The sequence below is a fragment of the Callithrix jacchus genome, chromosome 4, assembly GCF_049354715.1.
Source record: "Callithrix jacchus isolate 240 chromosome 4, calJac240_pri, whole genome shotgun sequence".
NCBI lineage: Eukaryota > Metazoa > Chordata > Mammalia > Primates > Cebidae > Callithrix > Callithrix jacchus.
Window position 1 is genome coordinate 157,208,992 of NC_133505.1, and position 144,179 is coordinate 157,353,170.

Sequence of the window (144,179 nt, forward strand, 5' to 3'; positions counted from 1 at the left end):
CTTGGGTTCTCATTACCAACCTCAAAGTCACTCTGCTCTGATAACTTGATTCTCTCCTGATGTCCACACCTTCCCTTGAATGAGATCCTATTCCCCTACTGCTTGCCAACTTTTGAAATCAAGATCAGACTCTCCCACCACCTTCTTTGGGCCATGAACTAGAATTCCTTTTCCCTTACCCAAAGGCCAATAGTTCTTCATTCTCAACAGCCCAGTTCCTTGTCCTGCCAGAAGGTGCTGTTATTGCTCTAAGGGAAAAAGTAGTGCAGAGCATTTTGATAAAAATCCAGGTGGCTACTTGAGATTTGCCTTCATCAACATCTCATTGCCTATGATGTTCAGTAATGATACTGTACTTTGGTACTATGATGATAGAGCCATATTTTCACAGTCTGTCCATGCTGGGCAGGTTTCTTCTGCTATTTGCAACACTTAGGTAAAATGAATAAAAGGAATGGGCAAGAAGGGGCTGCAAGGGACATCACTATTGGCCCAGCACTATTTTTTAGTTTTTTGGGGGGAGGGTGGGAGTAAAGATATAAAAGAACTAAGAGGAATGGACCTTGCTTTTAAGGAGTGTACAATCTGGTTAAGAAGAACTCTTTTCTTTTTGCATATAGTAATAACATTACTTTCATAAAGCTTGTTCTATGCACTTTATATGTATGAACTCAGGTACTCCTCACTGTAACCTTATGAGTTGGGTACTGCTATTGTTCCATTTTACAGAGGAGGAAACTGAGGCACAAAGAAGTTAAGTAACTTGCTTAAGTTCACACCTGGCAAGTAGCAAATTCAGGACTAAAACCCAGGCAGCTTGACCCAGAGCATGCACTACATTACATGGCATTGTGTTTCTTTACTGATGATTGTAGACCCTTGAACACCTCGACTGGAGTTTTAATGTATCCAGTAATATATACTTTAACCTTTAAAATGTGTAAAAATATTGTATATTGACTGTTGAAAATATGAAAAATGTTGAACAATATAAATAGAAATATTGAAAATCAAGTATGACTCAGAGATCACCAGTATTAAATATTTTGATATATGCCCTAAGTTGTTCAATGCACATTTCTAATACTCATATAGTACTTTGAAATTTAATATTGTGTTATAGGTTGTATATAAAATTTTGAAATGTAACGTTTTGTATCTAATGCTATTTTCAATTTAACATCAATTTACTTACATAATTTCCTGTTCATTTCTTCATATTATTAAATATTCCACAAAACAGATTTTTGCCTTATAACAGTTCATCACAATTTAATCACCTTTCTAGCATTGCTGTTTATTGTTATTTTCAATGTTGTGTTATTATAAGTAGTGTTAAAATGAGCATTTTTATGCAAAAAGCTTCTTTTGCATTTCAGATTCTTTTTTTTGAGGTTTATTTCTAAGGGATTTTTTTTTTTTTTTTGGTTTAAAGTTACCCTTCAAATGATACTTAATGACTATTGGCAATTTTCTTTTCACAAAAGCTGTATCAACTTACATACCCCAGATGTGTATGAAATGAGAAAGAGTATTTTATCTCACTCTGACTATTATATTTTAATATAATTCCATGAGTCTAGCTGAATTGGTGTACTGATTAGAGTAATTTAACATGGTATTCTGGTGTTAATTTACATTTCTTTACTGTTGAGTTTGAACATTTTTTTAATTTAAAAAAATTTGGTTTAAGTTTTTTAAAAATGATAGAGACATTGTCTCACTTTACCCAGGCTGGTCTCAAACTTGTAGGCTCAAGTGATCCTCCCACCTCAGCCTCTCGGAGAGCTGGGATGTGCTACAGCTACACCTCTTTTAACAAAGACTCTTATTGACAAAGACTCTCTCCTTCACCACACTTGAGTCAGCTCCTTGGGGCCGCCTTTTCAACTAAGTCCTGACCTTGGACTCTGCCCTTGGCCTACTTAATCCAGTTTTAGCAAGAATCCTACTGAGTCTGTTTATCTAAGATTCCCCCAGCCTCAGTATCTGACCAGATTCCTCAAACTTCACTCTTGGTTTCTGATCATCTTTGATATCTGATCAAATTTATCTTCCCCACCCTTGATGTCTTATCACCCCAGCCTGCTTTCAGCAAGAATCCCCCTACCCTTGATGTATCCTCTTAGTAATTTTCCATCCACTGACCCCTCACCCTACTGCCTGACTATAAATCTCCACTTGCCCTTGTTGTATTTGGAGTTGAGCCCAATCTCTCTCCCCTACAACAAAACCCCCATTGCAATAGTCCCTTGTGTGAGAAAAAGTAGCAACACAAGAAACCATGTTTGCTCATTTCTGCTTGCCCATATGATTTCACAAAACCCTCTGTGATGATGTACCACTTTGAAGACAAAAAGATAGAGCACATGGCCTCCCACATCTTTTCCCTGAGTCACTGTATTCCTTAAAAGATAAATAACCCTAATCCTTGCCTCTTCCTACAAAAAAGACAAAGTCTGACAGTGTTAGTGATTGTGCCTCTATGATCTATAACCAGGTGTACTCTTATGCCCAGACTTTGATGTAGTTCTGTGTTAATGTGACTTCTGAGCGACATCACTTCCTGCCCCACACTGTGGGTGAGTAATGTGAAGTCTGATGTGATGTTGCACACTGATACCCCACCACCTGTATATAAGCAGTGGGCTGAAACACTGGTCTGGGGTAATCTAACAGGAATGCTCCTGGGCTGTCAGCCTCAGTCTCTGTCCTCAAGACTTCTGGATAAAACTAAGTTCAATTCTTTAAAACCTTGACTTTTTTTGTTTGTTTAGTTGACACCTGAATAGTCTTCCTTACCATCCAACAAATGTCACGATAAATTTTTCTTTAACATTGTAGACTACTGCAGGAGGACTGCAGATTGATGAACACTTTGGAAGCCTGCTTGGTATTACTTTGTAAAGATGAGTGTTTGCCTACCCTATGACCACACTTCCCCACCTAGGACACTCTTCCCAAGGGGTTCCAGGACCACCGCACCCACAGTGTGGGGCAGGAAGTTGTGCACTGTGCAACTTCAGGACAGTGCCATTTACATCACAGGTGTCTAGCAGGTACGAACATGGTGGTCATGCAGGATTTCACTTGGCCCCTTTGCTGGACTCATAGAAGGGGTGCCTCATCTACTCAGCCTACTGTGCTCAGCCTCTTGTAGGAGGGAGCTTGTGAGTGAGTGCGGGATCCAGCCAACACTCCAGGCGCTGATACAGGAGCAAACTCCATGCAGGGCTCATGGCCAGACCAGCTGTGTCACCTTGAGGGGGATGTGGCAGCACCCAGGTAAGAGTGCCTGCAACCCTGAAGCCCAAGAGGGGGTGTTACAGTGCTCCTTTAATTCTGCCATCCACAGACAGCAGCATGTTAGCAGCTCAGTTGTCTCCTTGTCTCATTGTGTGGGGCAGCTGCCCTCCACCAGTGAGGGCAAAGAGCCAGTGTGACAGCCTTTCTGGGTGCCCACATTTGGTAGGGTCCTGAGCTCTTGTCCAGCATTCAAGAAGAATGAGGTCACATTCTATTGAAGGATAGCAAAGGCAGAGAATTTTACTGAGTGATGAAAACAGCTCCAATAGAGAGGGGAGCTAGACAGAGGACAGGAAGAGTAGTTTGTCTTCCCCAAAGTCGGGTTGTCTCTTCCCTGAAGTCAGGTCATCTCCCCCTCTACTGACTGAGTCTGGGGTCTTTATAGGCACAGGATGGGGCATGTGTGCTGATTGGTTTGTGAGTGCGCAAAAAAGGTTAAAGCAAAGTCACCACTCAAAGATGCACACAACAGCACAGGAAAACAATTAGAAAAGAGAAAGTATATGCAAAATAGGTGAAGAGTGGGGATCAATCAGAGGAAAGCACACCAAACAGGAAGACAAGTTCTCAATCTGGTCTGAGGATTTAACCTGTGTCTTGGCTTTTAGGCTTTAAACTGTCTTTGGCTTGGAGGTGGGGTTTCACCAGGGACCTGCACCTATCTGCCTAGGCATTTGGCTGCCTTCTGTCACTCTCAGTGGTTCATCTTGGAGACATGCCAAGGCTGTTCATATACGTAGCTTAACCCCTCTAATAGGGTTTGGATGTGTGTCCCCTCCATATCTCATGTTGAAATGTGATCTCCAGTGTTAGAGGTAGGACCTATTGGGAGGTGTTGAATTGTGGGGAGGAATCCCTCCCTTATGAATGGCTTAGCATCATCCCCTTGGTGATGAGTGAGTTCTTGCTCAGTTAGTTCACATGAGATCTGGCTGTTTATCAGTCTGGGACCTCCTCCTCCTTTCTCTTGCTTCTGCGCTCACCACGTGACATGGTGGCTTCCCCTCGCCTTCTGCCATGATTGCAAGCTTCCTGAGGCCCTCACCAGAAGCTAAGTGATGTTGGTGCCATGCTTCTCATACAGCCTGCAGAACTGTGAGACAGTTAAACCTCTTTTATAAACTACTTAGTCTCAGATATTTCTTTATACACAAGAACAGCTGCATACACTCTTCAGATCTCAATTTCTTCCTAAAATGAGGACAGTAAGAGTGCCTGCCGTGGGGCTTGAGGGGGATTGTTACCACCTTTCCCTCTGTTCCTCAGAATTCAGATGTAGACCCAGGAGTTAGACCGATCAAGCAAAATCATTAATTTCATTACAAGGAAAACTCAATTGAAGAATGCAGGTGGATTTGGGGGTAGAATCAGGCTTCTTACTTCTTCCTCCTCACAACTACCACTGTCCTGTTCCATCTCTCTCATCCCAGATCCCACAACCAATTCTGCTCCAGTAGGCTTACTCCTGGGAGAAACAAATGATTTGTGCATTCGGTTGGGCCTTGAGGAAATACAGATTGCAGAGGCGTGAGAGTCCTGCAGGAGTCCTCTATGAAGCAGTGAGCAAGGCGGGGTTGAGAGAGAGGCCTGGGAGGCAGCAGACGTCTCGTCTCTTTCTTTCTAGGTGGAAATGTAAGGAGTGAGGGGGAAAATGCTTCTTGACATCTACATTGTAGATTTGAAGTGAGTGTTAAATGCTGTCAAGTGAGTATCACAGTGCCTGATAGAGGAAATGCTTATGAAAACATCAGCTATGATTTTGTAATTATCATTACAGTTGGCAAAACCAAGCCAGCCAGTGTCTCCTCCAGTTGACTTTGCAAATCCCTGTTCTAAACCACTCCAACATGATTTAAAATGAAGATAAGGGCCATGTGATTTTTTTTTTTTTGAGACGGAGTTTTGCTCTTGTCACCCAGGCTGGAGTGCAATGGCGCAATCCCGGCTCACCGCAACCTCCGCCTCCTGGGTTCAGGCAATTCTCCTGCCTCGGCCTCCCAAGTAGCCGGGATTACAGGCACGCGCCACCACACCCAGCTAACTTTTTGTATTTTTAGTAGAGACGGGGTTTCACCATGCTGACTGGGATGGTCTCGATCTCTTGACCTCGTGATCCACCCGCCTTGGCCTCCCAAAGTGCTGGGATTACAGGCTTGAGCCACCGCGCCCGGCCCCATGTGATTTTTTAAAAATTTTCAGTCCTTGTTGCACATTTCATTATAATAGTGGGTCTACTATATACTTCATTCTTAATTTTTTGAGCAGAATTTCCAGAGCAAGAATGCTAGAGTGAGCTTTTTTCCTTCCTTCATTCTTTCCTTTCTTCCTTCTTTAGTATGTTGATTTCTGATTTTCATAAAATTGCTTCTTGTGTTTTATCAGCAACAATATTGTTGATTCAGTTTAAGATAGATTTTTTAAGTTACTGGCTTCTAAAGAAGTTTCTAAAAATCAGATTGCATGTTAAATATCAGATAACTTCTGGAAATCCTTGGAAATTATTATATAATTTAAAATTTTGACCAACAATTGTAATATATTACAGGTTGACCATTTCTATCCAAAATGCCTGTTACCAGAAAGGTTCTGGAATTATTCTGAGGGGGTTTGAAAGATTTGCATTATAGATGAGTGCCCTAATTTGAAAATCTGAACTCTGAAACGCTCCAATGAGCATTCCCTTTGGGTGTCATATTGGCACTCAAAAAGTTTCAGATTTTGGAGCATTTTGAATTGTGGATTTTCAAATTAGCAATTTTCAACCTGTAACAGGTTTCTTCTTTAACTATCCTGTATCTTTTGGGTAAACCTTATTTGACCATAGAAGATGTATTTTAAACATACTACTACATTTAAACGGTCAATTCTTTTTCTAAAATGTATGAGGAGGATTCATAAATGAGATTGAATTTCTTTTTTTCTGGTCTGCTATCTCTGTTACCATTTTAAAATACTATTATACTACTTTTGCTCAATAAATAGGGACGCTTTTCATGGTTATAAATACTCTGAAACTTTTTATTTAGCCTGAGTAATATATTTATTCTTTTAATCTTTAAAAAGTTCACCATCTGAGCTGGGATACTTTTTAATCACATAAAATGATTTCATAATGTTTGTAATTTTTTAAACCATAGTCACTGATTTTTGGTCAGGTTTGGAACTTCGTTTTAGGGAAATTATCTCAGATTATCTGGGTGGCCCCAGTGTGATAAGGAGAGAGCCCCACCTCTTAGTTGACACCTTGATTTTGGACTTCTAGCCTCCAGAACTTTGAGAGAATAATACATTTCTGTTATTTTCAACTATCTAGACTGTGATACTTTGTTACAGCAGCCCTGGAAAACTAACATAATCAAGAATCTCCTTAAACGCCAACCAACAAATTTCTTTATTAAGAGACACCCTGTAGTCTCAGCTACTTGAAAGGCTGAAGTGGAAGGATTGCTTGAGCCCAAGAGTTTGAGGCTGCAGTGAGCTATGCTTGCACCACTGTACTCTAGCCTGGGTGACAGAATGAGACCTGGTCTTTCTTCAAAAAATACCAACAACAAAAACCTATCTTGTTTTGCAAAGATTAAGTCTCCATAGGAAGCGAATGTACTATTGATAACTGTTGCATCATATTGCTCTGAACATGCCATTTTTCTATTTAAAAACTTTGTGACTAATATCACTGCAGAATTTCTATACTCTTTTCTCGAATGCCTGGCACGTTGCTTGTGGTTAAGCTTTGTTCATATAAAGAAATTGATTTCAAAAGATCATATAATATGGTGGATGGAGAATTACTATAATTTTTATTTTGTAGGCCCCTACCCAAGACCCAAGCAGCACTGTTCGGATACAGTTTGGATAAGAAAAAGAAATACTTAGAAAATCCCTCAACCTCAAAATTAATGCTCTGATTGGAACAGAGACAGTCTCACTTGAAGAATTACAGTCCAGAACCACCTTCAACTTTCTGAGACCGGTATTTTCTTTCAAGCACTTTTTCCTGAGAGCTCTTTCTATGAAGAGCCTTTCCCCGAACCCATCATGGCTCCACTTAAATGCCCATCAGGTTAAACAGCACAGTAAGCCAGGGAAATCCAAAACCCTTCCCCAGGGAAAGTAAGGAGTAAGGCAATGGGAGAATGGGGATCCGTGATTTGCTTGGAGAAGGTGGGATATAGCCTTTGATTCCCACTCCATAGTCCTCCATATCAGGACCATGGCACTTCCACCGCCACCAATTTTTTTTTTTTTTTTTTTTTTTTTTTAGTTTTACTTTAAGTTCCGGGATACATGTGCAGAATGTGCAGGTTTGTTACATAGGTTACATGTGTCATGGTGGCTTGCTGCACCTATCAACCCGTCATGTAGGTTTTTTCTTTTTCTTTTTTTCTTCTTTATTTCTTTTTATTTTTTTTTTCTTCTCGTCATCTATATTTTAAGCCTCACATGCATTAGGTATTTGTCCTAATGCTCTCCCTTCCCTTACTCTCCACCCCTGACAGGCCCCAGTGTGTGATGTTCCCCTCCCTGTGTCCATGTGATCTCACTGTTCAACCCCCAATTAGGAGTGAGAACATGCGGTGTTTAGTTTTCTCTTCCTCTGTTAGTCTGCTGAGAATGATGATTTCCAGCTTCATTTGTGCCCCTGCAAAGGACACGAATTCATTCTTTTTTATGGCTGCATAGTATTCCATGGCACTGTCACTAAATTTTATGCAAACCGTTCCTCTTCCCAGTCCCACAGTTTTCTTTCCAAACAAGAACTCTGTTAGCTTTCATTTGAACTGCTGTGATGGTTCTTTGACTCCCTTTCCTGGCTTCAGCTTTTAATTGGCCCCTAATTTTGTGACCAGATTATTTAAACTTAAAATAGTTTTAAAAACATCACTTCCATTCTTTACCTAAGCTTTGAAAATCTGTTTACTGGGAGTTAATTATGTGCAAGACATTGTACACATTTCTGTTATTTTAAGCTGTAGAGGCTACAATACTTTGTCACAGCAGCTCAACAAGCTAATACAAGCAGGCATCTTCTTAAATGCCAAGCAGCTAATGCCTTTATCAAGAGCCATCTTGTTTTGCAAAAATCACGTCCCAATAATTTATTCTTAGAGGAAAAATAAGAGTGAGAAAAAATTACTAGCTCTGATGATTTTTTCTGATTTTTTTAATTTGCAGAAAAACCAAATGGTGTTTTATTAAGACATCATGTAAGAACAATTTTCAATAAATGTTTGATCTTAAGAATAGTTTGCTTTTCTGGATGGTGTAGGGGCTTGGGTTTGGAGAATCTGAATTTGGAATAAAGTGGGGAATGTGAGAAAGAGCCTTTTCTGTAGCCCGGCGACTCTCAAACTTTAGCCAGCATCAGAATCACTGGAGGGCTGTGGAAACACAGATTGCAGGGTCACGGTCTTAGAGTTTCTGATTCAGTAAGTCTGGAGTGGGGCCTGGGAATCTGCATTGTATCAAGTTCCCAGTGCTCCCAATGCTCTAATCCAAGACCACACTCTGAGGACGCTCTGACTCACTCAGTGTGCCTGGGCCAAGGTAGATAGTTCTTCATTTGCTTTTCTTTTCAGGGCAGTGGAGTTTCTTATAAGGTGCCTCACCCTGAGAATTCATTGGGGGTAATGTAGATAAAGGGTTAATACAGTGCTGGCACATAGTAGGTAATACATAATGAATGTCAGCATCATAAACCCTCCGAGCAATTGGCTATATGATAAATACTCTTGGCAGGTTGGTATCAGTGAGCATGAGGCCAATTAAGTTTTAAAGCATTTGTGAGTTCCTTATGTTTTTCCAGCTTCACATCAGAACACAGAGAAGACCGTAGAGTACAACACAGGCACATCCTATTTCAAGTCTTCAACTTGAACTTGCTAAATGAGCACTTGATTTAAATGCTTGGTACCAGTTTGCTTGGGTGAACGGATAGAGCAGTTAACTCACTCAATGCTCCAAGAATTCTCTTCTGTGGAAAGTTCTCTTTCAAACACTTTTGACTTCTTTGGCAAATACACATGTAGGATATTAGAAAAACAAGAAGGAAAATGAACACAGGACTCATTCAATTTAATGTCAGCATTGAGAGTTAAAAATAACCTGTGTGTCTTGGGGAAATGTATCTTCTAGAATAGTACTATTCAAAATGTGGTCTGCAGATGGGCTGGAACATGACTCTTGGTTACCAGTCCCCAGATGAGATAAGAAGCACGTACTAGAATGAAAGTTCATGGAAACCAACCACATCACTACACACACTGTTTAGTTCCACTGGCCTTTTTTGGGGAGTGGGGACAAGAATTTCCTGAGGAAGGAAGCTGCATTGATTACATTCTGGCACAAGCTCCTTCTTGGACCGGCACCTTGAGCTGTTCCAGAAGGGAATGAGTTCATCAAGACTTCATAAAAGCTATGAATTCTCCGTGGACCCTGTCCCCTCTTCGCCTGAATCAAGGACCCTGTGTATGCGCAATTCTATTGTCAACCCACAGTATAACAGAGAGGCTCTCTAAAAAAAATAATGTTTACTTAGGGATTAGGGAATTGCATGGTGATACGCATACCATGATAAGCCATATTCACATTCCGGGAGGTATGGGAAATAATCCTTTCTTTGATTATTGTTAGTATTTTAAAATTTTAATTTTATTTATTTTTTCTCTTACATCCCCAAATATGAACATAGCTTATTATAGCATGCATATTATATTTTGAGATAAAGTAACTATCTCAAAATTTTGAGATAATTATCCTTGGCTGCAAGGACCAGTAATAAGAATGACGCCAGTTTGAGATTGGACAGGCAGTTGCTGGGCAGATTTCCTTCCAGAAGTATTTTTTTTGTGTGTAAGGTTGTGATGGCCTTTGTGTGAGATTTTGGTTTTTGCAATCTTTTGGGAGAGTTCTGACACCTGCTACAACATGGAGGAACCTCGAGGCCATTACGCTAAGTGAAAGAAGCTGGTGACAAAAGGACCGATGCTGTGTATTTCCATGTGATATGAGGTGCTTAGAGTCAGCAAATTCACAGAGACAGAAAGCCATCCGGAGGTGACCTGGGGTTGGGGGAGGGTGAATGAGGTTATTTTTTTAATGGGTCTAGAGTTTCTGATGGCATAGTGAAGAAGGTTTGGAATTAGTGGTGCATGTTGTACAACATTGTGAAGGTAACTGTAATGCCACCAACTGTACCCTTACAAGTGGTTAAATTATAACTTTTATGCTATATGTAGTTTACCACAATAAAATACACAAAAAGTACACACTGACATACACATCTACTATGTACCCCAAAACGTTTTCAAAATAATTTAAAAATAATTAAGTGTGTGCTAGTTTGAAAAAATAAAATAATATACATACACACATACAAGGCAAAAGTGAGAGAGCCTGAGATAGACAACAACCTTCCTTCCCTTCCCCCAGTCTCCAAAAATCAGGGGAACAAATATCCCAAGAGACTTAGGAACTACTCCCAAGGGGCAGGGAGATTGGTTGCTTGTGGACTAGCCAGAAGGGCCCTGTGATTGGGCTTTGGAGGACGCAGAGGTGGTGGGAGGCCGAATGTGTCTGGGTGTGGATGCAGCCTGTAGGCTGCCTGTTGCCTAAAACCACCAGGACTAGACCCTTCCGTGGGACCCACCAAGATGGGGCCACACCAAGACCTGCTTCTCTCTCTCCCAGTGCCAGGACACCCTGTGGGCACCCAGGGAAATGGAAGGGCAAGAAAGAGAATGCTATTTGTATTAAAATAGAAGGGATAAAATTGTCCTTTATTTATTTATTTGAGACAGTGTCTTAGTTTGTTCTCAGGTAGTATGAGACTGGGTAATTTATGGGGAATTACCTGAGACTGGGTAATTTATGGGGAAGTGCAACACATTTAAACCATCAGATCTCGTGAGAGCTCACTCACGATGATGAGAACAGCCTGGGGGAAACTGCCCCCATGATCAAATTGTCTCCCACTAGGTCCCTCTTGGACACATGGGGATTACAGTTCGAGATGAGATTTGGGTGGGCACACAGAACCACACCACATAAGACAGGATCTTGCTCTATCACTCAGGCTGGGGTGCAGTGGTGCCATCACAGCTCACAGTAGCCTCAGACACTTGCGCTCGAGTGATCCTCTCACTTAGCTCCTGAGTAGCCATGGGCCACCATGCACAGCCAATTTTAATTTTTTGTTTGTTTGTTTGTTTGTAGAGATAAGGTCTTGCTATGTTGACAGGCTGGTCTCAAACTCCTGGCCTCAAGTGATCCTCCTGCCTCAGCCTCCCAACTCACTGGGATTATAGACATGAGCCACTGTGCCTAGCCAAAATTGTCTGTTAGCAAAATTTTCTGTCATCAGTGGAAATGAAATGATTAAACCAGACAACCACTCTGAAGTGAGTAATGAAACACGACCTGTGTGAAAGTGTCTCATACCACCTTCCACTGCATCCACCCTCACCACTCACTCCCTTTTCCTAACTTAATGAGGAAAACATGTTGGGAAAACAAGCTAACCAGGATGCTTTAGAGCTACTCAGAGGAGAGAGGTAGTTGGGCCTTCTACAAGTCAGCAGTATGGGAAGCAGAAAAGTTCCTTTTTAAAGTTACCTTTCTTGTTAAAGAATAAGTGTGCTAATAACTTTGTGAAGCCCTATCCTATGTAGCTGTTAGATATGCCATACTTACAGGCATGTAGTACATTCTATGTCCTTGTACCTTAACCAAAACATCTGTGCTGGATGTGCTCACAGGCATGTCCCAGATCCCCATTGCTTTTAGCTGTTTAGAATAGTTTTAAGTTGTCAGCCAATCGGGTTTTAGTTTAGATTGTGAGGTCTGGCTCCAGCCAATGGAGTTCAGACACAGCAGTAAGGACGACCCCAAATGTGTATGGGGAAAATTTGTGTTTTTTTCCTTTGTTCATTGTACTCTTATGGCAAGATGGCTAGTGAGGGTGCCCTTCCTGCAGTCCAGGAAGTAAAAGTTGCGTTGCTGAAAGATCCTTTGTCCTAGTGCTAATTTTTCTTGGCAGCACTGAGCATCTATTTCCAACAACTGTGTGGCAGCTCACTCTGCCCCAGCCACAGCTCTGCTTCCAAAGCAAAACCAAATGGAAACCCTGACATTAGCAGGGGCCTTTACCATCAAGCTTGGTGGGGAACCAATGAGGCATTTGCTATCTGACTTGACCATGAAAGAGAGGCCTGGCCATGGAGAGCGAGTTGGATATGGAGAACTGGGGGTCTAGCTCAGTTAAGCATTGTGGGAATCCACACCAAGAAGGAGGCAGGGTTGGTATCCAGGAGTGAGAGTCCTTGGAAGGCTGTGTTTCATGGACCATGCAGGTGCTTTGGAATAAAAAGCAGTGTGGGCACCAGAGCTCTGGAGCTGTGTGCCTCCCCTCCTGGCCTCACCATGACCTGCCCTTCCCTTCTCCACTACCTGTTCCTGCCACCCTTTGCCTCCTGGCAGCAGCTGCCAATTCTTTTCCTCTGTGCTATACACATTTTTACACCTCTTTTCTGTATTCCTTCTAAGCTAAGCTGGAGCCACCAGATGCCAACCTGCCTCTGTGCCAGAAACCTGCACCTCCCACTTTCCATTCCCCAACCAGGCCAGTGTGGCACCAACGGGGCTCTGGCCAAGGACTCTGGTTTGCTATGAAGAAGTGAACAACAGGGGAGCCATCCCAGGGGTTACACACAGGGGCTATTTCTGCCCATGTATCTGACACTGACCCTAGGCCTATTGGTACTTCATTTTCTTCATTTGGAAAATGAGGCTACTAATGGGATCTATTGCACAGGGTTGTTGTGAGCACATATGAGTTTATATGTGTAAGTGCTAAGCAGAGGACCTGGCACCACATGGTATGCTCTTGATGTGTCCCCAATTCTCAATCTGTCACTGTTCCCTCCCCACATTCCATTTAGGGTGAATAAAAAATTTACCAGCATGACCTCTGGAGACCTGCCTCATCTGTCACTTTCCTACTTCTCTGGCTCCCTGCGCCCAGTGATTATGCCCTCCTGAAATGCTCCTGACAGTCCTCTCCACAGATACCTGCTCCTTCCAAGGCATAGGTCTTTGCCCACAGCACGCCCTCTACCCGTAAGGCTATCTCCTCCCCCATGACTGATTCTCACTCACAGGTCTGACCTCAACTCAGCCATTGCTTCCTCTGGGAAGCCTCCGATTTCACCAACTTGGCCCAGTCACCCTCCAGCCAGCTCCCTAGCAGCTCTTAGGGAAGTTGCAATGTGGTGTTAGTATGTGAGATTCGATCTGCTTGTCTCCCTGTGGCTCTGGGCTCAATGAAGGCATGTGCAGCCCTTGCTGCCCTCTCTGTTCTATGGCCCCTAATGTAATGCCTTTTGCATGGATCCCAAAAAATATATGTGAAATGAATGAGTGGATGAACTAGTGAGGGAATGCGGGCTCACTTTGCTTTCCTTCTATACCTCGAACCAAGCAATTGAGAGCAAGAATCTTTTCTTTCCCATTGCAAGCTGCCAAACATGACAGAAAGCCTCCCTCTCACTTGGTTGTCCTTAAGTTTCTGCTTCCTTCGGGCTCTTAGTGGCTTTGGAATCCCCTACGGACTCACTCTGCTGGGCATGTGGTCTGAAACCCAAGAGACTCAGGCAATATCCAATTAGCCGGCCAGCCGCTGCACGCCGCAGGTGTTGGTAGTCCCTTCTGAGATGGGGGTGCCTCCAGTATTCATCCACCTGTATGCTATAACCAATTTCCACTGCCCTAGGTTTCCTGGGCTTAATCCTGTTCCTGGCACTGATATGAACTGTACTTTAGTAGTTACAGGCACAGAGGATCTTTCTGATCCTTCGAAGGTAAAGAGACACATGGGCTGAAAATGAGCCAGGGCTGGCTCCTCCTAGGAGCTTTCAGAGGGCAAAATGCAGCCAATCGGCCAAGACCCCCTATCCATCCACACATTTATCCAGGCACTTGCCGCCCGTGGTCCCTCAGCTTGTCTTGCCCCTGGGCTGTAAGGTGTTGCTGCCTCTCAGGCCTTGTTTCTCTCTGCACATTTGTTCTTCTCTTCTCTTGCTGTGGAGTGGTTTCTTTATTCTGTGTTTTTAGTGGGATGTAAAGAGAAGCTGGGCCCCAACACAGGCTCTGCCATCTTCAGCTGCCTGGCGTTAGGCGTGGGGTTGGATCACATGGACTGGACATGTTCCCTCTGCTATCCTTTCAGCAGGCACAGGGGAGGGCACTTTTCCTGTACAAAAGTTGTCAGCATGGCAGGCAGCACCATCAAATCAATGGTCTGTGGAGCCTGATGCTTCCATAACAAACTTTACTTCTAATCTTTTACAGAGTTCTCTGGCATTAGAGAACCAGTATGACATACATTTTAAAAAACAGCTGTCTATCACGAAAAGGAGTATTACAATGCATAATAAAACAAAACCATCAAAATGACTGTTGAAATAAATAACATATATTCATTTATAAAAATAGCTAATATATTTACAACAGCTCAAAATTCTGAAATTATGGAATAGTATTCAGTAGAAATTCTCTCACTCTTGTCCCCCATCTATCCAGTTTCCACACTCGCTCCAAAACAAGTAACCACTGTTCTTGTAACCCTTTATTTTGAAATAATATAGACTCACAAGAAATTGAAAAATTAATAAAGAGAATTCCTGATATAACAACTCTTTAAAGTTTAGAGTATACTCTTCCAGGAAATGTTATACATATACAGGCTTGTATAAATGTGTCATATTTTCTACTTTTTTTATTCAAATGGCATCGTATTATACATACTTTTGTACTTTGATGCTAAAGACTGAATGTGTTTAATAAAAATTGATATGTTGGAGCCCTAACCCCCAGTATAATGGTATTGGAGGTTGGGCCTTTGGGAGGTGAACAGGTGATGAGAGTGGAGCCCTTATTAATGAGATGAGTGGCCTTATAAGAAACGAGAAGAGAGAGATGATCTGTCTCCACTCTCCACCATGTGAGGTTACAGTAAGAAGGTACCTGTCGGCAGACCAGAAGGAGAGCCCTCACCAGGAGCTAATTTTCCAGCACCTTGATTCTGGACTTCTCAATTTACAGAACTATGATAAATTTATTTATTTATTTATTTATTTATTCTTTCTTTCTTTCTCTCTCTCTCTTTCTTTATTTCTTTCTTTTTTCATTCCTTCCTTCCCTCCTTCCTTCCTTCCTTCCTTTTTTGTTTCTGAGGGAGTTTTGCTCTTGTCACCCAGGCTGGAGTACAGTGACACAATCTTGATTCATTGCAACCTTTGCCTCCCAGGTTCAAGCTGTTCTCCTGCCTTAGCCTCCTGAGTAGCTGAAATTACAGGTGCCTGCTACCATGCCTGGCTAATTTTTGTATTTTTAGTAGAGAAGGGGTTTCAACAGGTTGGCCAGGCTGGTCTCCAATTCCTGACTCAAGTGATCTGCCCCCTTCTGCCTCCCGAAGTGCTAGGATTACAGACATGAGCCACCATGCCAGGCCAAGAAATAAACTTCTGTTGTTTAAGCCACCAGATCCACAGTATGTTTGTTACTTCAGCCGTAATTGACTAAGGCATTTACTAAAACAGACAAACAAACAAACAAAAAGCCTTACTGAAGTTATTATATAAATAATGAAGTTGTCACTTTAATTTTTTTGTGTCACATTTCCTAGATCAAAGCTTTTCTCTGCTGCAAAACATGATATTCTCCTTATTTCATATATTGGCTCACGTATCATTTAAAAAAAATCAAAACCCTAGGGCTGCGTTTCACAAACATGCTATTTAAAATGAATTTTACCAAACCTCTTTTTTGAACATTTTCTTCCAGCAGATCTGATTTGGTGGCGTGATCCAGCTAGATCTGGCATGTGCAAGTTCTTACTCAGATTCTGGCATTGCTGCCTAAGAAGATGGTGCTTGAGTATGTAATTTTAAAAAGTGAATGCCCTGGTGCATGACCAAAGCCACAACACCCCACACATGGGACTGTGATCTTTGTTCCTTGGCAAAGTCCTCATAGAGTTAAAGAGTTCTGCACTTTGTTCCTTCCCTGGCACAGCTCTCTCTGCATTCCTTCCATCTCCCGGCATTCTCTGTTTCTATCTCTGTGTGTTTAAAAACCAGTGTGGGAAGTGTGCACCCCTGTGCATCAGACTCCGAACCATGTTTTTCTTGACTCCCGTCTTGGTAGCCATTCTCTGCATTTTGGTTGTGTGGATCTTTAAAAATGCTAATAGAAGCATGGAGAAAAAGAAGGGGGAGGCTACAACCAGGGCCGAGGCTCGCCCCTGGGTGGATGAAGACTTAAAAGACAGCACTGACCTGCACCAAGCAGAAGAAGGTAAAGACACTGGCTATGCTGCTTAGCTTTGCTGTCATGTGTGTTGCTGATGAGTGTGAGTCAACGGCAGGGCTTATGGAGAGGAAGAAACACAGACCAGCTTCAGCATCAACTTCTAGTGTGCTAATGAATCAGTGCCTGGCACAGACAGATCATCTCGCGCCAGTAATGAGCTTGTCACCTGCTGGCACCAACCTTTTTTTATTTTGGATGCTCAGTGAAAAAGCTGTTGAGAAGCTGAAATTTTCCCTGGCTCCAATTCTGTTCTGGTTGTTAAAACCTTCCTGCAGGGATTCATCCCAGGCTGGTAGTGGGCAGGGGGCAAAGTGACCGGGTTTTGATCAGAAACTGAAATCTACCAAGTGGCATCACCTAGGAGGCTGCTACCTTTCCCTTGCCAGACCCTGGAAGTGAAAGACTGGGGTGGTCTCTGTTCTCAACAAACTGAATGTCCAATTCAGCTGCCACGATGATGCATGAGAATCAGAGACAGTAACAAAGAGACAGACCCGGTGGAACTAATTCTGAGGTGTTTGGAGCAGGCCTGGGAATTTGATGGTGCAGTCAGGGAAAGGACAAACCGGGTTGGGAACAAACAGCAAGTGCTGAGAGGCCTGTCAGGCAACAAGGGGCAAAAGGAGCAAAAGCAGCGGGAGGCCTGGAACGGGGATAAGAGAGGAAGTGGAGAACCAAGGGCAGGGGGAGGGTAAGAACGGAAGTAGTGAACTGAGGGCAAGAGCTACCTGCCTCCTTCATCAAGAGTTAATGAAGGAGGCTGGTAGTAAGGGAGAGACTGTGGAGGAGGATGAAGGAGGCAGGTAGTAAGGGAGAGACTATGGAGGAGGCTTGAGCCATCTGTGTCTGAGAAGCTTTGTCTGGGATGGGTTCAATTTGGAAGAGCCTCCATGATCCTCAGCTGGGCGAATGATGTCCCCATTCCCAAACAGAGGCCACCTGGACATGTGTGTGTGAATGTATGTGTGAGTGTTCATGAATGTGCATGTGTGTCTGTCCATAAGAGTGTGTATGCTTGAGTGTATGTGTGTGTGTGTGCATGCATGTGCATTTGAGTGTTCATGAATGTGCGTGTGTGTGTGCACAACTGTATGTGTGTGCAAGTGTGAGTATGTGAGTGGGAATGTGAGTGTGCATGTGTGTGTGAGCATGCATGAGTGTGTGTGAGCATGAGTGTGTGAGTGTGTGTCCTAATCTCAGGACTGGGACAAAGGGTGTCCAGCTGGTCCTCAGTGCTAGGATCCTGTAGGGCTGAATGCACCTCTTAGAGGTCCAGCCTCTCAGCAGGGCTCCTCTTATTCTCTGGAATTGAAAGCTCTTCCACTCAGAATGCCAATTCGGCCCAGTGAAGAAGCACTTTCCTTAATCAAGGGGACATGTGTTGTGAAGCTGGGTAATGGTTTGTGCTGGGAAGGATGGCCCGGATGTGGGGGCAGTGGGAATGCAGTGGAAGGGATGGATCAGAGTGAAGTTAATGGAAGAGCAGCAGGGTTTGCTAATAGGTTGGATGGTGGGAAAAGGAGGAGAGTGGGAGAGTTGGAGGCTGGGATGGTGTCATAAGTGGGTGGGAGAATGAGGATCCTGCTTAAAGAGGAAAATGTTGAGTTCCATTGAGGACATGTTTGATTTGAGATGACAGTGACACATCTGAGCAGAAAAGGGAGAGAGCAGCCTAGGTTAGGGGCCCAGGCCACAGACACTGATTGGAGAGTCAGCAGTATGGGGAAGAGACTTGGAACCTGGAGAACTAATGAATTCACAAAGTGGGCATTGCTAGAGAGAAGGGTGGGAATAGAACTTAGGGGACACCTGCAGTTAAGAGGAACTGTGGAAGAGAAATGTACTAGAGAAAGGAAGAAGCTGTGGGAAACGGGGCTCTGGGATTGTAACAATAACACGCCCTTATGTATATTAATAGCACTTACTTATGTATATTAATGAGAGCCACATTTTATGTGCAGTCAATCATTTCATCTTCATGACAGAGCAACGAGGTAGGCACTATTAGAATCCCCATATTATAGATAAGGAAACTGAGGCCCGAATAGGGTAAGCCCAGGCAGGTGATTGCAGAAACGGGACCCAAGCAGTCTGGCTTCAGGGTCCAGACACGTAGCTGTTTGCTGGCTGCCTCTCCCCTGGGAGAATGACCTAGAATGGAGGAGGCAGGAGACAGCCAGCAGGGGAAAACATTCTCTCAGAGCCTAGCAAGAGTGTGCATTGAGGAAAGGCCACTAGATTTGAATACCTATGAGGTTTGAGGACACAAGAGCTTGGGCAGTCTGTTGAGGGTCAGGTCCTGGGGCTGGACCTGGAGGCTGAGAACATAGAGCAGGATTAAAGGGCCTTTCTCTGGTTCTCTGCGTGATTACTAACTTCTGCAAAATGTGTTGCCTCTTCATTCTCTGTTCCTTTTCATCCTTATCCTTCTCTCTCTCTCTCTCTTTGTTTCTTTTTCTTTTCTTTTTTTTTTTTTTTTTTGAGACAGAGTCTTCCTCTGTCACCCAGGCTGGAGTGCAGTGGAGTGATCTCGGCTCACTGCAACCTCTGCCTCCTGGGTTCAAGCAATTCTCCTGCCTCAGCCTCTCAAATAGCTGGGACTGCAGGCACATGCCACCCACCTGGCTAATTTTTTTTTGTATTTTAGTAGAGATGGGGTTTCACCATGTTGCCTAGCTGGTCGTGAATTCCTGAGCTCAGGCAATTTGCTGGCCTCAGCTTCCCAAATTCCTGGGATTACATCATGCCAGCCTCATTCTTCTCTTCTCTTTATACAGAAGAATGAATGGGACAGCCTTAGTGTCTTCTTTAGCAGCTGGGGCAAAGTCTGGCCTGTGTGTGTCATCCACAGATCTCTTGTATGGGGAATCTAATAGTGCCTACCTTGTTGTATCGTTTTGAAGATGAAATGATTTACTCCACCTCTCTTACATTGTTTACATAAGTAGTGCATGCTAAGGTCACACAGGTGACTGGTGAGAACCAGTGCTTAAACGCAGGCTTTCAGGCCCCCAAGCCCCTGCTCTCAGTCACAGGGCAGGTAGACATGGTCTATGTGGGGATCTTACTCTAGGTCCAGAAGGGATTGAGCAGGGGCTAACTGGAGAAGAGAACAGACTCCTTTACTGAAGACACATGGAGATGGTGCTGCTGACTGCAAATAGATACCAGATTCAAACCATTTTTAACATTAACAAGACACTAAATGGTAAAATAAGTATTGCAGGCCATTCTAGCCTGAGTTAAAGAAAATATGGGTACCAATCCAACCTCCTGCAGCTCTGATTCACAAAGAATTCCTATTCCATGTTCACAGATCAGGCAATTGGCATGCGTATGTGTTGGGGGGGTGGGGGAGTGGTGAGAGAACATTGTGTGACTATGCTTATTAGATGTAAGATACAGTCTTCCTCTGCAAACCAGCCAAATTTGGTGTCCTGTTGATACTTTGTTTGTCTACAGTTATGGAGTTGCTGAAGTTTATCTCAAAGAAGCAAATCTCAGATTGTCCCAATAAAATGAACTGAAAATTCTACCCACAAATCCTCCAGTTAAGCCTAGATTCATAAAAGTCTGTAGAAATAGGGAAAGAAGAAAAAGATAGGAAACACATCTCATTGAAATGAATTTGTTTTAATGTTAGTGGGGGTTTCCTCCACACTTAGCTTCACTGGCCATCCGAAAGCTATCATTCTAACTGAAGTCGCTAACTGAGTGACAAGTGGCCCACCTTGTCCCATCTTTTCTAAGAAAGGCCTGAGTTAACATTTTTAATCCAGTGTGGGTAACTTCTAAGAACAAAAGTGGTCCTACGACTTTAAGAAACAGAGTTTTATGTCCCGATAATATCAAGGTAGCTGTCAGAACTGGTTCCAAGCCTAAGTAGTGGATTAATGACAACTCATTTCAGTGTAAGCTTGGCAAGCTAACCAATCCAGGTCAGCCTCTTGCTTCTAAAAGTCAGCCAACCAGTACCAGCTCCTCTGAGTGTCCGAGTCTCAACCAACTGGCACTGATCCTACAAATGATGTGTGTCACTCATACCCCTGAAAGTCCACCAGTTCTTGAACTCCATGCTTCCCAACCACATAGCATACTAGGGCTAGCCTCTGAGGATTAGCAAGAGCTGACTGTTAAATATTTAGGAGTTTTTTGTTAAGTCATCAGTGCCTTGAAGTCAGGCCATGTTGGGATTACTTACATCATGGATACTGGCAAGTGCCATAAATCAGTACTTTCTCCCTGCCACCCTGCAAAGAGCTGGCTTACCAGCACCCCACTGCCAAAAACTCTATATTAAGTCAGCATTCTACTCTGCTCAAAGAGACGAGCCTAGTCAGCATAGTTGTCTTTTACTATGGGAAGCAATGCAATCAGCTTTCTCTTAGACACACCCAGACATTAATACTTTCACATGGCTAATTTAAAAGGTTGGTTCGCTAGACTCCTGTAAGACCTTAAGGTTTTCGAACAAGAGACAGGCGCCTTTAGAAGAGAAAAGAGTAGGAAAGGAAAAGCACTTGAATGAAGACATTGTTCTCGAGATCAAGTCTGGGTAGGTTCCTCCTCAGGGAAGTTAAGGTCGGCACAGGACACTGGGGGACCAAAAGAGATAAAGGGCCTCAGAAGACAAATCCTGTCGGCTTCACTCCATTGCTTTGGAGAGGAGGATAAAAATACCCTTTTCTCTCCCCAGTCTAGGTTCATGAGGCCCCTATAACAAAAGATAGACTAACAGAAAAGGGGTACATGTTTATTCGGCATAAGTTTCATGTGACACAGAAGCCTTCATAGGAAAATGAAGACCCAAAGGAGCAGTTAAAACTGTGTGTTTTCATGCTAGGTTTGGTGAAAGTGAACAGTGGTGGAGACATACAAGAGGACAGAGGGGCTATAGTCTAATGTGATCTAATGGCAATAAACGGGGAAAACTTAGTGTATTAGTCTGTTTTCACACTGCTAATAAAGACATACCTGAGACTCGGTAATTTACAAAGAAAAAGAGGTTTAATGGACTCACAGTTCCATGCAGTCAGAGAGGCCTCATAATGATGGTGGAAGGTGAAAGGCATGGCTTACATGGCGACAGGCAAAGAGGGAATGAGAACCAAGGGAAAGGGGCTTCTCCTTATAAAACCATCAGATCTCCTGAGACTTATTCACTACCACAGGAACAGTACGTGGGAAACCACCCCCATGATTCAATTATCTCTCACTGGGTCCCTCACAACACGTGGGAATTATGGGAGCTACAGTTCAAGATGAGAGTTGGATGAGGACACAGCCAAACCATATCACTGAGCAATCTCTGTTTGTTCAGATTCTTCTCTGTGTCCCGACGTCTTCAGAGATGAGAATGCTCCTTTCCTCTTGGTGGGCACCTCTTACATGGACGTCATATGACCTGCCTCAGGGGAGGGTCAGAAAATTCTTCATTGGTTTTATGACCTGTTTCAGGAAAGAAGGAGAGGGGAAGGTCAGAGAGTCCTTCCTGCTCTGAAGTTGGCATGCTTTTGGGTAATATGTTCTGAACCCCATCAGCTTTAGGATAGCATTGCTCTATTCAAGGTCTCTCTGTCTGGGCATCCTTCAGCCTTCCCAATCCCTACCCATCTCAGTGCTACTAATGAAATAACCCATCTATACAGCAGCCAGGTGTTACCTTAATAGTTTGGTTGATTGATGCATACAGCAAGTCAATACATTGAGACACCAGGTTGCAACAGAGAAAGAGGTTTAATCATAGGGCTATTGAATGAGGAAGCAGGGGAAACCTTAAATCCATCTCCCTGAAGAGTCTGGAGCTAGGATTTTTTAGGGTTTTGGAGTGAACTAAAGTGTGAAGGCCATTGATTGGTCAAAGATTGCAGGGTGAGGTCATGGGACAGGGAGATGAAGAAACTGTATTCTAATGCTGATTCTGCTCCATTATGGGAGTCTTCGAACTGGTTGGCATCAGCTATTTCACTGGAATTCATGATCTGAAAAACATTTTAAGTAATTTTTAAACAAAAGCCTTATGATCCTGATGGAGAGATCCTGTGTTTCTCAAACAAAAGCCTTGTGATTCTAATGTCAGAAATTCTATATACAGGAACAGTGGGAATGCATATGGTCAGTATTTACTAGTGCTATGAGACTTTTAGGAACAAGGAAGTGGGTTAAAGCAGCCTGAAGAATGCTTAATTATAACTGTACTTCTGTTCATAATTCTTTTTTTTTTTTTTTTGAGACAGAGTTTCGCTCTTGTTACCCAGGCTGGAGTGCAATGGCGCTATCTCGGCTCACTGCAAGCTCCGCCTCCTGGGTTCAGGCAATTCTCCTGCCTCAGCCTCCTGAGTAGCTGGGATTACAGGCACGTGCCACCATGCCCAGCTAATTTTTTGTATTTTTAGTAGCGACAGAGTTTCACCATGTTGACCAGGATGGTCTCAATCTCTTGACCTCGTGATCCACCTGCCTTGGCCTCCCAAAGTGCTGGGATTACAGGCATGAGCCACTTTGCTCGGCCTGTTCATAATTCTTGTTATCGCTATGAGGATGGCCTCACAGGAAGTGGGATGACTGAGAGGCCCAGGTAGGGAGCAGAGCAATGGTGATGAAGTTGGGAAAGAGGCATTCTCGGTCAGGTGCTGAGCCCTGAAGTGGCTCCCATCCTCACCTTTGAAATCTGCGTCACCCTCCTCCTTAGTAACATTGCCCCTCAAGGCTCCCAAAATTGCAAGAAGGGAACAAGGATGACGTGACATAAATTGTCCTTGGTTTCAAAGTTGGAAATAGTGGCCCATTTGCAAAGACTGTGAAGCAGAACTGTAAAAACACTAAAGCAATTCATTTGGAAAAGCAACCAGAAAAATACCTCCATTTCAATGTGAAAAGATACAAGTCACCCAGAATTACTTGGCTGGCTAAACCTAAATATGGAACAATTAAGGGATTCCTTGGCATTAAAGCAATTGTAGGGACCAAGGGATTGATTGCTGGAAAGCTAATAGGTGTTTATTACCACTCCCCCTTCACACCTACTTCCTTCTAACTAAAAGTATACAGTTTGGGCCAGAACTGTTCCTGCTAGTGAAATATGAAAAGCAGTTTTTCCTCTACCCTCTGAAGGTTTACTGAAAATGAACTGACAAAAGACAGGCTAATAGAGGAAAAGGCATACACATTTATTTAACATGCATAAGCACTGGGGAATCACGGGATAATGGTTACCTAAGAACCCAGTGGGGTTCAGATGCTTACATATCCCTCTTCATAGGGGAAGTGGGAATGGTGGGGGTGTGTAGAAGTACATGATTTTCAGGGGAAATGAATGAGTGAAAAGAACAGTGCCTTGGGATGCAGTTCCTCGAGTTCATGAGAGGTAGTGGGAAGGTGAGGGGTGGAACTGCACTGTGAACAAAAGTCTTCTCATTATGCCGGTAAAGTCCTCATAGGTTATCTCTATCTGCCTGGATTCCTAGGCAGGGGATCTTAGGACAATTACATTTCTTCATCTTCTTCTTTTCTTTTCTTAATAGATAGGGTATTGCTTTGTTGCTCAGGCTGGAGTGCAGTGGTATGATCATAGCTCACTGAAGCCTCTAGCTCCAGACTCAATCTATCCTCCCACGTCACCCTCTTGAGTATCTGGGACTACGGGCACACACCACCATGCCTAATTTTTAGACTCATTTTGAAGACAGGGTCTCTCTATATTGCCCAGGCTGGTCTTGAATTCCTGGGCTCAAGCAATCCTCCTACCTTGGCCTCTCAAAGTGCTGGGATAACAGGCATGAGCCACTGTGCCCATCCCAATTACATTTCTTTTGGAAAGAAATGTCCTTAGTCAGAAAGGAAAGCTCCAGAAAGAGTCCCTCTCAGTGCTTCAGGAAAAAGGATCAGAGAGACCAGAGACCAGGCAGCTCAGAGGGAGACCTGGAGGTGCTTCTTTAGTGCGCCAGGTCAAGTGCCTGGCGATATTTTAGGGGATTGTTTGCAGAGCCCCAGTGCAATCATACAAGGCAAGTTACTGTTGGTATCATCAGCACGCCCCAGTAAGGCAGCTCAAGATTTACATTTAAAAAGCAGGCCGGATGTGTTGGCTCATACCTGTAATCCCAGCACTTTGGAAGGCCCAAGGCAGGCAGATCACCTGAGGTCAGAAGTTTGAGACCAGCCTGGACAACATGGTGAAACCCCATCTCTACTGAAAATACAAAAATTGGCTGGGCATGGTGCCTGTAATCCCAGCTTCTCAGAAGGCTGAGGCAGGAGAATCGCTGGAACCTGGGAGGCGGCGGCTGCAGTGAGCCGAGATCGTGCCATCTCACTCCAGCCTGAGGGACAAGAGCGAGACTCTGTCTCAAAAAAAAAACCAAAAAAGCAGACCATAATAGTACACATTTCTTTGGACTATGTAGACTTTAGAGCTTGAGTAATCACTAGTGGCTTGACTGCTCTAGGGTGAAGGCAGGAAAACAAAGGGGTTAACACAGCCTGCTCTCTTGCCTCTGGGTGAGGGCCACATTCCTTGGAAACAGTCAGGAGTTCAAGGGAAGGAGACAAGTGGAAGCTCATTATGCTCCCAGCCTGGCCCTGCTGGTCTCATTCCCCAGGCATAGTGTAGACCTTCTGCCCTGTGAAAGGCTCCGGGAGTGGCAGCCTGACTGTGCACTGCTCCGAGAGTGCACTCAGGACAATCCCATCAAGAGTGATGAGGAACATTTGTTTACCTGGTCAGGGTAGCGGCTGGCACTGATAATGAGGCAACAGCTTGCTTCCTTCTGCTAATTAGGAGAGTCTACCTTGGACCTTAGAAGCTGCAGAAACTGCCAAGTCATGCACTTAGACTGCTCTTGGATTTTACAAATGCTAAATGGGTCTTAAGTGTTAGTGACTTACCTTTCAAACAGTTAAGGAAGCATTTAATGCATTTGCTTATATACCAGTTATTAACTACAGAGGCGCCAGATTTCATCTTAAACAATGTTCAAAGTATCATTGGTGTTGAAAGTCTTTATTGACATCTTGATAAGGTTCAGGGTTGTCACTGTGACACTGATGACTTTGGCATTTTGTTCAGGACTGATTGTTAGAAAGCTGATAGATGTTTATTACCACTCCCCCATCACACCTACTTTCCTCTAACTAGGCCCAAACTGTTCCTGCTAGAGAAATTTAAAAAGAAGATTCCTCACTAAGAGCCATGAGCCAACAGTAGTGACTTCTAACATCATTTTTGGGGGTCCCCAGAAGGTGAATTCTCTACCTGAATTCCACCTGGAGAATGGCCGAGTCCCTTAGGGCAGGTCTTTGACCTTCTTCCACTCTTCCTTTCATTCCTCCTGCTCATGCTCATCTCTATGGGTCGGCTCCAAATAGGACCTCACCTTCAAGGCTCAGACATTTTCTTTTGTACATGACATCTGCACTTGAATGGCTCACAGCATCTGGAATCAGGCAGACTGTTGACTCTTGTTCCTCCTTCCTGCCCACCTGCAATAGTTCACCTCTTAGTCCTCCTAGCTCAGTGGATGGTTCCATCATCTAACCAGGCACCAAAGCCAGAAACCTGGCAACAAGTCTTGGTTCCTCCCTCTCTCTCCCAGCTACTCTCAACCACCCACGTTAGCCAGTCTTTCCATTTCTATTTCCAAGGTGTTTCGAGAATCTGCAGACTCCTGTCATTCTTCCTGCCTCTCCAAGGGTTCAAGCCAGCATTGTCCCCCACCCAGGCTACATCAACAGCATCTATGTGTTTCTGCCTTTTTCCCATTTCTCCTCAACACATTTGAATATCCAGCTCCTTTCTTATTGCTCAAGTTTCACCTTACATGCCATCCCCTTGGGGAACCACTTTGTGTCTTCGCTCTTTGTACCACCCCTTCTTATTCTCTGTCACTTCATAGAGAATTAATTGTCTTCATAGGAGTGATTACAGTTTGTAATTCTATCCATATGTACATTTGCTGCTTTGTTTAAATATATGAGTAAGATTATTGTCCCAAAGAGGAAAACAATTACCTTCAATCCCTTCCCTAAAATTTTATTCATCAGAAAAGATTAGAATTCATATCACAGAGAAAGAGAGTGAAAATTAAACATCACACCTAGAGCCCAGAAAAACTTTGTCATAAACCTTTGTTTTTTGTTTGTTCTCAGGTCCCATTCAATTCCCAAAGGGAATGATTCACCAACCATCATCTGATCACAGGTCCATTCATTCCCCTTACACCTCTTATGTCCTCTTCCTCTATAAAGAAGGTTATATAAGCAGTCGGACCCTGCTGGGTTATTGAGTGATCATTCTCTTGCTATTGCCTCATGCTATGTGTGTTAAAATCATTTTGTATGGCTTTTTCTTCTATTAATCTGGCTTTTGTCAGTTCCTTTTCAGTGAACATTCAGAGAGTAAAGAGGGAAGCTTTTCCTCTTCACCCCTGTAGTATAAAAGTCATATCTATCTTGTTCACGAATATATGTCAAAGGCTCAATAAAAACCTTGTTGAATGAATTGCATATTTCCAGCTTCCAGGAAGGTTTTGAGAGCTTTACTAAATGTAATTTGCATTATACATAGTATTTTGTGTTTTGCAAATGTACAATTATAACCTGAAAACTTGTATTTTCCCAACTAATCGTACCCACAAGAGATTTTTATTCCACTGCACCACCCTTCTTTCCCAAAACACCACCACTACCGCCACCGCCACAACAACCACTGCAAAATTATTGCCATTGGCATTTCCAGAGCAGATGTCTAAGAAAAGAAAGTCGTTCAGTTCCACTAACATGAAACAGATCAACTCTAGGGCTTGCACTGCTTTTTCATGCTTTGTTCTCTAGGTAATGTGCCATACTTACATAACCCAGGGGTCAGCTGAGCTCATCCTATTTAGAAAAAATAAATAAACTAAAAATAAGATTTAAAGAAGGCTGAATCCTCAGTCCTCCATGCTTTGAGGAGGCAGATTCCCTCTCAAGCATTTGAGAATCCCACTGAACCTGTGCCCACGGAGCCACCTCTGGCTCTGAGGTTCATGCCCCATGGACTCCTGCTTTCCTCTATGTGTTTTCTTCCTTTACCTCGCAACAATTTATCTGTGGAAATCAACCTTTGTTGTTGTTCGTTTCTTTGGTACCTCACTTCCCAACTCCTCTCACAGCATGTTAGCATTTGGGCAGCCCCTTCTTCCTTCTAAAAGTCTTTTAAGTCACAGTCGTAGGTCTGCCTTAGGGCTCCTCTCCCCGAACTCTGTTCCCTCACTTGGTCATACTCAGCTCCTCTCTGCCAAAGACCCATGCCTATCCTCTGAAAAACAGTGGTCCGTGGAATGCAGGGACATGGCAGCACAGGAAAATCATCAGAGGTTTAAGATTTTACACTGTCTCCTTCCCTCATCAGCTGGTGTGGGGAAGTGAGCAACGGGGAGGTTTTCCACAAATGATGCTACTTTGCTCAGAAGGCAAAAGCACCTATGGCCAGTTTTGTTCACACTTTCAAGTTCTTATTGTTTAAAACTCTAAATCTTTCTTGAAAGCATTGATATTTTAAATATGAAACAGGAATTTAAAAATAATGATTGTGCTATTGTACTTTGAAAAATGGTAACGTGGCAGGAAATTCATCTCCAAGGATCTAAGTTTCCACTGTATCTAGACTTTACCTACTTTACTGAACGTGAACTTTTTCACTGCATTGAGAAAAAGTCAAGTATCTTTTCTCTTTTCTCAGAAGTTTTGTTTAAGAGTTCTGGACAGTTGACCTATTCCTGCTTCCTCTAATAATTAATCTCTATGGCCTTCTTCTCACTGAAAAATCTCTTAATTGTGACATGTACTTACTGAACTAGTGTATAAAACACAGATGAATGCCTTAGCAAATAATTATTAAGCAAAACATTATATAATTATTACTTAGGTTAGGAAACAAACATATCCAGCATTTCATAAACACCCATACATCCTTCCCCAACAGAAGAAACTACTATTTTGAATTTTATGGAAATTATTTATTTGCTTTTCTGCTTAGCTGCATCACTCTTACACAGCTGAACATTCCTAAACATTAAAGTTGTACTGTTTATGTTCTTTTGACTTGCTGTTTTATATTTGTAAGAGTCAAATATAATGCTAAGTAGGTTAGGCATGTAACTGAGGCTCATTTATTTTCACTATTGTATAGTATTCTGTTATATGGCTGTATCACAATTTATTCTACTGTTGATGAACCTTTGGTCTATTTCTAGTTTAGGACCATAAACTATTTCTGTAAACATTTTAGTATTAGTCTTGTACATATGTGTATATCTTGTACAAATGTGGATTTTTCTGGTGCATACATGGAATTGCAGTCATGGTGCGAAGGGCCTGCTGATATATCACACAGATGCCCCTTTAACGAAGGGCTTGCTGCCTCTACTGCTGGGAGTACTGTCGGCCTCTTCCAGGGATGGCCTCTGCTGTAGACAGCTGTCTCTCCTGAGATTCCGCCTCTCCCAGGATGGCCCACTTAAGCTCATGAAAAGACATACTTTTGGTCTGAACTACAAAGATTTCAACAGAAAAAAATTTTAAGACGCTGTCTTCAAACACTTGAAATTATTGAAAAAAAATGTTTAGATGGCAAAATATATATATTTTTTGTTACTAGTTTAATTGCATTACAGTCACAGATCATTCTCTATTGGGCCATTAAAATATGTTAAGAGTTATTTTCTGGTCCAATAAACTCTACGTAAAAAGAATGTGTGTTCTGGCCGGGCACAGTGGCTCAAGCCTGTAATCCCAGCACTTTGGGAGGCCGAGGCGGGTAGATCACAAGGTCAAGAGATCGAGACCATCCCGGTCAACATGGTGAAACCCCACCTCTACTAAAAATACAAAAAATTAGCTGGGCACGGTGGCGCGTGCCTGTAATCCCAGTTACTCAGGAGGCTGAGGCAGGAGAATTGCCTGAACCCAGGAGGTGGAGGTTGCGGTGAGCCGAGATAGCGCCATTGCACTCCAGCCTGGGTAACAAGAGCGAAACTCCATCTCAAAAAAACAAAACAAAACAAAAAAACCCAAAAAATTAGCTGGGTGTTGTGGCACATTTGTAGTCCGGAAGGCTGAGGAAGGAGAATGGCTTGAACCCAGAAAGCAGAGGTTGCAGTGAGCTGAGATTGTGCCACTGCGCTCTAGCCTGGTAACAGAGTGAGACTCTGTCTAAAAAAAAATATGTTTTCTGTAATATTTGATGATTTTTGTCAATTGCCTTGAAATCTTCTGTATCCTTACTGCTTTTTTTCTACTGCTTATTTCTTTTATTACTGAGAGGGATGTGTTAAGATCTTTCATTGTGTTGTGGATTTTTACATTTCTTCTTGGAAGTCTGTCTCGAGGTCATGTAATGTAATTGCATACATATTTAAAATTATATTTTTCCACTAAATTAAATTGTATTATTATAAACTGACCCTTTTTATTATCAACAATGCTTTTGCCTTAATTTTTTTCAACTAATATAGTTATGTGATACATGATATGACTTTCGACCTTTCTATATGCTTCTGTTTTAGATGTGTCACTTATAAACAACATACTTAACTTAAAATAATCACTGGCCTTTATCAGGAGCATTTAGTTCATTTATATTTAGTGCAACTATTCTTGTCATGGTTAAAAATGCAGCTATTTCCATTGTTCTTCCTGAGGTAACGTTTTTTTCTCTAGCTGCTTTTAAGATTTTTATATTTTATTGTAAAAAGTATAGTTTTTAAAAATAACTCTCTGTTTTACAGGGCCTTAGAGTAAAAATGTGCCATTTACACAGCTTACCTATAGGCAAGAAGCCTGAAATAACTTGCAGTTTTGCATCTAATTTAGCCCCTGACTTACTTGCATTGTTGCCAGGATTAATTATGAAACTGAAGTTTGGCACCTTCTCTTTAATATATTCTTCCCCTTGTAGCAACTGTGTTTAATGGCATTAAAAATAGCCAGGGGCAATAGTGCACACCTGTACTCCCAGTTACTCAGGAGGCTGAGGCTGGAGGATCCCTTGAGGCCAGGAGTTTGAATTCAGCCTGGACAACATAGCAAGACCCCATTTCTAATTAAAAAAAAGAGAAAGGAAAAGGTTCTTGGGCGGGGGGGGAAGAAAAGAACTTACCAGACTTCTTAAATCTGTAAATTTGGTATGTTTCATGAGTTCTGCAAAAATATCAGATGCTATCTTTTCAAATATTGCCTCCACCATATTCTCTTTGAATCAAATGATCAGATGTGTATTAGACATTTTCACTCTTACTCTGCTCTATTTTTTCTCATCCCTTTCTCTATATTTTCTTCTTTTTGTCTCTCCTTGCCCAATTCTAGGTGTTTTCTTTTGATTTATCTCCCAGTTCATTAATTTTTCTGTAGCTAGTCTAACCTGATAGTCAATCATCCTTTTAAGTTCTTAATTCTATGATTTTTCAGTTCCAGAAGTTCTCTATTTTTTCAGATTGTTTATATTACTTTTTATCCTTTATTTTTGTTGTTCCAGAAGTTCTCCATTTTTTTCAGATTGCTTATATTACCTTTTATTCTTTATTTTTGCTGTTGTTCTTGTTTTTTCTCCTTTTAAAATTTTTGTTTTTGCCTTTTATTTTTTTCTGTACCCTACAGATTTATATGTTTGTCTTTTTTCTCTAAATATAGTAATCATAGTTGTTTTATCTTCTGGGTCTGCTAATTCCAGTGTTTGGGGTCTTTGGGCATCTGATGTTATTTTTTTAAAATTGATTCTACTGTTTCTTGTCCAAGATGTTTTCTTCTCTATGTTCCTGATTGCCTTTGGTGGGTTGCTGATAATTATATTTAAAATTATTTGTATATTGGCATTTGCTTCTGCTAGACATCTGGGGTACTTTTGGGCAGGACAAGTTCACTCCAAGTTCAAGTTTGAGGCAAGACTTATCAAACTGATATAAACCCTTAGGAATAATTTATTTATCATTCACACTTCCCCTAGGATTTAGTTTTGGGGTCCCAGCTTATTAGACTTCACATTGTGTGTGGACCTGGGCTTTGATATTTGTCACCCTTGATCCCTGAGTACATATAAATGGAAGTTTAATGTGTAGGGATTGGCAAATACAGTAGGGAAAAAAAAAAGTGTATCTTCTGTTCTTATTTACCAATGTGAGTTCATATTTTCTCTTTACTTTGGCCTGCAAATTTCTTGTTATGTTGTAGGCTCAATAATTTTTAAAAAGACTTTGAAAAATGTTTTATATAGAGATCAGAGTGATTTTCAGCTGATGGGAGATTGTTTCAAATAACCTAGTCCATCATTAACAGACATTTGAATTCCTCATCTTTTTGTAGGTAAAATTTTTCTTTTCTCCCTTTATAATTAGTTTGGAGTTTTTGCTTGTTTTTTCTTTGGGGGGGGTTGGTTTTTTTTTTGTTTTTTTTTTTTTGATACACTCTCACTCTATCGCCCAGGCTGGAGTGCAGTGGCACAGTCTCGGCTCACTGCAACCTCTGCCTCCCAGGTTCAAGTAATTCTCGTGCCTCAGCCTCCCAAGTAGCTGGGATTACAAGTGTGCCCCACCAGGCCTGGCTAATTTTTGTATTTTTAGTACAGATAGCGTTTCACCATGTTGGCCAGGTTGGTCCTGAACTCCCAACCTCAAGTGATCCACCCCCCTCGGCCTCCTAAAATGCTGGGATTACAGACGTGAGCCACCATGCCCGGACTTTTCTTTGTTTTTGTTTGTTTTTTGTTTTTAAAGAGACTGCGTCTCTCTCTCTCCATTGCCCAGGCTGGAGTGCAGTGGTGTGATCATAGCTCACTGCAGCCTTGAACTCCTAGGCTCAAGCAATCCTTCCACCTTAGTCTCCAGGGCAGCTGGAAATACACATGTGAACCATTGCACTCAGCTGGAGTTTTAAGGGATAGTCAAGATGAGTGGTAAGGAGTCTGTAAATCTATTCTTTTTATAACCTTACACATTTGAGAACTTTACCTTCTTCTCCCCAGTGGTCACCTTATGATCAAGAGATCATTTACTTTGTCACCTTTCTTGTTCTTATTTGCAGATGTTGATGAATGGCAAGAATCAGAAGAAAATGTTGAACACATCCTGTTCTCTCACACCCGCTATTCTGAGAAGGAAATGGCTAAGAGATCTCAGGAATTTTATGAACTTCTCAATAACAGACGGTCAGTCAGGTTCATAAGTAATGAGCAAGTCCCAATGGAAGTCATTGATAATGTCATCAGAACGGCAGGTTTGTAATGGCAGGTGGGCTCTTTGGAAATGTTAGCCGCCTTACTGGTGTGACTCTAACACTGGGAAAATGTCAAAGTTCTAACATAGTGAATAAAGTCTAGAGTGGTATGTTTATCTATAAAGTCTTACCCAAGGGTGACTGCCAGAAACACAGTGATTTCTGCTTTCCACATTTTGACGATTACAAATTTCTTGGAAGCAGATGTGACAATAGTTCAAAACTTCTGAAATTATTCAGTTTATGAACTTTTAATTAAAAAAACAAGATTTCTGGTCATATCATTATATTAATGTATCGATGGAGATACATCTTCTTTCTTTCCCCTCCCCTTAAAACACAAAAGACACACACGCATTCACATACTCACAGTTATATTTGTTTTTCTTTGGAAGCAAATTTCTTATGTTACACACTGTGATGCTGTAGTACAGTATTCTCATAAACTAGCAAAATTTACTTATGTGAATTTGCAAAGTAAACCAAAGGAAGGAAAAACCCATTTTTAATGTAAATTAATTTTTCCCAGTGAAGAAAAAAAATGTGAGCTACAGAAAATGGGGAGGAGAGATAAGGAGAAAACTCCCTACTTGAGAATCTCCTGTGATTGGAGTCTTATCCTTGCATAAACCACATTTAAGTTTATTTGCAAAAATTATCACATGCCCATTGTGAATCCATAGTCCAACATGAAAGGAAGCAAGAATAAAATATTTCACTTTAGTTATAAATACAAATGCATTAGATTGTTGAGTCCTTATTCTAACTAACAGCAGTTACTAAACATACCCTTTATCTCTATCTGTATTTCTATATGTGTATGTACACATATGCTGGCACAGTTAAAAACATTAGGGAAAAATTTATATCTTATGTCAAGAGATACAAATATTTAGTAAACAAATAAAATGGATACAAAGTTAACTGGAATCACTCTGTACAGTAATTTGGGCCTCATGTTTAGCTTTTGACTTGCATTTCCCAAGCCAGTTGTGACTTCTAGTGCTGGGAGTGGTATGTGGCAAGCAAGAATCCCAACAAGAGTCTTCAGCCCTTCCTCCCTCCATAGGTGGAGCTTATTTCATTAAACTACCCATGGGAAGGAAGGAACAGTTGCTTCTGAAATATCCCACCTGTGAGTCTGTGTGGTCTGTTCTTGGGAACAGTGGGCCATCTCTAGGGCTGAGGGGTAACACCCAGATCAGAAACCAGCCCCTACTCTCACTGGAATCCCACCAGGAATTGAAGTTCCATAGACAAAGGTGAAGCTTTGCCCTGGGACACTGGAACTGATCAAGGTGTAGGCTGAGGGTTCCCGAAGTCCCTGGGAATAGAATGACACACGGCCATGAGTATTGAATACCCATGGCTAAGAATATACGTGGCTGTAAGTATTGAGTACCCATGGCTAAGAATATACATGGCCGTTCATACTGAGTACCCAGGGCTAAGGATTCCCCAACTGTTGTGTGTCCCCAAGGACAGGACAAACCTCACAGTACCACACTCATAGCTTTGATATAGGGACCAAACTATGTATAGCTAAGTTGCCTTTTGAGTAGTGTTTTAAAAACCGTCTTACCATATACATTTTGCCTTCTTCAATAAACTTCACAACTTTATTCTTTTTCAAGAATATCAAAAGAAATGAAAGTCTGGAGAATTCTGGCTGTCAAAATTTTGAAAACCCTCTGAGTTTCTTTCCTTAGCAGTTGTGGTGCAGTTACTTGGGTACATTTTCTCCCACATATTTAGAGAAGCAGTGGTGAGTTCCCACAGTGCTGGAACTAGTGGGCTTGATCACCGATCAGTTGGTTTGATGCTGAACAAAATGGACTTGGCAGCAGCATGACAGGGTCCACTGCCAGGCATTTGCTTTCCAGATTATCTAACTTCATTTTGAGCAAGTATACATTATTTTTATTTTTTATTTTTGAGACAGAGTTTCGCTCTTGTCGCCCAGGCTGGAGTGCAATGGCTTGATCTCAGTTCACTGCAACCTCTGCCTCCCAGATTCAAGCAATTCTCCTGTCTCAGCATCTTGAGTAGCTGAGATTACAGGTACCCACCACCACACCCAGCTAATTTTTGTATTTTTTGTAGAGACAGTGTTTCACCATGTTGACCCAGCTGGTCTTGAACTCCAGACCTCAGATGATCCACCCACCTTGGCCTCCCAAAGTGCTGGGATTATAGGCATCAGCCACTGTGCCTGGCCAAGTATGAATTATTATGTTTATCCTTAAAAACATTTTTTTAAAAGATAGGATGCTACTCTGTTGCCAGGCTAGAGTGCAATGGTGCAATCATGGCTCACTGCCTCCCAAGCTCAAGTGATCCTCTCACCTCTGCCTCCCAAGTAGTTGTGACTACAGGTACACACAACCACACCCTGCTAGTTAAAAGAAAGAAATTCTGCAAAAATTTTTTTGATCCTCCAGCCCCAGCCTCCCAAAGTGCTTGGACTACAGGGATGAGGCACCATGCCCAGCCTTTCCTTAATTTGCAGGCTCACACTTTCCTGCAGTTTTAATTTCTGGTTTTAATGGAATGGGTGACAGGAACAGCCCCGAGTGGGGCCCACACAGAGCCCTGGACCTTTGTGGTTGTGAAGGACCCGGACATGAAGCACAAGATTCGAAAGATCATCGAGGAGGAAGAGGAGATCAACTACATGAAAAGAATGGGGCATCGCTGGGTCTCAGACCTCAAGAAACTTAGGTACAAACAGTGGTGGAATTGGGGACGTTCGCCTTGGTGGTTAAAATAAAATAGCCAGCACTGCCATGTCCTGGCTTTATTGTAAACGTTAACAAGCTTGATTCTGCCTCTGGGAGGAATTATGGAAGTTAAGACAGGGCTCACTTCTGTATCACCATGTGAGTGTTTGGTAAATGAGCTCTGACTCAATTATTTACTAAATAAATAAAGTAATTATTGTTTATTTATTATTAATAATTATTTATTATTATTAAGTAAATAAATAATTATTTACTTAGTAAATAATTGAGGAATTACTTCACTTTTTACCCATCTGGAACATAAAATGGTGAAATTTTTCTCAAGACCTTACATGAAGCAAATTACATTTTGCTAAAGTGATTGGGTCTTCCAAACAATTTTGCTAAGCGGGCTTTAGTTTTAGGACAAGTTTACCACAAGTGTGATTATTTGTGAGGCTTTAGTAACTTTTTGGCTTCCTCAACTCCAGGAAAGAAGTGGAGGGGAATTCACTGCAGTGCCTCAGCAAAGGCAGCCCCCAGGGTCTGCTCCTGGCACCCACAGTCAGCGTGCTCTATGCAGGGAATGGAAAGTGTTGGTTCATCCAGTGAGTCAGGAAAGTGGATTACAAAAGGTTTCTCTGTGTTGATATTTCCATGACTTAAAATTCTAATGCTTGGCTTTATTAAAAGTCACTTCATGTATTTTAACTATTTTCACCCTTGTAATAACCATAGGGGTTATTTTACAGAGGAGGAAACAACTCCATGGGAAGCTAGGTAGCTTGCCCAGTGGCCAGGATAGACCAGCTCCAGAGTGGATCTTCTAAATCATTACCATTTTCCCTCTTTGTAGGGAGAAAACAAATGATAACAGTCAAATGTGACTAAGCCGGTTGAAGTACAGTTAAGTAGCTTTGAAAGTGCAACATACAGATGTTCATAGCATAAGAGGAACCATGGAGAAATACACAAGTGAGCTTCGTGTGCTTTGGAACAGTGAAGCATAACTAGGCTACAAATGGAATGAATGGTGACTGTCTCTTGCTAATGAATGACATAGATATCCTAAGGTAAAATCCCAATATGTGGGATAATAGGACTCTCTGTCCTTTGACTATCTGTGCTAGAATAAAACTTCTGCCAAAATGTGTAGGCCAGGGTAATGAAATCAAGAAAGAGATATTGTGAGCTGGAAAACAAAAATTCAGCCCTGTATTTATATCTCACATGAATGATCTCCCTGTCTCACGGAAGTTCCCTTCCTTTTTTCCATAACTGGGACAACAGCATCGCCATCTCCCCACCTGTGGTTTTGGCTGAACCTCACTGATATCCTTGTCTTCTCCCTTGCAGAATTTTGGCTCATTGCATGCTGGGTAATAGGACCTGTCCTTGTATCTTTCAGCATTTCATATGTCTTGCTATGCCAGGCACTTATTAATACATGTTTATGAAACTGAATGATCCTGGTCAGAAAAAGAGGAATGAGACAAAAACAAAAATTCTGCAGCTTTTCAATTTAAATATAAAAGATGAGTGTTGGAAACAGATGCTCCGTGCCAAAAAGAAAAATTAGCACTGAAACAAAGCCTCTCTCAACAAGGCAGTTTTTACTTTCTGCAGGGAAGGTATCCTTGCTAGCCATCTTGCCATGAGAGTACAATGGACAAAGGAAAAGCAGACATATTTATCCTTTATGCATTTGGGGTTGTCCTTACTGCTGTGTCTGATCTCCACTTGTTGGAGCCAGACTTCACAATCTAAACTAAAACCCAATTGGCTAATAACATAAAACAATTTTAAACAGGTAAAAGCAATGGAGAACAAAAAGGAAGTCAAAATAAGGAAGGGGCATAGGCTGCGAACTGAGACATGCATGTGAGCATGTCCAGCACAGATATCTTGGTTAATGTAGAAGGACATAGAATGTACTACGTGCCTATAAGCATATTTAACAGCTACATAGGATAGGGCTTAACAAAGAGTTATTAACAAAAAGCAAGAAAGATTTATTCTTTAACAAGAAAGAAAACTTTGAAGAAGAATTTTCCTACTTCCCACAATTAGTAAACATGTTTTTATTTTTATCATAAAGAAGCTAAGGTAGTAAAAACAGAACAAAAAATACAGGCAAATAGTCTCAGGAATCTCTTTTCTCTTCCCAGAACCAATTGGATTAAAGACTACTTGGATACTGCCCCTGTTTTGATTCTCATTTTCAAACAAGTACATGGTTTTGCTGCAAATGGCAAGAAAAAAGTCCACTACTACAATGAGATCAGTGTTTCCATCGCTTGTGGCATCCTGCTAGCTGCCCTACAGGTATGTTGAGACATCAAGGGTTAAAGGGTGACCTTATTAGAACATTTCAGCTGAGTTTTCACTTCAGAGACATTTGGAAACTGTTTTTTTTATCTAAAGTAGAATTCCTAAGTAAGGTAACTCTGTTGTGAAAACTGACTCTGGAAACCTGGATTGGTGAGTATGATGGTTCAACAAGCTGGGAATTCACTTAGAACATCATTTCAAAGGTAGAAAAATTGGTGTTGTGTTTGCTGTCATCTGTAACAACATGAAGTTTCAAGGGTTTTGGCAGGCATGCATGAAGAATTTTGGAGCCTAAAAATCACAGAGACGAACTCCCTGGATACATTTACTGTTGCTAGCTGAGATGATGAAATGACTAAAAAGCCGTAAGAAGGGCTCTTCATAGAGCCCCTTTTCTGAGAAGTTTGTATTGCATGGCATTAGGAAGATGGTCACGTGCTTTTAAAAGATTCCATCTACATAGGAATGAGTGCAATGCTAACATGAAGTGGAGCAGGATTACTCTATAGATTTCAAACTATTCATGCATTCACTCTACAATGCATTCACTCAGCAAATATTTTCTAAGCTTTTTATTTTCTGGGATTTTTTTTTTTTTTTAAGACAGTCTCACTCTGTCACTCAAGCTGGAGTGCAGTGGTGCCATCACAGCTCACTGTAGCCTCAACCTCCTGAGCTCAAGTGATCCTCCCACCTCAGCCTCCTGAATAGCTGGGACTACAGGATTAGTCCCGGAGCCAATTAGACTAAAGAGTACTTGGATGCTGCCCCTATTTTGATTCTCATTTTCAAACAAGTACCTGGTTTTGCTGCAAATGGCAAGAAAAAGTCCACTACTACAAGATCGGCTGATTTTTGCATTTTTTTGTATAGATGGAGTTTTGCCATATTGCCTAGGCTAGTCTCAACTCCTGAGCTCAAGTGATTCACTCTTCTCAGCCTCCTGAGGTACTGGAATTACAGGCATGAGCCACCATGCCCAGCCTCTATGTGGCGGTTCCTGGGAGCCAACAGAGATAGTTGTCTGATTAACTGTATCTTCTAGCAGTGACTGGGGGCCAGGTAGGGAATAGAGAGAGATGGTAAATGCATAAAATAAATGTGGAAAACAAGATTATAAGAGCAAGTAATCATACTTTTAAAGGACAATGAATTCCAAAAAGGAACAAAATGAGCTTCTTTGCTGTCTCAAAAAAAAAAACGCATATGTTACCCAAATGCCCATCGACAATAGACTGGACAAGGAAAAGGTGGCACATATACACCATGGAATACTATGCAGCCACAAAAAATGTTGAGTTTGTGTCCTTTCTAGGGACATGGATGAATCTGGAAACCATAATTCTCAGCAAACTGACACAAGAACAGAAAATCAAACACTGCATGTTCTTACCCATAGGCAGGTGTTGAACAATGAGAACACATGGACATAGGGAGGGGAGCATCACACACTGGGGTCTGTTGGTGGGGGCCAAGGGAGGGACAGCAGGGATAACATAGAGAGAAATGCCAGATGTAGGTGACGGGGGGATGGAGGCAGCAAACCACATTGCCATGTGTGTACCTATGCAACAATCCTGCATGATCTACATGTGTACCCCAGAACCTAAAGAGCAATAAAAAAAAAGAAAGGAAAACGTGTATGTTGAATAACACCTTCCAAAATATAGTCATTGTTACACAAAAGAAATGTGTTTTAGGTTATTGGAAAAATTATCCTGAAGGAGCTGGCATTGATGTCCTTCCTGAATCTGTAAGCAGGTAAATAATGGAATCATCATTCAGAGTCAGACCGCAGGGCACTGCCACCTGGTTGAGGGTGCAAAGCCTGCAGCAAGCTCAGCTCACAAAGCTGCCTGGGTGCCCGCAGTCTTTTTCACTTTGCCATTGAGTTTGCTGCCCCCTAGCTTTCCATAAGGCATAATCCTGAGAGTAGGTCATGATTAGTGAGGGAGGAAAGAAGCAGCTCCATGGGGTAAGCTCGCCATGCATGTCTTGGAGAGGCAGCTTCCAGAAATTCCTGGTCAGGTTTAGAGGTGGTGATCTGATTGGAAAAGCTGGAGAGGGGCAGTGGGAAAAGTGTCTGGAAGCTAACTCATTGCTTTTACTTAGGTGTTTGCTATTTGGAGGCTTGGAAAGAGGTCGATGGGGTACCCCTTGGCCACTGATGCCCTTATCAACGGGCATCAGTATTTCACTGGGTGGGGATGCGATGCTTCCATGGTTGGTTTGGTAGCCATAGGAACTCGCTGTGGTGGTTGTTTAGAATAAAATATGAAGCCTTTATTAATACATTAAATACCAAGATCTATCAGTAGCTTTATAATTTTAGAGTAGTGATGAATGTAATGATATTTTAAAATATCTATAACAACTGTAAAATAATATGAAAATAACTGGATTTCATTGGTGATAAGGTCATAGATATTGCTAACACTACTGCGTTTTGTTGCCTGTATTTATAAAGGAAGAAAATTTCAGTTAGATGTCAGTGAACGTAACGCCTTTTTTTTTTTTAAATCCAAATTTATAAACCTGATGAATTCAATCCCTGGCCCTTTGGCAGTCTGAGGATTTCATTTTTAAAAATTTCTGATTTGGCCAGGCTCTGTAATCCCAGCTCTTTGGGAGGCCAAGGCGGGTGGATCACCTGAGGTTGGAAGTTTGAAACCAGCCTGACCAACATGGAGAAACCCTGTCTCTACTAAAAACACAAAATTAACTGGGCATGGTGGCGCATGCCTGTAATCCCAGCTACTTGGGAAGCTGAGGAAGGAGAATCACTTGAGCCTGGGAGGTGCAGGCTGCAGTGAGCCGAGATCACACCATACACTCCAGCCTGGGCAACAAGAGCGAAACTCCGTCCCCCCCAAAAAAAATTCCTGACCTATAAGAAGACCAAAGTACTCACACCAAGAGAGTGAAAGGGGAAATAATAATAGAAATCAACACAATATTAATAATATTAAGAAGAGAAACTGTTTAATGTGGTCTGTGTATTTGTAAATTTCTACTGCCAGAGATATACAAAATTCAGTATGGAGTAAAAACTATGTTTTGAAAGAGAATCAAAATATAAAATGACACCAAATTAAGATGTAAATATTTTCTCAAAAAAATTTAAGATGTATCCATTCCAAGTTCAAATACTATGTGAAGATACGATCAAGGAGAAGAAATGCCATAATAAAGTAGAGCTAATGACAAAAGAAATCAGTTAGATTTTTGGATGCATGTATTCTTGAGAACAGTCTCTAGGCATTGTAAAATCCTTATGAATCAAGATATATAATGATGTCGTATGAGAGACCTTCAGCAAGAAACTATATCAAGTCACTCTAGATTCGTGTGTGTGTGTGTGTGTGTGTGTTTTCAAATGCTAATATTAGAGTTACTGGTAACAAATCATAGATTCCAGGCAGATCACTGGAGTTCGGGAAAGAATATTTAGCAAGAAAATTGACCAGGTATGGTGGCTCACACTTGTAATCCCAGCCCTTTGGGAGGCCGAGAGGGGCAGATCACTTGAACTCAGGAGTTTAAGACAAACCTGGGCAACATAGCAAAACCCCATCCCTACAAAAAATACAAAAATTAGCTGGGCACGGTGGTGCCCGCCTGTAGTCTTAGCTACTTGGGAGGCTGAGCTGGGAAGATAGCTAGAGCCCAGGAGGTGGAAGTTACAGTGAGCTGAGATCATGCCACTGCACTCCAGTCTGGGTGATAGAGCCAGACCTTGTCTCAAAAAGAAAACAAAAAAAGAGAGTATTTAGTAGGAAAATGATGTTGTATTTGGGCTAGGACATTGCTTTGGTGGACTGCTCTTATCATTTGTTTCTTGTACCAGGACACAGACCAACACCTTAGCTAAAAGGAACTCCCTGTTGGTTTTGCTTTTCCTTTACTGGGGTTGGATTCCTACAGTATTTTTCTATAAAATAATCATTCCTATTTCTTAAGCATCAATGAAAAATAATAGTATTTTTATTCTTCCAGAAGCTTCCCACTGCCTGGAAAAGAAGGGAAGGGGTGGGGAGATTGACAGGGGCGGGGAGGTTCATAATACCATTACTTGAGCTGGCAGCCTCTTTGCTACCTGACTTCAGGGAAATGACAGGAAGAGCAGGTATAATTGGGACAAGAAGGACCCCAGGCTAGAGGCAGAGCTGTCATTCTGCCTGCTGACTTTAAAATGCCTTCTTGCCCTCTCTTATTTTAGAATGCAGGTCTGGTGACTGTCACTACCACTCCTCTCAACTGTGGCCCTCGACTGAGGATGCTCCTGGGTCGCCCCGCACATGAAAAGCTGCTGATGCTGCTTCCCGTGGGGTACCCCAGCAAGGAGGCCACGGTGCCTGACCTCAAGCGCAAGCCCCTGGACCAGATCATGGTGACGGTGTAGGCAGGGACCCTCAAGGAAGCGGTGGGGAGGCGACGCCCCTGCTTCTCCCTGCGCCTCTCGCCTGCTCCTCTGGGGTCTCTTGGCTGCCCTTTCCCCAGGTGTCGGGTCTCCCCGTCCCATCTCTTCTCAGGTGGCCACAAGGAGTCAAGAAGCCTCTCCACATTCTGTGGCACTTCACCTCCCATAAGTCCTGTTTCTTATCCACTTTTGAAATGCATGAACACTTTATAAAGAACGTGGCCTAGTTTTTAAGCTTTAAAAGTTATTCTAGAAAATCACTATTGGCTTTTTTCTTTTATTTTTAAAAAACTCACCTAGAGGAGACAGTCAGAAATTTATCATAGTCTCAAAAATTCAGCTACATGATGACTCGAATTTAAATTTAGATTAATCAAATGGTCTCTTGCTCTTGGATTTCTGCTGGCTTTTAGACAAAGGATATACTTTTGAGATATACTTTTTAAACTGAACTTCAGGGACACCCTGCTAGTTTGGGATAAATAGCCATTGAAGGAACTAAAATGTGGCCGGGGCAGTAGCTCATGCCTGTAATTCTTGCACTTTGGGAAGCTAAGGAGGGTGGATTGCCTGAGCTCAGGAGTTTGAGACCAGCCTGGCCAACATGGTGAAGCCCCATTTCTACTAAAAATCCAAAAAAAAAAAAATAGCTGGGCACTGTGGCACATGCTTGTAATCCCAGCTACTCAGGAGGCTGAGGCAGGAAAATCGCTTGAACCCCGGAGATGGAGATTGCAGTGAGCTGATGCTGAGATGCGCTACTGCACTCCAGCCTGGGTGACAGAGTGAGATTTTGTCTCAAAAAACAAAAACAAAGTTACTAAAATGTCACCTTCACAGAACAGGCCAGGGCACGCTTGGGTCTCGTGGGCCTCGCTGGCATGTAAAGCGTCAGTCGCACTGCCTAGTGGTGTGGTAGATCTGACTTGCAGCAATTCATAGAAGCTGGTAAATACTCAAGAATCTTGCGAGCCAATTATTAAACATTCATAGCTTGAAATTGCCCATGGTGTGAGAATTTATACCACAACCACTACAAATCAGGGCTTGCTGAAGTCTGAGCCCTGTTCCAGGTAACCAGAGACCCAACAACCAAAGGCAAAGTGTAAGCCTTGATTGGATTTTGGTCTAGGAAAAATCTCATGGGTATAAAAGACAAGTGGGAATGTCGAATGTGGATCTGGTGGTAGGTGATATTGTAGTGATGTGAGTGATGCCTGCTGAAGTACGGAGAGATGAAGCATCATATTGACAACTTCAGGAAAAAAGAGGTGCGTGCGTATGTGTGTGTTCAGAGAGTGTGAGAGAGAACTGACATGGTAAAACGTTAGGTGGAGCATATACAGTTCTCATTATACTCATTTAAAATTTATGTTTGAACACAGTCAAATCTGAATGGAAATACATGTAAATAAGCATTTCTTTGAGTCATATAAATAATTTGCCTAAAAATGCCCTCTAAGTACATCATTAGGTTAAGTGATTTACTGAAGACAGCAGATATCATGCTTATTTCATTGGGTTATCTTGGAATGCCCCCCAGTAGGATAGTTAGAGGTGTGAAAATGAGAACCAGATGAGAAATAAGGCGAGAGGATCACATTGCTCGCAGAGAACCGACTGAGTAATCGAGGAGAGGAAGGAAGCCCTTTGAAGGAATGTAAAATCCATTTCAGCCTGCTTGCCCCATGGAATGGAGCCACTTCTTCTGCCCCAAGCACACCCCACACTAATTTCTGCTGCAGCATCAAGATCAGGGCAAATTAGCACAGTCAGTCCCCCAGCCATCGGTGGTATCTGCAAAAGTAAAGACAATTTTCTTCCTTCTCTCTGCAGCCCCAAGCTCTTATTAACCTTCTTTTAAGTTCATTACATGTAGTCATGTGACGACTGTGTTCAAAGGTAGAAATAGTGGTCTGGGAGGCTGATAGATCCTCTTGCTGTTTTGAGGCCTTAAAACAGAAAAAATAATGGAATGATTGCATCATTGTGAGGAAGAATACTTAATTAAGAAACTTGACAATGGTTTGTCTTACTGATAGGACTCACCCGAAGTCTCTACTTTGCCAAAAGGGAATACTGAATTGAAAGCTGTGTTAGCCAGCAGAGGGTAGAGCTGTGGTCCTCATACTTGCTGGCATTACTCATCTGGGAGTCTGTTAAAGCACAGATTGCTGCGCCACACCCTCAGGGTGTGTGATTCAGTAGGGCTGGGTAGTGCCCAAATGCTCCAGTTCTAAAATATTCCCAGGTGTTGCTGATGATGGTGATTGGGTACCACATTTTGAGAACCACGGGGCACTGGCAATCACCAAATGCAATGCTTCTATGACTTGAGGTGAGAGAAGTTCATTTCTTGGGCAGGCAAAGTCCCCTGCAAGCCTGGAAACGCTCCAAGACAATTGCTTGCATGGGGTAACCCAGTAATCCTGTGGGATGCACCTTCCAGGACATGGCTAGAGAAAACACTGGAAGAGCTCACCCCAACAATTCCATTCTACCTTGGCCCAGGAGTGACCTCCTCACTCTCACAGCCCATTGGCTAGAACTAGTCATGTGACCTCACAGGAGGTGGAGCAATGTCATCAATGTTACCATCCCCCTGCACCTGCAAGGAAGAGGGCCCAGTTGTGCATAGGTGCTGGATGTCTCTTCTCCAAAATACGTAACTCTGAATTTGGAAAATAAAGTTGGATATAACAACAAAGAAAAGGAGAGGAGAAGGAAAGTTGAAGAAAATGGCGAAATCAGAATAAGACAGTGAAAGGCACAAATAGTTTCTTCTGGAACACTAAGATTGGTTGATATTTGTCTGACACAGCTCAGCATCGCTTTGGGTCAAGGAAAATCAATACAAACATATATAAAGCAGAACCAAGATTGACTTCTTCCTAGACATTCCTGCCTCTGCCCACAAAATGGAAACTTCCATCAAGAAGTACAGGAGAGTCTAGCATATCTTCTTATTTGCTCCTCCCTGTGAAAGGTAGGGTGACTTCTCTGATGCATTAAATTGGTGGTAAATAGTTATTGCTCATGCTCCAACCCCAACAAAGTGCACCCCATTTTAAGCCAAATTTACAAACTGGGGATGATCCATCTTGCAAAGATGATCCACCAGTTGGTTTCTTTATTTACTTTATTCTTGCTCTGTCACCCAGGCTAGAATGCATTGGTGTGATCGTGGCTCACTGCAGCCTCCAACTTCTGAACTCCAGTGATCCTCTTCCCTCAGCCTCCCAGGTAGCTGGCACTACAAGTGCACGCCACCACACCCAGGCTAGTTTTTCTAAATATTGGAGTTCCCAAAGAGTATTCAAACTGATGTGATATTTTAAAAGACATTTTGTAAGCATCTTTTAGGACTATCCATAACTGGAAGAAAAACACATAGTTATCAGTGGATATTGCATCTGAGAGGCATGAGAAATATAATATTATTTTGCTAGGTATCAGCAGAGTGCTCTCTTACAATATGTGTGAAATGGAAACAATGGTAACACCATGTTTTCAACTCACTCATAGATACAAGTAATGAGAGGTCCAGAAGAAAGGTTGCTCCAGCTCTGCTGCTACTGTGCCTCCCCTCTCCTGCCCCCACCCACCTCACAAAAGAGGCTGGAGACTGAAAAAAAGGCTGTGTGTTTCTCTACCTTTTAGAAAGGGTGAATAGCAGAGAACTGGAGGTGAGAAAGGTAAGGAAACTTCCATTGGGAGAGTGGAGGCAAGGGGCCGATGCATCTAAGGCTGATGCCAGGCCTGCTCCCTATCTGGGTGGCCTCAGCTAATGAGGTCCAGGACATTCAGGGGCAGGCACGAGGGAGAACAGCCCCTGAAGCTGAGATCCTGCCAAGCTAAATACAGTAGTTCTAATGAAATGTGAGAGGCTATAATCTCATTTGGGAAATTCCTAAAAAGTCATGAGACAGGGGAATGGTTTATGTTATTATCATGACCTGAGAGTCATGGCTCAGAGCCAAATGTTCAGGATTAAATTCATCAGCACATAAATGTCTTTAGAGTGAGATGAAAATATGTTAGCAATGCCTGCAGAGTGCCAAGTAAATGCAGAAGCCAATGAGATCATAAAGGAAGTTGTTAGCTAACTTAGGTAGAGTCTCCAACTTCCTTCTACTCTAATATTTAAAAATAAAAATAGTAATTAAGAGGTAATTGGAATAAAGTTTCTAAAATCAAACCCCTCTGAAAGGTGAAGACTGGGAGCCTCCTGTTGCCATAGCAATGCCAGCTCTTAGGGCGCTGTCTCCCAGTGCTGCAGTATTGTCTTCTGACCTGAGCTCCTAAGCAACCTCTGCTCATCTGAGATGTCCACCATATTGTGGGCATGAATCCTTAACAATAGTAAATAGTAAGTCAGTTCCCTTGTTGGGCAAATGACTTAAGTCTGGGAATGTGTAGAATTAATTACGAAAATGATGCAATAATTCAAATCCATAACACTGATACTTTCATGTTAAGGTTAGGAATAAACTTGTGTATTTTCCTTAAGTGATTTGAATCTTTAAAAAGCTTATGATTCCAATCTGAAATGTGAAATTTATTTTAAGTTTGTCATTTGAAGTTGAAAGGTATAAGAATATTTAACTTAGCTCATTAATGGTATCAGACTAGATTTACTGTGTTTATAAGTTAAATGTATTGGATTTACAAGGGATGCTCAAATATATGAGGATGTTTTGCCTTAATTTGTGATAATCTTACCATATCAATGATTTGAAGTGCTAAAATAGAAAATCAAATATGATAAATTATATAAGCAGTTTAGAAGGTTTAAGAGATTTTAATAAACAAAGTCTGCAACTGAGACTGATGATTTAAGGGAGTTTGGTTTATTTAGCTTCAGTTAATCAAATGTTAGTTAAAGTCCCCCTTCCCCAAATTTGTTTTATTTTATTTGTTTACTAGATTTATAAGTAGAACAATAGAATGTGTGTATTAGGTCAGAATGCTTTTGACAGAAAGTAATAAACTAGCACAAAACCTCACTATGACCTAAACAAATAGGGGATGATTTTTCCCTCCTAGTGAGAAGTCTCAGTAGATAATAGATGCTGGTCTGTTGGTTCAATGAAGTTAGCGTCAAAGTCTCAGTGGTTCTCTTGGCCTTTCTTCATAGCCACAGGATGCTGTTATAGCTTCACCAATCACAATAAGTACAGTGCTTGAAACATAATAGGTGTTCAATAAATATTCAGTACCTATTGAATGTGTACAAAAATATATATATAGTTATAAAATTTTAGATGCAAAGGGACATAGGAATCTGTGTTGTTAACGTGATCCAGGTGGTTCTGCTGACCAGGTGAGTATGGTAAATGTGGTAAGCGTTCTCAACTGAGCTTAGCAGTCCTAGGGCTGTTAGTACCTTTCATCTGCCAGGGCCTCCCTGGTCTAGACCTCCAGCCTTGACCTTGCCCTGAAACTCCAAACTCTTACTCCCAGTACTTTCTCTGCCCCTCCACTTAGATGTCAGTAGGCACGGAAACCTTTTCATCCTTGAAGTACTACTTTTGAGTCCTTCCTGTCCCTTACTTGGCCCTTCAATTCATACTTTTTGGGGTGGAGCCCCAAATCTAGGAATCATCTACATTAGTCCATTCTCACACTGCTAATAAAGACATACCTGAGACTGGATAATTTATTTAAAAAGACATTTAATTGATTCACAGTTCAGCATGGCTGAGGAGGCCTCAGGAAACTCACAATCAGGGCAGAAAAAAAAAGCAAACACGGCCACAGGAAGCAAAAGAATGAGAGTTTCTTATAAAGAAGCCCCTTATAAAGCCCTCAGATCTCAGGAGAACTCACTCACTCTCATGAGAATAGCATGGGGGAAACAACCCCATGGTTCAATTATCTCCCATCAGTTCCCTCCCATGACATGTAGGGATTCTAGGAATTACAATTCAAAATGAGATTTGGGTGAGGACACAGCCAAATCATATCATCATCTCAAATTTCTGTGATTCTCTCATTCTCCACATCCAAATCTATGAGGAAGTTATATTGACTTTATCTCTGAACACTGACCATGGGAGGGGAGTGAGGTGAAGCAATGTGAACAGAAAGATCATGCTGCTTCCTGCTGCGAATAATAAAATATCTTTCTCTGACCCAGGAGTCTCATGTCTTCTGTCAGCATCCACACGACTAAGTCAGGCTATCTTGCTATCTTGCAAGGATTGTAAAATCTTGTTGGGCCCTTTATGGTTCATGACCCTTGGCATTAGATGATCTCTCCACCTGCAATGCCCCTCCCTTAGATATTGTCATGGCTGCTCCCTTCATGTCAGTCATGATTCAGCTCAACCCAGTATCTCTGCTGAGAAGCTTTCCTTGACCACCCAATCTCCAGTACCCGCCACCAAAACTCAATCACTTCAGATGTTTATTTTCTTCAGGGCAGTTATCATTATTTAATAAATTTTAAAATGTTTATAGGGCAACATTTAAAATATATACACAAAATACTAATAATATTATGATAAAAGCTATGTAAACACAACTTAAGATACAAAATATTATCAAAACAGGTGATATCCCCTGTGTATTACTCCCCAATTTCATCCTCTTTCCTCCCTCCGCAGAAGAAAGCTCTAATCTAATTTGGTCTTTTTAATGCCCAGGTATGTAAAAAATACTCTCACCACTAAATAGTATCTCATATTACTTTGTCCATTTTAAGTCTACATAGATGGCATTACGCTTTACATGTTTTTCTGCAACATTCTTACGTTACGCTTGTGAGATCGTCCATGTTGACATGTGCAGCCCTAGGTCATTCATTTTCACTGCTCTACACCATCGTAAAAACATATCACACATTTTTCATTTTCTTATGAGTTGTCATTTAAATTCTTTTATGTTCATTCTTTGTCCTCTGGGAATGTTTAAGAATTTCTCTAGGGTATATACCTAAGAGTAGACTTACTAGGTCAAACAGCAGTCAGATTTCAACTTTTCAAGATCATGCCAAATTGTTCTTCAAAGGTTTTCCCCCACCTGCTGATTTTTAAAAACTCATTTACTGAGTAACTGTCATAATGAAATCGTAAATTTTAAGATGACTTACCAAATCATGCTCCCCTCCCTCTTCCTGGTGCCAGTAGCTGCTATGTGAATATTTGTTGAATGGTTGGAGAAATGTAGGGTGAGAGAGGTGCTGTGAATTGTCTAGGGTCACAAAACTATCTTAGTGACCAAGCAGGATTTGAGCCCAGGCTGCTGACTCCCTAAGAGGAAGTGGTAATTGTAAAGACAATTCCCCAAGCTGTGATTCCAAGAGTCCTTTCCCAAGAAAAAGTCTTACATGAATTCACACAGCATAACCAGGGCCCTTCCCACAGTGCCTGCGCTGGAGTGGGCCAGACATGCTCCCAGTGCAGATGGGAGTTGCAGTTCTGGAAGATTCTTCAGCAGATGCACATCTGAACCCCAGAGTGCAGGAACTGAGTCTGCAGTGATGGGGCTGGAGTAGCAGAAGGATCCCAATAGGGTGGGGAATGGTGGGGTAAGTGGGTCACTCCACTGACCCTCAGAGGTTTTCTGTACAAAGCCCTGAGGTCACATCCACCTTTAATTTAAAAGGTAAAGAAGGAAATGCAAAGAGATCTTCCCTCCAACTCCCCCACTGTCCTTGGAGGACAGCCCTGGAGATTGCTTTGAGCAGAGTTGGAGGGCCCCACGGGGACAGCGCAGATGCATGCACAAGTTTGGACACCGTTGGTTTGGGGTCTTCAGTCTGTGTTTATTTTGGCCCTTTCTTCTAGTCAATTTGCATTTGGTTTTCATCCCACACTGTCTTGGATCCAGCCTGAAACGTATAAATCTCTTAGCTAGCAAGGGAACAGCAGGGCCACCAGAAGGATGGAAAAGAAAACCCCCAAAGTGGGGTTGAGGAAGGGAAAAAAGGCAAGGAGAAAGAGAATGGCAGACAGGAGGCAGCAAGAAGCTGAGAAAGCAAGCTGCGATTGTGCCTCCTGTCTCCTGAGGATCAGCCCAGCCAGCTGCGATACCTGGAGAGAAAGTGGAGACGCTAGACAGCATGTGTGCAGAAGAAATATAAAATAGAACAAAACAAGCCCATTAATCTAGCTTCAAGGAGTCTGATCACCACTCACAGGGTCTGCTTCCAACCAGGGGTTTCCACTAAATCAACCTGAACCTTCTGCTATGCCCACTGGGCTTCTGGCTTGCCGTTCCTGCTCAGATCCGGAACCCCCTTCTATGTCCTTCTCCCAGATTTCCCTCCCCATCCTTGAAGGCCAAGCCTTTGTTACTTTGTCAAAGCCTCCCTGGACTCTCCCATCAGACTTCAGTAGGGAAAGGGGAAGTCTGAGTTCATCTCTTTCGTCTGAGCATCCCGGGCTCCCTTCCTATGACGCTGACCACTCTCCTCCTCAGGCCAAGTCTTCTGCTAGACTCTCAGCTCTCAGGGAGCAGAGACCAGTCTACCTCAGCTCTGTGTCCTGGGACTCCTGGGGGCCACGGTAGGTATTGGCTGGTAGGATTGTTATGGCAGAGAATCCTTGCGCTTTGAATGACCACTGGATGGTTGCAAGACTTCACCAAAACCTTTTCTGCATTTTTGCAGAACTCTTGGGAAAAATGAGTGCCTGAGTCTCTCTGATTTAGCAGCTAAATAAACCAGTTACAACACAACCCACATAATTACAGGGAGTGTTGAGGGGGGAGGTGTGAGGAGCGTGGGGCTGTGGGATGGGGTTAAGCTTAGTGTAAATTCTTTCCTCTTTGCTGCTCTGGGTTTGTAATATAGTTTTGGTCTGACTAAACATTATGCTTTTGTGAAATTCTGGGCTGGAAAAGAAATTGAAAGTTTATTTCTAAGCCCATCTTCTGCTCTTGGAAGGAATAAACACACCCACGCTGCTGCACTCTAAGAGATTACAGGACTGCTCAGACAAGATCTGTCCAGGTAGAGAGATACCATGGCTAAGTATTTCCAGAAGGGGAATTTAAAACAAGGAATTGATTGCAACAGGGGGGACAGCGAGGCAAGAGTGATTAGCCCTGACCCCTCCCACCCAGTGCTAGAGGGACAGGCATAGAGAGCCCTCACCAGAGCCAGAGATCTGGGAGCACATGGAGGAAGCTGGAACCACAGAGAGCTTGCCAGGTAGGGCTGGTGCCAGGGCAATGCAGCCACAGCCAAGGATGCTGGAGGCTGAGAGGAGGAAGAGTCATATCCTGAGTTTTCTCTTCCTCCTACCAATGTTTCCCATTGGCTGAATTAACCCCCCTCCCTCCTTTCCTTCTTTCTCTTTTTTCTGCCTTCTTCCTTCTTTCTTTCTCCATTTTTGTTTTATGAAAAACTTTTTTTTTAAGAGAAGGGAAAATTTTTCTAGAGCTCATCAGTATCTCCAAGCACATTTAAAATAAAGCAGTAAAAAAGATAGTGCCCTTGTGTCCCTGACAGCAATGAGGAATGATGCCTTTTCCTCGCTGATTTCAAAGCACCCATGTGAACTCCAGACGAATGAACCCATCTCACTGGAAATGTGGTGGGATATCGGGACACAGTAGCTAGTGGGTAGAAGCATGAGCCCTGGAGCCAGACACCTTGGCTCTTCTCCTAACTGGTGATCTTGGGCAAGTGTTTCAACACCTCCATTGAAGAAAGGGGGAAGTGATCACAGTATTTGCTACTTCATGGGATCAGTGTAAGGATTACAAAGTTAATACATTTAGAGGTCTTAGAACAGCACCTGGCAAACAATGAGAGCTGTGACTTCGAGAAGCTTCCTAAGTGGTCCTGTGTACTCAGCCGTCTTCCAGCAAGGCTCCTCAGAATAGAAAACCTGCTTCTGCATGCCTCCTATTAGGGCAGTATTTGGACTTAGGGATCAAGTATCATCAATCTTTAGCTTTTAGTCAAACACACACTATTTCTACCCGTAAGAGTCAAGTGCTGGCTTGGCATCCTGCCAAGTGTCATCTGGCCAGGACCCAATTAAACTAGAAGCAGGAAGTAAGAAAGACAAAGGAGCCCCACTTTCTGTCTCAAAATGTTATTTCAAAGACTTCCAGGCTCAGCTGCTGCCCCAGCACAAATCAGGGTTAACGTGCCGCACCTGCAGAATCAGGGCTCTGCCACCAGCCTGTGACTCGGCCACCCAGCGCCAGGCCAGGGTGCTTGAAGGAGTTCGAGGGCATTGGTCCAACCGTTTGGTTGGCAGCTTGGGCCAGCTCCTCCAAAGCCCATAACTCTACAAATTGGTTTCTCAAGCACCTTTTCCCCGGGTTCTTGTGTGGTCTCTTCTTTACCTTTCAAAGTTACAGTATTAATTTCTGAAAGAATTAAAATTGAGCTAGTGATCCCATAAGGATATATTACCTTAAACTCAATATATTAACCATCAAAACAAAAAAGGACTCTATAAAACAAAACAAAAAGGACTCTCTATGTATGAAATATCTGAGACCCGCCAAGTATCAGGCAAAGATTCAGTCCCTAAAATTAAAATGGGGTCTTGTAAAACTTTTAACACAGACTCTTTGTGAACCTAGAAGTTAGGAGAATTCTGATTTTCAGTTAGGTGTTAAAATGTAATTAAATGAACACTTCTGCAATTCTCTTAATTTAGGACTAAGGGAATTAAATGATTTAACTTATGCCAGTTTTCATCCATGCATGATTTTTTTTTCCATGTTGAAAGCAAAACTCAGAGTTTCCTAGCTTAGAGGCAGAAACTCAACCAGAGCCAGCGTGAACTCTGGCAGTGACCTTAGAAAAGGGAAATTGTGGGGGAGGAGCTGGAGAGAAAATATAGCTTAAAAGAGACAGGATGTCCACTAATTAAAACTAATACAGGGCATTAACATCAGAGCTAATGGATGGTAGCTTTAATTCTTTAAGACTTCATTCATATCTAAACATGTGTGTCAATGGCCAAGTTCATCATTGATCTATTATGAGTATTTGTTAATTGCATGGATCTCTCTTATTTTTAAAAATATATCTACTTTCAATAAATATTTAAGGCAAGTGACGCTGTTAAAACTTGTTTAAAAAACAAAAAAGGAGAGAAGGCAAGTTCTAATGAACTATTTCTCTTTTCCGGCACTCTTGTCTGTAAATATATAAACCTTAATTCAAGAGGATCACATTTCATTGAGTTGTCTAAACATAAGCTCGCTTGTAAATAGCCTGAGTGTGGAAAGGCTTTTCTAAAGAATATTTCAGTGTTTGTTCTTCATCACTTAAAGCTGCAGTCTTAATTTTAATATGACATGTGGCATTCCAGACATAGAAGAATTCATAGATCGTAGCCATGGAGATAAATGACATGCTTCAAAATGATAAATTATATTGAGGTATTAAAACTTCTCCAAGTCTTACGTACAAATAGGTATGATTTAAAATGCCATTTTCCTTTTTATAAGCCATACTTCAATGATTGATCACAAAAAGAAAGCCGGAATATTTTATTCAGCCAATTTTCAGATCTCTGTTTTTCAAAGTCAAGTTTAGAATGGAGAGATTCTGACAGCTCTGGGTTTCTTCTCAATAGTAAATTATGTGTGCTCTTCGCTGTTCCTCATTTGGAATTATTAATTTATAAAATGAAGCCTTGAAGTGAGACGTCTTTATCAAACCTAAAACTTAGGAAGCAAATACAGATAATAACTGCTGAGCCAACATTGGCCAAGATTCTTTAATGAGAGAAAAACCAGCCATCGCAAAGATTGATGTTGTCAGCCACTCAGAGTGGTCAAATGCCTCGTCTATAGGAGTCAGAATAAAACCTTTGTGTTCCTCTTCTGTGGGTCACATCAGCCACACCTGCTCTGTTTCTTTAAGAATCAGCTGAGATCAGGTATATTTTGAAGTTGTAAAGCACCATTTACATATTAGATGTGATAGTCACAGTGGGAACAGAAATATTAGAGATTCGATTCAAACCATTCTTATTCCTAAAATAACCCAAATATGTCCTATAAAATGGAGTCAGTGTCAACTCTCTCTATTTCAAAGGACAGCAAAGGAAATAAATAGCCACTCTAAAAATGGAATTGAAACAATTCAATAATCCCTGAAAATTAAAAAAAAATGCTTTTCCCAATGATCTTCAGTTTCAAAACACAATAGATCTGACCACTGCCTTCTTGACAGATAATATTAATATAAGCAATCATATAACACGTGTCTTAAGAACCCAACAACTACAATTATAATATTAGTTGTACTTTGTAAAACAGAGCACTCTTCAAAAATCAGCCTAAGATTAAATCCAAATGATTTAACCATGGGACACAAATTGTTCTGTGAACTTGCTCTAAAGATAAATTGTTGGACTGAAAAAATCAGAAGACTGACTTTCATCATCTAATGAAGAATAGAAATGGAAAAAATTTAATTTTTTCACAATGGCTCATGTGTCTTAGTTTTGCTTTTCAAGGCACTAGTTTCAGCAGCAAGACATAGTTTGTTCATAGGCTCTCTAAGTGTAAAACAAGAAGTATGCAGAGTTTATATTGATGTGAGAATGACTCACTTGACAACTATTTGGATCTGTAGAAACCTCAGTCATCTAGTTCAGATGTTCCAAACCCCACCCAATATTTTCCCTCTAAGATCCTTAAAATAACTGTCACAAAACCCATCCTAAAGAAACAGAACAATCTTCCACAACCAAGATGTTCAAATATTTACTCATAGTTGGTTTACTCTATTTTACAAACAATTCTAAAAGCACACTTATTTAATTTCCCTGCATATAGTAAATAGAAACAGGAATTTAAAAGGTGAGAGAAGAAGAAAAAAACAGGAAGAAACAACATTAAGAAAGATGTGTGAGCCCAAGTGGATGGTAGCTCACACCTGCAGTTCTAGCTACTTCAGAAACTGAGATGGGAGGATCACAGGAGTCCGGCTCAAGTCCAGCCTTGCAACATTAGCAAGACTCCCTCTCTAAAAAGTAAATAAGAAAAAGAAAGATATAAAAGCTGACTGTGTAATAGGTAGGCAAGAAACAGAAAGATAGAACCAAGATTCACTCACCACAATCAAAGGACAGTAAACTTTCAAGGGTATTTTCCAACTGAATAGTGTTTAAGGCTATCAGTGCATTCAGTGATACATTTCAAAGTGAATTAAAACATAGAAAGACAAAGGAGGACACATTAAAAAAGTTTTTTTTCCTGTGGAAAATTTGGGACATGTATGAAAAAACTGTCATGAGCTTGCATCTTAGAAATGAGCACTGTCAACAATATGTTGAATTTCCTCCTGCTGTCACCATGTGCAGTAAATTTGCATACACTAAGATCTTATCACTAGACCAGTCCCTAATGCCTGTCCTTGCTCTTTAAGTAGAAGCTAACTGTTGGAGCTACTGAAGGGAATCAGTGGATCTGAAGGGGTTCTGGGTGTTTTCTCCATAGTGTTGTAAGGTAAATTGATCTTCTAGAAGAAACTATGAAGGTCACAACCATTCTAAAGTGATTTCATTGCATTTTACTGATGTGTTAAATTTGTTGTGATAAAATGTAAAAATCTGCAGACCTACCTCCTTTAGCTGTGTCAAAAGGGCAGCCACATCAGCAATTTCACATACAACAAAATGTCCACCAGTCTGCAGATCTGCTTTTGAAAATACTATTTTGATAACTGGAAAAATGAAGGCGAGTATCTAGAATACAACAACATGTATGAATCCAGCACTTGCAATAAATGCATATTTACATTTTGTAATTTTGCATTCTTTTAAAAATAAAAGTAACCAGGCATTACATGTAAATGGGTAATACCTCATGAGTTTCTTCTTGGTTTTGATGCAGGGCAGGTAAGCTCCCAGATTGGGGCTTAGCCTGGGAGGGTTCTTGGATTTACCCAGAAAAACTTTAAATATGAGCCAGTAGGGTTAGACGGCAACTTCTACTGATGCAGCTGTGCACAGCAGCAGCAGCAGCAGCAGAGGGACTGTTTCTTGCACAGCAGGGCCACCCCAGAGTAGCAGGGGCAGTTCTGCAGTCATATTTATACTCACTTTTAATTACATGCAAATTAAAGGGAAGGTTATTCAGACATTTCCAGAAAAACAGTGGGAATTTACCAGGTGGGAGTTCCTGGTCATTGCCATGGAAAAGAGTGGTAACTTCTTTTGTGTTACCATAGCAATGATAAACTGACATGGCATTGGCGGACATGTGTGATGGTTAATACTGAGTGTCAACTTAATTGGATTGAAGGGTGTGTCTGTGAAGGTGTTGCCAAAGGAGATTAACACTGGAGTCAGTGGGCTGGGAAAGGCAGACCCACCCTCAATCTGGGTAGGCACCATCTAATCAGCTGCCAGCATGGCTAGAACATAAGCAGGCAGAAATATGTGAAAAGAGAGATTGGCCTGGCCTCCCAGCCTACATCTTTCTCTTGTGCTGGATCCTTCCTGACCTCAAACATCAGACTCCAACTTCTTCAGTTTTGAAATTTGAATTGGCTTTCCTTGTTTCTCAGGCCTATTGTGGGACCTTGTGATTGTGTGAGTTAATACTTAATAAACTCATATATATATATATATATATATATATATATATATGAGTTTATATATATATATATATATATATATATGTACACACATACACACACACACTCCATTAGTTCTATCCCTCTAGAGAACCCTAATACATGTCTTATGGAGAGATGCTTTCACCTCCTCCTTGTTTCAGCCAGTCTTCAATCAGGTTTGGAGTAAAGGCTTCCCTCCTACCTCAGTTTCAATTCATTCCCTTCTCTTTCTGAGGCAACCACCTCTCTGTGGGTCACTTTTGAATGAAAGGTGTCAATCACTGGCACAAATCTTTGAGACATGGCTAACAAAATGGATGCTGTCAGTAGGATATCACAAATTGTAGTTTCTCTCTTTTTCTAGGGGATGGCCATGACTTCAATGAAAGGCTTTCTAGCTCTAGCTTGGAACTTATTTGGGTTCAGATTCCGACTCTGATAAGCAATTGACCATGTGACCCTGGATGATTTACTTAAATGCCCTGTGCCTCAGTTTTCTCATCCGTAGAATGAAAATAAATATGAAATTTATAGGTTTGATGTAAGGATGGAATGAGTTAATTTACATAAATGCTTAGCATAAATCCAGATGCATAAAAAAAGACTGAAAAAATATAAACTATTTTTATGAGAACTTGAAAGATGAAGGAGGCTATATTAGGAAGTAATTGTTAGCTGTACAGACAGGGTCAATGAATGGCTTTTCTTCCCCTTGACCATGGCTTAAGAAAGCTGAAGAGTGGGATTTTTATCAAGGGACATCAACAAAGCTCTAGGCTAACATTTGAAAGGAAGATTATTCAATTTGATTAAACACATATTTATTAAGTGATTAGTATTTAACACAGACAGTGAGATTTTAATCTAACAGTGAGGCAGACAAGTGAACAGCTATTCTGTCATTGCTGCTGGATGGTGCTATGTCCAAGAATAGACGCTCACCGGGAGACGAGGCTTCCTGCATGGTTCATAATAAGGAATCGGTGAACCATCAATAAAAAATGTCTTTTCAATTCATAACTGACATAAAGCTGGCATAGTTAGATGAATCCAATAGATCGTAACAAGCTGGAATTAAGGACTAAAATTTTTTAAATAAGATTTAATAATGATAAATATAAATTTCAAAAACCAACTATCCAAGAGCAGCAGGGTAACAGCAGGTCGTTTGGAACAGTCTTGAGGATTTTAGCAGATTTGGTGGAAGCACTATTTCAGCTATATTACATAGTTGCAAAAAGTCCTGCAAGACTTGCACTGTATTATAAAGAGAAAACAGTGTCATGACCAATAATGGTCTCATTGTATTCCCCACTGGCCAGAGCACATTTTGCTCATATTTGAGGGATAGCTGCTTAGAAGGATATTGACACATTGCGATAACTAAAGGAAGGTATCAGAGATGGTATAGGAATGGAAACCATGACTTTATAGAAAAGGTTAATATGTGAGGAAGAAGTATTGAGGCTGAGGACATGCTAAGCAGCTTGGTATACTTTAAGATTTGTCACATGGTTTCAAACTTTACAGGAAGTTATAAGATGGCAAACAAACTGTAAATGTCAAGAAGGGCATTCTAGAAACTATAAATAAAATGGTAAGAAAAGACTTTCCTCCCATTAGATGAATTGAATGAAACGATTAACTATCAGATAAATAGTAGAGAACTCTACTGGATCAGTGGGATGAACTAAGACAGTTCTGGCTCACTCTCTCATCCTACAAATACCCTCTTAGCAAAGTCTAGATCTGAACGGGCTGTGTAATTATTCTCCTCTGTGCTGAGTGAGGTAGAAGTATGTAGGTGACTTTATTATAATGAGGTCTTTTCGATCTCCAAAGGGCATTGGTTTGTTTTCCAGTCTGTATTTGCATTAATGTTTGCTCTTTAAAATAAAACTAATGACCACTTTACATTTACTAAGATGGATATAATAGTAATATATTTTTAAAACACAGAAAATAACAAGTGTTGGCAAGATACAGAGAAATTAGAGTCCTCATATGTTGCTGGTGGGAATGTAAAATGGTGCAGATGCTGCTGAAACAACTGGACAGCATTTCCAAGGGTTAAAGAATTGTCACATAGAATTCTCAACATGGAATTACCATGTAACCCAGAAATTCTAGTCCTAGATATACATGCCCAAGAGCATTTTGAAAATATTCATATACAAAAACTGAAAAAAAGTCATGTACAAAAACTTGTATAAGAATGGCCATAGCAGGATTATTCATAACAGTAAAAGTAGAAACAACACGTGTCCACCACCAACTGATGAATGTGCAAAGTTTGGCATCATCACTCAGCCATAAAAAGAAAGAAAATACTGCGATGCCACGAGGTGGATGAGCTTTGAAAACATGCTAAGTGAAAGGAGCCAGACACCAGAGGCCACATATTGCATGATTCTATTTGTGTAAAATGTCCAGAATAAGCAAATCCATAGTAATAGAAAGTACATTTGTGATTTCCAAGGGCTGGAACAGGAAAGGGGAATAGGGAGTGATTGCTGTGGATATGGGTTTATTTTTGGAGTAATGGAAATGTTCTAAAATCAGTTTGAGGTGATGGTTACCCAACTTTGTGAATACACTAAAAACCACTAAGCTGCACTCTTTTAAATGGTAAATTTTATGTTGTGTAAATTATATCTCAATTAAAATAACATCAATGATTTGGAATAGTCTAGTTTCAAAAGTAGAATTATGTTTAAAAATTTATGATACATTTCCATTTTTCCAACTTTTCCAAAGGTTATAGAGGATTCTGGCCCCGCCTTGCTCCCCTCTTAGCCTAGCTTTTTGCTATTCTGTGCATTCAAGTTTTTATAGGTCTACATGAAGTGTGTAGTTATTCAAAACAACTTGTAACATAAACTATGACTATTCCTTCCCTGGAGATCTGGTTTTCTAATTTTTCTTCCCTGAGTTTCCTGTGGCTCTTGTACTGTGGTTGGCATTGAGCTCCCCATAGTTGAGAATGTGAGTGGCTTAGCAGAGAACTGCACAGAACTGGGGACATTGGCAAGCTGGGAGCAACCTTTAGGTGGGCACTGGTGGCCTCCAGAATGCAGGTGAGAGAGTGGGGGATTCCAGGTAGAGGAAGAGAGAGGAGAAGCTGGTATGGTGGGGCTCCAACTTCAGAGCTAATATTATCAAAGATCCCCAACATTTCAGAGCAAGAAATATGGAGAAGCCAAAGTTATTGTGTGAAGATCATCAGCCTTCGGTTATCTGACAGATGGCTATTGAATTTGGGGGTTCTTCTTCTGTATCCGTATTAGTTGCTACAGATATTCTCACTATTTCTTAGCACCTTATAAGCAAGGTTTGATTTTAGGTGTTTATGTGAAGTTCATGAGTTTTCATGCCATGATTGGCATAAGAATTAGCTACGTGTAGGTGTCTTGGAAATACTCCTTCAATCTCTTTTTCATTGGGCTAAATTGGTGAAAGGAAATTGCTGTTTTAATGGCAAAAACAGCAATTACTTTTGCACCAACGCATTAGTTCAAAGCAATTTGAACTGTCCTCCAACTCCAGGCAGTTGCTGTGAAACCACTAGATGGCAATCATGCTAGATGTAATCAAGACTTCAGCGGCGAAGAGAAAATGACTTGCTAGATAACTTCATCAGATACTTAAGCTGTAGTTTACTTCCCAGCTCCAGAATTTTTCTACGTGTTAGTAATTTATGTCTTCCAGATCATGTAAATACAGATGTGTTAGACTTAGTCATCTAAATCAACTGCTCAGTGACTGGAGCCAGACTATAAAAATAATTACCTCTCTTCATTTTCAGTTCAAGTATTTTACTATTCCTTTGCCACACATTTCGCTATTTTTTACACAGTTACATCAGCGCCCTGGGTCCCTTTTCTTTTGTACACATACTGATAGAGAAGGAAATTACTCACCTCCAAGGTCCTGGAAATTGTTTTACAGCGCAGAAATTTTCTTGCTCTCTGAGAGATGTCACTCATTTTCTTTAGCAAGGCATTAGGGAACTCCAGCTTTCAGAGAGATGTTAGAAAAGAAATGTCACGTCCCAAGACACAAAGTAAATGCTTTCTTTCTTTACCCAGTTTTATTTGTCATTTGTCTAAACAAAAAAATAGGAGAAATGTTTTATTTACAGTCAGAGGCTGAAGCGGCAAGACCAGGCACGTTAGTGAGGCTGTAAATACCACTGTGTCCACGATTACTTAACACACGCCATCTCCCAGCGCAACCTCAGCCCCTCTGCACCCTTTAAAGCCAGATACACTCAGGCCCCCTGAAAGTTGAGTAGGGCTTCATTTGGAACAAGTCCAGAGCCAACAAAGGAAAACAGTGGAAGAGACTTAGGAGGGAGAAGAGAGAAATGAGATTTACTTAGCCCGAGGTCCCCACGCCACGAATCTGACCAGCAGGGGGCTTCTTGTGCAGACATTCTTGGCCGGAATAGCCAGCAGACTCGAAGCCCTCACTGGTGGGAGCCGGGAGTTCCACGGCGCAGGGCCCAGGCTGGTGCCCCAAGAAGCGCTTCGGTTTGAGATCTCAGGGAACACAGAGAGACCCCACCGAGATGGTGACGGCCCTGGAATGGGTGGTGCTAAGGAAAGGGCAATGGCGTGAGAGTCGGCACCACTGGCCATGTTTTCCTCCATTTCCTTATGGGACTCAGTTTCCTCAGGGGAGGAACAAAAACTAACAAAGTCTGATACGATTTGGATTTGGCTCTGTCCCCACCCAAATCTCCCCGTGAACTGTATAGCTCCCATAATTCCCACAAGTTGGGGGAGGGACCCAGAAGAGGTAATTGAATTTAGGGTGGGCCTTTCCTGAGCTGTTCTCATGATAGTAAATAAGATCTGAGGGTTTCATGAAGGGCAGTTCCGCTCTCTCGCCTGCCTCCATGTGAGATGTGTCTTGCTTCCTCTTTTACCTCACCATGATTGTAAAGCATCAGCAACCATGTGGAACTGTGAGTCAATTAAACTTCTTTCCTTTATAAATTACCCATTCTTGGGTTTGTCTTTATAAGCATCCTGAGAACAGACTAGTACAGAGTCTAAATTACAAAACAAGAATTGCATTAGCTTTTTATAGAAAGAGATTCCGAAATAGCCCTTGATTGTGCTGACAAGATTTTACGACCTGTTTATGAGTGTGCTACTGAGGACTCTAGAGATGATCCTTCATTCTAGGATTATAAGGTTAAAGTTGTTGTGTGTGTGTGTTTTTCTACTGGCCTGGTCCTTGGTATATAAAAGAATCTTGCAGTACTTTGGCATTTGTTAAGAGATACGGAGTCTTTAATTTTTGAATGCATTGGATCAATTTTTATATAGTATTACATTTTTTATAACCCTTATTTACATTTTATTTTTAAACCCCACCATCTTCTCTATTCTTTTGACCCAGATGTCTAGTAATAAGTTATGACATTCTACATTTTCACCTTAGAGCTATGTTCTGGGGCTTGGCACTCTTATTATTTAAAAAATGGTATCTCCTATGAGAAAACATGAATATTAAAGTGGACATGAATTTAGATTTGTAATAATTAAACTGAATCCCAGGACAGCAAATATTTAAATATGATTTATACTTGGCATTAGTCAAAGCAAGTAATATTGCTGCAATAACAAAAACCCATTTCAGTGGCTTCATACAATGAAGGTTTATTTCTCACTCTCATCACCATTCAACACGAATCTCTCAGGAGGCAGAGAGAGAGCTCTGTGCCATACATGCATTCAGGGATTCAGGTTCTTTCCAACTGGTTACCTTGTCATCTTCTAGTACCATGGTTTCCTCTACCAATGTTTTGCATCCTATCAACAGGTGAGAAAAGAGAGGGAGAATGGATAAATCCCATTCCATTGCCTCAGTCTGAAAATGACATACATAATTTCTGCTTAGATTCCATTGGTAAGAACTAGTCCCAAGGACCTATCCCGGGAAGAAGAGAACATGGATATTGTTGCAAAATATTCTGGTATCTCCTATACATACATGTTAAATCAAGCTTAGCATAAAGCTGCCTCCTTATATATTTTTAATTTACCCTAAAGGTTTCTCCCTATATGGTGAACTATAAAATGGAGGTATAAACAGATTGTTAACTACTTCTGTGCCAATCATCAAGTTTTGGCTAATCAAAGGGGGCCAACTGTTCAAACCATGTTCAAATAAGGCAAATGCCAAGGTGTAACCAAACCAATTCAGCTGTTTCTGCACCTTACTTCTATTTTCTGTATGGTAATTTCCTTTTCCTGTCCATAACTCTTCTACCAGGTGGCTGCACTGGAGTCTCTAAGCTGACTCTGGCTTGAGAGGCCACCCAATTTGCAAATCATTCTTTGTTCAACTAAACCCTGTTAAATTTAATTTGTCTAAGATTTTTCTTTTAGCACACATGTGCCAGCAATACAAAGTTTGAGAAGATACTAAACTATTTGTTTGAGGGTGAGAAATGCCATGTCTCACTCCTTGATGTACTCCCCCAGAAGAATCCACCCACTCATACCATGCCCAGTCAGGAATAAGCAAAATATGGCCTTGGGAATTAACTTTCTATTTCCAGCATTTGTTTAGACTAAAGAATCTTGGTGAAGTCTTGACCAAGGGAGTTTTTAAGTAAAACAGCATAATATTTTAAAAGTTGATTTAATCTAGTCCTTTAAGTCCTTTGTAAATGTGGCGGCCAGCCTACAAGTGGTGTTGCTGATATTCACACCCTGCGTAGTCTCCTCCCATGTCGAATAAGGCTGACTTGTGCAGCCAATAGGTGGCTGTGACATGAGAGAGTGTGACTTTTGAGACTGGGTCACTAAAAAAAAGTCATTGTGGCTTCCCTTGCTTTCTCTTGGATTACCTGCTCTTGGGAAAGCCAGTTGCCATATTGTAAAAACACTCAGGAAGTCATGCAGAGAGGGCCACATGATGAGGAAATGAGGTCCTCTTCCAACAGCCAGCACTAACTTGCCAGCCATGTGAGTGCACCATCTTGGAATCAAATCCTCCACCTCTAACTAGGCCTTCAGATGACTGCAGCCCTAGATGACCTTTTGACTACAACTTCTTGAGACACCCTGAACCAGACCACTCAGTTAAGCTGCTCCCAATTTCGTGATCCTTAGATATGGTGTAAGATGATAAACGTTTGTTGTTATTTCAGAAGTAATTTATCTCAAGGAACAGCTAAAGTAAATACAATATATCCAGACAATCTGTTCTCCTGTTGTGGATTTTGGAGTGGTGGGTTAACAGTAGACAAAAGGCAAAAGAGAAGAACCCCGATATCCCACCAGTTAAAAATATATTTGACTTAAATATATTCACTTTCTCCTTGTTTAAGTGTTCATAAAAATACTGGCTCTTCAACCAGATTAAGTTCATTACCATATAAATAACCCTAGCTAGATTGGCTTTCTTTTTAAGAAGAAAAGATCATTTACTTAAATAAAATATCATTCATTTAAATTTTCATAAGAACCATATGCTGGAGGTTAATGCCATGTTTACAGATAAGAAACTGAAGTCTTACAGAGTTTAAACAGCTTGATCGTATTCTAAATGGCAGATTCAGGGTAGTACAATTCTAGAAGCTGCGTTTCATCCATACTGGTTCTTAAGCCTACCTGAAGTCAATCATTCTTCCCTGTGAAAAGTCGAGACTCCAAGAAGAGGGTAGCGTCAGTTTTGGAGCCTGGTACATGCTGGGCAAGGAGAGACTCAAGTTGCAGCTTAACACAGTTCACTGCAGTTGAACGACTATTTACCAAGCACCAATTTGGTAGCATAAAGGCCCTTTAGGTCCTACTGGCTTGTGGATTCTTGATGGTGGTAACAGTGACAACAACAACAGCATGATGCCAACTGTGTCTCAGATACTGTTCTGATACATTCGCCTGTGTTGACCCATTTCATCCTACAACAGTCCAAGGGTAGGAACTGTTATTGTTGCTGTTTTACTGATGAGGCACTAAGGCAAAGAGAGATGAAAGGTCACCCACCCAGCTAGTAAGAGGTGGAGCTAGGACTCAAACCAGAGAGGCTGACTGCAGAGTCTGTGTCTGACCTTGCACTATGCACCTTTCTAGGCAGGTTGATTAATGAGTTAGGCCTGTCCTATATCTGCTGGCCTAGTGTCTACTCCACTGCCATCCTCACTCCTCACATTCCTCATGTCTTGCTCTCCACCTGTCTTGCCACTGCTCCAGCCCTACTGTTGCTGAGCTCACCTGCATGGATGCACTGTGGTCTGTTGCACTGCAGATGCCCACATGGTGGCTGGTGTTGTCTTGGATCTCTGGGAGCCCTTGGGATATCTGTGCTTCTTGCTAGAGCTATACAGGTGCCAGACAGGCGATTCTCTCAATGTCCCTAACTTTGATGCAGCCTGAATCAATCTTCAGAGACCACCAAGTAGTCTGAGCTCAAGCAGGGCAGGGTCATTCTCAACCTGTGATTTGTAGAAGAATCACCTGGTGCACCTACTTAAAATGCAGAACCACATGCACTGTGGGTAATTCTGAGCCTATGGGTATGGGGTAGTGCTTATTATTTGGAGCCAGGATACCACCCCCAAACCTTAGTAGACGCCTACAGCAGGGAAACGCCCTCCTCTTCACATGCCCTGCTTGGAGGATCCACTCTCCTTCCCAGAATTTTCATATCCAAGCATCATTTTATGCCCTCTTAATCCATTCAGGCTCCTATGATGTAATGCCATAGATTAGGTTGCTTATAAACAACAGAAATTTATTTCTTACATTCCAGAAGCTGGGAAGTCCAAAATCAAAGTGCTGGAAACTTCTGTGTCTGGTGAGGGCCTACTTTCTAATTCATAGATGGTGACTTCTCACTGTTCCTGCATGGTAGAAGAGGCAGGGTAGCTCTCTGGGACCTTTAATCCTCCCAAAGGCCCCATGTCTCAATGCCTTCACCTTGGGGATTAGGTTTCAACATAGGAATTTTGTGGAGACACATTCATTCAGACTTCTGCACATCTTTCCATAATGACTACCTACTCCTCTCCAGACCATTGACTGGTTCTGGCCCCCATTGTGGCCCATATGTTCCTTTCTCTCAGTGATCTACTGTCCTTGAGGGCCCCAGGTGACTCAGGGAAGATGGCTCAGACACCACCCCAGAATGCCCAATTCCATTCAGTGGCTGCTGGGAGTGGCAGGCCAGGCCCTAGATCACCAGCCCTTCCCCTAAGGGCCTTAATTGCCAGTAGACAGTCAGAAATGTAAGCAGATTATTAGTATCTAATGGAAAGAGCTGACAAGGAAGTATGAATTGGGTCCCATTGATGGCAGGAGTGGGCCTTCTGGAGCAGCCGCTGCCATCAGGCTGGCTGCAGCAGGGAGGTATGGCCAGGTTTGCATATTCCATGGAGCCAGTGGGAGCTGGGGACAAGCAGGTGCCCAGCCCCTTCCAAGTTGGGGCAGGGGCTCCCTGGTTGCCACAGAAGCCACCCAAGCTATGACTGTGGACCCAGGTATCCCTGTGCTCTGGGACAGGCCAGGAGCAGGCAGGAACCCCACCCTCCCAGGAGCAGCTGCAGTTGCCCAAGTGGCAGCTGCAGACCCAGGCCTCCTGCTCCATTTCACAGGCAGGAGCCCCGCCCGTTCAGGGTGCAGCTGCAGCCACGCAAATCATGACTGCAGACCCAAACATCTCTGCACCCTTGGAGGCCCGGGAAGGCCACCCCTGCCATCATAGGCTCAGAAGTGCCTGCTCCTGCTGCCTAGTTTCTCCCTGTTGTCAGCACCTGAGCCAATCATGAAGCAAAGTCAGGGCCAAGCTCAGTGCTGTTGCAGGCTGGGTGGGGGGTGCACACACTTGGGGCAGTGCTGACATGCCAGCTCCCTGCCATCTCAGCCTCCTCCTGACTTTGGGTACCAATAAGCATAGATGTGAAGCCAAAGGAGGGCTAAGGGAAGCTTGGCACTGGCCTACAGGTGCCCCTTGGCACTTACAGCCTGGGCACCATGAATATCAACAGGAGGCAGAAAGATTCCTGGAATATTTCTGGGTGGAAGGGGGCAAGTACCCAGTGAGGTCCTACCTTCATATCAGGGAGGGCCTGAAGGCTGTGGGCTGGGCTGTCAGTCCCCCCGACTGGAGTGGGAACTTGTGGTTCCTTTTCCAGGCCCACTCATGGCTGTGGACTAATTGGCACTCACTTCCTCCCCTCTGAGGCTTATAAAAGCCCAGGGCTCTGCCAGAGCTGAGCAGACATCAGGATGACCAGCTGCAGAGAGGAGCTACCCACTCAGGACCTCCTCTCTGCTGAGCGCTGGGAAGATGATGGGACTTCCTGCATGCAGAAAGGAATGACCCAGCCCAGTGCCTCTTCTCTACTGAGAGCTGCAGAGATGATGGGATGACCTGCCTGGAGAGAGGAGCTTCCCACTCCAGGGTCTCCTCCATGCTAGGAGCTGAACACAGGTCAGGATGCCCTGGCGGTGCAAAGGACCTGCCCCCCGGGGGGGCTCCCCTCTAAAGCTGTTCTGTTGCTTGATTAAGCTCCTCTTTGTCTCACTCACCCTCCACTTTTCTGCATAACTCATTCTTGCTAGTTGCAGGACAAGAACTCAGGACCCATCAGATGGCAGGGCTAAAAGAACTGTAACACAACAGAGCTGAAACATGCCCTGTGCTCACCACAGTGCAAGTGAAAAGAAAGAGAGAAGAGCTGTGGCCCTTCAGGGAGCCCAGACCTGGCAGCTCCCCAAGCCAGGACTATGACTCCCTCTTTGGAACCCTTTGGTTCCTGGTGCCTCCAAGCTTCTAGGCACCAACCCATTTCCTGGTACCAGCCAGGAAAGCTGCTTGTGGTGTGCCTGGTCCAGCCACAGCCTTGCAGAGAGCTGGCACCCATGCTGGCACCTGGAGCTGCCTGCTTCATAACAGCAGCCGGTGTGTCTGACTGCACAGTGGCTGGACCCCTCACTCACTCACACAGCCCTCACTGCTCCACGCCTGACTCACAGTATCCCTTGGAGGTATGGGATCCAGGCTGGTAGTGTGAGCTGAGCAGAGCCTACATGGCCAACTGGGCGGAACAAGCCCAGCAGGCCCAAGCAAAACTCGGGCAAAGGCGCCACTGGCCACAGGTTTCAGGCAAGAAAAGCAACACCCCAAAGATCCCACAACACCTCGAAGATCCCACAACACCCCAAAGATTCCACAACGCCCCAAAGATCCCACAACACCCCAAAGATCCCACAACACCCCGAAAATCCCACAACACCATCAGAGCATAGACAGGGGATCTTTGCCCAAAATGCTCAACACTCAGGGAAATTTACCAAATAAAGTGACATGTGACATGCCCGTGAAAGACTAGTAATAGTCTGGATCAGGGGCTGGAGAACTACATCCCCTGGGCCACATCCAGCCCACTGCCTGCTTTTATACAGCCCACAAGCTAACAATAATTTTTACACAGAGGATTTTCTTTTCTTTTTACGGGTTTTTTTTTTTTCTTTTTTTGAGACAGAGTCTCCATCTGTCACCCAGGCTGGAGTGCAGTGGTGCGATCTTGGCTCATTGCAACCTCTACCTGCTGGGTTCAAGTGATTCTCCTGCCTCAGCCTCCCGAGTAGCTGGGATTACAGGCGCATGCCCCAACGCCTGGCTTATTTTTGTATTTTTAGTAGAGACAGGGTTTTGCCATGTTGGCCAGGCTGGTCTCGAACTCCTGGCCTCAGGTGATCTGCCTGCCTCGGCCTCCCAAAGTGCTGGGATTACAGATGTGAGCCACCAGGCCTGGCCTTTTATGCATTTAAATAATTGAAAAAAAATCAAGAGAAGAAGAAGATTTTATGCCACATGACAACAATGCAAATTTCCAATTCCAGTTTCTATAAATAGAGTCGTATTGGAATACAGCCATGCTCATTTGTTTCTGAATTGTTTGTGGCTGTTTTGTGAATTGAGTTGTTGCAACAGAGACTGTGTGGCCTACAAAGCCTCAAATATTTACTGTCTGGCCCTTGACACCAAAAGTGTGCCGACTTTTGGTCTAGATAAGAAGGTGCTCTGGGCAGAGATACAAGGTGAGAAAACACATCTGTCGTTTGTGCATGGAGCTGCCCACTTTAAGCAGTGTTCTCAGAGCAAGGAGGGTGAGAGAGGACACTGGACAATGTGGGTGAGGCCACCAAAGGGGCCACATGGTCTGGGAAGTGATGGGCTTTGCATAGATGTCACTCCTGTGTGATCAGGAGCTCTGGAAAGCAGGGAGACGCAGCAATAGGAACCGAATGTGAAAGCCGAGGAGGGGAGGCGTGGCAAGTTGGCCATTTAACAGGGAGGCCCAGCTCTGTATGTTGGACAGTTTTGCAGAGATGATTATCTAGGTGCTGTTGTGCCAGGCTCCGCTGCCATGCCCCCATTGCCCTTCCAGTCACTCGGTTCCTATGAATAAAGTCTCATCTTCATTATTTATTGTCAAAGCCAACAATGAGGATTTCCAGTGGGAAGTTACCCTTTTGGATTTTCTCAGATTATGAACCTAAAAATATGATCGTGTACCTACAAGACACTTATAACCAGTGAAGTGCCTTATAAATGTCTGCTGTTATTCATGGACTGAGGCAAAATTAGGGCTAGGTCACTGCAGGACAGTTTAGATGGTAAATGTTGTCTTTTCTTTGATATTTACCACTATTTGCAGTTTATTCCAGAGATTATTTTTGATTTATGCTGTGTCGCTCCTTATGTGACTTTCTGTATAAAATTGTGCTTGTGAGTTATTAGTTGGGCAAGCAGGGTCATCGTCTCTTGCCAGCTATCTCTGTTCAGGGAGAGAACCAGCATAACTACTATGCACTTAATGAACTCGCTAGATAATTATACTCAATGACTTGCAGGAGGTGGGGGGACTAAAGATCCCTGACTATCTCTATTCTTATTTGGTAATTAATCACTTGAACAATCTTCCAGTAAAAAGAGGCACGAACCCTGCAAAGGCCAGGAACTGCGGGATGGGAGTGAGGAAGGATGAAGCACTTCAGAGAATCTTTCTAACCTCAAGTACACCAGGGGAACATTGAGTCTTGGGCATTAAAACAAGCAAAACAATTAGGGTGCCATAGAAAATGCTCTCTCAGCAATCTTTTGCTTTTATTTATATTTTGGGGGAGGAATGAAGTCAGAATTATTTTTAAATAAGAAAGGTGATAAAAAAAAACCAAGCCATTAAAAGGCATAATTAAATATTCATAAGCACCATCCCACATCCTTAACAGGCAGCCTTCCACAAGGAGGTGGGATGTCTTCCTGTGATGCAGGGAAGGAACATGCATCTCACTCGGAGTCAGGTCAGTTTGCTGGTGGCCACCTCTGGTCCCAGCCACCCCACATCTCAGGTTAACCATCCTTGGGGCTGGACCACGGCCCACTATGTTCTTATTCCTTCATTTTTGGACTTTCCTTTCAAACCATGGCCACAAATGCAGTCTTAAGTGTGCTGAACTTGTCATTTCCCCTAAAAGAGCAAAATCTCACCATCTGTTTTATTTCTGGGAGGACAGAGGTAGAAAAGCAGGCCTGGAGTGGTGACCGTAAACCCATGGCTGCTCTGAGCAGACTAGGGGAGGTGGGAGGGAATATGGCATTTCCACTGGCCGTGAAAACCGTGAAGACCAGAGCAACTCCCATGACCCTTCCCACCACAGTTAAAAGGAGTGAGTTTTTACAAGCTCAGTTTACTGTGGAAGAGGGTTTCAGTCTCAAACAGATTCTCAAAGTAGCCACATGTGTGAATTAATAAGAGATTAGACAGAGAGCAAAAGCTAGGAAAGTACACTTAGAACCTTTCTCTTCTTCATCATGACCTAAAAGCAGGAATGGCTACAAGGTTTGAAGGGCTGAATGCAAAGCAAAAATGCAGGGCCCCCCGGTTCAAAAATTCAGAATTCCACACTCACGAGAGCGGAGCACTAAACCCAGAGCATTAAACCCTTCTGCGTTTGGATCACACATCCGTGGAAGTTCAAGGCAACCTTTTTTTTATTTTAGATGGAGTCTTGCTCTGTTGCCCAGGCTGGAGTGCAGGCTGGATTGCAGATCTCAGCTCACTGCAATCTCCACCTCCCTAGTTCAAGCAATTCTCCTATCTCAGCCTCCCAAGTAGCTGGGACTACAGGTGCATGCCATGACACCCAGCTAATTTTTGTATTTTCAGTAGAGACAAGGTTTCACCATATTGGTCAGGTTCGTCTTGAACTCCTGACCTCAGGTGATCCACCTGCCTCAACCTTCCAAAGCGCTGGAATTACAGGCATAAGCTACTGTGCCCAGCCAAGGCAACTTTCAAAATGTGCTTAATTTACACTAAAAGAGTTAATTCGCTTACTAAGAATCTGTCTTGTCTAAGTAGATTAAACTTGCTCTACTTAGACAAGACAGATCCTTAGTATGTGAGCTTGTCTATAATTTTTAAGTTTGCAAAGGAGTGAGTTTGCCTAGAACATACATGTCTGATTGGTTCAAACCAATTCTTGTCCGTGAGATGCTGGAGGAAGAGTTACCAAGGCCTGCTTGATTACCAGACACGTGTTTGCAAATGTCCTGTGACTGGAAGGATTTAACACTCTTTCGAATTATATTACCTTTCTATTGAAAAACTGTGTATATAGAGTTTTGAAAATACATATATTTCTTAAAATTTCACTCCTTTGTTGCTTTCTCCCTTAGTGCTATTACCCTCAAAAGTTTGGACTTAGGTTCTTCTTTGGAAAACAATCTCATTGAAGTTATTTGACAGGGCAGTAGGAAGGGCAAACGGTGTGATTTTAGCTACAAGACAAAGCTTCAGTAGATAAGGCAAACCTTTCAGGTTCTGAAAGTCAACATGGATGTGGGATCAGACTGAAAAAGGAAGCGGCCGCCCTGGAAATAGAGAAAGAAGCTACAAAGATCATTCCACAAAAAGAAACAACTCCAAGGAACTCTACACTGGGAGTGGTTAGAAGCTGGAGAGGGACGGTCAAGAGGCAGCTAACTAGGGAATAAGCTGGGGCCCGAAGTGGGCAACCATTTCCACACCTCCCTCCACTCCTAGGCCAGGCCATTGTAATAGAGAGGCAGCCCAAGAAGAGAAAGAGCAGATCCTACGATGTGCTAGAGGACAATTCAGTGCCAAAAAGCACATGTAAGTCAGGCCTCTGGTCATGTCGTGCCTGCAAACATCCCATTGGCCAAAGTACAGGAAGGCCTCAGGCCGTTGCACCCATCTCTGGGGGTAGAAGCTGCAGAAATTGCCTGTGGCAAGCTGGCAGGTGTGGTTCTGGTGGGTTCTGATGCCCAGGCACAGTTCCTCTAGTTGTTAGACCCCTGCTTGCCCAAAAGACCTACCGTTTCATTCATAGGTCTCATCCCTGGTATATCCAGCCCTGGAGGGCATCTGAGGGAGCAGCAGGACCAGGCCATGGGCCGACCTTGAGCCTCGGAGGCCAGGCTGAGTATCTGGGAGCAAAATAGTGCTTTCCTAAGCCTAGCATGTGAGGAGTGAATTGTCTGTCCCTCCTCAGGCCAATGAAGTCAGGGTTTGGGCTTTGACCTGACTGCTGGGCCCAGGAGTGGAAATGGGCCTATGGGAGAAAGGAGGAGATGATCCATCAAGAATGGGTCGTAGGCAGATTCTAAGGGAAAGTTTAGCCACAGAGGAGCAAGTGTATTTGAGAGACAGGGAGCCTCAAACTGCTCTGGGACTCAAGAGCACCGGGCAAGAAGGTCCCTCAGGGGCATCTGTGCCAACCCCAGGGAAGAAAAGGAAGATGCAGGGGCATCACACCCATTTGGACACTACTCCATTTTACCAAAAAGAATATGGAGCTTGTTAAGAATCAATGAAAGGGTCACCTCTGTCATGCCGTTAGGATTATACCATCTCCTCATTTGCCTTATTTTCTAATTAGATTATAATTAGATTACCAGCTAGTCAATAAAGATCCCTTAGTCTATAATGTTTGGATAAAAGGGCTTCTACCATGTGGACTGACAGTCAGGATCTAGGGTTTTATTTATTTGTTTATTTATTTGAGCATGAAAATAAATCTTTATTTTTAGTTATTACCCCCCAGTAAGAGAAAGTTAGGTTCACAGTTTTAGCTCTTGACACAAAGTCAACTAGGAGACAAATCTATATCCATCAGATACAACGAATGGACCAATTTTTTAAGTTCAGGCTATCTTGAAAGCTTGCAACATACCAGATATTGCTGTGTTGTCTCTCACAACAGCAATGGGTGACACTGAGTAGAAGTTGTGAAGTGTTTTTAATAGCAGGTGTTTTCTATAGTATGTTGCTGGAAATCAAGATGTTTATGCATGGTACTTGTTCAGAAATGAGTTAGATACTTGAAAAGTCTCAACACACTGGTTTTAAAATTTTTTTCCAAATGAGTTGAATGATCAGTTTACACGCACATGGCACCTTTAAGTATTTGCATTAGGCTGTGCAGAGTTAGCAGACATGCCTGCAGGATGTGACCCTGTGGAATTTCTTGCAGGAAGGGGTTGCAGCAATAACAATGACAAGAAGGCCCCTGCCAGCTAGTTGCTGAGCTGGCTGCAAGAGGGCATTGAACTTGGGTGGGCAGGAACTGCCAGCAGTGCTGTGAGTGGCTAGAAGCCAGCCCAAGCTGGGAGGTGGTTGCTCTGCACAGGCTGGCCGGTGGGTCAGCATTCATATTTGCATGATGTCATGGTCCCTCATCTCATTTAAGCTACAAGCACTTCCCAGCCTAGAAATGCAAAAGCCTCATTCTTTGCAACCTGGAGGGTTCTGTTGTTGTTATTGTTGTTGTTGTTGTTGTTGTTGTTTTGGGGTTTTTTTAGATGGGGTTTTGCTGCTTCACCCAGGCTGGAGTGAAGTGACACTATCTCGGCTCACTGCAACCTCTACCCTATGGGGTCTAGCAATTCTCCTGCCTCAGCCTCCTGAGCAGCTGGGATTACAGGTGTGTGCTGCCACACCCAGCTAATTTTTTGTATTTTTAGCAGCGACAGGGTTTTGCCATGTTAGCCAGGCTGGTCTTGAACTCCTAACCTCAGGTAATCCACCCTCCTTGGCCTCCCAAAGTGCTGGAATTACAGGCCTGAGCCACTGTACCTAACAGAGGATTTTCTTTTCACAGTAAAAATGTAGAACAAGAAGCAGGAGGAAACTATTCATACCGGCTATATATATTCTTTAGAATATATATCTTGCACAACTAAAAAAAAATTAAAGAAGGAAAGATGACAGGGGGTTTTACACAAGATGCCTCTGGGCAGGTTTCTCAATTTTCTCGGCCAGATGCTGCCTTCTGGGGAATACAGAGCATCGGGCAAGAAGGGCTGAGATCAGGGCTTCCTGCCCTGGCCCTCAGTTTCTCCCCTGCGGAATAAGGGAGTTTGGGCTGGATGATTTCTGAGGGCACACACACACACACACACACACACACACACACACACACTGCTGGTCTTCTACAATTTGATTCTCTCGGCTTCCTTTTCTGTACTACTTATTTATTTATGCATTTATTTATTTTTGGCTGAGCTTTCATTTTGCTCCTGAATAATACTTGGGTTTATGCTAATGTAACTGTGGGACTGAAACTGATTAGCTGAAACTGAAACTGACTAGCCATTGCTTTCCTTGTTAGAGGTAATGCAGAGCCAAAATTGCCTGAGTGCATGCAGTGGGGAGGGTGTTAACCTCCTTATTGTTACTGCCTGCAGCCTGCCAGACTGGCTGCACTGGCATCGCCTGGGACCAGCTAGGAAGGCCACAGAAGCTTGACCCACACCTGCACTGGGGAGACCATTTTACATCACCTCCCATCTCCTTGCCAGTGGATTCACAATAAAGCTTTTGCTTTCTCATAAGCTGGTGCATGGTATTGGCACCTATGTGTATCAGACAGCATCACTAACAGGGTCAAAGGCACCAAAGTCAGAAGAGTGTCTTATTTATATTTCTTTAAATACCTGTGTTTGTGAAGGAAGTGTGGGGGACAAGCACCATCGGGCATGGTGGCTCACACCTGTAATCCCAGCACTTTGGGAAGCCAAGGTGGTAGGATTACTTGAGGTCAGGGGCTCGAGACCAGCCTAGGCAACATAGTGAGACCCCCCGCCCCTGTCTACCCCGCCACTCCATCTCAACAACAACGAAAAAAATTAAAATTAGCAGGACATGGTGGTGTCTACCTGTAGTCCTAGCTACTCAGGAGGCTGAGGCAGGAGGATTGCATGAGCCCAGGAGTGAAGGTTGCAGTGAGCTATGGTTTTGCCGCTGCACTCCAGCCTGGGTGACAGAGTGAGACCCTGTCTCCTTTAAGAAAAAAGAAGAAAAGAAAGCTGTGGGGCACAGATAACTCTAGGTAGTCTGTCTTCTGTGGGGTCTCCTGCCAGGTGCCAGGAGCCTTGTCACTCGAAACCTGAGGATCTCACTTGGGATTGTTGCCTTATCCATAGGAGTAACAGCACTTCAAAAACCTCTGACTCACCCTGAGCATTCACAAGCTCCGTAGGACTCCATTTCCCTCTTCTGAAGTAGAAGACACAATCAGATTCGTTCCCTGTTTCTAGAAGATGAAATCTGCAAGACTGACCTTATGTTTAAGCATTGCAATTAACCCACCTGTCTACCTCAAACGGAATTTAGGAAAGTATTTAAATTACATAAAATAAAATCTGGCAGTTTATAACACAATATATATATATGGGTAATATAAAATATATACAAAAAATATATATGTATATATATTAATCCAGCCTCATTTTACCTTAGGCCCTGTGATAGCATGAAAAGACTCCATCATCAAACCTGCAGCCAGGCGAGGGATGAACAAATCGCCCTGTTCAGGGAACGTCACAGAGTCCAGATTTCTGCCTAGGGAGGAATGTATTGTTTGGTTTGGATCCAACCTCAAAAATAACCACCAAAAAGAGAGGAATTTCAGAGTGCAGTAGAGACAGAACAAGAGGAAGCTGTTTAAAGAAAATAGTCACTCAGATTTAGAAGAGGAAATTAAAGGGTCGCTCCCCGTAAGAGAAGCCTCTCCTGAAGGCAGCATCCACTCCACTCTTCACACTTGATGTTTCCAGTTCTTCCCTCTCTCATTTCTTCCTCAGCCTGCCCAATCAGGTTTGCACCTGTGCCTCTCCACAGGCACCACCCTTGACAATGTCCTGGACCATTTTCATTCAGTCAAATCCCATGGACAATTCTCAGTCACATCTTACCTAACCTCTTAGCAGCATTTAACCAGTTGATCACTTCTCCTTAAAACACTTGATTTCCAGGTCTCCACACTTGCATTAATTTCCTTTTATCTCACTGGACTCTCCTTCACAGTCTTCTTTGCTGTGCTCCAGGAACTCAGTCCTCAGCCTTCCCAAGGCAATTTCAGCCATTTCCATGGGCTCCATGTTATTTGTACACTGATGGTTTCCACACTTACGGCTCCTGTCCTGACCTCTCCCTTGATCTCGGATAACCACCAGTTTGACAGCACCTCTCGATGTCTATCAGGCATCACAGATGGAAGATGGAAAAAAGGCCAGATTCCCTCCCTCATCCTCACCATCCCCCTGTCTTCTTCACACCACCAAGCACTACTGGCATTAATTACCCTTGAAGGGGATTTAAAAAGGATGTGAAAACTGTTTGTCAATCTTCGTGTGTCACTGTCGTAAAATTTCTATCTCATTGCTAATAAAAGAACCAAAATATGCTCTGGCCCAGAAAAAGCCCATGCCCAATTTTTTATTTTATTTTATTTTTTGATGGAGTCCTGCCCTGTCATCCAGGCTGAAGTGCAATGGTGTGATCTTGGCTCACTACAACCTCTGCCTCCCAGTTTCAAATGATTCTCCAGCCTCAGCCTCCCAAATAGCTTGGATTATAGGTGCGCACTACTACGTTTGGCTAATTTTTGCATTTTTAGTAGAGACGGGGTTTCACCATGTTGGCCAGGCTGGTCTCAAACTCCTAGTCTTGTGATCTACCCACCTCAGCCTCTCAAAGTGCTTGGGACTACAGGTGTGAGCCACCACGCCTGGCCCAGCCCATGCCTAATTTTAAGAAATCCTAAAACAGATACTCAAGTAGTGTATATGGAATGAATGAACAAATGAATGATTGAATCAGGGGAAGTAGGGGACTTAAATAACCACCCTAGGTCTTTAGGGCCTCATTTAGATGAGGCATTATCCTCATTTACAAAATGTCAGTCTTTTAGAGCAGGTGTCCCTAATGCCCCAGCTGCAGACTGGTACCTGTCCATGGCCTGTTAGTGACCAGGCCACACAGAAGGAGGTCAGTGGCCAGGGCCAGCATTGCCACCTGAGCTCCGCCTCCTGCCAGATCAGCAGCAGCATTAGATTCTCCTAGGAGTGCGAACCCTATTGTGAACTGCATGTGTGAGCGATTCAGGTTGTGTGCTCCTGAGGAGAATCTGATTGATCTAAGGAGGAACAGTTTCATCCCAAAACCATCCCCCTTCCCGCCCCACCCCACCTCCCTCCATGGAAATATTGTCTTCCATGAAGCTGGTCCCTGGTGCTGAAAAAATTGGGGACCGCTGTTTTAGAGACTCAACTATTTCTCTCTGTCTCTGGCTGGCTAGAGTTCTCACCTGCTATCTGTGGGCACTTCTCTGCCTGAACTCCTAGCCCTGAGCACAGATGAATGATTAGACAATGAAACTCTGATATTGAAATAGCAGCTTAAATTTAAAATTCTAGGCAGAATACACTAGGCCCAGCATACACCAGTCTCCTCTGCACTAATTCAAAACACTTAACAGTGACCACTTGTTTCTGTTGCTTTTCAGGTGGTTCAAAAATAAGGTGCAAATGTTGCCTCTGCCAAATGTTTGAAGAAGAGCAGGGATTGTCAACTTTCCCTTCTTCATAAAATTGCATGAAAGAAGAGAGGTCATAGGTTGAAAGACCAATTTACATTATCTCTAGATGCGCTTAAGAAATCAAGTAGACCTTGTCAATGTAGCACAGATGTTCTCTTTTTGCTTTACAAATTTTCAGTTATCTGCACTCTTGATATCATTTTCCATTTGAGGACAATCCTCCCTTTAAGCAACTTCAAACAGTTCTTAATATTAAAAGCACTGGTGATGATGGAATGGAAAATGGGGCAATGAAAGCAATAATGGAGGGGAACTATGATGTCACTGGGTGTAATGTCATTTATCTGCATCTAAATAAAAACTCTCAGCACCTGCTAGAGAGTACAGGCTGGCTTTTCTTTTTTCTTTTTCTTTTTTCTTTTTTTTTTTTTTTTTTGAGATGGAGTCTTGCTCTGTTGCCCAGGCTGGAGTGCAGTGGTGTGATCTTGGCTCACTGCAACCTCCACCTTCCAGATTCAAGTGATTTTCCTGCCTCAGTCTCCTGAGCAGCAGGGATTACAGGTGCCTGCCACCACACCTGGTTAATTTTTGTATTTTTAGTAGAGACAGGGCTTCACCATGTTGGCCAGGCTGGTCTCAAACTCCTGACCTCAAGTGATCCATCCACTTCGGCCTCCCAAAGTACTGGAATTACAGGTGTGAGCCACTGTACCTGGCTGACAGAGCTACAGGCTTTCTTCTGAGATTTTGTAAGTCAGACTCTATGACAACACGTGATAGGGAAGTCATGTTCTCCTTCACCTGTGACTTCCCGAGGTAAGGGCAGGACCAGATGTGATGAAGGACAAAGAACAAGAGGAAGTGGCCCTGACCGAGCGTCACACAGGCAGCCATCTCTGCTGTGGCCACGGGAGCCAGCCTTGGCGCCTTCCATTTCCCTGGGACTTTCCCATCCCTTCCTCTTTTTCCTTCTTCTTATGGCTATAATTCCTCCCTATTCCCCTCTGCAAATTCTTCCTCTCCTTCCTCTTTCGGAAAAGCAGCCTCAGTCCTTACTTCCTGAGGTCAGAAGTAAGGGAGGAGAGGGAGAAAGTGAGGAAAGTCCTCCCTGACAAAGGCCCTTCAGCACCACAGGAAGTCTCCGCTCTGAGGAGGAGGAGGAAGGTGGCAGGGAGGGAGTGGGCACCCTATTTTGTTGCTGCTGCCCCTGAGATACTTGTTCGGGTGCCCACTCACACAAGGGCTGGTATGGCAAGCAGTGGGAAGGGACCAGGAACAGTGTCCATCCACCCTCTCCCCGCCGCCTCTCCAGTTCCCCAGGACCCAGATGCCTGGCCCAACTCAGTCAGGGCTGCTGAGCTCCTTCTCTCCGTGGAACCACAGTAGGGGCTTGGCAGGAGGGGAGCCCCCGCTTCCACCACCTAAGGATGAGGCGAGGTACAGAATCAAACTGTAGAGTCACCTTCAATGCTGGTGGCTGGGAGGATGTGATGGGGAAGCAAGGGGGCAGGTAAGAAAGGAACATAGCTTCCTGGAAGTCTAGGTTGATATTTATTTCTCCACAGGGAAGTCATTGAAAGTAGCGCATTGTTTCTTCCATACGTCTATACTCACATACAGCATATGTCTATGCACACACATATATACAGCTGACCCCTGAACAACATGGATTTGAACTGTGTGGGTCTGCGTATACACAGATTTTTTTCAATAAATATATTGGAAAAATTTTGGAGGTTTGAAACTACCTGAAAAAACTCAAAGACAAACCCCAGAGCCTAGAAATATCAAAAAAAGAAAAAAGGCTATGTATGTTATGCATGTATAAAATGCATGTAAATACTAGCCTAATTTTTTATTTGCAACCACAAAATATATGCAAATCTATTATATATAAGTTAAAGTTTACCAGAATGTACACACATACTTACAGATCACACATGCCGCTATTTACATTCAAAAGAAATGTAAGCAAACATAAAGATGCTGTATTAAATCACATGGCATAGTCCTAGCTGGAGCAATTAGACAAGAGAAAAAGATAAAGGACATTCAAATTGGAAAAGAGGAAGTCAAACTGTCACTGATCGCCAGTGATATGATTGTATACCTGGAAAACGCTAAGACTCATCCAAAAAAACTCCTAGATCTCATAAATGAATTCAGCGAAGCTTTAGGATACAAAATCAATGTAAACAAATCAATACCACTGCTCTACACCAACAACCACCAAACTAATAATCAAATCAAGAACTCAATCCCTTTTGCAACAGCTGCAAAAAAGAAATCATAGATGACACAAACAGATCAAAACATATCCCATGCTTATGGATGGGTAGAATCAATATCAAGAAAATGACCATACTGCCAAAAGCAATCTACAGATTCAATGCAATTCCCATCAAATACCATCATCATTCTTTACAGAACTAGAAAAAACAATTCTAAAACTCATATGAAGACAAAAAAGAGCCCACATAGCCAAAGAAATACTAAGCAAAAAGGATAAATCTGAGGTATCCCATTACCCAACTTCAAGCTATGCTACAAGGCTATAATTACCAAAACAGTATGGTATTGGTATAAAAGTAGGCACATAGACCAATGGAACAGAGGAGAGAACCCAGAAAAAAGCCAAATACTTACAGTCAACTGATCTTTGACACAGCAAACAAAAACATCATGTGGGAAAAGAACACCCTATTCAACAAATGGCACTGGGATCATTGGTAAGCCACATGTAGAAGAATATAACTGGATCTTCATCTCTTACCTTATACAAAATCAGTTCAAGATGGATCGGACTTAAATCTAAGACCTGAAACCATAAAAATACTAGAAGATAACATCAGAAAAACCCTGCTAGATATTGGCTTAGGCAAAGAATTCATGGCCAAGAAACCAAAAGCAAATGAACAAAACCAAAAATAAATAAGGTATAATTAAACTAAAAAGCTTCTGCACAGCCCAAAAATAATAATAATAATCAGCAGAGTAAACAGACAACCCACAGAGTATGAGAAAATATTCACGAACTATGCATCAGGCAAAGAACTAACATTCAGAATCTACAAGGAACTCAAACAAAAGAACAAGAAAAAAATAACTTCATCAAAAAATGGGCAAAGGTTGTGAATAGATAATTCTCAAAAGAAGATATGCAAATGACCAACAAACTACGAAAAAATATCCAACATCACTATAAGAGAAATGCAAACTAAAACCATAGTGAGATACCATCTTACTCCAGCAAGAATGGCCATAATTTAAAAATCAAAAACCAACAGATGTTGAAATAGATGTGGTGAAAAGGAACACTTTTACACTGCTGGTGGGAATGTAAATTAGTACAACAATGATCAAAAACAACATGGAAATTCCTTGAAGAGCTAAAGTAGAACTATCATTTGATCCAGCAATCCCACTACTGTGTATCTACCCAAAGGAAAATTTGTATGTACAAATAAAAAAGACACTTGTACATGCATGTTTATAGCAGCACAATTTATAACTGCAAAAATATGAAACCTAAATGCCTATCAACCAATGAGTAGGTAAAGAAATGGATACACCATGAACTACTACTCAGCATTGCAGCAAGTTGGATGAAGTTGGAGACCATTATTCTAAATGAAGTAACTCAGGAATAAAAAAATAAGTATCGTATGTTCTCACTTATGTAAGTGGGAGCTAAACTATGAGGATGCAAAAGCCTAAGAATTATATAATGGACTTTAAGGACCCAGGGAGAAGGGAGGAAGGTGGGTGAGAAATAAAATACTACACATTAGGTTCAGTGTGCACTGCTCGGGTGATGGCTGCACCAAAATCTCAGAAATCACCTGTTTCCCCAAAACTATTGAAATAAAGATTTTAAAGAAAAGGATAATTATAGTAAAATGTATATATATATATATATATGGCATAGAATTAACTGTAGTGCATACAGCACTACTGTAATAATTTTGTAGCCACCTCCTGCTGTTATGAGGTGAGCCCAAGTGTGAGTATCTGTTTAAACATCAGATCACGCTAATTATCTCCGTGTGATCAGTTCGTCTCTCCGGTCAGTTGCATATACCAGTAAAAGTGATCTCTCACGGTTCTCTTGCATTTTTCATGGTGTTTAATGCAATACCATAAACCTTGAAAAACATCATGGGACCCATCGGAAGTGTCACTAATGATGCTGGCAGTGCTCCCAAGAAGCAAAGTCATGACGTTACAAAAAAAAAAACAAACAAACAAACAAAAAACCTTAATTGCTTAATACATACCATAGGTTGATGTCTGCCACTGCAATTGCCTGCCATTTCAAGATAAGTTAATCCAGTGTGAGGACCATTGGAAAGAAAAGAAAGAAAGAAAGAAAGAAAGAAAGAAAGAAAGAAAGAAAGAAAGAAAGAAAGAAAGAAAGAAAGAAAGAAAGAAGGGAGGGAGGGAGGGAGGGAGGGAGGGAGGGAGGGAGGGAAGGAGGAGGAGGAGGAAGAGGAGGAGGAGGGAGGGAGGGAGGAAGGAAGGAAGGAAGGAAGGAAGGAAGGAAGGAAGGAAGGAAGGAAGGAAGGAAAGGGAGGAAAGGAAGTTTGTGAAACCATCCCTGCAGCTGTCATCAAGCACAGAAACCTTGTACTTTTTGTGAAATACACCTTTTTTATCTTGTACTGAAAATGTAACTTGTGTGTGGTTGCAGGATTGCTATAAGAAAGGCATACCTACAGACTCTAATATGATTAGAGAGAAAGCTGTCACTATATGACACCTTAAAGCAAAGGAAGGCGAAGTGTCTAAAGTTGGAGAATTTAATGCCAGAAAAGGATGGTTTGATAATTTTAGAAAGAGGGTTGGCTTTTGAAAATGTCAGGATAACATGAGAAGCAGATTCTACTGATGAAGAGGCAGCAGATGAGTTCCCAGGCACCACTAAGAAAGTAATGAGGACTTGCCTGAATAGCTTTTTAACGCAGATGAAAGTGGCCTATTCTGGGGTGGAAAAGCCATAAATGACATTTATTAGTAAGAAAGAGAAGCAAGCACCAGGGTTTAAGGCAGGAGGGGGTAGCTAACTGTATTGTTCTGTGCAAATTCAGATGGGTTTGTGATCAGGACTGCCCTTACCTGTAAAGCGGTTACGCCCTGATCCTTGAAGGGAAAGGGATAAACACCAGCCGCTGCTTTTTTGGTTGTACAACAAGAAGGCCTGGACAAAAAATAACCTTTTTTTCTGAATTAGTCCCATGGACGGTTTGTCCCTGAAGTCAGGAAGTACCTTGCCAGGACGAGGCTGCCTTTTAAAGTTCTTGTGATATTAGGCAATGCCCCGGCCACCCAGAACCCCAGAATTGTAAAGATGAAGTCATCAAAGTGGTCTGCCTGCCCCCAGACACAAAGTCTCTAATTCAGCCTCAATACTGGGAGGTCATAAGGGTTTTTAGGACTCATTACACATGGTACTCCATGGGAAGGATTGTCAGTGCTACGGAAGAGATCCCTGATTAGAGAGAATATCATGAAAAGCTGGAAGCTTTACACCATTGAAGATGCCATCATTGTGATAGAAAAAATCATGAAAGCCATCAAGCCCAAAACAATAAATTACTGTGGGAGAAAACTGTGTCCAGACACGGTACATGACTTCACAGGATTTACCACAGAGCCAATCAAGGAAATAATGAAAGGGATTGTGGAGAACAAGATGGGGGTGAAGGGTTTCAAGATATGGTTGTTAGAGAAATTAAAGAGCTCAGAGATACCACACCAGAGGAATTAGCAGAAGATGACTTGACGGAGAAGAGTGCTTCGAAACCAGTGCCAGACTATGAGGAGAAGACAGAAAACATTAGACAACCTGGCAGAAGCCTTCCGATTGTTCAGGATTGCTTTGCCTTCTTTTGTGACATGGATCTTCCATGATACTGGCACTGAAACTGAAGCAAATGGTTGAAGAAGAATTGGCACTGTAGCATAGAAGCACTTTTAGAGAAACAAGAAAGCAAGAAAGTCAGACATAAATTATGATATATTTCTATAAAGTTACACTGAGTGCTTGCCTCTCCTGCCCCTCCTGCCCCTCCTGTCTCCACCTCTTGCACCTCGCCACTCCTGAGACAGCAAGACCAGCCCCCTTTGTCCTCCTCCTCCTCAGCCTACTAGATGTGAAGACAAGGATGGAGACCTTTATGACAATTCACTTCCACTTAATAAGCAGTAAATGTATGTTCTCTTTCTTATGATATTCTCAAAACATTTTATTTTCTCTGATATATTTAATTGCATGGATGCAATATATAATACATATCACATATAGAATATGTGTTAATGGACTGTTTATATAATGCAAGGCTCCCAGCGAACAGTAGGCTATTAGTACTTAAGTTTTTGGGAAGTCAAAATTGGACCCAAATTTCTGACCTGCACAGAGGTTGGTGCCCCTAACCCTCCATTGTTCAATTGTCAACTATATACATACACAGACATGTAGTTTGATACTTCAGAAATATTATGGATAAAACAGGGTTTTTGAGGATAGTCTAGGACCCAATCGCCATTTATTTTAAGAAGTGTTGCACACGCAGGAGATAATTCAATAATCTCCTAAGTCCTTGCATTAGTAAGTACTTATACTTTACTTGTAAAGATAAATACATTGTGTATGATTTCTCTGCTGCTTTCTTTTGTTCTTTTTTTTTTTTTCCTTTGAGACACAGTCTAATTCGCCCAGGCTGGAGTGCAGTGGCACGATCTCAGCTCACTGTAACCTCCTCCTCCCAGGTTCAAGTGATTCTCCTGCCTTAGCCTCCCGAGAATCTGGGATTACAGGCATGTGCTACCACAGCCCGCTAATTTTTGGGTTTTTTTAGTAGAGACAAGGTTTTGCTATGTTGGCTAGTCTAGTCTCAAGCTCCCAACCTCAAGTGATCTGCCTGCCTCAGCCTCCCAAAGTGCTGGGATTACAGGCAGACGCCCCCATGCCGACCCTATGCTCCTATCTTGTTTGATTTTCCTGAGAATCCATCTTGAGCCTGGGGAACTGTACATCTATGTGCTTCCTGTACCTAGAAAAAGGGAAGCATTCAAAGGAGGGGAAATTGAGGAGGCAAACTGGTAGACAGTATTGGCAAGTGTAGTAAGGACCAATCTTCAGCTCCAGCTGAATTTGAAGATTTTGTTTTTGTTTTTGTTTTTTTTAGGCTTAAATTCTTTTTTCTTCTTCTTCTTTTTTTTTTTTTTTTTTTTTTTTTTGGTTCATGTATCCAACACCACGATCAGATTTTGTTTTTGAGAACAACTTGCAAAGCTCTATTGCATGATCTTATCTTAGCGATTCTCACGACAAGATATCCCAGCCACAGGATACCACAGTCTGGTCAATACTTGCCCTTCTTAACCTCTTGTGTATTACCTCATCTCAGTTATGAAACATGACGGACATGATCATTTCAATCTTTATGTTTCAGGTGGAGACTCTAAGGTTATACTGGTTTTCCTTGCTCAAAACTTGGGATTATAGCGAAGTAGCACAAAAAGGAAAGCAAAAAAGCTTTGGAGCAGGAGTAAAGAGAAAAGTCGGTTAAGGCATAATTGGGATCTTTTCTCCCCTACTCTTCCCTGGGTACAGAAGTCAGGATAGAAGGAAAAGGAAAATAGATTTTACTTTCCAGGAAAAGCAAGCACTGGTAATTCCTATGCTGACGTAACATATCTCAGCATGGCATCCAAGAGAGCATGGGCTGGTTATGTGACTTTAAGTGTGTCACTTTATCTCTCTGGGCCTCCTTTTGGATGTAATTGCCACTTGCTGACCATCCTCCTTTCCCTTCATCTATGAAAAACCAGTTTTGTTCAGAGGGCTACTGGTGAGGAAAGTTGCACCGCACTTTCAGCCTCAGAAGATGAATCTGATTGGTTTGAGCCAGGCATAGTAATTTCGGCATGCTAGTGTTTCGTTTGGGGTGGGCATGGGTTATGGGTTGAATGGTGTCCCCCACCCAGCCTCAAAAAAAAATACGTTGGAGTCCTAACCCCTAGCAGCTTTGAATGTGACCTAATTGAAAATAGGGTCTTTACAGAGACAATTGAGTTAAAATGAGGTCATTTGGGTGGATTCTAATCCAATATTACTGGTATCCTTATAAAAGGGGAAATTTAGACACAGAAATCTATCTAGAGGGAAGACCATGTAAAGAGACACAGGGAGAAGACGCCATCTACAAGCCCAGGAGAGAGTCTGGAATACCTTCCCTCAGAGCCCTCGGAAGGAGCTGATCCTGCTGACCTTTGATGTTGAACCTGCAGCCTTCAGAACTGTGAGACAATCAATGTGCGTTGTTTAAGCCACCCAGTCTTTCGTACTTTGCTAAGGCAGCCCCGGAAATTAATACAGCATGTTCTGGTTCATGCTGTATTAATAGAGGGCAAGGAGGAAATTTGCTTCCTAGTTAAAAGAGGGGAAGGTGGGAAGACAGCCACTTTCCCTTCTTACTGCCCTGCCCATAGCATGTGATGCCTGGGGCTCAGGGCTCTGGCAGCCATCCTGTGACTGTGCCAGCTGAGTCTCAGGACAGACACTTCTCATGAGGATGGTGCAGCAGAAAGAGGCTGGGCCTGTAGGTTTTGCTGAAACACTGACCAAACCCAGAACCTCACACTCTCTGGCTTCATGTTTTATGAGATAGTTACACATCTTTATTGCATCAACCAATGTTAGATATTGAGAAATGGGGTTATTTAAGCTCCGACACAATGTGATTCCAATTGGTTATCCTTATATGTCCCCAAAGCTGATCTTTGTTTCTCTCTTAGTGAGTTATCCCTGAGAGGAAAAAAGGAGTTATCAGTTATAATAGTATGTTTTCTGCAGATGTGGCTCGTTTTTCTTTTTGATGTGATGTAGAGACTACCAGAAAAAAGTATTAAAGTTACAGTGGAATATAATTAATTTCCATAGAAATTTTTTTAAATGAATGATTTATACAGGATTGAAACCATGTAAGAAATAGACGCTTACACTTTCTAATAGCTTTTAAATTGCCATTGACCCTGGAAACAGACCACTGGACAGTGAAGACACATTTTGGGACTGAATGATTTAACTTTCATATTTGAATTTTGATAGAAGGTTCTGTCTTGAGAGCTGTGGCGTCTGTGTGTAGTGTCTGGGCACTGCCCCAGCTCAGGCAGAGGTAGTTATGGGCCATCCTCTAAGGGGTCATGCCCAGGTAGGCAGGCACAGGAAGCTTGAGGAAGATAGACCCGAGGGAGGAGAGCCAAGGCTCAGGAAAAAAATGGTATCTGGTGTGAAGAGTGAAAAGAAGCTGGAGAAGGGAAAAAAGGAAACTGAGTCTGAAGTGGGAAGGGTGAGACACCACGGGGGGCAGTGCCAGAGAGGCAGGCTGAGGTTACCAATGGAGAAGGCCCACAGTCCTATTTCTATATGGCTACCTGCAATGGGAAAAGTGGTGCTGAATTAAAGGAAACTCTAGGGGTGAACTACATGGTAGGTTGTTCTGATGCTGTTTTCTGAAGGATATCCTTTCAGGCAGTGTCACTGCTCTTGTTATAACCCAGCATATGAATACATACTCACCTCTGAGATGAGATACCAGAGGCATAGGGAAAGCATCCGCTTTCCCTAAACATGTCTCCTGACTCTACCTAGGTGCCTGAAACCCACCACACCGACCATTTTTTTTGACTTCTATATGTAAGTACAATTACGCAACTTCTGTCTCTGGTGACACAGCAGACTATGTTATTTAAACCAATCTTTCTGCTGACAACTACAAGCTCTGGATTAGCAAAAGTTCACATAGCTTCTTAAAAGCCTCAAAGCATTGAGAAGATAGTAAGGAATAATCAGGCCAAAATCTAAGGGAAGTTCATGCCTAGAGTGGTATAGAGAAGCCGCAAAATTGCTTTGCTCTGAGGACATTTGCCACCCTAGGTGAACTTAATGTGCCATTCAGCTGGGGCATGCAACACAGAAGGGAGTCATCGATGCTGCTGACAGTACTTCATTCCTTTTTATTACTGAGTAGTATTTCAGCATACAGATGTGTCACAGATTGACCATACATTCACCAGTTCGTAGACACTTGGGTTCTTTCGACTTTTGCATCATTACAAATCAAGCTTCCGTAGACAGTCACTTACATGAACCATAAGTTTTCATTTCACTTGGGTGAATATCTAGGAGTGGGATTGCTGGGCTACACGGAAAGTATATGTTTAACTTTACAAGAAACTGCTACACTGTTGTCCAAAGTGGCTGTGCCATCTGGTACCAACGATGTATGAGCGTTCCAGTTACTCCAAGTACTCAACAGCACTTTCATACTGTCAGTTTTGTTTTGTTGCCATTCGAATAGCGATATAGTAGTATCTCAGTAAATTTGCATTTCCCTAAGGACTGACGTTGAGCATCTTTTCATATACTTATTTGCCACCTGTCTTTTTTAGCTGATGCAGTGCCTACTTCAAGCTTTTCCTAATTTTTCATTGAGGTGTTTGCTTAATTTTGAGTCTTGAGAGTTCTTTCCATATTCTAAACACAAAGTCTTTATCAGATCTGTTATTTTGCAAATGTTTTTTCCATCTGTGGCTTGCCTTTACATTTTCTTAACAGCATCTTTTTAAATTCCAGAACTTTTTAATTTGGACAGAGTTTAATGTTTCCATTTATGAGACATGCTTGTTGTGCTAGATTGAGTCCTGTTTGAAACTGTTTTACATTTCAGTGGCTGGCAGCTCCCAGACTTTCATGTGGTTTCCATCCTCCCTTTCCACTGACACACTTTCTCAGGTCAATGAAAGGCAGTCATTGAATGAATCATACTGAGCAACTCAAAGTGTAGAGGATCCGTATCACCTTCATCTGTTACAGTCGTGACACAGACTTGGGATGGGTGGAAGAAAAAGAAGCCAAGCCATGATAGAGCCCTGGTGCAGAATAAACCATCTTTCCCTTCTTCTGCTTTTATTGCCTCACTCATTCTAATGTCACTAATGTACGGCAATAAAAATGAAATAGCAAGCACAGTTTAGGGAACAAAATGAACTGTAACTAAAATAAGGAGAACTAAGAAGAGTGGTGCTGGGTAGCCAGCAGCATCCCACACGGAAAGAAAAATTGCCGTATAATGTTGATCCTGGAAGATTTGCTCTATCACTGCAACCTCCCTATGCTGCAAGGAGGAGGCTGGGTTTTTTAAGACATGACACTGATGCAGGGGGAAAAACGTTAGCAAATTGCTTATCTGAATTCCAGTTCCACCATTACTTTTTGAAGGGTAACCACTCAGCAATAAAATATTTTTCAAGTTCGAGAGTATCTTTTATCTCCTTTTAAAAACATAAATAACTCATTACTCGGCAAAATGACACTGAATCTAGAATCTAGTTTTAAAAATCCCATGACTTAGAGTATGGTGACACACAGATTAACACTCAGTAAGTATATCAAATAGGGTTTATTTTATTCATTAATCCATTCATCAGATATTTCTCAAGTACCTGCATAGATCAAATGTTGTTCTAGTTGCTAGGGATGTAATAATGAACAATAAATAACGGACATTTTTCCTACAATCATGGGGCTATGGATGTAAGTATGAACCAAAAACCACACAATTACGAAAATGTGATAAATGCCATGACATGAGAGACCTGGAGGTCTGGATAAGAGCGAAGATTAACATGGAAAGGGGATGGGGCAAGTGAATGTCCCAGGCTGAAATAGGAGTGTATGCAAAGGTCCTGTGGCATGCTCAAAGAACTGAAAAAAGTCTCAAGCAACTAGGGCAAAGAAAGTATTCGTCAGACAATATAATCATGAGGCCATGGAGGGCCTTTTAGGTCACATTATTGATTTAGCTTTAAGAGTTATGGAAAACCCTGTTTTAAGCCAGGAAGGGAATGTTGGTAGATGGGTGTGATCATGTTTTCACTTTGGCTGCAGTGTGAAGAATATTACTAAAGAAGAGTAAGAATAGATCAAGGAGGACCAGTTAAGAGAACACAGAACTCCAGAGAGACGTGATGGTGGTGCAGGGCAGGGTGGCTCATGCCTGTAATCCCAGCACTTTGGGAGGCTAAGGCAAGCTGATCACCTGAGGTTGGGAGTTCGAGACCAGCCTGACCGACATGGAGAAACCTCATCTCTGCTAAAAATACAAAATTAGCCAGGCGTGGTGGCGCATCCCTGTAATCCCAGCTACTCAGGAGGCTGAGGCAGGAGAACCACTTGAACCTGGGAGGCAGAGGTTGTGGTGAGCCAAGATCACACCATTGCACTCCAGCCTGGGCAACAAGAGTGAAACTCTGTCTCCTACAAAAAAAAAAAAAAAAGAGAGAGACGTGATGGTGGCTTGGATTAAAGTGGTGACTATGGAGACAAAGGGGTGTGGCAAGGTTTGTGAGATACAGGTGGGCAGATAGGAAGTGGTGGTAAGGACAAGAAGGCTCTACTCTTCCAGCTTGTATGGATGAAAGAGAATCATTCAGTAAGGTAGGAAACCTTAGCAGAGGAACCAGGCTCAGCAGAAGATCATGCAGTTTCAATCGATCATGTTGAATTTGAAGTAACCCTAAAGGAGATGTTGAATCAGCAGTCAGACCCATAGGTCTGGAGTTGAATGAGGTTTCTGGGCTGAATGTACAAATTTGGAAGACAATGGTATATTGTAATTGAAAACATAGGCACACACAGAATTATCCAGGGGGGCCTGTGCAAAGAAGGAAAGAGGTCCTAGGCAGTGCCTCTCAACATTAATGGCTAGCGAGAAGAGGATAAACTCATACGGAAAAAGGGCCACCAGAAGTGTATTCGTGAAAGAATAGGAGATTTATGGCAGCACACAGTTAACTAACTGTGTTGAATGCTGCTGGGAAGTCAAGAGCCTGAAAAATGTACATGGATTTACTAACATGGAGATTATTGCAGCTGGTTTTAATAGGATGATGAAGGCACTAGCCAGATGAAGACAGCTCTCGAGAAGTCCGGCTCTGAATGAGAGAAAAGAGATGCGATTAGCTGAAGGGATACATGTGGTCAAGGTTAAAATAATCAATAAATCATATAAATAATAACAGGCAAAGATATCAGATGACTATCATATGCAACACTACATGATTGAAATATGTTATGATTCAATATAAAATAATTGCGTAAAATATATTATTCAATATAAAATAATACAAGTATATGCATTAAAATGCATCCAACTGCATTTCTACATAAGAGGTTTTTTGACCTATTTTTAAGGAAACTGAATCTTTTTGTTAAGGGAAGTTCCATCTACAATCCCAAGCTGTGAAACAGATAAAAGTGAAGGTGGTCCTCATGGCCCTTGCACGAAGGACTGTGCTCCACTCTGTACAAACCCATGTCCTTTGAAAAGGTTGTAGAGGGGTGGCACAGCTGCCTTTAAATTGATGCTCAACACTGACTTCCTTTTGAAGGGGATTATTTGAGGCAACTGACAAAGATACGTAAAATCCAAAAGAATAAAAGAGAAAGGAATTGCCGCAAAGTTAGCTGTTAGAATAGCATATCCAAATCTACACTAGCTGGTTCTGTACAGCTGTCAAACAGGTGAGAATTCTGTCTCTGAGCTTCCCAGTAACCAAAGCAAAGAGATATGCAAGGATACCCACAGTGTCCTTAAGGTAAGATGCCCAGCTGTTCAGGAAAGTAGCTTTTCACCATAAGGAGGCCCGAGAAAGCTGTCTCATATAGGAAAGCTAGTATAATGGACAACATCCTCAACAATATCTTCTTCAGTAGATACAGTGACACATTTTGTGAAACTGTTTCTTATTTCTCTCAAGAGGAAATAATTGTATAACATCAAAGTTTGGTCTAATAAAAAGGATTTTTGTGAGATTAAGGAAATATGGCAGATAGAGCAAAGCAATTTCTGAATATTCAAGATGCAGCCCTTTAATATTGCAAACATTCTCTTTTTTCCCCAATAACGTGCATGCTAACCTTCTCTGAAAATGCCAAAATCTTTATTTTTTCATTTATACAAAAGGAATGTACATTTATTATGAAAATGCTAATAATTCTGAAATTTATAAACACAAATATATAATTTCTCGTAATCCCATCCATCAAGGTAACCATTATTTTCAGTTTCATTGTATTCCTCTGGGATTTTTGGATATATGTACAGCACTAATTTCTGTACATATTTACAAACTGAGATCATACCCTATCTAATGTATAAAACCTTATCTTTTAGTGACTGTGGATTAGCTCATTACATGAATGTAAAATACTTAATCAACCACCTATTGATGGACATTTGGGTGTTTCCATCTTTCTCACTATTAAAACTAAAGCTTTAACGAATTTTTCATAGGCAAAATTTGAAGACCTCAGCAATTTTTTTTCCAAGCTTCTCAGGATGCGCTATCAAAACCCCTTCCTGGTAGCAGATCTGATGTCAGCTCATCTGTTTTCTAGCTTTATTTTCACAGAGTTATCTTGTGCTTCATTTCTTAAGGACCCAACCTCTCTCCAATGACTTATAGCTTAAAAGAAAACAATTCCCTTCTGAATGTTACTGAGCACTGAAGGCCTTGTGGTTTATTCTCCCAGTTATTAATACATTTCTATTGCAGTGGAGTCCTTCAGGAGCAATGCTTCCTTCACTTGCAGACAGAAACCTTATCTGAAAAGTTAAATTTTTTTAAAATGGGATCTTGCTGTGTTGCCCAGATTGTTCTCAACTCCTGGGCTCTAATCCTCCTGCCTCAGCCTTCTGAGTAGCTGTGATTACAGGTGTGAGCCACTGTGCCTGGCTAGACAGGAACCTTTTGAAGGTGAGAGTTGGGTGGGCAGGTGAGGTATCAGGTAAGGGATATTGAATCAGCTGCCTAAAAATGGAGCCAGTTTTGCAAGTGTTCACAAACATGCAGCTGGTTTACCTGGAAGGCTGCATGGCACGATGTTGAAAGGTGACCATTCTGGATCCCAGCTGCCTGCATTTGTAATCCCGACTTCGGTGCTCACTGTGTGTGACCTTGCACAACTTATCTTCTCTCTGCCTCAGTTTTCTTACCTCTAAACTAGATAAAGAGCTGTGCACAGTGGCTCACCCCTATAATCCCAGCACTTTGGGAAGCTGAGGCAGGAGAATCACTGGAACCCAGGAGGCAGAGGTTGCAGTGAGCCAAGAGCTTGCCACTGCACTCCAGCCTGGGCAACAGAGTGAGACTTTGTTCTCAAAATAAATAAATAAATAAAATAAAGAGTTATGAGGATGAAATGCACTAATAACTGCAAAGCATATAGAGCAGAACTGGCATAAAGTCCATGTTAGTATTTGCAAAACAAGTCAAGTCTATTGTCAACCTGCCAAACACTGATTCAGGCACATCGAGCCCCTCCTACCCTCATGCTGCTTTTAAACTGGGCCCAGGCTGAGGTATTGCAGCAATCAAGACCCAATTTTTCTATGGCTAATCAACTCACAGGCTGCTCAGTCAGTTCTCCATCCATTCACGCACCCACAGCTATGCCCAGTGCTTTATTTCCATTGAACGCAGTTTTATAAGAGCCATTGAAAACCCTTTTATTCTATTATATGAAAATTACTATTCCTTTGGATAAATTTATAACAGGTTAGAAGTTAGTTTAAGAAATATTTACTGGCCGGGCACGGTGGTTCACACCCATAATGACAGCACTTTGGGAAGCCGAGGCAGGTGGATCACAAGGTCAGGCATTCGAGATCAGCCTGGCCAATATGGTGAAACCCCACCTCTACTAAAAACACAAAAAAATTAGCTGGGTATGGTGGCGTGCACCTATAATCCCAGCTACTCAGGAGGCTGAGGCAGGAGAATCTCTTGAACCCAGGAGGCAGAGGTTGCAGTGAGCCAAGATCAAGCCACTGCACTCCAGCCTGGGTGACAGAGCAAAACTCTGTCTCAAAAAAAAAAAAAGAAAGAAATATTTACTATTGATAAATTTATAATAGGTCATATATTTTGGATGTTAGAGAATGGACACTACTGAGTTACATTTTATTAATTTACTTATCACATGACTTTTTTATCACATGACTTTGAAAACAGACGAAGTGGCTTGACTAATAACCAATGAGGAACAAAAAATGCTCCATCTGTGTGTCTGTAAGGACAGAGACACTTTTCAAAGCAAATTGACTCTGCAGCAGGTTTTACTAGGCTCTTTTCCAAATCAGCTTGCTAAATTAGTTTTATTATTTTTTGGTGAAGAAAGACTCAACAATAACCACCATTATTCAACTACAGAAGCATATTCTAGAAATGGCCCAGTGAGTGCTTACAGACGATGATCTTGTCATGCTCCGCCTAGTCTTCCACAGCGGCCATCACTAGGTGCCTCAGAAAGACTGAAAACACCAAAAATGTTCATAAATATACAAAGCTACCTCACTGATTTCTTCCAGGAGCTTCTTCTGGGCTACACTGGCTGCCCACTTCGCAGCCTGAACTACGAAGCAGTTTTTGTTCATGTAACCAGCTCTAGTTATAGAATTCTTGTCCAGAAATTGCCTTATGCACATGAAATTGTGATTTTTAGAAGCCACACTCCAACCCTGTTATATAACATACCCTGTATTCATGTTTAGTTTTGCTTCTTTTTTTGTGGTCTGATCTATGGCAATAGCTCATTATAATCTAAAGCTAATATAGCTGTATTGAAACTAAATTATGTTTACTTGTCTTCACAGTGTGAGAAGAAAAGACACTTCCATCCCTTCCTTTGGGAGAAAATTTCTTAAAGTTTTTCGTTAGTTTTGGGACTTAAATGCATGAACAAATACAGAAAGTGTTATCTTGTAGGTGTTGCCATTTTCATAGCCAATTGGTTAGCTTTTAAAATGAGAGTCAATAGTCAACATCTCAAGCTCAATTAGAAAAATTTTCTGCAAGTGTTTGCTCTGAAGGTTCCCTGAAGAAAAGTATTTCAGGCTCGAATGAAAGTAGAGCCGTAACTTTTTTCTATCTGTGTTCCCGATCACTACCAAGACATGATAGATCCTCAGTAACTGCTGAACTCAATAGATTGTTAAGAATCGGTGAAAATCTTGATTCAGAGAGTTGCCCTAAAAGCAAAAATGTGGACTTTGAAGTCCAGCATGCCTCAGTTAAAAATAGGTCCCTCTCGCTTGCCATAAGACAGGCAGCTGAATTATCACATGAACTCCAGTCTTCTCTCAGTGAAAGGAGAGTACGAACACCAGCATCTCTGGGCTGTGGGGGAGAACAGTCATAATGGATGTTGGGTGCCCAGTGCAAAGAAAAGGAGGCTATGTTTATGAGGATTATAAGATAAGGTCTTCACCATCATCATCAGAAAATAAGTTTTTCTCTAACAATGACAATTAATCTCCCCTTTCTTCCTTTGTTATTCTTTCTGTTGATATTTATTTCTTAATACTTAGTTCAATTTCCTGCTTTACGGCAAAATATTGAACCTGATCGTCTCTTTCTGATATTTGATGAGGGGCCCCACAGTAATTATTCATTCTAAGCATCAGGTAGGATTATTGAGTAAATGTTCATATGGAAAGTGTGAGCAACTGTGTTAAATATGTATTGAACCCAATACACTCTGGAAAATGTTTTATTTTTTGTTTATTTTTTCCAAAAGCAACATTATCAGTTTGTTCCCTTTAGATTGCCTAACTTCTTTCTTCTAAAGGTAGGGGGCAGAAAACATTTAAGTCAGTGATCTTATTGGTGAGTCTCGGAAGTGCACTGGACATACCAACTTGACACACTACTCAGGAATGAGCTGTTGCTCTGTAAGTGGGTGGGAAAGGCTTCAACCTGCCCTAGTGCCTAAGATGCAGAATCTCAGATAAGGGTGGATGAACCATGCAAACAGGTGCTTCACACACAAATCACAGGATAAGCCTCCGGATGTGAAGTGTGAAAAGAACTGCTCACCACCCGCTGGCCTTATCAGTGATGGCGCATGTGCAGGCACACAGGGCTCTTTGTGGGCCCTCCTCAGGGGCGTCTTTGAATTACCAGAGACAGGACACTAGCTGAAGGGGTCAGCAAACAGCTTCTGCATTTTTGAGCTGAGCTGGAGGGATGAGAGGTTCAGAGGTAGCAGAGGGGAAAAGACATTCAGCTAGAGAGGAGTTAGGAAGGTTTCAACACTGTATCCCTTTATGAAGACTTTGTGCAATACGAATGAAGAACATTTGTTCGCACAACTGCCTTTCTCATTGCTTGCTTACAGTTGCCAATATACCTGTCATCAGAGAACTAATGAGCAGGCCCTTGTGCTGCTGCTTAGCGTAGACAAGAGCCACAGGCACACTGTGACGCCTTTGGAGCCTGTTTTTTCCATCTGAGTCTTTCAAAATATGTCCTGCACCATGGAACATGAGTGATATTTTGAAATCAAAAAAGGAGCTGTTTCTCCAGCTCAGGACCCAGTGTTGGTAGTAAGGCTGTTTCCTGTGATCCTCAGCAGGCAGGCACATCGCCTGGTGGGCCTTTTCCTACGTATAGCATCACATCTCCTGGAAATGACCTTGCCCTAGAGGCCTCGTTGTGTTTGAAGAAACATGGTCCTCAGATCTGCAGCTTCAACACTGGGAAGCACTACTCCAAGCAGTGGAGCTGGAGGAGGGCTCTGGAAAGCCAGCCGTAGAACATGCCTCCTTCTCCACCAAGACAGGCCCCTTAGAAAGTCCGGGCTTGGTGAGCCAAGATCGCACCATTGCACTCCAGCCTGGGCAACAAGAGCGAAACTCTTGTCTCAAAAAAGGAAAGAAGGAAGGAAAGAAAGAAAGAGAGAGAGGGAAGGAAGGAAGAAAAGAAAAAGAGAAAGAAGAAAGAAAGAAAGAGAAAGAAAGAAAGAGAAAAGAAAGAAAGAAGAAAGAAAGAAAGAAAGAAAGAAAGAAAGAAAGAAAGAAAGAAAGAAAGAAAGAAAGAAAGAAAGAAAAGAAAGAAAGAAAGAAAGAGAGAAAGAAGGAAAGGCCAGCCTCCAGGCCGCACACTTGCTTGGTCTTGGAGTCACTGAAGGCCTCTCTGGCCGGTCCAGTGTTCCTTCCTTTAGGCCAGGCTGCTTCCACACCTATGAGCCGGTGCTCACACCAGGCCCATGTGTGACCATGTAAAGGAGTAAAGGCCACAGCATGTAAAGTAGTCACCCTGTTTTTTGGATTATTTCCTGATGTTCATGACTCCTGGCAACTGAAAAGTGCTTCCAGGGACAGGACTTACGGTGGGGCGGAAGAGGGAGGAGAGGAGAGTGATGTGAATCCTGCTGACACCGTGGAAAGGCTGCCGGGAGGGCCCCTGAATCAGCGGGAGTTCACCTTCCTTCCTGTCCCGCTCTCCAGGCCCCAGTGCTGGGGTCAGCAGTTCATGCATAAGAAATCAGGATTCTTTGGAGCAACTCATGCTGCTAAATGCACATTGACATTCCAGGCCAAACCCCGCTCCACATTTGAAGGTCACTTGGCTTGCGTCAAGCACACTTGACAATTGCTCAAAGGGAAATGAGGGAATTGTGTTGTATAAATGAGTCAACTTACCTTCCATGAACACCACTGGAAATGAACCTCGTAATGATGGACGAGTTTGCATGGCTTTACCTGAACACCATCATAAACTGTGACATGTATCACATACCTCTCAGCTTATGCTCTATGTCAAGTGCGGGGAAGAAAATAATATAGTCTAGGCAATTTCAGCAAGACCAGGGGCAACGTGTTAGGAGTGTGTTCACATGTCAGTGACCTGCAGGAAGAGAGAAATGGACATAGTCCAAGGTGGGAGGTAACCAGCACCAGCCTCTTCCTTCCCCCCATATCCCCACCCTTGGTGTCTGCTTCTTCTCAGGGTGGCTGGCCACCTACCTCTCAGGGGGACGTACAATTAGACACCCATCACTCGGCACAGGAGGCCTGGGGCAGGCTGAGGGGATAAAGGGTGGCCTGCAGAGCATGGTTAACCTGCACCAGGCACAATGAAGAGTTGCAGATGCAGATGCCTGCATAAATAATAAAAAATACATTCAGCCTGAGAACATATTGACAAGTGATGCAGGGAAGACGATGAGTCCATGCTATGGGTAGTAAATTAACAACCATATATATTGCATGCTGAGACAAATCAGGATTGGGAGAAGTCATTTTCATTCAAGAGGAAAGTGGGTTTTCTCCATCTTTTCCAACTTGTGCTGCAAGCTCCTATGAGACTGCTGGAGAAAGACAACTCGTGGAGATGTTGACTACTTTGTATGGCGGTACAAGGTAGAGGTAACCTCAGAAACTCTTTCAGCCCTTTTACCATCCATGTTAACTCCCTCCATGATGAAACGGGTGCCTTGGCAGAGGGAGTCACAATCCTCACTGGATTCTCAAAAACATTTACCACTTAGACATAAATTTTCACCTGAAGTCAGATGACATAGCTATAGGTACAAAGGAAGCAAAAGACCTTTCTAGTCAGTTTCCCACTAATCCCCAACACATGCTCCGTAGGAGGGCAGGAAGAATAAATCCAACCTTAACATCTGCAGGGAAGCCCAAAGCTCTGCCAGAGACCCCTTGGGGTGGGCTGCTGCAGTCACCTGGTGGCCCTTCCACCTGCTCGATGGAAACTTGTGCACTCAGTCTTGGGGACTACGATAACCTGATCCAGAAAAGGACTTCCTGCCAGCTTCTCCTTCTCTCCCCCTCCAACCCGGTATGCATGAGACTCCAAGAAAAAATAAAAATTAAATGTTCCTACCTCACAGCAGTTGAGGATTCATGTCTTAACTTGAACCTCAGCTAGCAAACCAGGAGAGTCAGGGTGACTCTCTTTTGACTTCTAAATCTATGTTCTACCTTTTAGTCGTTCTGCTCGATGCTTTGCACTGGAAATGGACTCCTTTGATTGTGCGAGATACCCACAATGCCATATGTGTGTGTGCGTGTATGTTTGCATGTGTTATATGTGGGTGCATGCATGCACGTGTATGTGTATACATGCACGTGCATGCATGCAAATATCAGGGAGCCAAGGCAGGGTGCAGTGGCTCATACCTGTAATCCCAGCACTTTGGGGGGCCAAAATGTGCAGATCACTTGACGTCAGGAGTTCAAGACCAGCCGGTCTCTATTTAAAACACAAAACAATTAGCCAGGCATTATGGCAAGTGCCTGTAATCCCAGCTACTTGGGAGGCTGAGGCAGCAGAATCACTTGAACCCAGGAGGTGGAGGCTGCAGTGAGCCAAGATCACACCACTGCACTCCAGCCTGCGTGGCAAGTGAAACTTCGTCTCAAAACAAAACAAAAGTATATATATATCAAGAAGCCAAGTTTGCCTTCTAGGTGCTGAGGAGAGAGCGCTCTAATCCTTTGCTGGTGTTGTCCTGCTGGAAGGAACTAGTGAGTGTGTGGGGAGGCGGAGATGAGCATCATCAGGGAATGAGGCCTGGCAGTGCCAGCCAGCTTATAGGAGAAAAGATACATTCCTTCTAGAAGATTGCATTATTGTTGGCATTAGGAGGAGTGTGGACATTTACCCTATATGTTCTGGGGGGGCCTGGAGAGTAATTGATCAAAGGTTCTTTGGGTTGAGAACAAGGCACAGGCTTGTGGCTCCTTTGCCTAAAAACAACCTGGGAGAAAACTGTGGAAATTAGAGATCACAGATCTGAGCAACTAACAGAATGGAGAGAAATTCTTGTGAAACTGAAAGCTTCTGTGATCAGCATGTGCTGTATGTGACCAGTGCATGGAGGGCACAGATTCACTGGGGCGGGGAGATCTTTTATGCTTTGCTCTAATCTTATTTCCTCACTAGGGTCTCAAAACACAACAGATCAGGAACCGCGTGCATACACACACACACACACACACACACACACACACACACACCCCAGAAAATAGATATGGAATATTTCAACAATCAGTTATCAAGCATGAGCTATGCAGAGCTCTGACAGCCGGTGACCCTGCACTCTGCCCAGCCTCAGCCACCCGCTCCCTGCTCACACCTGTGACCTGACTTCACCACCAGGGCAGTCACTCCACAACCTGAGTTCTAGGCTCCCCACCATCGCTCAGTGCTTCAAGCATCACTGTCCATGAGCATTACAGCAATAACCCTTGAACTTTACCGGGACCCACAATCTAGCACCTTTACCCTCGTTTCTAGCCCACCCTTCAGCATCCTCACTTCCTTCTGCCCCAAGCAAAGATCCCATACCTTACCACTGTAATCATTCCCTTTCTTGTACCCCAAACACCTGTTAACCTCCCTTCAGCTTACTCACCTGGAAATACCTCTACTCCTGGTAACATCTAACTCCCTGCCTTCTCAAAGCCTGCACTCGGGCAGCTGACGTGGCTGGAGACACACACACAGCACTGGTCAACACTGTCTAGCAGTCTTCCCATATTTCCTTAGAAAACTCATTCCCTGACTCTCCCAGGCAACTCTGTCTTACTTCTTCCTTCTCTGTCCTTCGACATCCCTGCCTTCCCACCAGGAGGCCTTATTTTTCATTCAGCTGAGATCACAGAAACCTCCAGAAGCGACGCTTTTCATCTTCCTGCGCTCAGACTCACCCATCTGACCAGACACCCTGCTTTCCCTTTTCACTGGATGAACTCACTAAAACTAGCTCCTGAGTTCTAGGTTGGGTTCCTCAGTGGTGGTTCCTGAGATGAAGATTTGGGTGACGCAATTCTTAAGGAAATGCTCCCAGGAAAACCAGCAATGGCATGGAGAAAGCTCAACAAGGAGAGAGAAGAAGCCAGGCAAGGGTGCAATTTCGGACAAAATCCCTTGGGGTGTGGCTTGAGTTGGATCCTGCAGAACTCCAGATTTGTCCTGCCTGCAGGCCAGGGGGCTGGACTCTCACTGGCCTGCACTTATCAGCCACTGGCCAAGGGTCCCCCAGGGGCATACACACTCCCAGGTATTTACAGCTTTATGGGAGCAGGGAAAGGGCTCTATTAGCCCGAGGGCAGGATCTGAAGAATTGTAGGTATGGGCCTTTGGAAGCAGAAGCACCAAAAGTAGATCTATATATATAATAATTATATTGGGATATGCAGGAATGTGATAAGTTGTAAAAAAGAAAGAAAGAAAGAAAAAAGAAAAAGAAAAAGCGAAGTAAGAGAGATTGGAGGCGGGGGATTTAGGAGAGAAAAGTAGTTCAGTATGCTCGGTATCAAACAGGGTGTTCAGGATAAGCCTCATTCAGAAGGTGACATCTGAGTGAAGACGTGAATGAGGCAAAGGAACTAGTGAAGAAAACACCCCGGGAAGAGTGGCTCAGGCAGCAGGACCTGCTACAGCAAAGCCCCCCAGCAGGTAACACTCCTGGCAGTTGGGTGACTTGCCCATCCCATTTGTCTGGGACTTTACCGGTTTACACCAGCAGATTCCAGGTGCAGCATTTTGGCCAACGTAGCTGGAAAAGTAAGAGGAGGAAGGAGAAGTAGGAGAAGAGGTCATGGAGGTTACAGGGAGGGTGGCCAGATCAGGTAGGACCTTGTAGAATGGTTAAAGTATTTGGCACCGAGTAAAATGCGAAGCAGAGCGTCGATGGGACCTGGTGTCTTCTCATTCTCCATCGCCCTTCCTGCTTTATTTTCATAGCACTGGTCACTGCTGTTTGTTTATTTGCTTGTTTACTTTCGGATTCCCTGACTGAGACAGGCTTCACGAGAGCAGAGGCTGTCTATGTCGTTTTCATTTCTATGACTTCAATGCTGAGAACAGTACCTGGTGAACAGCAGCTCATTAATGAATATTGGTTAAAGTGAATGAATGGGTGAAGCTGGTATCAGATCCAGGAATCTGCCTGAACTGTCCCTGCCAACTCCCTACCCCTCTCAAACCAGGAGCCAGTGGCTTGGAAGCTCTTTTCTCTTTGTCATTGGGAGACAATGGGACCCCAAAGCACCTGGCACTCTGGTTTCCCCTCCAAAAGTACCTATCTTCATAGTATCTTTCAGGATGAAATTGCCTTTCTAATGCCCTGGGCAGTTAGATCTGAGCCGTTCTCAGTTACGATTGCACCATAGCTTTGTGCTCAAAGAAACATCCGATTCACAAAAACTATCAGAAGCATTGTATGAGGCTCACTTGAATCTCGTAGCAGGATACACACTCTTCCAACATGCCTGTAAGGAAAAGAATTTCAAAATCAAATAGAAGTTAAATGTTGAGATATCTTATGCCATTTGGTTGAAAACTCTTAAAGAATATTTCTTTTCCCAATATGGCTAGAAGATACATTTCTAGCCATATTTCATCAGTCCTTAAGTAGCCAAAACACTAAGTATTTGTCAAAGACACTGCTGCTTAAGCAATGAAAATGGGGGTCTCAGGGCTTCTCTTCCATCAAGGACTTCACTGACAGTCCATTGACCTGACCTCACTGTGGATTCCATGGGAAATACACCAGGGAAAATGCGGTGATTATTTTAGTCCATTTTATTCCGACTGTAACTTTACTTCTATAGTAAAATTTGCCCACATTTTACCACCCACATATTAGTTCTAGCCGAGGTGTCTGATGGTACATTGTTTTCCTAATAGCGATGTTTCTTCTCATTTAAAATTAGTGCATACACATAGTAAACATTTTTTTATTTGCTTGCTCCAATTCATTCCACTTCTGGTCACAACATCAAGATGGAAATATGAAGGAATTTCTCAATTCATTAGTATTGATGGTGTTGTTTATGAAAATTTCATCTTTAGCTGTGTGTGGTGGCTCACACTTGTAATCCCAGCACTTTGGGAGGCCAAGGTAGGAGGATTGCTTAAGGCCAGGAATTCAAGACCAGCCTGGGCCACACAGCGAGATTTCATGTCTACCAAAAAATAAAAAAAATAATTACACTAAATTAAAAAAAAAATGTCATCCGCTTTGGCATGTGGTCTTTTCTTATACTTAATATTCAGGAAATTCACAAGCTTTTCTTATTTGGGGTGTGTGAGGACAAAGCAATAGTGTTGTCATGGAAACTGGCAGAAGGTGCATCAGAAATGTCAGGCCTAGCATAGAAACCAGAATCCCATGATAAATCCTAGGCCATGAGTATCAGAGTAATAATAAACTCTAGTTTTTAAAAAATAGTGAAAACCTACATGTATATATAACAAAAAAAGCAAACACTTAGTGTTTTCTGTGTTAATGCCAGACACTAATCTAAGAGCTTTAAACTAAACTCATGTAACCCCACGACATCTCTTGAGGTAAATACTATTCTGTCCAATTTATAGATGATAAAACTGAGGCACAGAGAGGGTAAGTAACTCATCCCAAGTCACACAGCTCCCAGGTGGATAAACTGGAATTCAAACCTGTAGATCTGGTTGGAGATCTACACTAGACGTTAGAAATTGTACCGTCCACTCGTGAGTGAGGCTCTCAAATACAGAACTTTTTCGACTCTCAGAACGAGCAGCTCTCCACTGATTCTATTTTTTTTCCTGTTCTTGGTTATCCAGCCCAATCTAGAAGTCAGTACGTTACCCTCTGTAACCTGGCGCAACAGTACGGGGGAGGCCGGTTCTGTCACTGATTCAGGAAGCCGTAATGGTGCCGGGAGATGTGTTTTTCTGGTGCAGCTCAGGCCTTCTAGGATCATTCTTTTTTGTTTTGTTGTTGTTGAATTTTTCACCCCTTATCTTCTGCTCTCTGGTTGGTGTAGACAAGCCCCAGGTTTTCCTCTATTTAAAACATTCTGGATGTGAAGTTAGTAAACAATTTAGGTGAGGAGCATATGTGGAGGAAGTGGAAACAGCTGGGGCTGGAAGGCTGCACTGGCCCGGGTTGTTTTTATGTGGGGAGTCACTGGGAAAGCTCTCAAACCCGGCCTGGAGTGTCCCTCTCTGGCTCCTGTGAGACCTGATTCCTCCTCTCCCTTCCCCCCATCCCCTTTACTCCCTTCCATTCCTTCCTTTTCCTCCTTTTTCCATTCTGTTCCCTCCTCTGCTTGGGCTTCAATGTGAAGAAGCACAAAGTCAGCCAGGTGCGGTGGCTCACGCCTGTAATTCCAGCACTTTGGGAGGCCGAGGCGGACGGACCACTTGAGGTCGGGAGTTTGAGACCAGCCTGGCCAACATAGGGAAACTCCATCTCTACTAAAAGTCCAAAAATTAGCCGGGTGTGTAATTCCGCTACTTGGGAGGCTGAAACAGGAGAACTGCTTGAACCCTGGCAGTGGAGGCTGCAGTCAACCAGGAGCATGCCACCACACTCCAGCCTGGGTGACAGAGCAAGACTCTGTCTCAAAAAAAAACTGCGCAGGAGGAAAGCAGACAGAGGGCAAGGAGGAGCCCCTCGCAGACAGCACGCTCACAGGGTCAACTGGAATTCTAATGGCAGCACAGAGCCTAACTAAATGACTCCCTTTTCATTAATAATGGTACTGATATTAATGAAATGTAGCAAACATTTCTATGACACTCAGTACAGTCCAGGCACCAGCCTGAGCTCTTTATGTATAAACACATACATACACGTACATATTCTTTTCCTTCTCAGGGCAGCCCTGTGAAGTCTGTCTGTATGTTATGGTTGTTATTTTTATGTTTTACAAACAAGGAAACTGAGGCATAGAGAACATCGGTAACTTGCCCAATGCTACCCTGCCCATAAGTAACAGAGCTAGGACTCAAGTCGAGGCAATCTGGCCAGAGTTAAAGCAGCAGTTTTAATAAGAGCCCATTCTTATGCCCGGCTTAACCATGGCAATGAAACAAACAACCTGCCCGTTTGGCATGGTTCCTCTCTAGAGGTGCTTGTGTGTAACACAGTAGAGCAGTGGTGCGAAACGAGATTTGGATGTTCTCTAATTCTTCTGACAACTTCACACACGATCATGTGGCTGGATGTAGGCCTGTGAGTGAACACATTCTGTCTACACGTGTGTCTTCTCTGGGTGGTCTGCAGTTGACTGGAAAAGCAAGTAAGCAATTTGCCTATTCACGTATTCAATCAGGTACTAGTAGTCTACATGTGCCAGAGGCTGGGACAGACCCTATGGACATGGAAAAGGAAAGCCATGGCCTGGTTGAGAAGAGAACCAAGTAGAAATAAAGTGTCTTAACTGCATCAGTGTGAGAAGAACTATAAAACCAGACAAGCACACTGTATATGAATGAAGCTATGAGAATCTCTCCTGCCTCTGGCAGGACACAGCAGACGTTGGGAAAGGGAGCTCTCAGGGCATCTTTCAGGAAGACATGCTATATTAGTCAGTTCTCACATTGCTGTAAAGAAATATCGAAGACTGGGTTAGTTTTATAAAGAAAAGAGGTTTAGCTGGCTCACGATTCTACAACAGGAAGCACAGCGTCTTCTGCTTTTGGGGAGGCCACTGGAAACCTCGGGTGATGGCAGAAGGCAAAGGCAGATCAGGGCTCCTATATGGCACAAGCAGGAGCAAGAGAGAGTGACAGGGGGGTGCTGCACACTTGCAAAGCAGCAGATCTCATGAGAACTCACTCGCTGTCTAGAGGATAATGGGAAGGGGATGGTGCTAAACCACTCATGAGAAATCTGCCCTCAGGATCAGTCGCCTGCCACCAGCCCCACATCCAACACTGAGGATTACAATTTGACATGAGATTTGGTGAGGACGCAGATCCAAGCCATTTCAGATGGCATTTGCAATGAATCCTGGAGGATGAGTGGGTGCTGAGTTAGTGACCGTGAGCAGCATTTCTTCTCTCAGGGTGGAGTTCCAGGACATGCTGTGGTCCTCATGGTGTACATGTAATTGGTCATGCTTCCTGGCTTGTCATCTGTACTGTGGGGGAATCAATACATTAATTTTTCTCATTTGGCACAAACTCCCCAATGCGGCGAGTGAGGGTATGAGTGAGCACCAGGCAATGCTTCTCAATGTTAGGTGGTGAAAAATCCTAGTTCTAATTGTTATGGACTTGTATTTCCTGCCCCTCAATTCATATGTTCTAAGTCCTAATATCCAGTACCTCAAAATGGAACTGTGTTTGGAGATTGGGTCTTTGAAGAGTTAGTCAAGTTTAAACAGGGTCATTAGGTGTACCCTAATCCAATTTGACTGGGGTCTTATAAGAAGAGATTAGGACACAGAAACACACCAAAGAAGACCATGTGAAGACACAGCGAGAAGACGACCGTCTGCGAGCCGAGGAGCAAGGCCTCAGAATGAAACCAACCCTGTCTACACTTTGGTCTTGGACTTCCAGCCTCCAGAATGGTATGTAAATATATTTCTGTTGTTCAAACCACCGAATCCGTGTCACTCATCATGGAAGCCCCGGGAAACTCACATGCTGCCTTACCCTCCCTCATAAATGTCTGTGCTGAACAAATATATCCTTCATTGGAGCAAGGTCTAAGGAGAAACTCCTGGTTGAAAGCACCAAGGCTGGCAAAAAGGGGGCTTCGGAGTAAAGACTGTCACCATTCTTTGTCTTAAGGAGCTCCATGACTTGAAGTGGCACACTGGGAAGGAATGTCGCCCAGCAGACCCGGCCGCCTGGCACGATGCAATATCCAGAATGCAATAAGCTTGGCCTTCCTCTTAGCCTATACTCGGCCAAAAGTTACAGCAAGAAGAGATCTCAAAAATGCACGCACAACACGTGTGCTGTCAAACAGGATTTCATGTGTAGAAGGATTCCAAAGCCTTCAGTGTATATAGATAAATGTGGTTGATGAGCTTTAATTTCACATTCTGCCAAAATATTTTCTTCCAGAGTAGGACTATAATTTACTTATGAAGAGCAGACTGATGGGCACTTGGAATCTTAGCTGTTTTCTAAACTAGTGCTTTTGAGGCAATCTTTGAGCAAATTGTATAACTAAGTCAGCTGAGATTTTTTTTTCTGAAATAGTAAAAGAGAAAATTGTGCTATTTTTTCTGAATCTAGCATAATTTAGAAGATAATTATAAGTCGTTCCCTCCCAACACTCCCCATTTATTTCTAGTCATAAAAAAAACAAGCAGATGGGACAATGCTGCTTATTAGTGAGAAATCCCTTGTAATTACAGTGGTAATGTAATTTATCTTTCAAACCAGGACATTTTGAGAGTAAAAGAAGGCACTATTAAAAATTATGCCGAGATACAGTCAGAATCCAGGGCTGTTCTAAGCAAATATATAATCATCGTGCTACACAAACAAATGTGTTTACTCTCCTTACAGCTGTTATTGAGGAATCTTCCAGTGCACTTTCTCATTGTTAAATCCTAACAATCACAAGCACATATTTTTCTTTAGACAAAGCCATTTAGATAAGCTGAGGATATCAAGCATTTTCAGTATTTCTCAAAGCTTTACCCTGTGCGGAACTGCAAGTTTGGGTGACCACATCTGGATGCTTCAGATGAGCTGCAATTCTGCTGACTGACATGACACGTTTTATAAGATTGAGAAAACAGTCATTGTCCATGTCTACAAATGAGGACCCGGCGCAGACAGAAATTGCTGGGGTAAAGCACCCCTGCAGTGTTACCTCCGTGATTCAGCTCTAAAGCGTATAAACCTAGGATTTGGTAGGAATAAGCATAACAACAAAAAAATGAAAGCTGAACATTAACTGCAAGACTAGAATGCATCTAAAATGTCAAAATTCCTAGCGAAGAGTGGAGCATCACGATTCTGGCTGAGAAACGAAAACATGGAGAGTGTAAGTGATCATCCTAACAACTTTCTCATTAGCCATAGTTTCACTGGCAATAACTTTCAGGATATAACTCTGTAGTTTGGTCTTCTCCATAAATACCTATCACATAATCAACAGACATTAATCTCAAAGTTGGAAATTACGCTTTTCACTCACTAGAGTGGCAAAAAGTTAAAAATTCAGTAATAACTGGTGACAGAGAGGCTGTCAGGAAATGGACATTCAAAGGTACTTGGAAGGTGTATGAACCGCTTCGATCATTTTTTTAAAAATAATGTTTTTTACTGAGGTATGACTCACAATAAAATGTGACCATTTTAAGTGTGTATTTTAATGAGTTTGACTAATACACACATAAATCACCACAAACATGTAACATTTCTATCACCCCCAAAATGTTCCTTGTACCCCATTCTAGTTAATTCTCCCAATTCCTTGAACCTCAGCTCTTCATTATCTGTTTTCTGTTACTATAGATTAAATCAATCTTCTCTAGGATTGCATGTAAATGGAATCATATGTATGTGTGCTTTTGTATCTGGCTTCTTTCACTCAGTATCTCACTAGCATATATACATATATATATATATATATATATATATATATATATATATATATATATATATATATTTTTTTTTTTTTTTTTTTTTTTTTTTTTGAGGCGGAGTTTCGCTCTTGTTACCCAGGCTGGAGTGCAATGGCGCGATCTCGGCTCACCACAACCTCCGCCTCCTGGGTTCAGGCAATTCTCCTGCCTCAGCCTCCTGAGTAGCTGGGATTACAGGCACGTGCCACCATGCCCAGCTAATTTTTGTTTGTATTTTTAGTAGAGACAGGGTTTCACCATGCCGACCAGGATGGTCTCGATCTCTTGACCTTGTGATCCACCCGCCTCGGCCTCCCAAAGTGCTGGGATCACAGGCTTGAGCACTATCACATTTTTAAGATTGATTCATGTTGCTCGACGTATCAGGAGTTCATTCTTTCTATTGACAAGTTGTGCAGAGATACCACCATGTGTTCGTGCACCCACCTGCTGATGGACATTTGGGTTGTGTTCAGTCTTTGGCTATAATGAAAGAGGCTTCTACGATCATTTGTGTAGAAGTTTTTGTGTGCATACAGATTTCCATTTCTTTTAAGTAAACACCTAAGAGTAGGTTCGCTGAATCATATGGTAAGTGTATATTTGTTAGAAATTGCTCACTGTTTTCCACAGTGGTATCTCATTTTACATTCCCACCAGCAATTCTGCTGATGTGTGGTAGAGTCCCACTGTAGTTTTAATGTGCATTTCTCTGATGACTAATGGTGGTGAGCATCTTTTCACATGCTTATTACCCATTTATACATCTTTTGAAAAACATCAGTTCAGTAAGAGTTCTTTATATATTCTGAACAAAAAATGTTCTGGATGGTATATAGAGAGAATATTTTCTCTCAGTTTGTGATTTGTGTTTTTATTCTTCGTGTTTTTTGAAAAACAGAAATTTTTCATTTTGATTAATTGTAATTATATATTTTTTCAAATTGTGTGGTTTGTGTCCTTTATTTTCTTTTAAAGCCTTTATTTTATTTTTTAGATGTAGAATTGTGGCCACCTGAAACTGATTTTTGTGTAGTGTGAGATAAGGGTCAAAGTCCCTTTTGTGGTGTTGTTTTTTGTGAGGAGGCTATCTGACTAACTATAACCATTTATTGAAAAGATGTTCTTTTCCTCCACTGAATTAGTGTTTGTTTTCCTATTCTTTTTTTTTTTTTTTTTTTTTTTTTTTGAGCCAGAGTTTCACTCTTGTTTACCCAGGCTGGAGTGTAATGGCATGATCTCGGCTCACCGCAACCTCCGCCTCCTGGGTTCAGGCAATTCTCCTGCCTCAGCCTCCTGAGTAGCTGGGATTACAGGCACGTGCCACCATGCCCAGCTAGCTTTTTGTATTTGTAGTAGAGACGGGGTTTCACCATGTTGACCAGGATGGTCTCGATCTCTTGACCTTGTGATCCACCCGCTTCGGCCTCCCAAAGTGCTGGGATCACAGGCATGAGCCACCGCGCCTGGCCGTGTTTTCCTATTCTTGACTTGTATTCTAGTTGCAGATTCTGTGTTATTAGTAGTTATATGTATTAAAAGCGTTTTTTCTTAGTCTGTTGTTTATCTCTTCATTTTCCTTTGAAAAGTAAAAGCTTTAAATTTTGCTCTGAAAAGTAAAAGTTTTTAAATTTTGATGGTTCAGTTTATCAGTTTTTTCTTTTACGGTTTTTGCTTTTGGCGCCCTAGGAAATCTTTGCCTAACCCATAGTCTTAAAGATGTTCTCTTCTGTTTTCTTCTAGAGATTTTATAGTTTTAGTATTACATTTAGTTCTATGATCCATTTTGAGTTAATTTTGGTATATGGTGTGAAATAAGAGTCAAAGTTCTTTTTTCGTTGTTACATCATTTTTTATTAATAGACTTTTTTTTTGAGACAGTCTTACGTTGTCATCTGGACTGCAGTGCAGTGGCATGATCTCGGCTCACCACAACCTCTGCCTCCCGGGTTCAAGTGATTCTCCTGCCTCAGCCTCCCAGGTAGTTGGGATTACAGGCACCCACCACCACACAGCTAATATTTGTATTTTTAGCAGAGACAGAGTTTCACCATGTTGGTCAGGCTGGTCTCAAACTCCTGACCTTACGTGATCCACCCATCTCAGCCTCCCAAAGTGCTGGGATTACAGGAGTTGGTCACTTCATCTGGCCTATTAATAGACTTTTTAAAGAACAGTTTTAGATTGACAGAAAAATTGAACAAATAATAAGAAGACTCCTCATATATCTCAAACCCAGTTAACCCTATTACTAACATCTTACTTTAGTACATACATTGGTTATAATTAATGAATTGATATTGGCATATTATGATGAACTGAAGTCCATAGTTTATTTAGATATCCTTAGTTTTTACCTAATGTCCTTTTCTGCTCTAGGATTCCATCCTCCTCCACGTGTCACGTCTCCTTTAGTCTACTCTTGGCTGTGATACTTTCTCAGACTTTCCTGTTTTTGATGACCTCAAAGAGTTTTGAGGAGTACTCGTCAGGTATTTTGTAACTACCCCTACAGTGAAATTTGACTGATGTTTTTTCTCAGGATAAGACTGGAGTTACTGTGTTTTGAGGAAGAAGATCACAGAGGTAAAGTGCCATTTTAGATGATATTATCAATATGATTTATGACTATTGATGCTGTAAGCTTGATTGCCTGGGCAAGGTAGTGTTTGCTAGGCTTCTCCACCGTAAAGACATTCTTTCCCCTCACTTTCCATGCCATACTCTTTGAAAGGAGTCACTGGGCACAGCCCACGTCTAAGGAGGAGAGCATTATTCCTTCTCTCGTTAGGGTGGATATCTACATAACTTACTTAAAAAAATTTTTTTGAGACAAGGTCTCACTCTGTCACCCAGGCTGGAGTCCTATGGCATGATCTTGACTCATAGCAGATTTGACCTCCCCAGACTTAAGTGATTCTCCCACCTCAGCCTCATGAGTAGCTGGGACTATAGGCATGAGCCACCGTGCCTGGCTAAATTTTTGTATTTTTGGTAAAGATAGTGTTTTGGAGAATTGCCTGAACCCAGGAGGCGGAGGTTGCGGTGAGCCGAGATCACGCCATTGCACTCCAGCCTGGGTAACAAGAGTGAAACTTCATCTCAAAAATAAATAAATAAATAAAGTAGTGTTTTGCCACTGCCCAAGAGTCCAGTTATCTTCTTATCTTAGGCCACTTCTCTTACACACAAAGTTGAAGACCAGGTACGCTGCCCAAAGATCTTCCAGTTGGGAGGATTTCCACTCACCCCTGTTTTTCAGGCTACCCCTGAGTGGGGACAAAGGTGCATCAGCAGTGCATTTTGAGCTTACACCCACATGCCAAGCCAACACACCTCTAATAAAACTCCGATGTTTCTCTCCTCCATCAGCCGGTGTTAAGAACCGTTCCTGGGGTCCAAAGTGGCTCCCGCCGGAGGTCATGGCGCTCGCGAAGGCGAGGTCATCAGTTCAAGGCTAACCTGAGCAACCTCATAAAGCTCAAACTGATTGGCAAAAAAAAAAAAAAAAAAAAGAACCGTTCCCTCCCCATACACACACACACCTATGCAGCCACAAGCATGAGTAGAGGGTGAGACATGTGTGCAATAGCAGAGGACGACAAGGAGGTCTAGGCCACCTCCTTGTGCAGCTTACTTAGACTGTTTGGCCCTGCTCATTCCCAGTCCTGAATGCACTCCTTTATCACACAGTGGATTGCGATCGGGCCTGCCCAACTTTTAACTTCGTAGGTCTGACAAGACCTTGCTCATGATGGACAGCTCTAAATACACGGCCACTTAATGTCTCATGGTCAAATGCTCTCTCTTTACCAGAGGCACGTAGCACACCAGGAGATGGTCTTCAAATGATATAGAATCTCCTCCTATTGAGGGCATGGTCTTGCTCCAGAACTACAGGATCTACACTGAGATTCTTCTACTATGGCTTGCCACAAACTCCACGTAGTGACTTTCCCACCACTGACATCTCTGGTGCCATAGTGTCTGCTGGATCAAACGGCCTAAGCAGCAGGAAGGCTTATATTTCTGTCGGACTATGCAGAACGTTTTCCTGCCCTGGGCCTGATTCAGATCTTGAAGCCTTCCAGAGCACTTAGTAAATGTGTCAGATAGCATTCCCAAGTGTGAAGTACGCAGGTTCCAGAGCAAGAAGAGGCCTGCTGAGAACTGTGCTACCTCCTTAGTCCTAAGAAGCAACAGATGTCATAACTTGTCCTTTAATTTGATGGGTTGTTCTGGTATGCCCCTAAACACTTCACTGATGTGATAGGCCCCTGAACCTTCATGGAGTTTACCTCCCACTTTTATGGAGCATACCAAGGCCTCCAATGTACTAGCCACTTCTTGCTACATAATTAACATAAGGATTAACATAGTATCATCATATGACAATGTAATTGGTATAATGGAATAGTGTGATAGTCTACAAGATATCCAGGTGGTGCATAATATATCCTTAGGGATATCCAGGTGGTACATAATATATCCTTAGGGATATATTATGACAGATGGCAGGAGAGTTAACACAGCTCTAGGGCAACACTATAAATATATACTCTTGTCTGTCCCTTACAACAAGAACAGTTTCTATGCCTTCTGTCTAATAGGGGTAGAAAAGAAAGTATTCAGGAAATAAATGGCCACCTACCATGGACCTGAGGTGATGTGAATCTGCTCTTGTAAATGAAACACATCTGGCACTGCAGCTGCAATTGGAGCATGAAGAGGGAATGTGCGAAATGAGACTGGAAATGTAGGTTAGTTGCAAGTTGCTAATGGACCTGAAGGACTCACTATGGAATTAAACTTGACCCTGAACACAATGAGAAGACCTTACAGGTTTGGAAGCAATATATTCTATCCTCTCACTAGCTTCAAGCAGAAAACAATGCTTTCTAACATTTTAAGAGCTGCCAAATGACTGTCTCACTAGGCGGAAGGGATACTGTGTGCCAAAATGGGCTGCCCAGATCCTAACTTCAGGACTTAAACAGCCATTTTCATGGCTGCCAGAAGTGTTGACTGCTGAAGTCTCACGGCGCGGCCCCAACCACCATGATTTTCATATTTCCAACTCTTTGCACTTGGTATTCTTTCTCTGGAATATCTCCTCTTCTACCGACGCCTGAAGAAATTCTATTCATCCTTCAAGACTTCCTTCGGTGTCTCTTCTCATCCCAGGTAGGATTAACTGCTTATTCCTGTGTTTCTAGAGCATTTTATTCATCGTGTGGGTTTAGAACGGAAAGAGTTCTGTATATCATCTCCATCCATTTCACTGGCTCCCTAACTGCGTTGTGCATTTCTTGATGTTCAGGTCATGTTTCGTTTATCTTCATGTCACCAGAGGTTTGCACGGAGCCTAACAGTCAATGAATGATTACTGAATTCAGTTTTTTATTTAATTGAATCTTATTCTGGTGTAAAGAAAGGAAAAAAAAAACTCAGGCTGAGATCCACTTATTTATTCTCCCATAAAACATATTTTTTGCTGTCACCAAACGTGGGGCTCAAACAATACTTTCGTACTGGTACAACTTGTCATTCCAACTTTGTAAAGTAAAACTCTCACAAACCTAAACCTTTTTATCTTCCTTTTATCTGAATTGGAACTATTTAACCAGGAAGGCAAATTACTCTAATACCTTTACAAACTGTTTAAGTGTGTGTGTGTGTGTGTGTGTGTGTAGATGTGAGTTTGTGTTTGGAAACTCTCAAGACACTCTTTGATTCTTTCATCTTTTGTCTTCAAAGCATCAATTTAGTAACAATTAAAGCAACCAAATAGTGCTGAGGGCAAAGATGCCTTTGTTTCTATAGTCTCAAAATTACAAACTGTTTTTTATTTGGTAAATAGATTGAGGGCGTACAAGTGCATTTTTGTTACATGGATATATTGTGTAGTGGTGACATCTGGGCTTTTAGTTCAGTCATCAGCAGAATAGTGTTCATTGTACCCTATAGGTGATTTCTCATCCTTCACCTCCTCCCCCACTCTTATCTTTTGGAGTCTATTATTTGACTGTGTATGTCCGTGTGTGTACACTGTTTACCTCCCACTTATAAGTGGGAGAACATGCCGTATTTGACTTTCTATTTCTACATTGTAACTTAAGATAATAGCCTCCAGTTCCATCCATGTTGCTGCAAAAGATGTCATTTCATTCTTTTTTTAAGGCTGAGGAGTATTCTCTGGTATACACATACCACATTTTCTTTATCCATCATCTGTTGATGGACATTTAGGTTGATTTCTTGACTTTGCTGTTGTGAATGGTGCTGTGGTAAACACACAAGTGCAGGCGTCTTTTTTACATAAGGATTTCTTTTCGTTTGGTTAGATACTCGTAATTAGATTGCTGGATCAAATGGTAGTTCTATTGCTAGTTCTTTGAAGAGTCTCCCTACTGTTTTCTGTAAGGTCGTACTCATTTGCGTTACTATATAAATGGTCCCTTTTCTCCACATTCTTGCCAATATCTGTTGTTTTTTGCCTTTCTAGTAGCCATTCTGACTGGTGTAAAGTGATATCTCATTGTGGTTTTAATTTTCATTTCTCTGATGATTAGTGATGTTGGATATTTTTTCATATGTACGTTGGCTTCTTGTATGTCTTCTAAAAATGTCTGTTCATGTCCTTTGCCTACTTTTTAAAGGTTTTTTTTTTTTCTGGTTGAGTTATATTGAGTTCCTTATCGATTTTAGATATTAGTCCTTTGTCAGATGCATAATTTACAAATATTTTATCCCATTCTGTATGTTGTCTGTTTACTCTGTTGATTATTTGTTTTGCTGTGTAGAGCTTTTCAGTTTAAGTTCCATTTGTCTACTTTTGGTTTTGTTGTATTTGCTTTTGAGGTCTTGGTCATAAGTTCTTTGCCTAAGCCAATGTTCATCTTGAGTTGTTGACTTTTGTACATCAGAGATATATGGGTCTTATCTCATCTTCTGTACATGGTTATCCAATTTTCCCAGCACCATTTATTGAATAGGGTGTCCTTTCCCCATTGTATATTTTTGTTGACTTTGCTGAAGATCAGTTGGTTTTAGGTATGGAGCTTTATCTCTGTATTCTCTAATCCATTACATTGATCTATGTGTCTATTTTTGTACCAGTACCACACTATTTTGGTTACTATAGCCTTGTAATATAATTTGAAGTCAGGCAATGTGATACCTCCAGCTTTGTTCTTTTTACTTAGTATTGCTTTGGCTATTTGGGCTCTTTTATGATTCCAGATAAATGTTAGGATTGTTTTTCCTAATTCTGTGAAAAGTGATGTTGGTAATTTGATAGGAATTGCATTGAATCTGTAGATTGCTTTCAGCAGTATGATCATTTTAACAATATTGATTTTCCCAATTCTTGAGCATGGGATGTTTTTCTATTTGTTTGTGCCATCTACGATTTCTTGCATCATTGTTTTGTAGTTCTTGTGGAGATCTCCTGGGTTAAATGTATTCCTAAGGTTTTTAAAAAGGTATTGTAAATGGGGTTGAGTTCTTGATTTGGTTCTCAGCTTGATTGTTATTGGTATATACAAATGCTACTGATTTTTGTACATTGATTTTCTATCCTGGAAACTTAAGAAGTTATTTATTAAACCTAGGAGCCTTTCGGAGGAGTCTCTAGGGTTTTCTAAGCATAAACAAGATCGTATCATCAGCAAACAAAGATAACTTCCTTTTTTTCCAATTTAGGTGCCTTTTATTTCTTTCTGTTGCTTAATTGCTCTAGCTGTGACTTCTAGTACTATGTTGAATAGGAGTGGTGAAAATGGGCATCCTTGTCTTGCTTCAGTTCTTAGAGGAAATGCTTTCAACTTTTTCCCATTCAGTATGATGTTGGCTATGGGTTTGTCGTATATGGGTTTTATTGTTTTGAGGTATGTCCCTTTCATGCCTAGCTCATTGAGGGCTTTTATCATGAAGGTATGCTGAAATTTACCAAATGATTTTTATTCATCTGTTAGATGATCACATGGTTTTTGTTTTTAATTCTGTTTATGTGTTGAGTCACAATGACTGATTTTGCATATATTGAGCTATCCTTGCATCCTTTGAATAAAACCCACTTTATTCATGGTTTTTTATCCCTTTGACGTGCTGTTGAATTCAGTTTGTAGTATTTTGTTGAGGATTTTTGCATCTATGTTTATCAGAGATATTGGCCTGTAGTTTTCTTTTTTTGTTGTGTTCTTGCCTGGCTATGGTATCATGGTGATGCTGGCTTTGTAGAACGAGTTAAGAAGGACTTCCTCCTTCCTGATTTTTGGAAAGCTTTAGTAGGATTGATACCAGTTCTTTGTATGTCTCGTAGTACTTGGCTGTGAGTCTATCTGGTTCTGAGCATTTTGGTTGTGGGGACGAGATTTTATTCATTACTGATTCAATCTCACTATTCATTACTGGTCTGTTTAGCATTTCTGTTTCTACCTGGTTCAATCTTGGGAGGTTGCCTGTTTCCAGGAATTTATCCAATTCCTCTGGATTTTCTAGTTTGTGAGCATAGAGATGTTCATTGTATTCTCTGATGGTCTTTTGTATTTCGGTGGCATCAGACACATTCGGTTGTAATGTCTTCTTTTTCATTCCTGATTATGCATATTTGAATCTTCTCTCTTTTTTTCCTCGTTAATCTTGCTAGTGGTATATCAATTTTCTCTTTTCAAATGGCCAACTTTTTATTTTATTGATTTTTTTGTATTTTTTCTCTCAATTTCATTTAGTTCTACTCTGATCTTTGTTATTTCTTTTCTTCTGCTAGCTTTGACCATGGTTTGTTCTTGTTTTTCAGTGTGTTGAGACGCGGCATACAGAACATTCCACCCACAACCACAGAATATACATTTTCTCATCAGCATATGGAACATTTTCCAAATAGACCATGTTAGACCACAAAACAAGTTTCAATAAATTTTAACAAATCAAAATCATATCAATTATCTTCTCAGACCATGGTGGAAGAAAACCAGAAGTCAATACCAAGAGGAACACTAAAAACTTTGCAAGTACATGAAAATTCAACAACCTGCTCCTCAAGTATCTTTAGGTCAATGATGAAATTAAGATGAAAATTTAAAAATTTTTTGAAACAAATGAAAACATAGACATTACACACCAAAACCTCTGGATATACCAAAAGCAGTGTTAAGAAGGAAGTTCCAGCCTATGTCACAAACAAAGGTCAAAAGTTTACGACCCGATTTTTAGTTTTACACCAACTCCAATTCTTTTAAAAATTTGATTACAGGATAAACTATTTCCATGAAGGATTGTGAGTTTGACATGCGTTTACACCTTTTCAGGTATAAATATTCAGTGGAAGGATTCCCAGTACAAAGTTCTCAGCACATAACAACACCCTCTCACCATGTTTTCTAAATGTGAACCAGATTGACATACATACATCATTTGCCTGTGTCTGCATTATGGACCAAGTGTGTGCATTTTAGACAATAAAGAAGACATTTAAACAAGCTAGAAAATTGCCATACTAGTTAGACCCAACTCATCATTAACTTTAAAATCTTAAATCATAGTGGCTTAAATATATAGAAGAGCATAGAGTGCACACCATAGAAAACACATCTCTCTCATGCAAAAGTCCCTGAGCCCCATGAGATCCATCTGCAACCAAAGCCCTTTGCCCCAGGTGCTGAACATCATGGACAAGAACCTGTCCTCCCACACCTCCCCTTTGCAGGCCCAGCTCACACATGACTTGGACATCTACTGGACAGCAGAGGTCAATGAGAAAGGTGACACAGTGGCCTTGTCCCTGAAGAAGTTCCTGAAGCAGGACACATATGACGTGCACCTTTCTCTGTCTGACCACGGCAACCAGGAGCAGCTGACAGTGATCAGGGCCACCGTGTTCGACTGCCATGGCCACGTGGAGACCTGCCCTGAAAGCTGGAAGAGGGGTTTCATTCTCCCTGTGCTGGGGGCTGTTCTGGCTCTGCTACTCCTCCTGCTCGTGCTGCTCTTGTTGGTGAGAAAGAAACAAAAGGTCAAGGAGCCCCTCCTATTCCCAGAAGATGACACCCATGACAATGTCTTCTACTATGGCGAAGGGGGGGGTGGCGAAGAAGACCAGGACTATGACATCACCAAGCTCCACCGATGTCTGGAGGCCAGGCCAGAGGTGGTTCTCTGTAATGACGTGGCACCAACCTTTATCCCTATACCCATGTACCGTCCTCAACCAGCCAACCCAGATGAAATTGGCAACTTTATAATCGAGAACCTGAAGGCAGCTAACACGGACCCCACGGCCCCACCCTACGACTCCCTGTTGGTGTTCGACTATGAGGGCAGCAGCTCCAATGCCATGTCCCTGAGCTCCCTCACCTCTTCCGCCTCTGACCAGGACCAAGATTATTATCTGAATGAGTGGGGCAGTCACTTCAAGAAGCTGGCAGACATGAATGGTGGCGGGGAGAAAGACTAGGTCACCTCCCAGCAGGGCTGGGGACTCAGTGTCAGGCCATAGAGCATGTCCAAGGGGTCTCAGTACCCCCTTCAGCCAAGGACTTTGGAGCTTGTCAGGAAGTGGCTGTAGCAACTTGGAGGAGACAGGCTGCAAGTGTGACATTAGAGGGGTTGGTTCCTTAGCCTTTGAAAATGGAGGAATGTGGGCAGTTTGACGTCAGCACTGAAAACCTCTTCACCTGGGCCAGGGTTGCTTCAGGCCAAGTTTCCAGAAGCCTCTCACCTTCGGTAAAGTGCTCAGCCCTGTGTCCTGGGACAGCGGTGACTGACCCATGATCACTTTCTTTCTGGAATGGACCCTTCTTAGGCCTCCTGGTGCAACTTAATTTTTTTTAAATGCTATTTCAAAAAGTTAGAGGTGGTTCTTGGAAAGCGCAGCCCCGAGCTGCTGGGCCCACTGGCCATCAAGCGTTTCTGGTTTCCAGACCCCCAGGCCTCCCATTTGGTTAGATCTCTGCGTTTTTATACTGAGTGTGTCTAGGTTGCCCCTTATTTTTTAATTTTCCCTGATGAGCGCTGTAGATGAAGGGTGAGGACAATTGTGTACATGTACTAGAACTTTTTTTTATTAAAGAGACTTTTCCCAGAGGTTAAAAAAAAAAAAAAATTGAGAGCTTCCAGGGCATCTCCATGATTATCTGAGCCCAGGTGAATCCGGCTTTCTGTTGACCAACCCGAGAGTCTGGTCCTCATTCTCGTGGCACTCCATGATATCTCCATTGCAATACCGAATGGATGAAGTGGAGGAGAAAGGGTGTCCATCTTCCCCACCCCCCTTTAGAGACCTGTCTTGGAACTTGTGTATATCAGTTTCTCTCATATCCCATAGGCCAGAACCTAGTTCTGTGACTACAAACAGCTGCAAATGAGACCAGGAAATACAGATTATTTTTAGAATGGCCATGTGCCCAGCTAAGGATTGATGGTTCTGTTACTGAAGCAAAAGGAGAAAACATACATTGGGGACCACTGATATCTCTGCCACATGTACACATACCAAAGAGAAAACACAATGCTCAGTTGACATTTTGCAAAATAATAAATTGGAGGATTCCAGCTTTGGGGACACTGTCTTTGTTTATCTTCATTTCTTCCAGTTGCCCTAGTAAACCCCCTGCTCCCATTTCCTGTTTTCGTGTCTGAAGCCATGTGTTCATCAGAGCCTCTATAGCTTGGCAGGCTCACTCCACAGAGGGCCTCCACACTGGCTTTGCTTATTCAGGAATGTAGCTAATCTACACCCCAAGAGCTCTGAGCATTGGATTCATTTGGCAACAATCATTTATTTATAAATAATCATTAACCTTTTCTTTCATGTTTTGGTTTGCATTTTGTTTGCTAAAGTTAAAACACTGATTTTCTGAGGGTTAGAAAAATAACTCCAGCAAGCTGAGAAAAAGAATGAGGGACATAAGGTGGGAGTGAGAAACTGAAGTTAAAAACTACTTAAATGGTTCTCTTGGAGTTGCTTCAACTACCCAGAGTAGTGGAATTTTCCATCTGTTTCTCTTTCAACCTGGAATATTTATTACTTTCATAAACCACATCAATGCTAAAATATGTTTAAGGGGAAGACTGCTGTAAGCTTGACATTATCCTTGTTGCTGCAGGATATTAAAAAAATGTATAAATGTCCTAGACTTTGGTGGGTAATCTACTCAGACAAATTAGACAAGGGTATGAATTTGGTCAGGACAAAATAGGCTATGCCGCAGTAACAAATAACTTGTGAAACTGCAGTGATTTAACACAAGAAATCTGTATTGCCTACTCACCTTTCATTGCGAGGCAGGTCTGACAGTCTTATAGGACTGCCAACTGGAACTCAGGTCCTTCAAATTTGCCACGGAAGGACAGGGAGGGCTACTGCTTACAGTATTCAGAACATTGACATGTTGTACAGGTCTGTAGCCTGGGAGCAATGGCTATACCCTAAAACCTAGGTGTGTAGTAGTCTGTGCCAGCTCTGTGTAAGCACGCTCTGATGTTCGCACCTTGATGAAAGAGCCTGACGATGCAGAATGTATCCCCATTGTTAAGCAGCACATGACTATACCTAAATTATATTAGCTTTCAATATTACTTCAAAGACTTTATATTTTTATCAGTCCAATATACCATTCTTTTATATTTTCTCTAAATTTTCCATGGCATCCTTCTTAAGAATCTGTGCATGGCTATTTCACTTAACCTAATGACTTTCAAGTCTATCCATCTTTTTGCAAATGATGGGATTTCATTCTTTTTTAGACAAATATTGCATGTTCTCATTCATATGTGAGTGAGGACTCCAAGTTAATCTCAAGGAGGCAGAGAATATAATGGTGGTTACCAGAAGCTGGAAAGCGTAAGGAATGGCATAAGAAAAGCCAGTTAATGGGTATAAACACAGGGTTAGATGGAAAGAATCAGTTCTATTTTACAGTAACATGGTGGGTGACTATAGTTAACAACAACATATTATATATTTCAAAATAGCTAGAAGAGAAGATTTGAAATCTTCCCAACAGAAAGAAATAGTACATGTTGGAGGTGATGGATATCCTAAATATCTTGATCATTACACATTGTATGTATATATCAAGATACCACATGTACTCCATAAATGTATACAATTATTATGTAACAAGAAAAAATTGTAATGTAAGATTCTAAACAATAAGAACCTGACCAGGAGTGGGAATAAAAGGAAGATTGGCAGGACCAACTAGTGTGGGGGCCAGGGGTCAGATCTGTTTTGTTCGATGCTAAATACTATGCCTTGATCCACATCTGATGGTAGGAGATCAATAAAATAAACAACACCCTGCCCCCACCATCCTTCATCCAACCCATTGGCTGTTGCTATCACCAGTTCAAAGGAGTAGATGACACTTTGATGAAAGATGACATATCATTGCCTATGGCAGCATTCAAAGTGGCGACCACAGGAAAAAGTTTTATCAGAGAGTCTGGATCAGAAGAATATTATTACACCTGCAGTAACTGGAGCATTTAATCATTTAAGAGCCAAAGCAGGACTGGGAAAACATTGTAGGGAATAAAAAGAAAGAGAGCAAGTCAGAAAAGAAAAAAGACAACATTAAAAACACAAAATAAAAACACTACATCTGACGTGGGTGGATCACTTGAGGTCAGGAGTCTGAGACCAGACAAGCTAACACAGTGAAACCCCATCTCTACTAAAGATGCAAAGCTTAACCAGGCATGGTGGCACATGCCTGTATTCCCAGCTACTTGGAAGGCTGGGGCAGGAGAATTGATTGAACCTGAGAAGTGGAGGTTGCAGTAACCTGAGATCACACCCTGTACTCCAGCCTGGGTGACAGAGCAAGACTCTCTCAAAAAACAAACAAACAAAAACAAAAAACAAACAAAAAAATACACTCGATTTTGCCTGGTGACTGTATGTCTTTGTAAACTCACATTTAGAATGACAGCAGTTTATCAGGGAGAATTATGTGTTGACTTAGTACTGGTCACAGATGTTTCTTGGACATAATCATCATTATAAAATATTTTGGAAGTTTATAAGTAAGCAGAACACACAATGTCATGAGATAGACGAGATAGCCTACTGACATGGCCAGTATTCTCAGGGCCGTACATTTAGTGTTTTAAATCATTGACCAGCTTTAACTCCACCAAGTTCCTGAAGGTCTTCAGAGCATGAGGCCGCACAAAATCATGTTCGTTCATGAGCGTTTACAAGAGGGAAGCAACTAGGAGAAATCAGAGGCTCTTTAGGGCCAACTGACACTTCCTGGCTCTGATTGGTGAAGCTCCCATTTAGGTCAGTGAGAAAGCCAAGAGCTATGGACTCATTTATGAGCCAAATCAATCCCCTTAAAACATAGTGGGAATAAAATACTAGGAGACTTGCAAACCCTCTCTTTAAAAATTCAAGATAAGGAGCCTTGGTCCTGGCTGGGCAATGGGCCACAAATTCACAGCTAAGCCATGACAAGGGCTATTACTGTCATTGTATATCTAGGGCTGACTGTCCAGAGCCATTCTGAGTGAGCTAAGGTGCACAGCTGAGTTTGTAGCCAAATAATTTAATTTGGAATCAAGTTGCTAGAGGAGAAGCAACCGTAAAGTATGTACAATTATGATTTGTCATTTACAAAATAAAATTAAAACAAGCAAACAAAAAACAGTCATTAAGGCCATGTATGGCCCTCGTGCCTCTGGCTTTCCACCTGGGATATGGAGGGAGGAAGGACTAAGACTCGTTCATGAGGTGGAACTAACTAAAGCAGAAAATGTGTGTAGGAAAAAGCTAGGAGAGTTTGGTGGGTTGGGACCAAAGGCAGGACTGTGACTCAGAAACAAAGCAAGGGAAGATGGGGGAGAGACTGCAAAGCTGACAGGTCACAGAGATTTCTGTATGTTTGGTAGCGTTATGCTGAAACTGTATATTTAAAAAGAATTATCTTTTTCCCATCGAAATGTGTTCAGACCAGCAAGGCAAGATAAACCAGCTGGAATTTATTGCTCCTGTATGTATGTCTGTGAGCAATGAGGGCTTGATTTTGTTATTAATTATGGGAGGAAACGCCTGGGGCGGTGACTTCTTTTGAATTCCTCTGATTTATTAATCTCAAGTGTTGTATACCAAAGAAAGATCTCAAAACAAATGAATAGCTGGGTATGGTGGCTGGAGCCTATAATCTCAGCCACCTGAGAGGCCAAGGTGGGAGGATTGTTTGAAGAGAGGAGTTGAAGATTTACCTGGAAAACAGAGCAAGACCTCCTTCTTTATAAAAAAATAAAATACCAAAAACTTAGCTGGGCATGGTTGCATATGCTTGTAGTCCCAGTTGCTAAGGAGGCTGAAGTGCAAAGGTTGCTTGAGCTCAGGAGTTTGAGGCTGCAGTGAGCTATGATCATACCACTGCACTCAGCCGGGGAGACAGAGCAAGATCCTGTCTCAAAACAAAACAAAACAAAAAAAGAACAAACAAACAAACAAGTTATCATGGACCAGGGACATCCATGGTGCCTATTTTAGCGACTCACTTTTGACATGAGATCATTAGGAAGGAAAAGAGTTTGAGGAGGAACAATTTAGAGGGGGGAGGGAAAGGACATTCTATTTATTATACTTGTCAAGTGCTATTTTTATTTACTAGGTATTTTAAATTATTTCATCAATAGTCACTGTATTTTTTTAAATTATGGATAAGGAGACAAAGACTCAGTGTGTTTTAGAAATTCGCCAAGGTCACACAGTTTCTGGCAGAGCAGGTCATTAACCAAAGTGGCCAGAGCAGAACTTTCTGAATCATCGCAGGAGCACATGGTTTGTTTTGGAGCTTTTGGTTTTTGTCTGGGACTTGATGCTGTAGTCCCACAGGTGGATTTCTTCTTCATCAAGGACACCTCAGTTTTGCTCTTAAGGCCTTCACCTGATTGGATGAGGCCCACACACATTATCAAGTGTAATCACCTTTACTTAAAGTCAACTGGTTGTACATGTTAACTACATCTATGAAGCAATTCCTAGTTTACTCACTGACTGAATAAATGGGTGCTGTAACCAAGCCGAGTTGACATAAAACTAACATCACCCTCCCCCAAACTCACATAATTCTCTTTTATAATACAAAGATAATCCTGACTGAGAAATCAAAGAAAGCAGTGCTCCTTTCTGATATCAAGGATTCCCTTTGGGGTCAGGAATGATATTCGACTTCTTGCCTGCAGTGATCAGATGAGGGTAATTAGCATATCCATCATCTCAAACGTTTATTATTTCTTTGTGTTGGGAACATTTGATATCCTCCTTCGAGCAATCTGAAATTATATGTTATAGGTCACTATAGTCACCCCACAGTGCCTAGAACCCTAGATCTTACTCCTCCTACCTAGCTGTTATTCTGCATCCTTTAACACAGTGGTCCCCAACCTTTTTGGCACCAGGGACTGGTTTCGTGGAAGACTATTTTTCCATGGACCAGGTTGGGGGCAATGGTTTTGGGATGATTCAGGCATATTATATTTATTGTGCACTTTTTTTTGACTATTATTATATTGTAATAAATAATGGAATAATTATACAACTCACCATAATGTAGAATCAATGAGAGCCCTTGTTTTCCTGCAACTAGACAGTCCCATCTCGGGGTGATGGAGAAAGTGACAGATCATCAGGCATTAGATTCTCATAAGGAGCACACAACCTAGATCCCTCGCATGCACAGTTCACAGCACAGTTCGGTTCGTGCTTCTATAAGAATCAAATGACATAGCTGATCTGACAAGAGGCGGAGCTCACGTGGTAATGTGAGCTCGCTGGCACTCACCTCCTTCTGTGCGGCTCAGTTCCTAACAAGTCACAGACTGGGTCCAGGGCCCTGGGGTTGGGGACCCCTGCTCTAATAAATCTCTGCATATCCCCCACCTGCTCCCCTTTCCAGACTCTGGTATTCTCTTTTCTACTTTTTACTTCTATGAGGTCAACTCTTTTGTAGCTTCCACATATGACTAAGAAGATGCAATGTGTAACTTTCTCTTCTGGGCTTATTTCACTTACCGTAATGTCCTCCAGTTCCATCCATGTTGCTGCAAATGACAGGATTTCATTCCTTTTTTATGACTGAATAATATCCATGGCCAGCATCTACATTGGTGTGGCCTTTGTATCAAGCCCACCCAGGAGCTTACGGTGCTAAGCTTAGAAGCCACAATGGCAGCCTGGGTGCCTTCCTGTCTGACCAGTAACCGATCAGACAGGAAGGTTGCTGGTCAGACAGAATGTAAACTCCGCAGTGTGTGGAGGTTGAGACCTTTGTTCTCTACCTATTCAAATCGTACCATTTGCCTGGTCTACTCTTCTCCCTAAAATTCTGCATGTCCTTCAAAATCCTGTTGCACTTGCCTGCTTTTCCTGATCAACCCTCCATGTCTTAGGCACTCTTTTGCCTCATCTTTACTGGGAACTGCCTCGATGGCTTGGCTGTGCACTGACTTTCCCATTTGTTCTTGTCATAGATCATTCTTGGCTGGTAGCAATGCTGGTGCCGTCTCAGGGACAACCAATCATTACAAATTTCAGTATAACTAGCCATGCAAAGGTGAGAAGCTTCTTAAACTTCCTTAAACTCACAAGGTGAGTATACATATATGTGATTACAAACATAAGATTATTGTCATTGTATATCTAGAGCTGATTTCAAGCAGTGAAAGGTCCAGGGCCAAGGTACACAGTTGAGTTTGTATTCAAATAATTTAATTTGGAATAAAGTTGCTAAAGGAGAAACAACCGTAACACAGGGTAGCCCCTTCTGTCTACCCAGGGACTCAACCTTAATAAAAGGACACATTCAAGATGCCCCTGCCCCACTCAGTCATATTCCCAGGGACACCCTTTTGTTCAACGTCAGGAATTTGCTCCAGTTTGAAATGGTTGCTCACCTCCTTGACAGAATGCAGAAGGAGTCCTATTTCCTTGTTGTTTCCTGATGGATAAACGCTGACCTAAAATCCCTTTTGTCAATAGGTCGGGAAGGAACCCGTCCACGTGAGCGCTTTGTCCGGTCCTGCTGTGGTTGTTTGTAGCCTCAAAGGCCGTGGCAGGATGTTTGTCTCCCAAGTCTCTCAGCACTTCTCATCCCTCAGACGTCCTTGAATAACTCAACAGAGATGACGTCATGCTCCAGACGTCTTCTCACCTGCGTTCAAGGAGAATAACCCACCTCCCTATGCCCGGCCATGTAGCTTTGTCTTACTAAGTAGAGGATTCTAAGTGTGTATATGTGCATATACATATATTAGTACATGTTTGTATGTTCATGTATATGTACACATACAAACACGTGTGTGTGTGCCTTTAGAGCTTTACTTACCACTATGGCTTACACCAACACTGCAACAAAGTTATTCATCTCATTGCTGAGGGCAGCTGAACATTTCTGTACTAAGTACCGAGTAGCATGCCTCTGTCACGTAAACCTGCACAACAGGTGCTCACTTTACAGAGGAGCAAACTGAGGCTCAGCTCATACAGCTCACAAGTGTCTGAGCTGCAATCCCAACTTCACTCCATCTGGCTGCTGGACCTTTCTCTGTTTCTTCTTCTGCTTCTCCCTCAGGCTGGTTCCCTATGGAAGTCTCTTCTCTTTCCTCCCAGTCTGCCCCTTTTTAGAACCTTCTGCGATTCTGTTTCTTCCTGAAACCTAATTTCCCCAGCCCTCAGCTTGTACTGGCTCAGATTGACTCACAGGAGCCAGCTGGTGGCGTGTCTTCCTACTTCGTGTGCAATGGCATCACGCTGGGGGCGTGGAATTGGCCGTGGGGGAATATTTACACTTCAGAAACCATCAAACAATACAAGTCAGGGCTTTCCTTTTAGAAAGCCAGTGGTTAAACACTTATACCAGTGTTATCTCTTAACTTACATCCATTTGCAATGTATTATTTCCTTTCAAGATTATTCTTCACATATGCAAGCCCCAGCTCTCGATTTTATTACATAAATTTCGCAAGGGGGGATTTTATTTCTCCACCTCTTAGCGTCATGAGACTCAGCACTGTGAAACTGGAAGGCTTTAATGAGCACTTGGTTAACAGATTTTGGTCTGTTTTGTTTTTTGAGACTATGTCTTGCTCTGTGGCTCAGGTTGGAGTGCTGTGGTGCAGTCATAACTCAATGCAGCCTCAGATTCCAGGCGCAACTGATCTTCCTACCTCAGCCTCCTGAGTAGCTGGGATCACAGGCACAGGTCACCATGTCTTTATTTTATATAGAAGCAGGGGTGTCGCTACATTTCTCAAGTTGGTTTCAAACTCCTGGACTCAAGCAAGCCTCCTGCCTTGCCCCCCACCAAATGGCTAGGATTATAGGCGTGAGCTTCTATGCCCAGACAGTTGATAGATTTTGATGCATCAAAATGTGCACTGATTCCCTTTGTAATATCATGAGTATCAACTCAGAGACCATCAGTTCTGACATATCTTCCCTGATACATTCATTGTGCCTAAAAGTCGAGGAGTTAAAACCGAGCTTCCCATCCTCCCTGACCCCTCCAAACACCCCACCTCACCTTTGGTGTCTCAACCACACCATTCTCCAGCTTCTCAGGCCTGGAGTTACTTGTGTCTTTACTTTTTTCTCTCACTATTCCTATTAGTTTCCCAGGACTGCCATAACAAATTACCACACACTGGGCGGCTTAAAAGAAGAGAAATTTATTCTCTCACAACCCTGGAATCTAGAAGTCTGAAATCAAGGTGTCAGTAGGGCCATGTCCCCGCTGAAGGCCCTAAGGAGGGGTCTTCCCTGCCTCTTGCTAGCTTCTGGGGGCTGCTAGCAGTCCTTGGCCTTCCTTGGTTGCCAGCTGCGTCACTCCAATCTCTGCTCTGTCATCCCACAGCCTTCTTCTTGTGTGTCTGCGTGGCTCTGTACCACTCAAATTTTCCACTTCTCAGACACCAGCCATTGGATTTAGGGCTGACCCTAATCCAATGTGATCTCATTTCAGTTTGATTGCATCAGCAAAGACCCTATTTCCAAATAAAGTAACGTACACAGGTACCAACAATTAGGACTTGAAGATATCTTTCCAGGAAGCACAATTCAATCCCAGTACCATCCCAGCTGTCAAAACTTGTTTTTTTTTTTTTGCTAATTTGCCTCAGATCTGCTACTTCTATAACACTGAGAATGCAGACACTCCCAGGAAACTTTCTCGGACTCTAAGGAGAGATGGGAACACACAGCTTTGTCTGTGGACAGTCTACTACTGGGATGACCATCCTGGTCACATGACCATTTTCTAGAAAGGCCTCTGACCTGACTCTACATTGCTGCATGCATCTGCTGATGCCATAAGAGTCTTCACAATCACCTCCATTTGATCCCCTCTCCAGTCGTTTTTCCTAGAACCCAATGTATGATAAAATATTTATTAATTCAGCCAAACGGAGTGCTCAAGTGAAATGCCAATAAAAGAGTGTGGGATAAAGAGCACCTAGGGAGACTTTTCCAATGTGTGTTCAGGTTTGTTTTCTTCCAACCCTCTATAAAAATACAGAATTCTGAGCCTTGCCCTGGAATCAGTAAATGAGAATTTGAAAAAGGGGACTTGGACATCTACATAGTTCTAAACTGTTTTATTAAGTAGCTCATAGTTTACATGGTCTGAAAATCCATGTGTCAAGTAAACATACAACAAATTATTTAGACTGCTTCCATAAAATCCTGTCCCCAGTCACCCTCCTTCTCCCTTATCCCCTACGTTGTTCATTATTTTTTGTTTTATATGCAAATACACATAAATATTAATGTATGTTTTTCCTCCTTTCTTGAAAAATTTCACTATATATATATACATACATATACAATCTGCTATTTAATTTTTTTTCATTTAACACTATATCCTAAAGATCTCTTCATATTAGTAGTATATAGGTAAATATTCCCATTGCCTTTTGTATACTACATAAAATTTTGTGTGTCGATCTACAATGGTTTAATTACAAATATCTTACTGCTTCACACTAAGGTTATTTCCTATCCTTTTGCTATACAAACAATGAGACAAGACATGATTGTCTGCATGTGTCATTTATTATATGTGCAGGTGCATCTCTAGGATGGATGATCAGACATGGGTTTCTGGATCAGAGGGTAAATGCACCTGTAATTGTGTTGGGTATTGCCAAATGCCCCTCCTCAGGGACAAAGCTAGCCATGCATGAGTGTTTATTTCCACCACAGCCTTACCAACAGAAAGTACTAGATGTTTTGCTGATTTGACAGGTTAGAAATGTTGTCTTGCTATGGTTTTAATTTGCGCTTCTGTGATTATAAATGAGGTTGAACACCTTTTCCTGTTTAGGAACAGATAAGCTCCATTTTCAATAGAACCCTTGGATGATTTTTATATACATAACTCTCTAAAGTTTCTGGCCTAAAGCCAAAGGATTTAAAGGGAAAAAAATGGTGCCATGGATGCTAAAGCTAAGAAGTAGGTTCCTGTTCAGCCTCCCTCCTGAAGAGTGTTAACAGCCCCCCTGGGAACCATTTCCCACTGAGCACATGTTCCTCTGGGACTTTACACCCAGAGAGTTCACCTCACTCCGCCCCCAGCAGATAGACCAGCAAGTTTTAAAACAGGTTTTGTAAACTGTAGCCCATGACCCACTTCCAGGCTAAATAAGGTGTCAGGAGACACTGAAGATTCTGGTAGAAGACAGGCTTGCTTTGGAGCATCGGCCTCGTGTTCTGTTCTTCTCACATAGCCTGTGCACTTCCTCTACCACGCAAGCTTAGAGGCAGTGGGGCTATGCTAGCCATTTGGAAGGCTTTCCATAAGTCCCTGGAGTTTGACGCACATAAGAAATGGTATTTGATTCACACCTGAAAAGCCTAGTGGTGCAACACTGCAGCTGACCTGCAGAGATGTGGCTGTTTCAGGTCCATATGTTCTAGGGTGACCCACCACCCTGATTTGCTCAGGATGGAAAAGTTTCCTGGGAGATGAGACTTTCTGTGCTAAAACCAGGACAGTCCTGGAAAAACCAGCATAGTTGGTCACAGAGAATGAGACAAAGGTACCTTTTTCCGAGGAACAGGACATGGACTATGGGGACATTGTCTAGCCATGAGTCATCTTTAAGGAGCTCCCATGCTAAAGGAGCACCTGGAAGGGGAAGGAATCCCACAGAGGAGTGCACACAAAAATCTCAGGCCTCTGTGGGGCCATGGCAGCTGGCTGGAGAAGCACTCCGTGCAAGGAACTGCAATCAGAGGTCCTCAGAGGGATCTTCAAGGAAATCCCAAAAGCTCCCCATTGAAGACCAGCTTGCACTTACACGTCTGGCAGAAGGTACCGATGGCAGGTCACACCTGTGCCACCTAAGGATTGTGCCCTTTTTCTCCAGTTCCCTCTAGTGGACATGGGATACCCTGAAAAGGATGAAGGGTTGGTGCCCCTGCTGCTGGGACTGCTGCCTGCAGAGACCCCTCAGCTGTCAGCTCCTAGAGGCCATGCTGCCTTCCAGGGGGTGCTGGCAGCCACTGGCCAACAGATGCAGGAGAATAAAGGCCTGGACCCCTTGCCAACTGGGGACATCTCTGAAGGGTCATCCCAGCTTCAAAACTCTCTGGGGTCAGCTGAGGTACTATCCAGACTATATGGCACCTCAGATTTCCTTCCTCCCTTCCCCTCCCCAGGTGGTGTGACCGGGTTTTAGTCCAGAGGCAGGCAGAGCAACTAGTCCAGAGTGAGTTCACTGGGGCCCAGAGGTTTTGGCTGACAACGCGCTGAATTCAGCTCATTCAACAGTAGCTCCACGACTCTTTCACTATCCCCAAGATGGATAAAATAGTGCAATATTTACAAAATCCTCAACAAGAAACAAAATAATTCAAACTCTTTGAGATAAAGGTAGTCAAAGGTCTAACCACAAGTCAGGATGTGGGGATTTTATCTGAGTCACTGAACCCAGTTAGTCATTAACCCAGTTTGCCAAGTGAGCTTAAACTATCTCCTTATAGAAATGATATGGATCAAGTATCCAAATGTGGATACTTGAGCTCTGGGCTTTTCCTGAACCTTTGAAGACCCCAAGTCACATTTGGTCAGGGGACATAAGCGATGTTTGAAAAAGCACTTCACATGTTTAGCTGAAGTCATGTCACAAATGGCTCCAGAATAGAAACCTCAAGAGCCTGGTTCCTTCCCAAGTGTGTAAGGTTGCAGCCCCCAACCCCCTCCTCACATTCTCAGCAGGTGTTTCTGTGCTGCCCTATTTCAGGAGTTTAGGAAGCCTAAGAAATACGTGTGCATCCAGCTCTGTTTTCACAAGGGTCAAACCAAAAAACCACAGGTCAAAAGGAACCAGGAAAAGGAAAAATAAAATACACGGTACCCACAAAATGTATTTTTAAACATCTGTTTTTCCTGTGCAGCTGTCTGGCCGCTTCCTCTCCATTGAAGAACAAAAAAAAAAAAAAAAAAATTTTAATGTATAATAATTAAAAATCAATTTTGAAAAGTTATCTCCGGATCCGAACTTTTTTTTAGAATTGGAAAAGATCTCATAATTCATTTAATCAAATCCTTATTCTATGTAGGTGAAGAAATGGCACCAGGAGGACAACTTGCTGGTTCGTGATGGGACTCACCTCTACTGATGTAAGGGCTGACCACCATAATCACCTCGTATGTGGACATTTATGACATCCAAGACTGACAACTTCCCTTGAGAAGTTCCAAGTTCAGTAGATGAAAAAGATCTACTCTATGTAATACTGGAGACATTAGGTGACATGCTTCAAATTTCACAGCTAATAACCTTATATCCCCGTTCAAAATTCAATGGCACTTCTATATTGAAAGATAAAGCTTTTGGCCTGCCCCCACACTAGTACCACCCCTTCACTAGTCCCACCCTCCACTGGCCCAACCCTTCTCTTGCCCACCCCCTCTCTCTCACTCCACCCTCTTACTGGCCCCACCTTCTCACTGACCTGTCTTTTTATTGGCCCTGCCCTCCCAATGGCCTTACCCTCTTCCTGGCCCCACCTTATCACTGACTCACATTTTCATTGGCCCTGTCCTCACACTGGCTCCACCCTCTCACTGGCTCTGCCCTCTTTCTGGCCCAACCTTCTCACTGACCTGCCTTTTCATTGGCCATGCCCTCTCACTGGCCCCACCCTCTTGCTGGTCCCACCTTCTTACTGGCACTGCCTTCTCACACTGATCTGCCTTTTCATTGGCCCCGCCCTTTCATTGGCCCCACCCTCTTGCTGGCCCCACCTTCTCACTGACCTGCCTTTTCATGAGCCCTGCCTCTTGCTGGCCCCACCTTCTCTGTGACCTGCCTTTTCATTAGCTCTGCCTTCTCACTGGCCCCACATTCTTGCTGGCCTCTCAGGTTCTTCCAACCTCCCTTCTTGTGGTCGCCTGGCTTCCCACATGCTGTGCCTCTGGTGGCATAGGGTTCTAGCACCATCATTAGCTGCCCAGGGTGATCCCTGCGAGTCACCTGAGATTTGAAATTCACCTTCATCCTCTGTGAAATGAGAAGACAGGACTGGCCCCCTTCCAAGGTTGTCTGCTAAAGTCTTGCCTCTGGCTCGAGGGGCACAGATGCGAGAGAATATCATCATTCTTGCTGGACTGGCACACTAGGCCCACAGAGAGATTCAGCCATGCAGCCCTCGATCCCACAGGTTTCTTGGCTCACTTCCCTGACTCTCCTTTACTCCCTTTGTCTAATAATGTGTTTGAAAGTAAAACAATTTCCCGGGGAACGTTGTCTTCCCATTACAAATCCCTTTTCCAGCAAGCACCCAAGTGAGTGGCTGTGCACTAGGTACAGCTTAAGGGCATTACCTGAAGGCTATATTGAGTGTGGAAATTTTATTTACTTGCCTGGAGATTGTGAGTGAATGGATTAAAAATATAAATATTTCCTTCAGAACTCAGTTAAAATGTCATTTTCTCAGAGGTGCATTCCCTGTTATCCTTTAGTTCTCTGTTATTTGCTGACATAATGCCTAGTCATTTTATGCATGTAACTATTTCTTTAACATCTGCCTATCCAGTGACACTATAAACTCCATTTCTCTTGTCGTGTTTTTATCTCCAGCACCTAGCATAGTATGTGGCACAGGGTATAAATTCAATAAATATTTGTTGAATGAATAGCCACCCAGGCCTTGGCTCTCCAAGTGTGGTCCACAAATCCACAGCAGCCAGCCTCCCCTGGGGACTTATTAGAAATGCAGTCTCTAGGCTCTCACCCTAGCCCTACTACAGCAGATTCTTGGGGGTGGAGCCCAGCATTCTGTGTTTCATAAGCCTTCCAGGTTACTCTGATGAACACTTCAAAGGTCCTGGTGAAATAGGTTAAGATTTAGCACAAGACTAACCCATAAGGGATCCAGAATCACAGGGTGAGATGGAAAAGAAAGAAACCTGAACCTGTGGCTTCAGCAAGCACAGCCAGGGGTAGAGGGTGGTTATTGTAGGGGGTGGGGGCTGCAACCACTGGACATACTGAAACCTGACAAACTTAAATTGGTCCTGTGACCTCCCATCTAATAAGAACAATCAGTTTACTCAGCCTGAGCAGATTTGTATGTTTTTTAATTTTTCTTTTCCTAAGAGAAAAGGTCAATGGCTATATTGTTCAGAAAATAGATTCACATTGGATACACAAATTTCAATGGGAAAGAGAAGGGTCCCAGCAAAGAGGAGTCCCTGACCATGAGCTGGGCCTGTCAGGTCCACCAGTTCATAAGGTCTCAGGCTAGTTTCAATAGATGGTGCTATGGAAAGGCTTCATTCAGGATCAGGTTGGAGAAGGTGTGTGTGAGGGGAGAGGGAATCTCCTCAAGTAAGTTACATAAGAAGGTGCCTAATATGGTTGGTTCTGTGTTCCCACCCAAATCTCATCTCGTAGCTCTGATAATTCCCATGTGTTGTGAGAAGGACCCAGTGGAAGATGACTGAATCATGTGGTGGATCTTTCTTATGCTGTTCTCGTGACAGTGAATGGGTCTCACGAGATCTGATGGTTTTAAAAATGGCAGTTCCCCTGCACAAGCTCTCTTTTTGCCCACTGCCTTCCATGTAAGATGTGACTTGCTCCTCCTCACCTTCTGCTGTGATTGTGAGGCCTCCCAGCCATGTAGAAATATAAGTCCAATAAACCACTTTCTTTTGTAAATTTCCCAGTTTCAAGTATGTCTCTATCAGAAGCATGAAAATTGATTAATGCAGTGCCTGAGAATCCCATATGGCTGCTCTCTGAGCTACTGTGGCCTCTGTCTCTCCTCATACCTGCGGCCTCCTGGGTGTTCCCTATAGCCTGTTAGGTGAGGGGACAGAGAATTTAAAATGGACTTGAGGAGCAAAAAGCCACATATCAAGTCTTGTTTTTAAGAAATTTTTACCAGCTGATGAAAATACACATGGAGTATCCACAACGCCTTTGGAATTGAACTGCTGTACTTATTCCTCCAGATTATTTCAGACAGTGAGGATGTTCTTTCTGAAATGTTCTTGTCTATTTCCAATGAGTAAAAATAGAAGAGAGGAGAAAAAGCCAGGGCCTGAGCCAGCCTGTGGGCCTTTCTAGGTCACTGTTTTATTGGTAATCATTTTTTCATAACTATGTATTTATTCCCTATGGGTGTGTCCTGGATTCCATGGCAAATATCCTTTGATGACCATAGCAATATCTTCCGACGAAGGCTGCATCCCAAACACCCCCGCCGACAGCTCAGCCAACAGGATGGATCACAACCGAAACAGATGTTCTTGCTCCCCTGGCCTAAAAGTTGGAGTCCCTCCCTGGAGATGAGACACTTCCCTTTGACACCAGAAGCGCCTTCCTGATTTCATCAGATGAGTTACTTGTTTGGGGGATGACCCCAATGTCTTGCTGTAAGCAAGCAAACAAAATGTATGAATTTAGTGAGAGCATACACCTGATATGTCAAATGTAGAGTTAGGAAAATTCCATTGTATGGAAATAGCACATTCTTTCCCCAGTGAGCCAGCAACCTCCCAAAATGATTGCAAAAAATGGGGGATAAAAAGAGCTCAGCAAGAAACCCTTATGTTCTCGAGAAGGCAACCAAATTGGAGAATGGGGTTTGGTGTATGATATTTCTCAATAAGAACTGTAAAACTGAATTAAAGCCTCAAGGCAATGATAAAACTTACTAACATATGTGGTCCACGTATTTCTTCTGTGTGATTCTTCAGAACTAAACTCAACAACTTCGGAACGGAAAGGCTCTACTTAACGCCTCCAGATTATTTCAGACAGTGAGGATGTTCTTTCAAAATTAACATGCTTCTCAAAACACGTTACCTGGAGATCTTGTTAAAATGTAGGTTCTGGCTGGGTGGGGTGGCACATGCCTGTAATCCCAGCACTTCGGGAGGCCAAGGCAGGTGGATCACTTGAGGTCAGGAATTTGAGACCAATCTGGCCGACATGGCAAAACCCCATCTCTACTAAAAATAGAAAAATTAGCTGGGCTTGGTGGTGGGCGCCTGTAGTCTCAACTACTTGGGAGACTGAGACAGGAGAATCTCTTGAACCCAGGATGTGAAGGTTGCAGTGAGCTGGAGCTGCACTTCAGCCTGGGCGACAGAGAAAGACTTCATCTCAAAAAAAAAAAAAAAAAAGTAGGTTCCAATTCAGGAGGTCCTAGGTAAGGCCCCAGATTCTGCATGCCTAACAAACTTCAAGGTTTACACTATTCTTAAAGCACTGCAGTCATCTCCAAGTGCGGTCATTGGATCACTTGTATGAGAATCTCCTAGGTGATCTGTTGAAAACACAGATTCCTGTGCTCCACCACAGACATACAAAATCCAGTGTTTACAGTGATTGCCCAGAAATCTGTCTTTAACATGCTTACCAGATGATTGTTATTAAAGCTTGAGAACTGACACTGTCTATGGAAAATGGCTAATTTGGGAATTAGCCATTTCCAAATTACTAGGAAACTTGTAAGAGATGCTATGAGATTGTTGCACACAGTGAGGAAGGTTTGCGCTGTGCTAAGTAGGTTCTTGTGCTTCTGCAGTAAAGGAAACTGCCAAGCAGTTAAGTGGCTGGGGCATTAATAGCAGGTGCCAGCAAGTCGGGCAGTCTGGGTTACAGGGAAGGAGCTTATAGGAGCATTAATGATAATATGATATTCTACTAATTTCCGCTGCTAAAAGAAACTATAATTTTCAGTATTGAGCAGCTGTTCCTTGCTTTAAAAAAGATAGTTATGATTTTGGAAAGTTGCAGAAAATTAAGTTTTTATTCTCTTATCTTCTAATTGACTTCCTTGATAATTTTGGAGGCGTTTTATCGTCATTTATGTGAATTCAACAATTGGTGGCAGGTCCTAGCACTTAGTTTTTACATATTTCTAGTCCTTGGTCTCCATTTCTTTGATGGAAGAGAAAAGAATTTGTAAACATATGCTAACTTTTATCAAGTAAGTTGCTTTAAAAAATACAGTAAGTCTTTGTTCAAGATTGCACTCATTTGGTAATAACGATAGCTAACCTTTGCAATAAACTTGTGATGCACAGTGCTTGGAACTGTGACAAGTCAATTAAGTTTATAATTTCAGCTTATCCTAAAAACAATCATATGAATATGTGTCATGATTATCCCCATTTTCTGTTGCATGAATGAATTGCCCAAGGTCACACAGACCACAAGGGGTCAAGGACAATAAGGGGCCGGGTGCCATGATCTGAGGCCTTAACACTTGCTCTTCTTAGAGACGCCTATTGATTTAATCTTTAAACATTTTTTATTCAAGAAACGATGTCGTTTACTCAAGTGCAGTGTTTTCAAATTTAGTCTTTTTGTCTTTACTTTTTTCCCTTGATTCTCCATCCCACATTTTACCCCATCATCTCATATAAACTACTCAGACGATCTTTCCATATTTTTCTAAGTTTATCTAACTTCACACAGCCACACATATAAACACGCCTGTGTGGGTGAAATGTGACTTGTTACTGTAATTTGACTTCCCCTGATAATTAGTAGTCTGATCATTTTCCATTTCCACTTGAGCTCGTGAATTTATTCTTGCGAAGTGCCTATTAGTCTTCTTTCCTTACTTTTCTGTTAGATGGCTTCCCTTTTCATGAATTCCTGAGAACTTTTTGTATACTGCAAATACTGCCAGATACTGTTCTCTGCCTTAGAAGTATTTTTTCAGATCTGCTCTTTTGTCTGTTTTTAAAAGTGTACAGCTTGTATGTGTCAAATATGTCTATTTTTAATTTTCTACCTTCTGAGTTTCTAGTCTTTGTTAATAACATCTTCCTCTCCCAATATTGGACAGATTTTCCTAGACTTTCCTGCAGATATTATTGCTTATTTTATGTATTTACTTATTTTGGCATTCAGTTTATAAGACATCTGGAATTTATTTTTATATGAAGTAGGTAGTTGTCCAATTTTATTCTCCAGATAGTGGCAGTGCTTATATTAAATAATCCATTCTTTTCCCACTAAATTTAAATCTCACCTAAATTATTTCCTATATTCTATATATATGCCTGCATTTTTGGATTATTCTTTCTGTCTCACTCTTATTTATTTATTCCTGTATGAATACCCTATTGTCTTTATTACAATGCTTTAGAGTTTTCCCATATTTGGTAAGGCAATTATTTTTCAAAAGTATCTTGACCAATATCAGATAGTTATTCTTCTGTATAAATTTTAAGATCCTTTAATCTAATCCAAAAATTCGATGAAATTCTACCTGGAAGTGCACTATGTCCAAATGCTAATTTGGGGGGGTATCAATACTTTTATTGTAATAAGCCTTCCCACCCAGGACTAGATAACATTTTCCTACTGGTTTGGAAATCTTTCATGTCCTTTGATAAGATTGTATTGTTTTCTTCTTTTAAATACAGTGTTTTAGTGTTATTCCTATATGTTTTAGGGTTTCTGTCTGTCTGTCTAATAAGTGGGATATTTCACCTATTTCTTTTTTGGTGCTTTTTGATTAAATTGGGGGTGGGGGAGAATATTGATTTTGAGTAGGTTATATCTAAAAACCTAACACAATTTTTATTAATTCAGTTATTAGTCTCAGATGTTTCTAGCTACACAGTAGTATATATGTCAGACGTGTGTGTGTGTGTGTGTGTGTGTGTGTGTGTGTGTGTACCATATATATTTATTCTTTTATTTTCTGCTTTTCCTTAAACTTCATGTTTGGTCTTTATATACAAAAATGCTGTCATGGTCTATCCTTTAGTAGAATAATTCAGCTTGTTTACATTTAACAGAGCTACCAATAAGCTGAATTTTATTCCTTCCATTGATTTATGACTTTTATTTCACTTTTTATCTCTCCTTTCTTCCTTTCCTTTCTTTCCTCTGGATCACTCAAGATATTATCTCTTTCCATTTCTTCCTATTTTCAGAAGTCCTATTCTGCTTTACCATTTGACTAGAGGTTACCTTTCCTGTCCCTATAGTCACAATCCAACTCTTATTCCCTACTATTACAATAAAACTAATGGAGCCAGAAAACATCACTGCCTAACACTTGTTCACACATATGCAATAGACAGGGGCTGAGGAACAGAAAAGGAAAAGGGGGTAAAAATGAGTTATTTCTATGCCTTCCAAACATCTTTGTCAGCTGCTTAGGATCTAATGTTTCTTTGGATGAAATTCCTTTGTTGATCTGGTTCTGTCCCTATAAAGGTAAGGACTAAAGTCACCCCAAGGCAGGATTCCACGCAGGAGTGCAATGTTTCAGTGCAAAGTGCACATAGGAGGACATGAATATGCAGGCTGGATAATAATTCAGCAGAATGACGACTACTCACATGGACTCTTGCTCACGTCTCGTAGCTCAGTGACCCCAACCAAGCCAGGCTAAATGTGACAAAGAAAGCTCTGCAGCAAATTTACACAATAGAAAAAATGTCCAGAAGAAAACATAGATTGTCATCCATTCTGCTGTCCAGAGAAAGCCACTGTGACTTTTAGATGTATTTTTTTTCACTGTTAATTTTCATGTGTTTGCTTCTGTGTTCATATGCATTTAGAATATTGACTCTCTGATTTACCAGGTGTCTTTGGTCTAGGTACATCTTTTGAATCTCACTTTCTTTTCTGAAAAATGAATATAAAGATAGTACTAACCTCATATATTTGTTAAGAGAATTAAATAAGGTAAGGCATGTACAGGTTTAGAACCCAATACAGAGTAAACACTCAAGTTACTCTTAGCTTTCACCTCCTCCTCTTCTTCCTCATCCACAGTCATGATGATGAAGCCTTTCTCAGGCTGCTTACCTTATGCTTACACAGTTGTTGTGAAGATAACGAGAAATAAGAACTATAAATGTCATCCTTGTAAGCCACAAGGCTCCTGGATTTATTTCTAGGATATTGAAGACCAAATGTTTCCTTTTTCAAAAAATATTTGGCAATCACCACCATGTTCACACAAGTGAGCTAGATTCTGGGGGGAATACAAAACTATTTAAGACTATATCCCTCTCCTTGATTTATAACAATTGGCTTCTGACATGATTCCCTAGGAGGACTCCAGATATCAAGTCATACTCTAAAATTAAGGAATTAAGTGTTATTGGCATAGAAATAAGAAAATAAATCTGTGGAACATATTACGGAGTCTAGAAGCAAACCCTGTGTATATGGGAATTTAGCTCATGAAAACCAAGACATTTCAAATTGGTGGCAGAAGAAACTTCAATCAACAGTGTTAAGAAAATTTGCATTGGGTGATAAAATGGTCTGTACACCAAAAACCCTATAAAATGAGTTTGCCAGTATTTCCAACCCTGCATGTGTAACACTGAACCTAAAATAAAAGTTAAAAAATAAAAATAAAAAATAAGAGAAGTGGCTATACATTTAGCAAAGAAATCATAGAGCTTGGCTGTGTCCCCACCCAAATGTCATCTTGAATTCTCACGTGTTGTGTGAGGGACCAAGTGGGAGGTAATTAAATCATGGAAGCAGGTCTTTCTCATGCTGTTCTCATGATAATGAATAAGTCTCATGAGATCTGATGGTTTTTAAAAGGGGAGTTTCTCTGCACAAGCTCTCTCTCCCTTTGCCTGCTGCCATTCATGTAAGATGTGACTTGCTCCCTCTTGCCTTCTGCCATGAGAGGTCTCGCCAGTCATGTGGAACTCTAAGTTCCTTAAATTCTTTTACCTCTTTTTTTAAATTACCCAGTCTCAGCTATGTCTTTATCAGCAGTGTGAAAGTGGGTTAATACACACATCATGCACAAAAAATAAACTTCATACGGGCTAAAGAGTTAAGAACCCAAAATCCCAAAATAAAACCTCATGTTAGAAGAAAATATAGATCAATCAGTTATTTACTGCCTCATAGCAAACTTCCCCGAAAACACAGTGCTTTGAAATCATAATTATTATTGCTCACAATTCTACAGGACCTCTGGGCAGTTCTGCTGTTCTGGGCCAGATGGGGCTGACCCCAAGTGGGTTTGCTTATGAGGCTGTGGTCAGTAGGTGAATGGGCTGTGGTCAGTAGGTGAATGGGCTGTGGCCTGGGTATCCAGGATGGCCTCACTCACTCTCTTCTGGTTGGCTGGTTACTGGCACAAATGAGAGTGACTGGGCCATGTGCCTTTCATATGCCAATAAGTCAGTCTACACTGACCAATGGAATGTGGTCAAAGTGACAGTGCCTTATGAAAATCCAGGCTGACTTACTGGAAAGAAGCCAAAGGTGCACGCTGTCACTTCTGCCACATGCCACTGGCCAATGCAGGCTACATACAGGGAGATCAGTGGCATCTCTTGATGGACAAACCAGCAAAGTTGGATTACGGGGCATGGATACCAACAGTGAAAAACTATAGTCATGTTTGCAATTTCCCATGGTGGGAAGCTTTTTTTATTTTGAGGCTTGCAGAATTGATTTCATCAATATTTTAGATTTAGGCACAGTAAAAGATTCTATTTAAAAAGTCAAAAGGAAAAAACATCAAATTGAAAAAATAGATGAACAGCATATGTAGTAGACAAAATGTTTCTACTAAACAATCAAAAGACAACATTCTAATTTAAAAATAGACAAAAGTCCCAAATGGTCAATTCCCTAAATGAAGTATACCACCGTTCAATAAACATATGAAAAGATGCTCCACCTCAACAGTAATCTAGAAAAAACACATTTAAAGAAACGCAAAATAAAGATCGTTATTGAAATGATTGGCAAAGATGAAAGGAGCATTCGGAGTGTTGTAGGCATGCAAAGAAACACATTTCATGTACTACTGAGGGAGGTATAAATTTGTATATCTTTTCTGGAGGTCCATCAGAAATATGTATCAAAATATATTTAGCATGTGGGTACCTTGTGTCTCAGCAATCTCTTTTCCAAGGGTATTTCTTAAATGATCAAACTTAAACATGTCTTTTTGGTCTCAATGCACTCAAACCACCTGGGCTCCACAGTCAGCTAGAATCATCTCACAGATAGAAGAAGGAAATTTCTCAGCAACTCCAGGACCAAGACATTCCTCAAGGCGATGTTGGCTTTACAAGCAGAGAGCTAGGACTAGCTGAGATATACCTGGAAATTTGTTCTAAAATCTGAGCTCAGAACTTTTCAAGGAGAAACTTAAAAAAAGAAAAGAAAAGAAAAAAGAAAAAACTCCACTTATTCAAGAGTCAATGAACAAATTTTATTTCATTTATTTATTTTTAGACAGGGTCTTGCTCTGTCACCCAAGCAGTGGTGTGAACTTGTAAAATTTGTTTGTGGGCTGTCTTCCAGCTTCCACTGCTTTAATAACCTATCTCCTTTCAACTATTAACTATAATTAGTGTATAAAGACAGCTATTTCACCCCCTTGAGGTCCTTATTTCAAACCGTCCTAAAGTATTAAAATCTAAGTGGCGCTTTTTGAAGGGAAGAATTCCTTCCTCTTCAAAAGCTTGGAGTAGAGATAAATCAGACAGAAGGAGAATTATCCCTTTATTGGCTCAAAGCACCCACTGGCTCCCTTCTCAGTGGTGTTATGTTCTGAAGGGAGATTAGTGTCTTCTGATGGTTGTTGCAATAATGGAGAAACAGTAGGTCAAAACTTTCCTCAAAACACAAATCAGAGATTAGTGTCTTCTGATGGCTGTTGCAATAATGGAGAAACAGTAGGCCAGTGTCCTCTACCTAGGATTGAAAATTTTGGAAATACTCAAATGTTCTTCAGTTTAGAGGGACATGCAATGAAAAATTTGCTCCTGTTTGGGATTCATTAAGTCAATTTAATTTCTGTTTAATGCAAAGTTATACTGCTCACGATTTAGTTACTAGTATTAACTTTCCAGCACCAGTGATGTGCTGAGATTTCTGCAATGGTTCCAGAGTACTGGATTTAAGTTTTGATGGTGAAACTGATCAGTTACAGTCTATTCCACCAGTCTGAAAAGAAACAATGGCAGCAGGGCCTGCCATAAAGAGGCCAGGGGAGGCCAGGTGCAGAGGCTCACGCCTGTAATCCCAGCACTTTGGGAGGCCAAGGCAGGTGGATCATGAGGTCAAGAGATCGAGACCATCCTGATCAACATGGTGAAACCCCGTCTCTACTAAAAATACAAAAAATTAGCTGGGCATGGTGGCGCATGCCTGTAATTCCAGCTGCTCAGGAGGCTGAGGCAGGAGAATTGCCTGAACCCAGGAGGCGGAGGTTGCCGTGAGCCGAGATCACACCATTGCACTCCAGCCTGGGTAACAAGAGCAAAACTCTGTCTCAAAAAAAAAAAAAAAAAAGAGGCCAAGGGATGCTCAGTGAGATGAATTCTCCAGTCTCCCCAGCTGAGTCTCCCACCATATGGTTGGATGGTAGTGACAGCCACAGTGAAGTCTTGCCTAAACTCAAAAATGTCCAAGACTCTACCATTCCCAACTCATTTCCCTGAACCTTCAGCACACTTACCTTGAGGCAAGCCAGTTTGGTGTTGTTTAAAAACATTTTTTTTCTCTGCCAGAGCACTGAATGACGACATATGGTGGGAGAATGACTTGTCTTTATTCATGCTCAGTTCCCTTGTGATACCATTGTGGTGGCCCATCTGAGGAGTACAATCCATTCGAGGCAAAGAAGAAACTGCATTTAGAAGGCTTCCTACCTACCAGCTTCCAGGGGCAAATCTAGACGAAATCTTCCCACTGTTTTTTAGAAATGATGCCAGCCTGTTGAGATTGTTTCTGAGTGTGAGAAACAATAACAAGAGTTCTTGCAAGACACAAGTGTAAATGTCATCATTTTATTCTTTTTGTTGATAAACTGCTGGAGAGCCAAGGTCACATCCCGAATTTCTTTCAGATTCTTTACATAGTAGGCATAGAATCCCAAAAGCTGTAAGTTCTAAAGAGTCTTTATCATATGCTGACAAAAATATAAATGACATTTAAGGCTACTTATTGTAAATCTACCTGTAATAACGAAAGACTGAAAACAACCTAAGTCTTATTAATAGGAAACTGGTTGAAATGGAACACTCACATAATGCAATACTCTGCAGCTATATAAAAAAAAAGTATGAAGATATCTGCATATTGCAATCAAGGGATTTCCACATGTATTAAAAAGCCAGATGCAGAGCGATACAGCAGCATGCCACCATTTATCTAAGAAGGGAACGGGAGTTAAACAGTTGAAAGTATTTGCTTGCATATTGTTTAAAGTAATGGCAGGATAAGACATAAAGCTAATGAAAATGTTAACAATCTCAGTAATCATATATAGTGATTACATGTTGAAATGCTAACATTTTTAGACATATTGGGTTCAATAAAATACAGTATTAAAATTAATTCTGCCTATTTCTTTTTATTTATTTTTGTAATGTGGTTCCTGGAAATTTTAGATTACATGTGTGTCTCTTGTATTCCTATTGGAGAGAACTGACATGGAGATGCTCTTCTCATCACTATAGACACCACCTTGCGAGCAGAAGGGACATGGACCCCCAGGTGAGAAAATGTTGGTCATATGGACTAATAAGACTATTTGAGACAAGTAGTCATTGACATTCAAAGAGGTTCTCAGCCAGATGTGGTGGCTGTAATTCTAGGACTTTGGGAGGCTGAGATGCA

General features: G+C 42.2%; 1 protein-coding gene, 1 long non-coding RNA gene and 1 pseudogene across 5 annotated transcripts; 2 read left to right on the forward strand and 1 right to left on the reverse strand.

The window, feature by feature from the left end:
- The first annotated feature begins 16,462 nt into the window (after positions 1-16,462).
- IYD (iodotyrosine deiodinase) lies at positions 16,463-47,213 on the forward strand. 3 transcript variants are annotated; one of them, XR_004742154.3, is made up of 6 exons: positions 16,463-16,659; positions 32,728-32,919; positions 35,481-35,640; positions 37,808-37,964; positions 42,190-45,376; positions 45,916-47,213. XR_004742154.3 is itself a non-coding variant. In XM_002747111.6 (5 exons), the coding sequence occupies exons 1-5, from the start codon at positions 16,482-16,484 to the stop codon at positions 42,370-42,372; spliced, it is 870 nt and encodes a 289-aa protein (XP_002747157.1). In that variant the 5' UTR covers positions 16,463-16,481; the 3' UTR covers positions 42,373-47,213. The 3 variants fall into 3 exon arrangements, 2 of the variants coding, with proteins under 2 accessions (XP_002747157.1, XP_017826959.1); XM_002747111.6 differs by having other exon boundaries at positions 42,190-47,213; XM_017971470.4 differs by lacking the exon at positions 16,463-16,659 and having other exon boundaries at positions 32,728-32,851; positions 42,190-47,213.
- Positions 47,214-47,230: 17 nt separating this feature from the next.
- Positions 47,231-61,348, reverse strand: LOC118153022 (uncharacterized). Its single transcript, XR_004742155.3, has 4 exons — positions 61,316-61,348; positions 60,859-60,954; positions 55,941-56,063; positions 47,231-47,609 (listed from the first exon to the last, which is right to left on the reverse strand). It is a non-coding gene; the product is annotated as an uncharacterized LOC118153022 (long non-coding RNA).
- A 56,334-nt stretch (positions 61,349-117,682) lies between these two features.
- On the forward strand, positions 117,683-119,593 carry LOC100395565 (cadherin-3 pseudogene; annotated as a pseudogene). The gene has a single exon (XR_013534941.1). The product of XR_013534941.1 is annotated as a cadherin-3 pseudogene (transcript).
- The last annotated feature ends 24,586 nt before the right edge of the window (positions 119,594-144,179 follow it).

What these genes read in the sequence shown, in the direction of transcription:
- IYD (XM_002747111.6), top strand. Translation starts at nt 16,482, where the DNA reads ATGTTTTTCTTGACTCCCGTCTTGGTAGCCATTCTCTGCATTTTGGTT. An exon ending in TAATGTCATCAGAACGGCAG is followed by an intron (nt 32,920 to 35,480) that starts GTTTGTAATGGC and finishes AATGGGTGACAG; the next exon opens with GAACAGCCCCGAGTGGGGCC. An exon ending in TCCTGCTAGCTGCCCTACAG is followed by an intron (nt 37,965 to 42,189) that starts GTATGTTGAGAC and finishes CTCTTATTTTAG; the next exon opens with AATGCAGGTCTGGTGACTGT.